Genomic DNA, 108,733 nt, shown 5'->3' on the forward strand with positions numbered 1-108,733 from the left:
TGTTGAGATTGTGGTTGCTCATATTGAGGCTGATAATACTGTTGCTCAAACTGATCATATTGTTGCATTGGAGGTTCTTCATAACATTGTTGCTGAAATTTTTGTTCTTGAAATTGATGTTGACCATGATATGGGAAATCACCAAAATTGTTGTCCATGTAAGAGAAATCTGGTTGATCCATCCATTCTTGATCATAAGAATTAGAATACTGATTGTACTCATATCCTTCTTGATAATTATATCCATGTCCCGACTGAGTATTCTGAGAGTTGAAGTGGTTATAAGAGCATTCATAACTATAGTGACCCTGAACACCACAAACTTGACAGAAGCTGTATGTTGTAGGGGCAACTTGTGACATCTCATCGACACTCATCGGATACAAGGTCGGCTCTGTAGCTTTCGACGAATATGCCTCAACTATGGAAGATAGAAGTGCAAAGGTATCGACTTCTTCCATTGTAACCCTGTAACAGCACAAACACAGCCAAGAACGCAGTAAAAGCTACCTCACTTGGAACTGAAGTCCCAAGGAGGCAAAGGAAACATTATAAATAACTAAACAAAAACAATAGATACAACAACAACTAAGAAAAGTGAGAAAAGAATCCGAGTCAGTGAATTTTAATGCACACTGATGACAAGTACGTAAACTAATTAATTAACACCGAGTCCCCGGCAGCGGCGCCAAAAACTTGTTCGGTTAAATCTACACGCAAGCGCACGTGATCATAAGTAATATATTTGTTCGTTCCCACAGAGACTGGTGAATTAAGAATACGCACCTATGCAACAATGTATGAGTAATTTTCACTGCCAAGACAATTAACAAGGATATGTTCTTTTATACTAATAATTAAATTTACTAATCAAATTCAGAATAGGAAAACACATGGGATTCTAACTTCATTATCGAATTCATCTAGAATTGAAATTACTGATTAACATGCGACTGTTGATCCTAATCAGACAACACGAAAGTAATACATGCCAACTCTCGTTGCACACATATCATACCACTCAAAATCCACAATTAAGATAGAAATCTCATGGACACCAACAAAGCTCAGACCCTATATCTCTATAGCGGTAGTGTAAGCAGAGAGGTTTAATAACAAGTCGTCTATCGTGATTACACAGGGTGATAAAAATAGTTCAAGTCTACCACAAATTATGTTTCATTCACATAATCCTATGTTTACATGGCATAGTTCTAAATTCAATCATCCACTCTCGCTTCAGAAAGAATTAACAAACAACTTAGAAGTTAGCTACGCTCCTAAGAAGAATAAGCACGGCTCATGCAAAGAAATCAACGTACGTCACACAATCAAACAAGTAATATTCGTTACTAGACTACATCGATAAATCCATTAGAATCCCATGAAGGCGGTTAGTTCATAATCGAACTAATCGACATCATGGTTTCTAATGAAAACATGATAAATAAAAGACAAGAATTAAATAGAATAAAAATGCTTGAATTAATAATAAAGATCACACGTTACAGATTGAAGTTCACGATCTCGCTCGAAACTGTCACTTCCTCGCGAAGAACGATCTAATACAACTGATATTGTGCTTCGATAAAAATTAAACTATGATATTATTCTCTATTCTTCAAACTACTACTATACGGCTAGGGTTTTTTACACACGAGAAATAAAAATGCATTGACTAAGTCAACCGGGCCTCGACCGCTGCGAAAATCCATCAGAAAAGCGGTAAAAATCAGCCCGGGAAGTTTCTGTGGGGCGCCACCGCGCTACACTAGCGCGGGCGCGCTAGTGTTGCAGACTGTAGCGCGGGCGCGCTACAAGTTAGCGCGGGCGCGCTACTGTCTGTGATGGCAGCCTCGTTTCTTCGTTTCTCGCTCGTTCTCGCGTGCATGTCCTTCCTCGCTTCTAGTACCACTTCCGTAGGTGATCACGGTTGCATTTAGCATATGCAACAAGCCCTTTAAACCCCTAGATAGCTCTAGTGGACGAGTGTGCTCTCGTGAGGGTTTGTAGAAGATGTACCCACAAAATCCCAAGTCGCGGTGAATCAACAATTCTCTATTCTTGCAAATAATGCACCAAAACCAACCTAAAATGATAGAAAATCACTTCATCACCTCAACTCGTGACCTGCACAGAAAAACAATAAAAACACATCAAAAGACACTAAACACTTAAGTACAACCAACCAATTTAAGCGGAAATGAAGGCCTATAAGTGTGTATAAATACCACTTATCAATTGCGCATAAAGAAGTTAGTTACATAAAGTAGCCATCAATCCTGCAAATATGCCAGTTTGGTCATGAACCATATTACTGGCACTGTCTCATTGCTAACGAAAAACATCAGGCATATAAAATAAGTTTGAACTGCCAAAACAAGAAGATGGGATAAAAGTAAGTTCAGCCAACAAAATACTATGTAAACTTAATTTCATCCGGAGACTTCATTGAACCATGTTCACTTCAAAGGTGTTTTCTTCCACGTAGAGAGTATTAACTTCTCGCCAACTCGGAGTTTGTTTTGTAAGGTAAACAGGTTCCAGCCCACTCCAAAGCGGCATGTTTTATTTCTCCTCAGCACTGCCACAGTCCAGGTTTTCCCCTTCATGACAAGTTTAATCTCTGTGCTTTTATTCCAACTCCTAAAAATAGGAATAAGATATCTTGGAAGGTACTGCAGAAACAAAAAAAAATGCTGAATAACAAGTCCAACCTAAACCATCAATATTTAAAAATATTTTTTTGATTATGAGTTGAAAATAAGTCCTCACCATGCCGTGGCCATGTTGATCAACATGGGATTTGAGCAGAGTCACTAGAAATGATGTCAAATCAACAGCCTCACGCCTCTTCCTCTTACGCTCACGAGCATGAAAATCTGAAATAGAACCAAGGTTATGTTTACGCATTCATCTATGATTTAATTTCATTACCTATTTTAGTATAAATTTGACCTTCATTATCCGCTCTTGCAGTGACATCAGGTTCATGAACAATATTTTCTGGGACTTTTATACCTGTTAATAAAGAAACTAATACTACATGAGGAGAATTCTTAACTTTACAGCAAATTAAAATAATGGGATGTAGCTTCTCACCTTCAACTAGAGTTCTCAACATTAATTTCTCCGCAAGTTTGTTGAAAATTTCTTCTCCTTCCTCATTGTATATTGTCACATAAAAGAAAGAAATACCAACAAATTCAAAGAACATCACATATTCCTCCTTCACACCATATGTGGTCATTAAGTTTTTAAGACCGTAAAGGAGGTTACCAGCAGCAGTGAAATAGCCATTGAACTGCCCACCATCAGGCAAAAATAGTTTCACATCCTCTTTTATTTACTGACCAAATCTTTCAGCAAATAAAAGAGGAACCTCCTATGAAAAGGCATTATTATTATTACTTTTGTATAGATGTAATCATATAATATATAAACAATTCACTGATGTAATTTAAAAAAATAAAAACACACCACATCTCCAATAACAGCACTCTCCCAATTCATAATCTTAAACCATTTCATGAATCCTCTTGCTTTACTAACTCCTGTGTCAAAGTTTACAATTTTCAGCTAAACTATAAATTCTAGGAAAAATTTAACCAAATGAATCATATGAGGTTTTAGACAACTTACCAAGATTGTTGAACAAATTACCACAGTTTTTTTCAAAAACTGCCACTTGAAAAATCTGCCAGTGTGTGTCTCTCATTAGCATTATTTTATCCCCAACTTCAAGCTTTGCAGCTTTTGCAAATGTGTTCCACTGCATGTCAAAGAACACATTACCATCTTCCCATTTTAGCCCAATTCTCCACATAAATTTTTTAAACCCAAACTCCACCCGTTCTGTACAAGCATCCAACTCCAAATCATCAACTGCATCCTTGCAAAGGACCTGAGACAGTAATGTGATAAGTATGTGGCTAAGCAATATTACATTAGGGTTATAGAAAAATTGCAATACTAACCAAAGTCCACTCTGTTGGTTGCAAATGTTCATCTGTTATGACAAAAATGTACTCCGCAGTGAAGGTAGTGTACGCATTTAAAAACCAGCATGCATGCAATTTGTCTTTCTCATACTCACTCAGTTCCAGCATAGTATCAAAGTGGGAGCTTGAATCATTCAGAGCTACGACATCCTTATCCACATTCTCGGGTGGAGTAGAATAATGTGTCTCAATTGCATATTGATTAAAGATTTGCAGACCAAATTCTGTTCCACCATAATACTTGAAACTCAACATGTGATAACAAGAAACATTATATTGTTTCATTACTGCCTGTAAACCTTCTATTCTCCTAAACTCCCTATTATACCGAACTCTCCACACATCACCATTTGGTAGATGCAGACCAACCACACCAGTCATGAACTTTGCAACACTGACAGCAATTGAAGCAGGTATATCCTAATTCACATAAAATATACACCGATAAGCCCAGATTTAATGACTTATTCAATTAATCCATTAACTACAAAACAAAAGTCTAAACAAAGAGTATACCAAAATGCCCAAAAGGTTTGTTGAATCGGTGGTTCTACAGATGAAATCTAGCTCTCCCATGGACTTTTCCATTCGGGTTTCACCTGATATTAGACAGAATATCCTCTAATTTGATTAGTAATTTTCAAAATTAAGAGAAAAAAAAGGGGGAAGAACTGATGAAACGGTCACATACCGATTGAACATGCACTTGATTTCCTGTAACAAAATATTCTCATCAAGTAAGTCTCATGCTTTAGGCCAAATTTTAAACCGTTAGACAGAAGGAATATACATACCTTCTCGAAGAAGACGAAGACATCCTCTGCTGCAGAGGAATAGTACAATTTTCCTTTTTTAAACAAGAACTCTTGGACTGTTTGGGTAAGAAGCTGCTTCTTTGTTTAATATATTACTTTTGTGTGTAGTTGTGACAATGAATTGGCAACATTAACACCATTACAGTTACAAAGTCAATGGACAATTAATATTCTCTTTGTCCGATTAGGAATTATTACTCAAACTATGTATACAGTTTCTTTTGTTGGTAATAAACGATATTCAATTTCATCTAATCTTTTAACTTTAATTTGAAAGTGCCACAAATTTTTTTGACTAAGCTATGCTTATTAATATAGTTTGCCCCATCATTCGATTTTTTAAAAGCGATTTCAAATGGCAAACGCTTCATACATTTTGTTAAAGTCCAATATCTTACAAATCCGTCTTAAAAATCCAATTAAAATATTTACATATTATATCTGGTGGTTCTACAAATCCGTCTTTTTCATCGGTGTGTGAAGGACATTACACATCATATCCTTTCAAATAATCGAAAACAATTTTATTGTATACCATGAACAATGTTGTTCCCTAAGGTTGTAATAATTTCTTATTCTATGTTTCATTGGACAGACAAAATTAAATATGCTGCTAAATTGTACACTAAGGATATATTACTTTTCGATACATACATTTGTTTTTTGATACATTACGTACTTACCAAAATAAAGAAAGTATTATTTCCCAAGTCTCTTAAAACAAAAAATTTTGTTTGTAACTATTACATTACCGGTCAAAGGTTGGCTAAGGTTACTATGTTTTCCAATACAGTACATGGTTAGAAAAACTAAAATTATATCAAAATGAATTTAAAGCATTTAATTTTTAGTACAAACCGCAAAAAAAAATTTGGATTTTTTTTTTCCTCATTAGTCATTAAATCGTGATGTAATATTCCGTAATTATACAGTTGAAAGGTCATTCATTATTACAACACAAATCTAAATATAAGTACGCTTTCTTATAATTATTAGACTCTTAAGAAAACAAATAATTCAAATTTATGTTTCTTTACGGTGAATTGAAATAAAATATTTCAAATACGTAAAAAAAAACCAAAAAAAATTCAAATTTTTTTTATTAAATGAACAATGTTGTTTCTTAAGGCTTTAATCAAATCTTATTAAATTTCTATTTGGACAAACAAAAAAAATATGTTCATGAATTGTTAACTGAGGGTACTTTGTTTTTCGATACAATACGTACTTAACACAACTTCACCCATATTCAAATCATATTATAAAAAATAAGGAAAATATTTAATAATTTTAACTAATAAAGCAAAATATGAATAAGGTCCATTTTTTAGAAAATAAAATTTTTTTAACAACCCTTTCACCAAATAAACTTTTTCCCGCTCAAAATTACAATAAAATTCACATAAGCAAAATACAGTATAATTAGAAAAAGAAGCACAGTACAATATAAATCCAAAATAAAAATTATACTTCCATATCAGTTGTCTTCACCCTAGCCTTTCGTTCTTGCACATTAACCCATACCCTCATCCAAGCCGTTGAATTGTGAATGATGTCTGAAATAATCTCTTCCACTGCAAGCTTGGTATTATTACAGATCTAAAGTGCAATTAAGTTGGCTGCGCTGCTCTTCTTAATTTCAACCTAATTCTCCTTGAAGCCAACAACTGTAAGTTCTACCGAACTCTACTTTTACATTACTGAAGATGTTAATATACCTCCATCAATTGAATAAACTATGTGCAGCCTATTACTTCCTAAAACTGTTAGCTTTGTAATGATGGCAGTTGTGTGTAATGGAAGTTATTGTTTACGACCCGTTGGACACTATTGACACAACAAGTTATGAATGGAAGGTAAGGGTCTGAGTTCAGTCCTTCTGGAAAGGTCAAAACAGAGAAACACAGGAGTTCTGGGGAATAAATATGATACTGATCGATGATTCGGTATTGTAACCAATCAACTTTGTTTTAAAAGCTTTACTAATAGTTTGCGTACTACATTTGGACCTACATCTAATTATTTATAATTTTCTCATCATAGAATAACAGAATCCATGCTTTTGCTTGTTCCAAACATTGTGATGATCGTTTCAAAACACTAAAGGAGGGAGACATTTATATTATCAAAAATTTCAAGGTTAAAGACTATGTAGGAGATGAAACATATCGTGCTGTTAGAACCAAGAACCATGTTTTTTTCACTCCTCACACTGAATTTGTCAAAGATGGAACGGAAGGCTTGCAAATTGAAAAATATGCATTTGATCTTTTTGACATGGCTCAAATGGAAACATTAGCTAATGACAATCGATTTCTCATTGGTAAATTCTGGAACAATTTATATATTGGATTGTTTTTACAATCACTCTAATAAAATTCTGCATTTTAGATATGGTGGGAAAAGTAGAGAATATTCAAGAATTAATTATAAGCAGCAAAGATGAGGTCGGGAAAAGCAGGTTCAAGTTTGAAATATCAGACGGAAGGTGAGTTATTACAAATCCACAATTCAGGCTTACAATTTTGTCGAATTTAGTTCTTATTTAATAGAGATACTTCTTTGTACACAGTAACAAAGTGAAGGTGACATTGTTCGATTTGTTTGGCCAACATGTTGAAAAGGAACTTTACAAGGGTGATAAAGAGAATAGTTTTATTATAATATCATGCGCTAGGGTTGGTCGCTACGAAGGTCATAGAATTTAAGTTTTTCTCCTCTACAAAAACTAAGATCCTACAACTGTTTCATTAAACTTTCACAACAATGCAGGAGTGCCACATCTATCAAATTACCCCGCTACAAGGGTCTTTATAAACCCAGATCACTACAGCATAACAGAACTTAAGCTACGGTACTTTATATACACTTTGGTATTGAATATTGGATAATTTTGTTTAAGCTAATGAATAATGTATACTATAGTTGGGGAAACAAAAAGAAACCTGAAATGCCAAGTAGTGTCGTTACTTCTACAAAAATAGCAACTGCAGTGGAAAGTATAAAGCTTCTTACAGTAAAGGAAATCAAGGCCTTGAACGCAGATTTTAACAAGGTTGGCATTTTTTAAAATTAAGACAAACTTTAACCATTACTGAACGGTTTTGATTCATGTTCTTTTCTGCAGCCTTCAGCTTACTGTCAGGTTATTGCAAAACGGTTTAGCGACCAAAAAAATTGGTATTTCAACAAGTGTACAGGTTGTGATCTTGAACTTGAGAATGTAGGTGCAAAATTTGTTTGCACACAGAAGAACGGCTGTGGCAGAACTATTCCATACCCTGATAAAAGGTCATATCATAGTTTTGTTCACCAAAAGTTTGTATTCATTAATCTAATTTACGTACTAAATTTGCTTTCAAAATTACAGGTTCAGACTATGCATCTTCTGTTCCGACGATACTGGGTCAATGGCAATTGTGTTTCCGGATGATGAAATCAGCCGCATAATTGACAAAACTGTCATTGATTTGCAAACAGATTGTGCTGATGTAAAGTTCACTTTAAGTATAAAGTACATTGCTGTTATATGTTTTACTCATTTCAATCCTGCACTTTTTTTTTGTTATTAGGAAAAAGATGTAGACAAATTCCCTGAAATCCTAAATACCTTACTCAAGCAAAAGTACACAATCAATCTTGTGATAACCAAAGACAACCTCACAAAAGGATCAACCATATATGAGGCTAAGGATGTCGTTCTGCAAGTGGAGACTGTTGGCAACCATGATCCAAACGCAATTCGTACAGTGGATAAGAATGTTGCTGAGATGGAAGAAATCTCGGTTGTAAATGTAATATTTGGACATCTTTTTTTAAAATTTCATATTTTTGGATAATAAATTCATTTGCATGTTTGTTTAGGATGCGGAACATGAGGCAAGAGCCACGGAGACACCTGACACAGGAAAATCTACAAACATGAAGAGCAGAGCACGGAAAGAAATGGAGCCGGTTCGTTTCAATGCAGAAAACTTATCTGGGGAAAAAAAATTCAAGAACATTAAATTGGAGAAAGTATGTACCAAACCAAAACAAAATATATATGACTACCAATTATATTACTACCTGGATTGGCTTGACTCTTTTTTTTCATGCAGCCATGAAGCTCGGACAGAAGTTTGGCCAACTTTTGAAATATCTCTAACTGGAATTTGGAAATGAGAGTTGGAAATATTTAATGTACTTTAATTTGTGGAAGACTATAACATGTTGTAGTAATTTATCTTTTGTAGCACAATTTGTTAAATACTAAATTTATTGGTATGGATGTGTTCAGCTATTGGTCACTTCACTTAAATACCAAGCTGTGATGATTATTTTTTATTAGATGCCAGCCTCTGTATTAAATGCAGAGTACATGGGTTGGTGTTGGTGTATATAGATTTTACTACAGAGGAGTATTCCATTCTTCTTATGTTAGGTCCTATTAACTCACTATATAATATGATATAGTGATCACAATCTGTAACACAGTATGACAATATGAGAGATTGAAAGTAGTAAACTGTTATATTCACAAAGCTTTGATGGTTACAAAAACTCTCTCAGTGATTTATATTGTATCACTAAGAGCTGCTAGGGTTCTTAACAATGTACTTGATAACTCAACTCATCTAGAGTAACCCTAATCTGTGTTTATATAGACACAGTTACAAAATCAATCTCTGATTTGATATCCTATAAATCAGCTATGAATTCTATCAATCAAAGATTGCTCCAGTTTTCTGTTTAGTTTCCATAGCCAGTAAATCACTCCTCCGCTTCTATCCTTCCTTGAAGTATATCCGCTTCTGAGCTCTTTCCACGTGTAAACTCTGACGAGTCTTGACTATGTAAACTCTGATCAGACTTTATCAAACTCTGTCTGACTTTATCAAACTCTGTCAGACTTTACTAAACTCTGATCAGCTTCCAGATTAAACTCTGATGATTCCTGTTCTAAAACAAACTTTAAGAACATTAGTTATCATCAATTATATCTAACAATCTCCCCCAACTTGTGCATAAATATGTTATGTGCAAGTTAACAGATAATTGATGATGTCAAAACAGTTAAGTCAAATGCAACAGAGTTTAACTATATAACAGAAAACTTTTAAAACTTACAGAAACTTTACTCCCTAACTTCATAGACACCATGAGCAGTCTTTAAGTATCCTCTGAGGAGTTCTTTTTCTGCTTCTTCAAGAGCTGCTACCATCTGTCTCTTTACATCTCTTAGTTCTGGATTTGAAACTCCAGTTTGATAAATTGCAGCTCTGAGATCATAGATCTTGTTCTTCTTCATGTCCTTATTCAGCATAATGTGGCCTTTGTCAGATTCTTCATTGAAACTCAGAGCACTGACTCCAGCTACTGTCTCTATTTTGGCTGAATTTTTCTTCATCTCAACCAGCTGTCCTTGACTGTTGAAGTATTTTGGAATAAAAGGTCCAGCATTTTTGTTTCCTGTAATACCCATCTTTCTTCTGATTTGATCTTTAAGCAGGTTGGAGATGTGTTGACATGACTTGTTTTTCACTTGAAATATGTGTGATACATATCTCAAATCCTCCCAGTGTTTAGCATAGAGATCTGCTTCAAGTACTCTAAACACTGTTCCATCAGACATGAAGTAGATAAGAATATTATCTCCTCTGTCATTCTTCACCAACTGGACTGAATCTAATTTGTCCATTCTTTCTTGTAAAGCTCCAGTCTTGGGAGCACATAGAGATGAGGGGTCATCTGGTCTTGATCCTATACTCTGATCAAATTTTTCATATTTGGATCCCAGCCCTCCTTTATCTCTTCCTGCTTTACGATGAGAGATTGGTTGAATTGGTCCCTTTTCAAAGCTTATCTCAGTCATCAGACTAGGCTTTGCAAATCCAGCTAATGGAGTAGTTGTTGGTTTGAACACAGCTTGAGCTTTGTCAGTGGTTGTGTCTTTCTTTGCATCCTTATTAACTTGAGCTATGTCAGAGGTTAATCTTTCTTTTTGAGGTTCTGCAACATGAGCTTTGTCAGAGATTGCAGCTTCTGATTTCTTTTCCTTTACAACTTGATCTTTGTCAGAGGTTGTATATTTCTTCTTATCCCAGCCTTTTTCAAGGTGCTCATCTACTTTGCTTTTGCCCTTGGATGTATATTCATCTTCAGAGTATACCTTTTTGACTGGTAAACTCTGATCAGCAACAGTAGTTTCCTTGATCAATATTCCTTTTTCTTTTGGCTTGGTAGTTGATTTTGCAGGCTTTTGAATTTTTCCAGAGTTTATAGCTTCAACATGTTCCTTCTTCAGCTCAGCTTCCTCTGCAGCAATCAACTCCAAATCCAATTTGGCTTCTGGATTTTCTTGTTCAAAAATCAATCTAGCAAGCTCTTCATCAGTTAATGGTCTATCTGATCCAGCCACTAGTCTTTGCTTTGACCCAGATGTAACATTATGTGTTGGCACTGGAACAGACATTTGCTTAGATTTTGAACTGTCAGAGTTTGAAACTCTTCCACCAGTTCCTGCTTGAAATCTCTTGTGCTTTGTGAAGTCATCCACATCATCATCATCATCCTTCTTCTTTCGCTTCAGAGTTTGAGTAGTAGACTTGCATTTGACTTTAGCTACTCTCTCCCCCTTTTTGACATCATCCTCATCAGGAATCAGAATTGATGTGATCAGAGAAAGTGAAGATTGGATGGCTTCAAGCTGCTTGGACATCCTTTCTTGAGTTGATTCAATCATGGTCATCGTCTTGTCCAGAGATTCATTGGCAGTCACCAGCTTCTGTACATTTTCTTTCAGAGGTAGCAGAGTCCTTTTCTTCTCCATGTCATTTGTCTCCTTGATATTAGCCACTTCTGTTCTTAGACCATCTATTGATTTAGATGTCTGGGCATGAGCAGGATGAAATGTCTTCAGATAGAGAATTGTGCCTTTGAGGCTTGACATAACATCAGAGTTTGAAATTTTATTCTCTGCCATAGATAGAAAATCTTCAGCTTTTGCTGGCTCCAGAGAATGTTGGTGGCTCAGCCAGAGTTTATCCCAGACTTCATTTGGTGGATCAACCTGAAGATCCCTGGGAAGTGGCTCAGAGTCTGTATTCAGAGTTTGCAACCTGTCATGATATTGGCTGGTAGACTCCCACTTCTGTTGTAGATGTGACTGAGGAACTTCATTATTATTTTCATCATTGTCATCATCTGAACTTTCATCATCTTCATCATTATCAGATGGAGGATCAGCAGCTTTCTCAACAGTTTCTTGAGCAGATTGTTCTTGAGATTTAGACTGTGATTTGCTAGGCTCTTCACCAGCCTTAGCAAGAGACTGCAGAGCTTCCAAAGCTACTTTGTCAGATTCATCAACTACATCAGACTTGTAGTTTTCTGGAGCTGTATCATGAACAATGGCATCCTCAGGAATTTTCATTGGAGAATGAGGAATTGGAGTGGAGGGGCCATGATCAGATAATGGAGTTTGAGGATCAGACATTTTTGCTCCAGCTTCAGATGTAATTGGTTCATCACACTTTATTTCTTCATCTACTTCAGAGGATGTAGTAGATGCTGTAGCACCATCAGAGATTGGAACAGCCTGAAGAGGAAGTACCATCAGAGCTTGAGAAGGTTCTGGGAGTGTGGTAGATGGTGCTTGCTCTTCCTCAAGAGTGAAATCTGTTATCTCTGTGATGGGTACCTTTGTCCTTGCAGGCTTGTGAGCCCTTCTTTTGAATCTGGCTGGCTTTGGTTGAGGACTAGTTTGAACAGGTTCAGAGGTTGTTGCAGGAGTAGGTTCCAAATCATCATATTCATATGCTGCAACAAGCCTCCTTCTTTTCTGCTTTGGAGGAGAAGCAGCTTCAGTGTTTACTGGAATATCAGAGTTTGCTTGAGACTCAGAGTTTACTTGAGCCTCAGAGTTTAAATGAGCCTCAGAGTTTACTGGCTCATCAGCGTTTGTCGGCACATCAGAGTTTGCTTTCAGAACATGTGTAGCAACAGAGGTTCTTGTTCTTTTGGCAGTGGAGGGGGCTGCATCAGACTGTGCAGCCCTCTTGGACTTGGATGCAGAAGTTCTGGGTTGTTTGGGGATTGTAGGAGAGACTGGAGGTTGAGGTTGTTGTGGTTGTTGTACTGGGGGCATGTCCATCCTAGCTCTAACTTGAGCTGGAATCAGAAGAGGTCTCTGAATTGGATACTTCTCATCCTTGGAGATGAGGTCCTTAAACACTCTTTTATGAAGCCTGAATGGCTTGATTTCATCATCAACACCAAAATCTACCTCACCAACAGTTGTATTAAACAATAATTGACAGAATCTTGAGAAATATATGACTTGTCTATTCTCATGCATTCTTTCACCAATATTTCTAAGAACTAATCTACCAAAATCAAAATTAGTAGAGTAGATCAGAGAATACCCAATCTGCAGCATGTCCATTGGAATGGCATCCCAGTTTGTAGACTTCTTTTGAAATGCCCTGGTGATGCAGTCGAAAAAGAAACTCCATTCCCTTATGAGCCCTGGGCGCTTCAGTTGTCCCAATTTGTCAAGTGATTCACTGTAGCCCAAATCAGTCATCATTGTTCTCAGATTTGCATCTCCATTAGTGATGTAAGCAGTGTCTAGTTCTGGCAGGTTGAATGCTGTTCTGACTGTGGCTGGAGTAACAAAATATTCCTCCCCTCCATATGAAAACACAATCGATGGTGATCCATCTTCACCACCATTGTCATATTTGCCCGTCCTCCAGAAATTGATGATCTGGCTTCCTGAGAGTCTGGCAGGAGCGGTGAGAGCGGTAGCAATGGCACTCTGTGCCAGAAATTGCTGCATGGGATGATAATCCCTTGGAGCGTCGGCAGTGTTTAGAATAGCGGCATGGTTATTGGTAATAAATTCCACACCTGCAAAGATGAATGCTGTAGTGGCCATTAGAACAGAGTTTAAGAAAGAAGGTGTTTGAGGAAGTGTGTGTGAGAAAATTTGAATTTCAGAGAGAAGAGAGTGAGAGTTTGTTGAGAGAGTGTGTGTAAAGATTAAGTGTATAAGTGAAGAATGAGCAATAAAATCTGATGATAAACTCTTCAGATTTTGTTTAGCTGGACACGCTTGGGCTCTTTGTTCACTTGGACACCTGTCATATTTTAACTGGTAGATGAATGTTAGTGGGATGGAGAAAAGAGAGTAATAATCATGAGCGCAGTAAAACATGTGCAGTAATAAATGCTGATTACACGTTCTCCTATTAAAATGTTTTTAATGTAAACCCACTAACAATACACCCGTTTGGAATACTCCCTTCATATTCTCTGAATATTTGAACTCCTGAAATGTATAAGAGTTTAGAAAATCAAGATCAAATCCCTCGAATTTTAAACTCTGAGATTTAAATTAAAGAGAATAAATTCTAAATACCTCAGAATAAAGACATGATTTTTAGAAAATTCATCAAAAAATCAGAGTTTGTCATAGAATCCATAGCTCAATAATGTGTTTGTGAAATAATGTGTGTGATGGAACATATGAGATCAGAGACTTAAGAATTTCATAATTTCGTAATTATAAGGTAGACAAGAAAAATTTATTTAAACTCTCAAGACATAGACAAAAGACATACTCTGATGGAGAAATATATAAAATAAACTAACCCCTTTTTTTTTTTTTTTTTCAAGGACGCTTTTCAGTGTAAATGAATCACGACCTTTAAATATTATTTTGCAACAGTATTTCTCCAGTAATCAGAGATTGTGACTGGTCACCATAGATAATAAAATCTTGGCAATTACTTAATACCAGTAAGTGTTTGGGTCTTCCCAGTCACTGTCATATAGACATCTAAGATCTCAAAGGAGTACTATGCTTATTTGCAGGGGTATGTATATAGCATCAGAGTTTATAATCACTGTCTAATTTTCTGAGAGAAAATGCAAATTAGTTAGTCTCACTTATAATTAAGATATGTGAAGTAATAGAGTCTCAATGATATCAACATGCATATAGTGTAAAGTAGTAGCACAAAATTGAGATCAAGATTAAGGAACTGAACTGAGATTCATGATTACTAATTCATATCATGCTTCATAGTATCTTCACAGATTTGTTTTCTCAGAGAAATAAAAATGAGATCATTAATCAAGATTCAGAGTTTACAAACATCAGAGAATATCGTCAGAGAATGACGATCAGAGAATATCATCAGAGTATAGCACACAGAGTATATCATCAGAGAATGTCATCAGATTTTAACAATCAGAGTATATCATGGCAAATTTGTGAGCAATACATATGGTAATTTGACAATTGAAATTTGAAAGATCTGACCAGTATGTTTACTCAGTTCCTGATATCATTCCTAGCTCATTCACCAGTCTAGTGAAGGTTGCTTCACTTAGTGGTTTGGTGAATATGTCTGCTAGCTGCTGTTCTGTGGGAAAAAAGTGAAGTTCAATGGTTCCTTCCTCCACATGCTCCCTTATAAAATGATATCTTATACTGATGTGCTTTGTCAGAGAATGTTGAACTGGGTTTCCTGTCATAGCAATAGCACTTTGGTTATCACAATAAATAGGAATTTTAGAAAAGGATAACCCATAGTCCAACAGTTGATTCTTCATCCAAAGAATTTGAGCACAGCAGCTGCCTGCAGCTATATACTCTGACTCTGCTGTTGATGTTGAAATGGACTTCTGCTTCTTGCTGTACCAAGAAACAAGTCTTCCACCCAGAAATTGACAACTCCCATTTGTGCTTTTCCTGTCAATTTTGCAACCTGCAAAATCTGCATCAGAGTATCCAATTAGACTAAAATCTGATTCTCTAGGATACCATAATCCCAATGATGTGGTTCCCTTGAGATATCTGAATATCCTCTTCACTGCAATCAGATGAGGCTCTCTTGGATCTGCCTGAAATCTTGCACATAGACATGTGGCATACATGATGTCTGGTCTACTTGCAGTCAGATAAAGCAAAGATCCAATCATTCCTCTATAGTTTGTGATATCCACTGATGCACCAGTGTCTTTGTCTAGTTTGGTTGCTGTTGCCATAGGAGTAGTTGCAGCTGAACTGTCTTGCATACCAAATTTCTTCAAAAGATTTCTGGTATACTTGGCTTGATTTATAAAAATCCCATCTTCAGTCTGTTTAACTTGTAAACCCAGAAAATAACTGAGTTCCCCCATCATGCTCATTTGGTACCTAGACTGCATGAGCTTGGCAAATCTTTGACAGAGTTTAGCATTAGTGGAGCCAAAAATAATGTCATCAACATAGATTTGAACTAAAAGCAGATCATTACCATGATTCAAATAAAACAGGGTTTTATCTATGGTACCTCTAGTAAATCCACTTTCAAGAAGAAATTGAGCCAGAGTTTCATACCATGCCCTTGGAGCCTGCTTTAGTCCATAAAGTGCTTTGTCCAACCTGTAGACATAGTCTGGATGTTTTGGATCCACAAATCCTGGAGGTTGTTCAACATATACCTCTTCATCCAGTTTTCCATTCAGAAAAGCACTCTTGACATCCATCTGAAATACCTTGAATTTCTTGTGAGCAGCATAGGCCAGAAAGATTCTGATTGCCTCCAATCTTGCAACTGGGGCAAATGTCTCATCATAGTCAATACCTTCCTATTGTGAGTACCCTTTTGCCACAAGCCTTGCTTTATTCCTTGTAATGACACCCTCACTGTCAGTTTTGTTTCTGAACACCCATTTTGTACCAACTATGGATCTATCTTTAGGTCTTGGTACTAGGGTCCATACTTTGTTTCTCTCAAACTCATTTAGCTCCTCTTGCATTGCTTGAATCCAGTCAGCATCTTGAAGAGCTTCCTCCACCTTTTTAGGTTCTGTTTGTGACAGAAAGCAATGATGTAAACACTCATTTGCTGTAGCTGTCCTTGTTTGCACACCTGCTTCTGGATCTCCAATTATTAAATCAGGTGTGTGAGATTTTGTCCACTTCCTAGCATGTGGAAGTTGACTATTTTCATCATTGGATCCTCCCCCTTGATCCATGCTCTCCTGATTCTGTTGATTATTCTCTGTAGCTCCCCCTGCATTTGTGCTATAAGAGTTTGAATCAGTATTCTCTGATGAGTTTGAGTTAGCATTCTCTGATGAGTCTTGGGTAGAGTCTGAAACATTCTGATGCTCCCCCTCAGCAAGTGCTTCATCATCATGAACTTGTAAATTTTCATCAGAGTTTGCTGTATTTTGTTCACAGTCAGAGTTTGACTGTTCATCAGAGTTTGTCGAATCAGAGAATATTTCTTCATTTTCAAAATGCAGTTTTTCATGACCATCCATATTTGTTAAGCCCATAATTTTCTTGTCATCAAATGACACATGTATGGATTCCATGATCACCTTGGTTCTTAGATTGTAGACTCTGAAGGCCTTTGTTATCAGAGGATAACCTACAAAGATGCCTTCATCAGCTTTTAAATCAAACTTGGTAAGCTGTTCTGGATGAGTCTTCAAGACAAAGCATTTGCACCCAAATATATGAAAGTACTTCAGATTTGGCTTCTTTTTCTTCACCATCTCATATGGGGTCTTGCCATGCTTATTAATCAGTGTTGCATTTTGAGTGAAACAAGCTGTTTGAACAGCTTCTGCCCAGAAATAAGTAGGCAATTTAGCCTCATCAAGCATAGTTCTGGCAGCTTCTATAAGAGTCCTGTTTTTCCTCTCAACTACACCATTTTGCTATGGTGTACCAGGTGCAGAAAATTGTTGCACTACACCTCTTTCTTTGCAGAACTCTTCCATTGTTGAATTTCTGAACTCAGTTCCATTATCACTTCTAATGATCTTCACTTTGTCTTCAGATCCATGATCCAGTTGTTTCACATGATCCATCAGATGCAAGGCTGTTTCATCTTTAGAGTGAAGAAAATATACCCAAGTGTATCTGGTATACTCATCAACAATGACAAAAGCATATTTCTTCCTTGCAATGGATGGTACATTAACTGGTCCAAATAGATCAACATGTAGAAGATGATATGGTTTCTTTATTGAGAATTCAGTCTTACTCTTGAAGGATGTCTTTCTCTGCTTGGCCTTTTGACATGAATCACATAATCCATCAGATGTGAGTAGTGATTCAGGGAGTCCTCTCACAAGCTTTTTCTTTATAAGCTCATTTATAGAGTTGAAATTCAGGTGTGAGAGCTTCTTGTGCCACTTCCAACTTTCTTCTGCAGAGATTCTTGTAGATAAGCAAATTGCTTTTCCTTCAGAGTTTGTAGGCAGGTGGATTTCATAAATATTTCCATGTCTGTGAGCAATCACTGCCACCTTGCCTGTTGACTTGCTTACTATCTCACTGTGTTCTCCATAGAAATCAACATGATATCCTCTGTCACAGATTTGACTGACAGAGAGTAAATTGTGTTTTAGCCCTTGAACAAGAGCTACATTTGATATGATGACATTTCCAAGATTGATGTTGCCATATCCCAGAGTCCTTCCTATGTTGCCATCTCCATAAGAAACACTTGGGCCAGCCTTTTCCACAAACTCTGACAGCAGGGACTTATTTCCAGTCATGTGTCCTGAACATCCACTGTCCAAGACTAGAATATTCTTCCTGTTGCCCTGCAATCACAAAGACCACTAATTGTTAGTTTTAAGGACCCAGACTTGCTTGGATCCCTTGGCCTTATTAAGTTTGTTAGCTTTTGCAGCGGAATATTTATTATTATCAGAGTTTGAGCTAACAGACTTTGCAACAGAGTTTGTACTAGAAACAGAGTTTGTACTTGCAGAGCTTTTATTAACCTTTAAAGAAGGTTTCAATTGATAATAATCATAATATAAACTATGATATTCTTTGCAAGTATAGATAGAATGCCATAAACTACCACAATGAAAACATGGATCTTGTGGTTTATATCTAATACTACTTTTTCTAACTCCAGACTTTGTAGGTAAAGAGTTAATGTCCTTGTTCTTCCTGCAAAAATTAGCAAGATGATTAGTATTCCCACAGTTATGGCATGTCTTCCTAGGTGCATTTGGAATAGGCATGTAGTTATTACTCTTGTCTATTCCAACCTTGCCATTTCTATTTTTCCTAGGCTCCTTGTCTTTGCTATCAGACTTTACCTCTTTAAGCTTATGTTTAAGCTGTTTCTGAGTCATCAGTCCTATGTTAACCTGTTTGGGCTTATCAGATTTTAAATTGTTGTTAATCTCTGATTTTGGTCTATTCTGTTTAGACTTAGAGGATTCAGCAACAAATTTAACAGGTTTAACCTTAGGTTTTTGAGTTTTAACAAACTCTGTTTTTGATGACTCAGCTTCTGAGTTATCAGTGTAACCTAGTCCCTTCTTCCAGTTTCCACTACCTAAGATATCCTGAGTAGTTTTGCCTGAATTAGTCCATGTCTTAATGATCTCCCTTTCCTTAGCAAGTTCTGATTGAAGAGATGCATACCTCTTTAATAATTCATCTTTGACAATGACAGCATCATCTCTTTCTTTCTGAACTTCCAACATCTGAACTAATTCTTTTTCTAGATAATCATTCCTTTTCTTTACACTTAGAGTTTCAGATTTTAATCTTTCATTTTCTAAAGTCTGATCTCTAAAGCTGATATGCAAAGTTTTAAGAAACAATCTTAACTCAGTTATATCTTCAGTATCAAAGGCAAGAGTAGAATGAGGTACCTTTGCAGTAGATTCAGAGTTGTTGTCAGTGTTTGCCATCAGAGCATAATTGACTTCTTCTTCTGAATCAGATGTATCTGTCCAGTTTCCTTTCTTGGTGATAAAGGCTTTTTCTTTTTCCTTCTTGGCTTTCTTGCATTCAGATGCAAAGTGACCCTTTTCACCACAGTTGAAACAGGTATACTTGTCAGCTTTTCCAGCTTTCCCTTCCTTGCCCTCATTCTTCTTGAAGTTCTTCTTATCATAAACTCTGTCAGAGTTTCTGTCTTTCCTTGAAAAACTTTTGCCTTTGTTGAACTTTTTGTAGGCCAATTTCTTGAAGCTTTTCACCATCAATGCTGCTAACTGCATCATTTCACCATCACTGTCATCAGAGTCTGAGACATCAGAGTTTGAGTCATCAGAGTTTGATGACTCAATGTCAGACTTTGTGACATGAGCTTTTCCTTTGCTCTTCGCAGCTTCCTCTTGAACTTTCAGAGCAACAGACTTTGATTTGCCTCCATGACGTTTGCTTCTTTGCTCCATCTCAAGTTCATGGGTCTTCAGTCTTCCAAAAACATCATCAAGAGACATTTCTCCAAGATCAAGATTGTCTCTTATTGTGGTGACTTTCAAATCCCACTTTTCAGGAAGAGCCAGAAGAAATTTGAGGTTTGAGTCTTCAAGATCATATTCCTTGTTCACCAGAGATAAGTCATTCAGCAGTTTGACAAATCTGTCATACAGATCTGTCAAGGACTCACCAGACTTTGAGTCAAAGTGCTCATACTCCTGTGTAAGGATTGTTTTTCTATTTTTCTTTATGGCCTGAGTTCCCTGACATCTGGTTTCCAGAGCATCCCAGATTTGTTTAGCAGTTTTGCACCCAATCACCCTATTAGACATTGCATTATCAAGGGCACTGTGCAGAAGGTGTTTCACCTTGGAGTCTTTACCAATTGACAGGATGTCCTCAGGGGTATAATCTTTCTTTTCTTTTGGAACCATCTTCTGAGGTTCATCAGCAAGCCCAACAGAGAGCTTGGTGGGCATATGTGGTCCATCAAAGATCCTGTCAAGGTATTCTGGATCAACAGAGTCTAAGAATATTATCATTCTCTCTTTCCAGACTGGATATTCAGATGCCTTAAGGATTGGAACTCTAAAGGATGAAGCTTGTGATTTTTCAGACATGATTGTGATTAAGATCTCACTGTAGTAATCTTAACAGAGCTGGCTCTGATACCACTTGTTAGGTCCTATTAACTCACTATATAATATGATATAGTGATCACAATCTGTAACACAGTATGACAATATGAGAGATTGAAAGTAGTAAACTGTTATATTCACAAAGCTTTGATGGTTACAAAAACTCTCTCAGTGATTTATATTGTATCACTAAGAGCTGCTAGGGTTCTTAACAATGTACTTGATAACTCAACTCATCTAGAGTAACCCTAATCTGTGTTTATATAGACACAGTTACAAAATCAATCTCTGATTTGATATCCAATAAATCAGCTATGAATTCTATCAATCAAAGATTGCTCCAGTTTTCTGTTTAGTTTCCATAGCCAGTAAATCACTCCTCCGCTTCTATCCTTCCTTGAAGTATATCCGCTTCTGAGCTCTTTCCACGTGTAAACTCTGACGAGTCTTGACTATGTAAACTCTGATCAGACTTTATTAAACTCTGTCAGACTTTATCAAACTCTGTCAGACTTTACTAAACTCTGATCAGCTTCCAGATTAAACTCTGATGATTCCTGTTCTAAAACAAACTTTAAGAACATTAGTAATCATCAATTATATCTAACATCTTATCATAAAAAATTGTACCTCATTAGCCAAACAAACAGCTGAGTTGCACCATGTCTGCAACTAACTACGACAGTGTTCAAGCTCTCAATACCGGTAGTTATGACTACAAAATCAGAGTCAGAGTCATCAGGTTATGGCGTGGAGCAACTCGGACTGGAGAAGAATTCAAAAATTTCAATGTCATTCTGTTGGATAGCAAGGTAATATTTTCAGTCTTGCCTCTTCCATTTCTTTGGTTACAAGCATAGAGTGTCATGTGCGTACTTCTTTCATGCAGAGTAACAGAATTCATGCTTTCATCCCAACCTCACGCGCAGAGGAACTAGCAGAAGTACTAAAATTGGATAAAAACTATAAGATCAGAAACTTCACTGTTCAGTTCTACAAGGCAAGTGACAAATTCAGGTGCCTACGTAACGACCGGCAAATAGTTTTCACAAAAGACACTTCTGTGCAAGAAATTGCAGAAGACGAAGTTAACATTCCTTTAGACTACTTTGATTTCTATGACCATAGCCAGCTCGAAGAACTTTCAAAGCAGACTACATACTTAGCCGGTACAAAACAAGGTTTTTCAGAATGTTAAACTTTATCTGCTAATAATATTGTTCATTTTTGGTTATTCCAGATGTAATAGGTATTGTGAAGAAACACGACAAGTTTAGAGATCTGGAAAACAAACATGGCCAAAAGCAGAAACAATCCAAGTTGGTCATCACAGATGGAAGGTTACCTACTACATACTTCCTTAGTTGAATTCTGTAGGTTTATGTGAATATTTGTGACTAATTTTGTCTCTGTAGCTCTAACGTCAATATTACTTTCTGGGATGCTTTTGGAACTAAGTTTGAGAATGCTATGAAAGAAGCAGTTGAGACTCCTGTCATTCTGATCATATCATGCTGCCGAGTTGGAAAGTTTAATGGTATCAGTTTTCAGCTTATCTCATATTATGCCTTCTGTTTAATGCATAACACTTACAATTAAATATTTTAGGTGCCGTTGATATTGGTAATGTTCCAGCTACAAGAGTATACATCAACTACAAACACCATGTCGTAGGTCAACTCAGAAAAATGTTAGTATTTCATTCAATGTCATTTGCATTATGGTGTGCTCTTTTTCCTTCTAATGTTTTAAATAATAGGCTACAAAATCCTGAGTTTGTTGAGAAGGTTTTTGCTGAAAAGCAAAAAAAGGAGATTGCGCTGGTGAAAGTTGCTGAGATTAAAAAATTTGGGAAGGAATACATCGAGGTCAGCTTCTTCAAACAACTATGCATGTTTTGCATAGCTTTTTGGTTTGTGACTTACAAACATCTTCTCACTTTACAGAACAAGGTCTTAACACATGTGACAATAAAATCTGTCGATGAAACAACAAGTTGGTGTTACTCTGCTTGCACTGGATGCAGGAAAGAAATCAAAAAGGATAACTCAGTATACGTTAGTCAACCTTGCAACAGGTTGGTGCCTTACCCAGAGATAAGGTGAGTTGCACAGTCGAAACATTAAACTCCAAATTTGCAGTACCGTAGTAAATTTTACAGAACCTTTTAACCAGTCAACTTCATTTTGGGTTGCAGCTATCGCATTTCAGTTCTAGCAGAGGATAACACTGATGAGGTGCACATCATCCTGGGAGATAGAGAAGTCAGGACACTGATTAGGAAGAGAGCTAGGAACCTTTTGGAGGAGGTTAACAAACAAATCTAATGAAAATACATAAGTCCTTCTGTGGTTTTTAAGATAAACACTAACTTTCATATAAAACTATTTCTAACTTGAAGAATCAAGGAAGAATGGAGATGCCACAATGCTTGAAAGCCATAGCTGGAAAGGAGTATACGATCTTACTCAACATTAAAGAAATAAACATCTCAAGGTCCTTTCATGTGTACCGGGCATGCCAAATATGCACTGGGTTCCTCTAGTGGGAAGAAAAAAATAACCATCCGGCAGATCAGCAAAATGCAACATCAACCCAGGTAAATTCATACAAAATCATTGTACGCTCATTTTCATTAAACCTTATGGCAATATATCTAAACTGAGTTCTTTATTACTCAGGCTACGAACAATACATTCACTCAAGCCACAACCTCCACAAACTCTGGACAGCCTGTGTCGGATCTTGACCTCGCATCAAACTAGAACTCCAAATGTTTGAAGGATATTAAATTTCCTCATTTTGTTCGTAGGCAGATCATTGATTTTCAAGTTGTAATGATTTGATCGTATCGTTGAAGTTGTAATTATTTAAAGTATGCCAAAATATGCATCCATATGTATGACTTAAGGACTAATATATGCAAGCATCCATGTCGCAAATTTTTTCAAATTGTATTTCATTCTAACAGAACTCCTTAAATAATTACATGGGTAAATGTATGAATACCAGTACTTCGGTGAAAAAGAGAAAGCAAAGGAAAGACCTTTGCAGACCACTGAGACAACCAAACTACATTCAGGGTTAACTACGCTTCGAAACAGTTAAAAAAGGAAAGCAAACCACCTTTTATACACAGACAAAATAGACTGCAAGTCTGTCCAAAAGGAAATAATACAGCAAAAGAATGGACAGTCATAAGGACTTAAAGAGAAAAGAATCTCTTCAATGATAGCTACCTTCCAAGGAGAAAACAGTCTCCACCACTAACACACTCAAAGAACTGAATTTATCCTTGCCTTTAAATCCAGGTCTTCTACAAAGAAAAAATACACACCAACATGGCTGCATTACCATACCAAATGATCTCAAACCTACGCCCTCAAACAACCCTTGCATGGAAGCTCAAAATCCGAGTAACGCGACTGTGGCAAGCAATCGATAGACATGGAGATACAGTAGGCTTACACTGTATTTTCGTCGATGAACTGGTAAGTAATCTTTTCTTCACCTGCCAATTACTCAACCTCCAGTTTTATTAGCTTACTTATGCCACTTATCAACTAACAGGAAGGCCGGATTCATGCATGGATTCCTGCACAAAACATGAATCAAATTCAGAATTTGCTTACCGAAGGAGAAACCTATAATGTGCATAATTTTATTGTTAGGCAATATGGTGCCATGCAAACAGATAGATGCTTTGACAATGATGTGTTCATCCAGCTTTATCATTTGACTGAGATATCGGTGGCTCAAGGTGTGGATTATATCCAACGTCATGTCTTTAACTTCACTGAACTTTCAGCTGTAATGGAAACTACAAGGGAAAACAAATTTCTAATCGGTCAGTCATTGCTATTTTCCACAAAGAGTTTAATAAAAACCAGTGTAGACTTTCCTAACTGCCCATTTTGTTTTGTAGATGTTGTTGGAATTCTTCAACAAAGGCAACCAATCACTAGCTACAGGAACAAATATAATCAGCTAAAACACAGCATTTAGTTTACCATCAACGATATGTTGTCTGTGTTCATCTTTCTAAACTTGAATGTTATACAAAACTTGCATGCTTAACACTTGACAAAAGTTATCAAACTCTTAACAGCGGCTCTGCAAATGTAATATTCTACGATGAGATGGCACAAGCTTTTGATCAAGGAGTACGTGATGCTACCCAACATCTTATCGTTGTTATCATATCCAGTGCTAAAGCTATATTCATCCAAGGTAGCTCTAAAAAAAATACATATTCATGTTTTGTTGTAAATGTACAACCCATTGTGACACTAAATTCTTAGGTGAGCCCAAGTTGACAAACTATCCGGCTACAAGGTTTTTAATCAATCATTATCATGACGCTGTAGAAGATCTTAGAGACGCATTAAGGTTATTTGTTTGTGCTGCATTACATAAAGCAACACTATAGTCTACGAGATTTTATTAATCTATATCCATTTTACAATACAGGTTGGCAAACTGGCATATCCACTGATGTCCTAGAGTGGAAGGATGCAAAATGGAGGCCTATACTACCTAAGACATCTTCCAACCCTGCAGATGCTATTTCTATTTTTCGACCATTTTATTCAGCTTATGTAATCTTTGGATTTGTAAAAACGTTTAGTAACTTTGTACTTTTGAATTGTAACTCTAAATTTGGTTTGCAGGCAAAATTAACATCTCTGTACTTCCCATAACACAGTGGTGCAATCTGTTTTCGTCAATTTTCTCAAACAAAAAGACAACCAAAATTTGTTTAATTACAATTCTGCAATTTAAATGCCCAGCAAGGCGGGCATAAATACTAGTTTATATATTTTCTAACTCCCACAGAATATATTTATTCTTATTTTATTTACTTGACAAATAAAATCAAAAGTACCCACAACTCATGTAGTGAAATTGGTTGATATGTTATAAATGAAGTGTATTACACTTTTGTGGTTATTCTTAATGTCGGGTGTTTTATCATATGCACTCAATTAGTATTGATTAATCACACTACAATTGAGTAAAATATGTATAATAAGAAAGATAATTCAAAAATATATACAAATGAAAAATGGATTACATATAAATTATTAGTTAGGAATTACATAAATTATAACTATTTAGAAGATAGCATCTTGTATATAGAATATAATATGTTATTTTTGTAATTTATTTTAATTTTTAATGCCAATTATGTTTACAATTCAAAAAATTCGACTAGCAAGTTATTATATCTTTTGGAGTAACATACAATTTAGTATTTATATTAAATCTTTTATCCTACGCTAATATATCTTTATTTTAAGAATTTGTATAAATGAATTTAAAGTTGATGATAAATATGAGTAATCGGATCGAATTGTGATTCTACTATTTAATATAAGAGTAACTTGCATTAATTTACATCCCTTAATTTTGGGCGCTTTTTTGATTCATTTTCGAACTATGTTTCTCGTCATATTACACATCTAGATTTTAAACTCGTTTTATTTTGAATTCTTTTGATCAAATTCTATATAAATTGACTATACTGTTACCATCAATTGAGGAAAAGTATTAAATATTTATATGAATTAAAATCTAAATTTAACTAAATCTTTCATGTTTTACCTATTTTCATACTAAACTTGACAATCAATTTGAACGTAATTTAGTCAAAAGGGTGTAAAATAAAAAGAATTCAAAACAAAAACGAGAGGTGCAATATATAGTTTGACACCAAATCGAAAATGAGAGTAACTTGCACTACTTTACATCCTTAATTTTAGGTGCTTTTTCGCTTATTTTCAAACTATGTTTCTCGTCATATTACACATCTAGATTTTAAACTCGTTTTATTTTGAATCCATTTGTTCAAATTTCGTAAAAATTGAATATACTGTTAACATCGATTGAGGAAAAGTATTAAATATTTATATAACTAAAATCTAAATTTAACTAAATCTTTCATGTTTTACCTATTTTCATATTAAAGGTAACAATCAATTTGAAAATAATTTACTCAAAAGGGTGTAAAATAAAACGAATTCAAAACAAAAACGAGAGATGCAATATATAGTTTGACACCAAATCAAAAATGCCGCTAAAGATAGAATATTAAAAGTATCAAGTAAACTTAAAATAAATATAATATAAGTTTGAATAAAGACGAACAAATTTAAATTTCACTTAATAGTTTGAAGGAATATAATGTTAGATCTTACATCACTAACATTCAGTCAAATATATTTGTAGTTCGAATAATTTTAAGTACATTAAGACCTTTTTTCTCCAAAAATGATTGGAAAAAATATATAACTTTTGAAACTTATATTATAAATGATGAATGTTATATATAATTAGTATAGAAGTCCAAACAACAAAGCATGCATAAGAATAAAACTTGAAACAACAGAAATTCGTATTATATATATAAGTTATTTAATTTATATAAAGAAGTATAATTTCAGTTAACTATAAAATGAAATAATCTTAATAGATACATATAACGTATCCACTAATTATTAAATTAAAATACCGCGTAACAGAACCAAAAAAATATTGTTGAGCATGCTGTGTAATCGACCCTCATGCAATGCAATATTTTAATTTAACTTCGTCAACCATGACGAAATGAAGTATTTTAGCTAAACTTAATATTCATACCAAATCCATTATATTTGTACACAATATTAACAATCTCACAATGTCAACAAAATTACAATAATAATTAGGTGCATTTCCAACAAATCTTTTAGCATCTTTGATCAACATAACAAAAACACATTCTGCTTAGACATATTACCGTAACAAAAAAAGACAATCAGAACATTTCTATTTGATTAATATTTCAGTCAAAATTTTAAAAAAATATAAATAATAAAAGATTTTTACTTTGTCATTACTCCTGTCACAAAAAATACGTAGAGAATGAAACTATTTTTATTTGATCGTCATTTAAAATAAAATAAAAAATATGTGAACTAACATTAATATTTTTTACTTGATCATTATTTCAATCACAAATAAAATATATTTACATATAAATGCTTGTGGTTAAATATTATTTGTCAGCAATTGGAGATACTTATACAACATGAATTTTTATTTAATAAGCATCATAATCACAAACAAAAAATTTAGACAATTGAAGACATTTTTATTTGAAAACATTTCATTCACAAATCAGAAATATATAAATAATGAACAATTCTGTTTTTCAATAGATTACTAATTACTAATTCATCAAATTTTCGTCGAATTTCGTTTGACAAAAAGTAAAAAATATAAAAAACCCTAAATATCAACTGAAAATTATAATATAAAAATACGTCTTTTCATAACACTACTTTCTATTTGATAACGTAATTTGATTTCCATCCCTGACTTGCAAATGAAATTATCATGCTATGTTTTGAATTTGCTACGCAGAGTGAACTTCTTTTTTAAATAGCAAATCAGCATAAATTCAGAAGTAGAAAGTCACTAAAAGTAATATTTGATTTATAAAAAACACAAGTAAAACTTAGCAAAAAAAGAAAATAAAATAACCACGCAGTAAATCAAGAACAGAAACGCTCACTCACTGAGTCACTGTGCTTCTTCTTCCTAGACTTGTTCCACTAACATGGCGAAGAAGCTACTATCGTTTCACCACTTCATCTCTCTCCTTCTCCTCCTCATACTCTCATTCCAATCATCAAATGGGCTTCCACTAAAATCCACCAGACGCTCACCCCGATTGCTGGGCCGATTCTCAAAGCCCACCAAACCTCTTCTCAAAAACTACAAATACGAAACCCGATACTTTGATCAGAATCTCGATCACTTCAGCTTCGCGGATCTTCCTAAGTTTCGGCAACGGTATCTTATTAGCTTCGAACATTGGGTGGGACCAGAAAAAGCGGGGCCCATATTCTTTTACTGTGGTAATGAAGGGTACATTGATTGGTTTGCTGAGAATACTGGCTTTGTTTGGGAGCTCGCGCCTCGCTTTGGCGCCTTGGTTGTCTTCCCCGAGGTGAACTAAACTATCAAATTATACATTCTTTGGTTTGTTACTATTAGTGAAAAATTGATAAAATTCTGCTGTGAGTATTGATTTATAGAGATTTTATTGTAAATGTGTTTGTTTTCTATTGTTCCTAGTTGTAAATTTGATTGAAAACAGAAAAATGTTGATTCGTTTGAGAAAATGTTAAATGTTAGTGCTACAAGTTACTCATCGTCTGTCACTCGTCCTTATTTACCGAGGGCCAAGGGTTTGAGCATCAGTCGAAGCAAATGGGAGTGAGGGAAGGAGGGAAAGAGGGAAGAGGAGAGAGAGAGAGGGGGAGAGGGAGGGAGGGGGGGGGGGGGGGAGGCAAATGCGAGTGGGAGACAAGAGGCCGAGAGGGAGGGAGATACTATGGTTGCAATTTTATAAAGTACAATATCTGGTCCATAAATTAAAATTACTGAATTTGACAAACTTATGGGCAGCATCGATACTATGGGGAGTCTATGCCTCACGGAAGTACCAGTGAAGCATACAGAAATGCTTCTACTTTATCCTATCTAACAGCTGAACAAGCACTTGCGGATTATGCAATATTGCTTACAGACCTCAAGAAGAATTTGTCTGCTGAGGCTTGTCCTGTGGTGTTGTTTGGTGGATCATATGGTGGAAGTAAGATACTAAAGATACTAATTAATCCTTTTTGCAATGTGCATTATTTAGTTTTTATGATATGCAAGTCTGAACGGATCATTTTTCTTGTCTGTTCGCTAAGTTAATTTCTTTGCTTTTTTGACAAAAACAGTGTTAGCAGCATGGATGAGACTCAAGTATCCTCATCTTTCCGTTGGTGCTTTAGCTTCATCAGCACCCGTACTTCAGTTTGAAGATATTGTTCCACCAGAAACATTTTATGATATTGTCTCAAATGTCTTTAGAGTGCGTTTTCTTTCACCTATTAGTGACACTGTACATTGTATTAACATGTTATGGTTTGTAACTTGTACCTTTTCTCTTGACAGCATGAAAGTAGAAGCTGTTTTAACACTATAAAGACGTCATGGGATGCATTATTATCTGAGGTTCATAAGGAAGATGGGCTACTGCAACTTACCAAAACTTTCCACTTGTGTCAGTAAGAACATGTGAATGTGAAAGCTATTTTTCTCTTGTCTATTTATCATCCTCATCCTCATTATCACTATCATCATCGTTTTTAGCTTCCTGTAGATGTGTTTTCAGGTTACCAATTATGGTTATTGATTCTAATCCTCTATGGATGTATCACAGGAAACTAAACAGTTCTGTAGATTTGTCTAACTGGTGGGACTCTGCTTATACATCTTTGGCTATGGCAAACTACCCTTATCCTACAGAGTTTTTGATGCCACTACCAGGAGATCCCATAAAGGAGGTACGTTGGGATTATTCCTACATTGCCTCATTATGTATATTCAGAGTTTATAATTTGTACCTATGTCCCACATCTTTAAAACACTTACATGGATCTACTTGATTTTAAAGGGAGGTTATTGCGACTTTTTCATTCACAATCCTTTTGGAATATTCAAACTTTTAGATGTTCAGGCTGTTAATAATATTTTCAACTTTTGGATGTTAGGCTTAAGAGCATGCAATTTTTTTGTTAGTTTCAAACCATGCTACGATAGAATCCCCTGTAGTTTGAGTTCTGAGATTTATGTATCTTATTTTGTAATGAGGTATGATCTGCCTACTTCTACACAGCCCAGGCCCGATCCTGAACTTTCGGGGGCCCTAGGCCAAAAAAAATAGGGGCCCTCTTTAAAAAATTTGAAAATATTCAAATAATCAAATTTTTACCAAAATGTATTACAAAAAAAGTTCCAAACAATTTATAAGTAATGATATAATACACAATCCAACAATTCATAAAAAATGAGCTCTACGAGCTTTCTGAGATGCAAAATCATTGATGATAATATCGGAGTCGATATGTTCCAGAAGTTTCTTTTTGATTAATAAAATAGCAAGACCATTTAGCCGTTCTTGTGACATTGAAGACCTCAAGTAGGTTTTTATCAACTTTAACTTCGAAAAACTTCTTTCCGCTGATGCCACGGTCACTGGAACTGTTAAAAAGATTCTATAAGCGATTAAAGCATTTGGATAGCAATCTGCAGATATAACAAACTCAAGAATTTCAGTGGCTGACATTAGTTTATCTGGCAAAGTAGATTGTAATACTTTAAGTTCGGAGTACAAATAATTTAAATCAACATCCGATGAGTCACCATAAGAAAAGGCAGAGTGAAAAGTAACACAGCATTCTCTCAATTCATTCTCAGCCAGCGACTTTAACTTGTCAAAATCAAACAAAAAACCAAATAAATTTTCAAAAATTTTTAGTTGCTCAAATCTACTTTGCAAAGAAGTAATTGCCATATCAACAACCACCATAAAATATTCAAGTCTGAATAACTCTTCAGGTGATTGACATAGTTCATCCTCTTGAGTATTTTCATCAAAATGCTTTTTTCGAATAACACGGCGTTTTGCAGGAAGAGTAGGCTCTACTTCCATTTCAATTGCAATAGTTTTCGCAATATTTATACTAGAAGCAAAGCCTTCTTCCCTAAACTTTTCAAAATATAACAGCATGCCTTTAACCTCTTCTATGGTCGTGTCCAGACACATGGACTTAGACTGTAATTTCTTACTTACCTTATTTATAACAAACAAAATTTCATACCAAATAGTCATACCAATCAAAAACTCAAAACTGCCCAGTGCATTAAACAAACACTCTGCTTCACTTTTTGATTTTGCATCATTACCACAAGAATCATATAAAGCTGTCAAAGCCAATCTAAGTTGGGGAGCCTGAAATCTAATAGGTTTTACACTTTTAATTCGACTCTCCCAACGAGTATTAGATAAACTTTTCAAAGTAAGTCCAGGAACATTATCAAGCAGAATTTTCCATCTTTTTGTAGAACCAGAAAATAAAGTATATAGGCGTTGAACAATTCCAAAGAAAGAAACAGCTCTAGTGCAAGAATGTGCCATGTCACTAAGAGCATGATTTAAACTATGACTAGCACAAGGCATATATAATGCTGTTGGATTTATTTCAAGTAAACGCTTTTGGACACCTTGGTGCTTCCCTTTCATATTGGAGCCATTATCATAACCTTGACCCCTTATATCATCAATGTTAAGATCAAGAGACTTTAAAACATTTTGTAATTCAATAAAAAGTCCTAATCCCGATGTATCATCCACTTGTAAAAATTCTAAGAAGTACTCCTCAATTTTTATTTTTTGGGTCGAAATATTCACACATCGTACTATTAGAGTCATTTGTTCTTGATGAGCAATATCGGGAGTACAATCAAGAATTATGGAAAAATACTTTGTCGCTTGAATAATTTTAACCATGGTTACATGGGACGGGGTTCGATGCGAAACGCGGTACGAAATCGGGAACGTGGAAGGCTACCTTGAACGTTTCCGGAACGATGGAACGTACGGGTACGAGGGAACGCAGGGGTACGAGGGAACGTACGATATATTCTTAAATTAAATTTGATTATACTATTATATCATTGAAGTGCATGAGATACTTCAAACTATGATTTCATAGACTCGTGGATTTTTATATATAGTGAAGGTTCTGATGCTTTTAAAAAAATAGACACCAACAAATTAACAAATCATTTCCATATTTAAAATTCTTACCTTCTTATGATTTATTGCAATTATGAAAATCAAAAATAAAGTTAATTTTTACTGTTTAATTTTTAATTTTTATGAAAAATACAATTATTATTTATGTAATTCTTATATATTTGATAAAAATTAGGGAAAGTTCGCGATAACTATTTTCAAAATGAAATAAAAATTAAAACAAAAAACTGAATTACTCATCATTAAAATGTTAAGCGTAATAATTTCAGCACTTAAATTACAACTCGCAATCACATCAGAAATCAGTACAAATATATCATATATATATATATATAAAACATTAAAGACCCTTAAATCGAGGCATCTGCCCCCACTTGCCTTTATCATCTTCCCTTCCCCTATCTTTCTCTTTCCTTCCTCCATCTTCTTCTCTCCATCATCTTCTTCACATGATTAGAAATCTCCTAACATTGTTCATACCTGCCCTTTTCTTCTTTATTTTAACTTTGGTATGGTATGAATATGAAATAACGCCGGATTTAGTCGCCGCCTCGCCGGAATCGCTGCTGCCGGCGTTTCCGATCGCGACCGGCGACATCTCCGGTTGCGTTTGTTCCGGGATCGGGGACGAACGAACCGGGTCGCGATACGTGGTCACGTCCCCCGTTCCTTGTTTCCATGATTTTAACTATAGAACTTTTCACACTATGGGCCAAAAGGGAAATTAATCATTCTGAATATTATATCCAAGATAATTATAATGAATTTCACGATTTTGAATGCGTCTAACATGATCTTGCATTATCACATCAAATTCTGCTATCATTTCGATCAATCCTAGAAATTTACCATTACTATCTTGATATAGTTTTTCATTAGATCCTCTAAATGCCAAGTTATGAGTAGCAAGACACTTCACAGCAGAAAATACTCTAAGCAACACTTGCCTCCATCGATCTTTCTCTTTCGTAATCGCTTCTTGCAAATCTTTATCAATTGTTTCATTCTTATCTAGCCGCACCCTCATTTCATTCCAAGTAAACATATTTTTCATATGTTCAGTACTATTTTCATGTTGTCTCAGCCTCTCACTAATATGCTTCCAATCACTTAAACCTTCACTCGCTAATAAACTTTTGTTATTAATAGATTTAAACAACTTGAAGCAAAAACAAAAAACTTTGTCAACATGTTTAGAATAAATCAACCATTTTCAGTCACTAATCTCACCATTTTTTAACTTCCTAGAATAGTAAGCATATGAAAAATGCCTATTATTATCATCAAGAGGAAACTCAAGGTTTAGTTCTCTAATAGGCCCCTTTTCAACTATCATGTCTCTTGTTTTATTATCAAGATTTGCCCAATTCCTAGGATCATAAACATTCACAAAGGAAAATTCTTCTTCCTGCTCAGTAGGAATAGTTTGCTCTGCCTGTGCCTCTACATTAATAGATATATTTGGCACATCATTTGACAAGTTAGGCTCATTTTGCACACCAGTAGACTCATTTGGACCACTAAGTCCATTAATATCATTAATATTATCATGCAAATTTTCAGCTGGGGAGCCTAAATCTTCATCAGCCACATTTCTAACAACAAACCTATCAATAGCACCATGTTGTGATTTTACAAAATTTTCCTCAAGTTTCCTCTTTTTCCTTTTTGCACTTCCAGATAAATGTTTTTTAGGCAAACATAGCATAAAACAAGTAAATTAGATACTTAAATCAAATGACACAAAAATTAGGGATGAAATGATAACATCTTGATTAATATCATATGTGCAAGTAGCCAATTGCAAGATTGAAGCTCCAGGCTTGAAGCTCTGAACCGTCCAGCAGAGTAGTAATCAATCAACCACCGTTCGGTAAAGCAACTCCAAGTCTCCAATAATAAGATTTTCGAGACCAAGGAACCCTTGATTTATCAATTGCAGAATCTATAAATAACTTCAATTCATAGATGATAAGTGATGCACCTTCCAACTGCAATTTATCTCTATTTAAATTGTAGAAAGAAATAGTTGTCATAGTTAAGAATAGATGAAGATTCCAAGAGATTTAATGGTTACAACGGCTTGTTTTTCTTGGGAAGTATTTGGATTTAATGGAGACAGAAGGGAGGAGATGAGGGGAGAAGAAGAGACGAACAGAGAGAGAGCTGTTGGTATTTGGGTGTGTACGTGTGAGCCTGTGAGGTATCTGTTGTATTCTTCAGTTCTATTGCCTTTCAAATATTTTCTTTCATTTTTTTATTTATTAATTTAATTATTTTGTCAATCAATTTTAATATACTCTATCTTACAAATAATAATATAATTAAATAACTTAAAAATAAGAATTATTTTGACAAAAATAATTTGAATATTTTCTATCTTAAAAATAATAATATAAATGAAAATAATAATTTTTTTGACAAAAAAAAGTAACATAATTAAATAACTTAAAATTTTTGGGGCCCCTCCTTAGTCTTGGGCCCTAGGCCATTGCCCCTTTGGCCTACCCTCAGGACCGGGCCTGACACAGCCAATTAGACTTCAAGTTGGCAAGGTCCTTGGACTATGATTAAAGGTGCCAGTGACTGAAATATTAAAGTTGTCTTAATTTGATATTTCATTTGGCTGTTTGGTTTAATTTTAAAAAAGTGCTTATTGCTTATCGGTGAAAAGTTGTTTATAAGTGAAAAGTAACTTTTAATTTATATGTTTGGATATTTTTTTTGTATTCACAACTTATTGGGTATAAATTTTTTTAATATAATAATAAAATATTGTAAATTATCTTTAAAGTGGTTTGTTATTACATTTTTGTAAAATCATATTTCAAAAATAAAAATAAGTCACTAAAAAGCTAGCGTTTTCAACTTCTCAGATTCGGGCTTCTAAGTTGGAAGTTGACTTATAAGTTCTTTAAACAAATAGTGCGAATAAGCTGTTTTTGACTTATAAGCCCAACTAAACAGCACAATTGTTTAGTGTATGATAAATCCTTTTATCAGTGTAGGTCAATCATTTTTGAAGGACTGAGACCTCATTTCTAGTGCTTGAAAAAACAAAAACCCTAAACAAGCATACCGCAGATTCAGGATTCCTTTATTAAAAGAAGCATTATGATTCTCGGGACAGATTGTTTTGGGAAAAAATCATCCTATCCTATATAAAATAAGAGTACTTTAGTACAGGGATTTTAGTTGTCGAGAATCTTAGGTCATTGTTGGTATAAACCGTGACAGAATTAGAATTCTATTTGCCTACATCTATAATATATATATATATATATATATATATATATATATATATATATATATATCATATTAGAACATATGAGGACCAACCGTAATGAGGAGGTCATCAGCTATTATTATGTATATGTTTAACCATTTAAAAAATCCTCAAAGAAGAATAATAATTTTCTGGGATGGACCGGACTTTAGAAGAAAAAAATCCTCAAAAGGTTATTGACAAAAGTTTTTGATTGGCAAATTACAATAAAATATTTCAAAAGATATGTGTTGAGATGAAGTGGGATTACAATCTCACTAATAATCTCTAACTATTACAAGGGGGTTTCTACTCATACTTTCCAACCCTTTTCCAAGATGTTTTTATTCCCTATTTATAGCCCCTTTAGCATGTGCCTCCTTCCTTGGCCTTTGGGCTAGGGGCCAAACAATGCGATATTAATACAAATGCATCATATGAATTCAAACTAAAAGTTATAAAGTCTTGGCACATGACATGGGATAATCAGCTTTAAATATAATATAAGTGAGCAAGTTAGGTTGCTTGAGTATATGTAGTTGTGGCTTTTCAGGTTCTTGAGATGTCATAGCCTATAGAAACTGTGGATAGCTTTGGATTATGAAAAAACCCATATGTTATAAAGTATGATAGTAATGTTGTCTAGTATAAATCAAAACTGGGTTAGGTGATTAGGTCTGTGGTCATTAATCTGAAAAAATAACAGAGTATTTATGTCTTGGATAGAGACTGAATAAAACTAACTGTACAAAATTTGTTTGCAAACAAACTTTATCAATTTTAGTTAGTTTTGGAGTTTGGAACTTTTTAATCGAATATCAAATGGGGATTTCAATTGATCCGACAAATAGACTTTTAATACAAAGATACATAAACTCCGACAACATGACTATTCCTCGTCTTCATGATGGGTGCAAGATGAGGCCACACTTTGTTTTGATAATAGCCATGTAGTTTCAATAATAAAGAGTGATAAAATCCTTCCGCAGCGTAGGAGTTTTTCGTTCCATAAGCCGGCAAAAGGGGTATACTTGGCACAGCACATTTGTTCCAGTAGTGTGACATATAGTTGTCAACTCATTTGAGCTTCTTCTGGAACCTGATTATCTGTAACGTAATTAGTAATGTAATTATGTGAACAATTCCTGTTCAGACAAGTATAGAATTTTAAGCTTTAAAATTCATTCACAAAGATTTTCTTTTAGCCTCTATAAAATTATAAAAAATTTCCTCTTGATTATCAGATTTGACAATTCTCTTATCCGCACTCATAAATTCTACCGGCAGTCCTTACAAGTCTCAGTGTTTTATCATTTTCTATCAGGTTTGCAGAAAAATTGACAGCTGTCCCTATGGTACTGGTGTTTTGGAGTGCATCTTTGAAGGATTAAATGTCTATTATAATTATACTGGATCAGTCGACTGTTTTAACCTGGATGATGACCCTCATGGCGAGAATGGTTGGAACTGGCAGGTCCAAAAATAGCACCACACAGTGTTTATGTGTTTTATTTTCTTCAATTTTCTTCTTCTAATTATTATGGTGCAGAAGTATCCAATAAGAATTATACTCAATACATCTGCAAGATCTCTAAATATGTCTTTGGTTATGTTTTACAGGCATGCACTGAGATGGTTATGCCAATGTCAAGCAACAGGTACTCTAGTATGTTTCCTGAGTTTTATTACAACTACACTGAGTACAAAGAGGGGTGCTGGGAAGATTTTAAAGTCACGCCGAGGCCTACATGGATTACAACAGAATTTGGTGGACATGTAAGATATTTGCCTTTTTTGTAAATATTAGTGAGAGCAGAATAATAGATCATGACACTATTTTTTTTTTCTCTCATAAAGCTTTTGTTTGATGCCCAATGATGTGAGACAACTTATTAAAAGAGCGATTCTTATAACAAAACAATAAAAAAAAGATAAAATTGGGTGGATGAACTGCAGAAAACCCACTACCTCAAGGGATTCCTAACTGTAAAAGGAAGAAAAGTAACGAATCGGAACCCATGAAAAGAGGCCCAGTTTAGCATACAATAACGATCAAAAAAAATCAAGTCTAATAAAATATGAGGGGATTACAATTTACAATGCTTATATACGGAAGAGAGAACCCTCATAAATTATCCTAAGAGCATCTTTATAAGTATCCTAGTGGGTTCCTCTAAAGATATAATAAAAAATTCAATTTCTAGTAAGTTGAGACACGTGACAATTCCAACAACTGTCCTTATTTGTGTTGTCTAGTATTATTATAGTATTAAACTAGTGAAAAAAGCCGCGCTTCGCGGCGGCGTAGTAAATTTTAATATGAATCAGTATTATAATAGTATAAAAAATATTTTGAGTCATCTTCCTATTAAACATATCACGAATGAAAAATATTATAATTGGTATAAAAATTTGTTTACGTGACCATCCTGTCAAACACAATACTAATAATAAAATTAGTTCGAACCCTCCTCCCGTCAAAGACAATATTAATCCATAATTATTATTTTTACGATAAAAATAAATATTAAAATTTAGATCAAAATTAGTTTGAGCCGCTCTCTTATCAAACACAATACTAATAAGAAAACATTATAATTTATATATTAGTTTGAGTCGCCTTACTGTCAAATACAATACTAATAAAAATTATTCTAATTATGATAAAATTAAAGATTATAATTGGATAAAAAGTATTTTGAACCGTGGTCCCATTTTAACCAAAAAAAAAATATTATAACATAGATTAGAAATTATTTCAGCCACTTTCCCGTAAAACATAATACTAATAGAAAATTTATTATTCTTTAGATAAAAATTAGTTTGGGCCGCCTCCCGTGCCCGTCAAACAAAATACTAATCAATAATCATTTACATTATCATAAAATCAATATATGATTCCTATTTTATATATATTATTTTATTTGTTAATTATTTTTATTTTTTGATTCCTATTTATTAGTTAAAATTTATTATTCTTTTATGGTTCTAATTTTGTTGCTATTAGTTTTTTAATGATTATTATCTTTACGATCCTTTATATTCTATTCAAAATTTAAAAAAATTATAAGACTTAATCGAATATAGAAATTGTACGTATTACCTTACAAATCTTAAATATAAATTGTATTTTATCTATGATTGTTAATTTAAATAAATATAATCCTATTCTTTTTAGCATTCCTAAATAAGAAAAGAATTGTATGACCTTTAGAATCTAAAAAAAAAGAATTGTATTAACTTTTGGAATCCTTGAACTTGATTTTTCAAATTATAATTATATATTCTATTTGAAATTTAAGAAAATTATAAGAAAATAATTCTATTATTTGTAGAGTCCAATAAAAAAAAGAATTGTATTCCCTATAAGATCCTTGAACTTGATTTTTTGGATTATAATTTTATTTTTTATTCAAAATTCAAGAAAAATATAAGACTGAATTTTTAATAAAATAAGACTCTAAGTTTTATAACTTTTGAAAATAAGAATTGTATTTTTTAACCTGATTTTTAGGTTATAATTTTATTTTTAATTAAGAAATTTATAAGACTAAATTCAATAATTCTAGACACGTTGAGTTAATAAATTTTATGATTCGAACATATCATGTTCTCTAATTTATTATTTGTGTCTACTATTTAGACTCTTAAACAGTTGTGATTACGGACCTAGTATTATATTATTCTTCTATATATTCTATCAAAAATAAAATTTTATAATATAAATTTCGACTACATGTTCTATATATCTTATCGAAAATAAGAATTGTACATATTACCTTACAAACTTTAGATATAAATTATATTTTATATATTATTATTAGTTTGAATAAATACAATCATATTTCTTTTAAGATTACTAAATAAGAAAAGAATTGTATCATCTTTAGAATTCAATAAGAAATACTAAATAAGAAAAGAATTGCATCATCTTTAGAATTCAATAAAAAAAGAATTGTATTACTTTTAGAATTCTTGAACCTGATTTTTTGAATTATAACTATAGTTTTTATCTGAAATTTAAGAAAAATTAGAAGGCTGAATGGAGCAATTCTAGAGACGCCCGCATCCTCCTTTATATATATATATTGATTCAAAATTCATTTAGGAATAAAAATGTAAAAAAAATGTGGGAAAGAGTGTGGAAAAGGTGGGAAGTGAATACTTAAATATTAAAAAAAAAAAGAGGAATGGTTAACCGTTACCTATAGTTGAGGAATGAAAGAGGGATCCTAACTTTTTGGGGAATAGTTACGACTCCGTTGGAGTGATGTTTTGTAGCATATTCCTCAATATTATAGCTTAGGAAATCATATAGCTAATCTGTTGGAGATGTAATGGACAAAGGCTCATAAAAAATTAGGCTTATGCATAATAACCTACATAATAATTAATAAACTATTAACCCTACCCCCACATAAACCATATAAAGAAATAATTTAATTCTCTCTAAACTAGATACACATAAACTAATAATAATATTTACTGTCACTTCCTTTCCTCATCCGTCATCACCCAAGTGTACACTAGCTACAGTTGAGATGCCAGATCAGTCTATAGCTTGTTGATTCTTGGCTCTCTCTCTCAGAGAAAACATTTTTATTCTGCATAGAATTTTTTTACTTCCCTAACAATTTCCAAAATGTAGGTGATAGAATGGGTAGAATAAAACAGTAATATTCAAACTAAATGAAGGGGAATATCATGGCTAAATTTCAAATTCTGTAATATTTGTTGTAGGGTGTCAAAAAGTATATTATTGATCAATATTCCCCCTATCAATATCTTTTGAATCCAAGGAGGTGGGAAATTTGGGTGATCATTAGGAAAATAATACCTCAGCTGGCCATTGTCTGGACGTGCAGCCTTGGGTTAGCATTTTAAGTCCAATACAGAATTAGACATCAGATGCAGTCTAGGACTGTAATTTTTTTATATTGTTTTCTCTACCTTCTTTCTAATTAAGAAAATTAAATTGCATTTTGCATTTTCTGATATGCCAAAGTCTATATTAGCTCTTCTATGTTATCTGTGTTCATTTTAAAAGTTTATATGATGGTAATAAGTTCTAAACATATGCAAAACAAGAGGGTTATACAAGTTTGAATTCATAGTCTATGAATTAGTCATGGCTTATGAGTATCTCGACTATAAAAATAGGATATTACTTAGAATTATTGTATCATTTGACACTGAAAATGAAATTATCAGTTAGTTCAACCAGGTGTAATTACTATAAAATAGGTATCTGCTATCTTATATATTATATTCTATGCCATTTACATAAAGTTATTACATATTCAACAAATGTTTTCTTTTCATGACAAATAGGAAGTAGGAACTTACTAATAAGTACTTCCCTGAAAATCCTTTTAAATTTTATTATCAATTGTTTATTAAAATTAAGCTGGTTGGAGTCCATCGTCAATAACTGCCATCCAGAAATTTACTTTTGCGGTGACTTCCTTTAGGTGTATCTACTATCTTCATTGAAAAAATCTATAAAAAGTCACCTTTCATTTATATGTGCTCTTGATGTTATTTATAATGCAGGATTTCAAAGCTGACCTGAAGAATTTTGGAAGTAACATCATATTCTCAAATGGCCTGTTAGATCCTTGGAGTGGTGGCAGGTGAAACTCTTTTACTCAGTACTTTCTTTATTCAGCCTCTTTTATTCGGCGTGTGTTCTTACCAATTTACCATTACAAAGTATTAAAGTTGACAATTTTGACAATATATCCGCGACAGTGTTTTGGAGGATATTTCTGAAAGTATTGTTGCTCTCGTCACGGAGAAAGGTACTGTAACAATGTATTTTGTATGATACAAGCTTAGAAATTACCCTATGTCTTAGACCTCTTGGTTTACTTTTTTTGACTTGCATCTATCGGCCTATTATTATTGTGTATGTTATTCTTGTTTCATGGGATATATGATTCCCAAACAATTGGCCTGCCTACACTAAATTACGCGATATTAGTTAATATCACTTTTTGACGGGATTTATATTACCAAGGGAAATATTGCAATTAAACTCTCCTTCAAATATAAAGACGAAGGTGATCAGAAACAGTCTGAAAAATATAACAGGATCAGGTCTGAAAACATAATTGCAAATAATCGGCAGTCAGGGATTATATTGAATGCAAGCAAACACAGTCTTACCTTTTGCGATATCCCAATCACCACAAGATTGAGAAGTACAGCTATCTGTGCATATTTTTTTCCAATATAAAGCCTTATAAAGTTGAATTTTACTTGGGTTTTAAAGATCAGAGTAACTATATGAGTCAGTAGGCCGGCTTCTAAACACTGCGCTGTACGTCTGCAATGAGGTCACTTTAAGCTACATATGCAGATCAATATATTATGGTGACTCAACATTCGATAAAATTGAAGTTCTATGATAACAAAGTATCTTTTAATGCAGTGACTCAAAACTTCTGAATCTCTTTGCTGGATTTACATTTAACTCTACGAAATACTGTTGTCCTAAAAGTTTCACTGCTTTTAGGTGCCCATCACTTGGATTTGCGTGCAGCAACCAGCGAGGATCCTAACTGGTTGTTGGAGCAAAGGGCAAAGGAGATTATGCTGATTGAGGATTGGATAAAGTCATACAATGATAGGAAACACCTTGCTGAAATATAAAGACAGAGGTTAGCTATTTGCCCTTTCTGTGTCATGACATGGTCTGCATTTGCTACTCCTATGGCAGAAAGTGTAAATATATTCTTGCTCTGTGGTCACAGTGTTATCTATTTCATATTTTCATGTACACCCAGATGGTAAAGTATTAGATGATACTATTCGGTAGCATGCACTGATGCTTGTATGTTTATCTGCCTGTCTATGTTGACACGAACTGAATAATGGAAACAATCAGAATATAGTTTCCACAACAATTTGATGAGCAGATACTATTAAATATGTGAAATACTGTAGAGGCATAATTTTATTTTTTCATTTTCTTTTACTAAAGTTTGTCAAATAAAAGAAGGGACATGAGCACATAAGCACATTCTTCAGTTAGTCAGAACCAAGTTACAAAAGCATCAGTTCAAACCATATATTTGTGCTGGCTGGTTGCAAAACCATCAGTTTTCCGGCTGTTAGATGGGATTAAAATTTTTATTCTACCAACTATTTTTTCCGTCAATAAATCTTATACTAGCTGTGTTCTTTCCTGCTGGTATGCAGATTTTAAAATTTATCATGATTATGCTATTGCTGCATCACGATTTTGAACCCATTCTATGCCATTCTTCCCTGACAGTTGTTCCAATCGAAATTTTTAAAAAACCTGGTGCAAACAACATATTGGCAACAAGGAAGTGCCCCCGGCTGTATAGATAAAAAACTAATGCAACTGCATACAAATATAAAGTGAATAACCAAACCGACCCAGTATATCTCGCTTAGAGGCCTGTGGTATTATTTACACATGACTTATTTTAAAAGACGTGACCATTGGGAGTCTTAAAAACGCGACCATTGGGAGGTGACTAGTCTGTATAAGATGCGACTATTAACGGAAAGAAAACGGTGAGCAGAAGACGCCATAGAAAACGGTGACCGGAAGATGCGATAATTGGTGGGGGGAAACGGTTTCCATCTTGAATGGGAGCCCTACCCTGTAGAAATCAAAATCAAAATCCGGCAAATGAGATACTATAAAGTGAATCATGTTACTATATTTTTTTATTAAATTAGTAGTTATTCTATTTTTTTAATACTTACGTTTAATGTGCAAATAGCTATATAAAAATTATTTTTATTAAATTTAATTAATTTATTTTTTAAAGAGTATGAATATACATGCACGCTAGTTGAGTTGGATTAAAATGGGTGTTCACATTACAAATTAGTCAATCAAGTAAATTATTGTTTCTCAGAGCGAGAGCAAGAAAATGCTCATAAGTTTATTCAAAGCATAGAGTATGAAACTACGAATGCTCATAGGTGATCTTACCAGTTGAAAAAGTCTCGATCAAAATTTAAATGTCCAACAGAACTCTTACTAGTATACTGTACCGTGTCACCCTATTCTCTCAGCCCATGCAGGCAATTTTTCACGCGCATCGAAGCTGAAACGCTGAAACGTTTCCAGGCAATTAACGTGGTTGAAACAAGAAATATAGGTCCTAGTCAGATGAAGTGGTTCAGCTATACGTATGCATGGCCGAGTAGGTGTACCAGTTGTCACCGTTTAAAAATATGCAACGGGAGATTTATCATTTATCACATATCGTACAACATGTATGGTGAGAGATAATCTTGACCGAGGAAAATCAGGCAAGATACAGCAGCTAGCCATAAGAAAAGTCCCCCTAAGAGATGAACATATTGTTAGGTAAATCAGTAGGGTCAAAATACATATCTTCCCACTTGATGTTCATCTCATTATTACTTTCGTCCCCAGCTTGGAGTTGGGGGCTGATTTCCCTTCAACTTTTGACGCGAATTTTGGCCGCGTTCTGAATCGTTTGCTTAAGAAAGTTGAAATATTTTTAAGATGTCCCGGAATGAGAAGTTAACAGCTGAAAAAAGTAGTTTTTTATAAATTTAAAACTTCTTCTTTCATGGGCTTGTAAGAAATCTCTAGCGTTTGCGGTTTATTAGAGTCAGACCTCCAATATTAGGGTCGTAACCGTCACTTCTCCGCTTTTTAATTTTTATCCTCTTTACTGATTAATCGTATTCGCTCTTTCATCTTCTCTTATATTTATCAGTATTATTAATTCTTGTTGAGCACCTTGTCATCATAGTCGTACGCATCTTTTTGGGATTTTATGTTTGTTTTGATGTTTTTGTGTGTTCTGTTATGGGTCTCGGTAACTTTCTAAAAAGGATTTACATGATATTTTGGGTGATCCATAAGGTTTGTATCAAACATGGCACAGTGGTAAATATCGCAAGCGCTCACTTTTTACGACATAAAATTGTTCATGTTTTGGGGTCATTTTCGTGGATCCAATATAAGTTGATGTAACTGATAATTCTGAACACTAGGCTACAAATGCATGCTGGTGCTTATGTGAAGGTCAATTGATTCTACTATGTTCACATCTGATGTAGGTTGGATTGCTCGAGTCTGATTATAATACTTTTTGGATTAAAATATTTGAATATTGTTATGAAATAAATATGTGGATGACTTTTGGCTCTTTGATTTCTCCCATGACCTTTGGCTTTTAGTTTTCTCCCATTGATACTTGAAATTCTTGACCTTTCATTTGTATCTTAAAGGCCTATATAAAGGCACTTGTATGTATTGAGAAGGTGCAAGTAATACATAGATGTTATCACATTCTCTTCTCTCATATCATATACACTTCTCTTGTATTATTTACATAACACGTTATCAGCACGATTTGCTCTCGTTCTTGTTACTTTGATGCCGCTTCTTATGTTAAGAAGTCCAACACTACAACGTTTGTTTGTATCCAAATTTAAGTGGTTAAGGTTTGCTCTTGTACAAGGTATGACTTGTCCTTATTATCAAAAGATCGGAGTTCCCTTCTTTCATTTCAAAGTAAAGAGTTTTTGGAGTGATTAATCTGAAAATCGGCCATGACTATAAGATTATAAGGTACACATCTTTATCATCTTCTTCATATATTATATATTATATTATATTATTTTGGTATTCTGTAATTTATTTTATTGTGAGATGGCTACATCTTTGTTTTTGATGAATCTTAGCATTTTCAAATATAAATGAGCTATATAAAACTTTTGCGATTTGCATCTTTTCTTGTAGATTATTTTGGATATTACATATTGTCTTTTTCATGCTTGGTAAAATATGATGTTATTAATGTACCTTGTGTTATTCCTGGAATATGATAATGCTTTGAGTTCAATACATGTAATTTTATTGGTGATGCATCTTCGCGAAAGTTTAAAATTTTAATGATGATCATATTATTTAGATATAAACTTGTATATGTGTGTTTCTTATTATACCTTGGTAGAACTCCTGCAATTTTTTATAATTGGTGTGATTTATGTTAAAATAATTCAACAAGAAATGATTATGCACAAAATATGTTAGAATTGATTAATTCTACAAGAATGATTTATGCTAGATTGATTTATGTGATTTTTGTGATTTGAATGAGACATCTTGTGACACATTTACATAAATCTGTTAACTCTACCATTATACCTTTCGCACATGTTAGAATGTTTGTATTATGCATTAATCGAATATTTGTGAGATACTTATTTTTACAAATAAAATCATAAGTTATTAGTGACTCACTAATCCAAAAGTTGTACATGATTAATAGATAGTAAGTCGTCCTACTCTTTAAAAAGTCATGAGTCATATATGCTCCATTTTATCCTAACAAATGATTGTTCTCAAGTCATTATCTATTTCATATGAGTTTAAATTGATAGTAAGCTTTATTAATGACTTGGCTAATTTTTCTATGAGAGAGATAAAAATTCCATATCATTCTTATCTATATACATTATGTATGACCTCACCTCTCTAGTCTTTACCAATGTATCTCAGATAAATATATGCTACACAGATCTTTGCTTATCCATATTTAATCTTTCTATTTCGAGGACACCCCAAAATTTGAGATAGTCTAAACTTTTTATATTATGGTTTGATTGAGATGGCTTATGTGCACACACTATGTCACTTGTATTAAGTTGTCTTGCTCACATATTAAAGAATATTACATATGCATGATTCAAAGTTCAAATAAGTGACATTATGTGATCTCCATGTGAAATTCTTGATAATTGATAGTATGTTAATATCACTACTTGCCTTATATTTATAGTTGATTTAAAATTAGCGTTGGTAAAAGTGTTTTTTTTTACCATAAGTTAAATAATGTTGGTATTATCGACAACACCTATTTGACGTTGTTTTTAATAGATTGATTGTATATGATTGCACCTAGTAGTTGCACGTAATAACAACCAGAAGTTGTCATAATAAAATTCTTTTATCATCACACATTAACGTTGTGTTTAATTTTTGTGAAATTTCTAATGGATATTAATCATATTTTTCATAAATATAATTTTGAGCGAGGTCTATAAAATGTTGTGTGTTTAAACACTTGATTACATTCCAGAAGAGTGATATAGTAGAATAATATTCAAATCAGGAGTTTATCCTAGATGATATAATATCCCTGAAGGATGGTTCTATATAAAGAATAGTATAATATTTGGATATAATAGATTTTAATTGAATAAATATTATATTGTATCCCGTAGATACAGTATTATGAAATTGATGAAATATCTGGATTGTTAAATTCATGAGTTGATATCGTGACTAAATGTGATTTACTAAATTTGAATTATTGATAAAAGTATTATGTATTGCAACAAATGACATCGCACCATAATGTGACAATATTAAAAATTTAGAGGATATCAACCATGATAGTAGCAATGGTCATGACATTACAAATACTTTAAGTCATATTCTTATTATGTGTATAAGAAATATTTCTCTTGATTGATATAAAGATGACTAGTATCAATACTTCATATCTAAAATGAGTCATCCAAAAGGGAGGATTATATTGGATGCCTCATTATAGTTTTTCTAAATATAAGATTCGGGAAGAGAAAGTATAAAGCTCCGGAAGAGCATGTATAAGGCTCTCGAATGTTACTCCAGAAGAGCATGTATAGTATTGATGCAATTATTCTCTCCCAAGAATATTGAAGAACGAAATTTATATAATTTATTGCATTGAGATATCAAGTGCCTTTAAATATCGAGTCTATTTCATGACACTAAAAGTATTTTTATCATCCACTAATTTATAATAAGCATAATTGAAATTGATTTTGAAGTAAACCAGAAGTTTACTTATAAGTTTACAGTTTGGCCTGACTAGCTAAGCCACCTCAATTAAATAAAGGTGCGAATAATGATTGATATTTTATATGGACTTTTGTTGAAGAACTTGTAGATTCTTCTTCTTATCAGTGACACATATATTATTTGCTTATAAGGGAAAATTGATCACCAGCAAGGATATAATTGTGATTTATCATCTTTGAGAATAAATTAATGAAGATATGGCATGAGATAAAAAATATCATATTGTTGAAAAGTGAGATATTTTGTGAAATATATGGTTGTATACAAAGTTATTATCAACTCGCAGCCTGAAGTATGCGAGATTCATTATTTAGAATATATATTTATAATGCTGGTGCATCTCATAATGAGTATATCCATCCATAAAAATTACTGATTATTTTGTATCACATATTTATCGATTCGCATCATCATATAAACAAATTTTCATAATCTCTCCCCATTTAAATAAATTATTTGGTCATCACAGATTTTCCACCACGTTAGTAAGATCGATTCCTCAATTGGATATATATTACATATGAGTGCATTTGGAATCATCAATATTTATTTGTTATGACTTGATTTAATGAGTTTGTTTTCCCAAAATCAGGGGGAGAAAATAAATAGCCGGTGAAAATAGAAATATGAGAATGAGTTATCATTGCCTCATCTTGATCCTCAAAATAAAGAATATGAACCAGAAGTTCATAAGATAATTCATTTTGATGACCAGAAAATAGTGACTATGTCGTAAACACCGGCTACATATGCTCCTATGATATAAATGTCGCACAAGGAAAACCTCAAGAAACTACTATGTCTAAAGAATGCCTGAAGCGTGATAGACAAGTTGGTTCCATATCTTATACAAAAAGGTGAAAGGAGCAATAATTGATGATGGCTAAATTGATAAATCAATAATTTTTGAAAGATCTCCAGAAGAGATTATATTGACAGATCTCTTAAAGAGATTATAGACATGACAGATTAGAGAAAATAAAAGTAATGAAAACTATTGAGATCTCGATATATTATGTTTTGTCCAGAATAAAGTGGAACCATAAATCGAATCGACGTCGATGATATTTATAGAACTTGAGGTTATTGATAACAATGAGGATCATGACGCAGAATCTGTTAGAAAATATATATAAAATTGGCCAAAGAATAAATGATATAATTGAGGCAATTATAAAGAAAAATTATTTGGACCAGTAGTCCTCTCACACCAGAAGTTGCGAAAGTGGTGCGCCCTACGAATCATTATCTCTTATAAAAAATACAGAGAAATTTTTGAAACTGCATTTCACACACCCAAAGGTGTTAAGTCAGTGGGATATGAATGATTATTTGTGCGAAAACCAAATGAAATTATAGAAATGTAAAGCTCAAATAATTGTATGATAACCTTGTGTTGGTTATGAAGAGTAATAGTACTTGTGGTGGAAATGATTATTTGATTGCGAAATAATCCCGCAATATGTGAAGGTTCAATTTAAGTTTTATACGACCCACTTGACAATAATCATCCTAGAAGGATCTTAACTGCCAGAAGCAGTATAACAAACTCTCGAGAACTATACCCTCTCAAATGGAAAAGGGATTCGGGATAAATACGTGTTATCATTGTATATCAAATTATAGGTGACAACTCATAAAGTCTCTGGCCAGAGCAGATGGAAACTAGAATGTGTTTCTAGTTAACATTAAATTGAGTTGCACCTGATGTTATATTATGTGATAAAGTGTTTTTTGGTGTATATATTGAAAGGAGAATTGCTCTTGGATAAATGATATATTGTCATATGTGAATCCCAAAAGGATTATAAATACACGATAGTACACTAACTTTTGTGAACACTTGAAAGAAATTCTCGGTCCTGAAGTACCGTAGCTAAGTAAACTACAACCTGTTTTATCATACACGTTTTGACATAATTATTTAAAGCAAGTCTCCGCTTTCGATTAGTGTTCATTGTTAAGGGATTGCTCGCTCTAAGGGCGTGTTATTCTGAAGTACAAAATGATAATTTTATTCGATCACTGTCAACCTATATATTCAATAAAGTTTAAAGCTAATTTTGCATGCATAAAGAAATAAGGGATCAAAAGTTGAATAAATTATAGTGGAGATTTTCTTTTGCTATGAATTTAATTGTTGCAGGCAATTTTTAAGGAAGAGCAAATGCACGCTGCATTCTTTTCCTTTATCCATGGATTTTTCCTGGTAAAGTTTTCAACGAGGCAGCATCACGTGCAAAGAATGATGATCAAAGGAATTCAACAGATTTTCTCGCAAAGGCACTTCTCGCGACTCTTTCGAGAAATTAGTACACATGACGGGGATGTGCAGACTTCGAGATATTTGCTAAACTAATGCTGTGATGAGGGGGAGATATAGATAATATGTTTTGTACAACTCATGTACTCTTTTTCCTTCACTAGGGTTTTTTCCCACCGGGTTTTTCCTAGTAAGGTTTTAACGAGGCATGATGTTGAAACAAGTCATCCAAGGGGGAGTGTTATGAAATAAATATGTGGATGACTTTTGGCTCTTTGATTTCTCCCATGACCTTTGGCTTTTAGTTTTCTCCCATTGATACTTGAAATTCTTGACCTTTCATTTGTATCTTAAAGGCCTATATAAAGGCACTTGTATGTATTGAGAAGGTGCAAGTAATACATAGATGTTATCACATTCTCTCCTCTCATATCATATACACTTCTCTTGTATTATTTACATAACAAATATTATATTGTTAACCTAGTTTTTGTTTCTCAATCAGGTGATTGATTGTAATTGATAGTTTGAGGGTTAGGATTTGTCTCTGCTGAGTTTGAGTTATCTATTAAATTTTTCGCCTTTCGTCAAAAAAAAAACTTCTTCTTTGATTTTATCTTTTATACGGTAACACGTTATTTTCTAAATTACCACAAAATTTTAATAAAATTTTTGAAATGTATAAATAACTTACAGTTTATATCATTCAAATATTTTAATAATTTCAAATATTTTCATAACTTATATATCATAACCTGCATAATAGTTATAATCAAATGTTTATCTTATATTTTCAAACTTACTCATCCTTGACGTTAAATTATGTTAAATTTAGTTTTATAATTTAATTAATATTTTAAAATAAAATTTAAAGTCTCAAATTCTATTTAAAAAATAAATTTTGAAAATAATATAGTAATATGTGATTCAGATATATTAAGAAAAATAGATTCTTTTATCACTCAACTATTATTTTTTTAGACACCAAACAATTATTTTACTTAATATTACTATTCATGTTATGGACGTTTGTGGTTTTTGTCATTCCGTTAAGGTTTATAAATAAAAAAATATTTTTTTGTCACTAACTATTTATATTTTTAGCAATCTACCACTAAAATACATAACAATTTTTTTTAAATCACTAGTATTACATTCGTATTTGAATAAGCATTTCATAAGTTTTAGTTATCGTTATTAAAATCAGCTGCCAGTGGCGAATAAATAGATGATGTAATTTTACACATTAACTTTGGAACCTCAACACTATAGCTTAGCCTCATGTTAATGAATCATTTTGATCATTCTACATCAATATCTTGAATCACACCTTAAAACAAATACACACTACTTCTTCCAATAAGTTGAGTAGACTTAGTTTGGAAATTGATTGAAGGAGAAATATCACAATATATTATATATATTAGAGTTATTTAAAACCTTAACTTATTTTCTTCCCCAAGTCACAATAATTCAAATATATATGTTCATTACCGAGCATATAACATTCAAGTTATATATATCTATCATGTCATCAAAACACATCCGTAAAACAGTTTATGATGATATTGTATAATGGTTAATCATAAAACTTAACAAGAATATCTAAATTGAGAAACGTGGTTATATTAATTCGGTTTCTTATTTGATGGTAAGTTTGTAAAAGAGTCAATATTTTTGTAATAAAAATATCCATCTTTTTTACGAATTAACAGAATAGTTAACGGAATTCTAAAATTCTAGTGTCAAGGTAACATTAGTGATAAGAACAAAAATATTTATAGTTCAGTTATAATTTATAAACAAATAGATAATTGAGTGAATAAAAAAATACATTTTCCTTATATTCTAATATATGAGGACATCGGTCAAAAGAAACTTCCAAATTCACACAGGAGGACACTGAATATGGTCAACTAAAACAAATTAAACTGTTTGGATGTATAAGTCAGAAACAATTTATTCTGTCTGTATAACGAATTTAAGTAAATTTCCGATTTATAAGTCATAATATGAGAATTTGAAAACTCTAAATTTTTAGTGACTTATTTTTATTATAATTTTAATTTACAAATATGGAGTAGATGTTCATTTTAAAAGATAATTTATAATAATTTATTATTATATAATTAATAATTTTTATACCCAATAATTGTAAACACCAATAAATTTATGTGAACACATAAAATAAAAATCATTTCTAACTTACTATTAACTTTTCATCGAAAATAATAATTTTTTTTAATTATGTCAAACAACTCCAAAATAACCTCTTTTATAAGGTTATAAAGCAGGAATTCCTAGTTTTCAACATTTAAACAGTCTTCAAAGTGGTTGGAATTTATCATATGAGTTTCAGTTTTCTGCTATTCTACGTGCTGCCCTCAGCTGGGCACCATCTTTCTATGTTATAAATCTTATTACCTATTTCCCTATTAAATGTCCAAACTGTCCCTCTACAGATTTCGTATTCACATTTATACTGCCACCGGAGTTTTCCTTCCCTAACCTACAACACACGTATATAACTCTCCACCGCTTATTCTCTTCAAATTTTAAACCAGCTTTCAGAGTTCAGAGCTTATATCGCACTTCACTTTAATTTCAAATTAGGTCATTGTCTCACGTTCTAATTGGTGCTTAAATCCGCCTCTTCACATCTTCTTAACAAAGCAACTGATGGATTGGTTTATCCGATTAAATCCATCTCTCTCGCCGGAGCTGGTAATCTCTCTACCTTCTCTCCGTTTCTTAATTCGACTTACTTTGATTTAATTAGGATTTTATAACTGTTTTTTACTGTCGAATTTAATGCTCTTTTGATCCGATTTGTGCTTTTCATTATTAGTCAAGGTCGTAATTACAGCTTTATTATGTATTTTTCGATGAATATAATCAAAAAGCTATGTTATAAGTGATCGATTATCTTTTAGTGGTTTGAATAGTGTAATGGGATCGGTGATTTGTTTTGTGTATCTTTTGGGTTTAGTTGTTTGACTGACGATAAGAGCATATGTAAAGTTGTATCGTTTTGTGTCCTTTTGGAGCAGGTTGTGTGACTGATAATGTATCAGTATTAATGTAGCAATCTTTTGTTCTTGTTTTTTTATTAATAAATCGATTATGTTCTTCAAATTGAATATTTTCTTCCACTAAAGGTGTTCGTTTTTCAGAGATTGATTCATGTAGATAGATTTGATTATGACTGTTATTTGATTATGATAATTATATGTTTTTTTTAATGAGAGTTTGAGTGTGCTTAATTTGAGATTGGTGAGTGATGATCGTGTTGGAAGGCAGAGTTTGTTGAGGGGAAATATCATGGAGTTGGCCAATAATTTGAAAGGGTTGAACTTTGATTTATTTTATAGAAATCATTTCATCGCATCATTCAGTTTATATATAAGCTTTCATGTTTTTGCAGGTTAATTACAATCATCTCAAGTTTGATAATTTTGCTTCTTTCAGGTCTGAGTTTGGTATGTCTGCTCACATTATTGCTTTATCTTGAGTTTATTGATTCAAGTTTAAGATTCAGTATGTAAGTTTTGATTTGCCCGTATATGTACAAGTACAAGAAGAAGAACACGAGTTGCTCTGAAAAAAGACCAGGAGAATGTTGCACGTACTCTTCAAAATGTCATTCTAGGTTCTTATTTTTTAAGTTTCATATATTTTCTATAAATTTGTGGTTCTTCTATATATAGTTGTGTTCTATCAAATTTGTATTCTTGAAGGAGAACTGAATTCGTAAATAAGAACCAAGAATATGTAGTCAGCTGTGTTCTATATATAGTGGCCATGTTATTTATGTAATCAGTTATGAACACTGGAATGTTGTTCCAAGACCTCAATATTTTGCATCGGAAAATCTGTAATAGACTTTAGTCTTTTAACTCTTTTCTTTTTGTAGATGAACAATGATGTATGGATTTAATATTATGGTTAATGATGGATTTTGTAAGCTGTAAGCTTGAATGTTGAAGTTGTGGTATATATTTAAAACTTATTGATAATACAAGTAGTAGTCTAGTAGTGTAAATATTTGTTTGTTGGCGAACAAACTCGAGTTTAACGAACTCGAACACAAATCGAGCGAACACGAGTTAGACATATGTAAAGTTTTGTTCGATTCATTAAGATCATAGGACAAAAAAAGTTGTTCGAACTCCAGTTCATTAATATACGGAACCGAGCTTAACGAACTCGAACACGAGCAAACATGAATGAAGTTAACAAGCAATTCGGTTCGATCACAACTCTAAATACTTCGGAGATCATAACTAGCTGGCAACTGCCTTGGCCCTGAGGCCATTTCACTTGAGGCAATTTTCCATTTAGCAAGTCATAGAAGTCAAAATAGCTACTCCCTTCGTCCCCCTCAATTGTTTACATTGGAGGGGGACACGGAGACCAAGACAATGTATAAAAAATGAGTAAAGTTAGATGAAAAGTGGGTAAAGTGGTGGGACCTATCAATATTTAATAATAGATTTGAGATAGTGGAGGAAAGTAGTGGGTGTAATAGTAGTTTTTATTGTTAAATATGAGATAGTAGGGGAAGATAGTGGGTGTAATGATGGGAAAAACTTACTATTTATAGTAACGTAAAGAAATGAGAGGGACATCCCAAAATAGTAATTGTAAGCAAATGAGAGGGACAGAGGGAGTAGTAACTAGCTACTGGTCCATCGTTGCGAAGCTCATTAATGTTCAGTTAATGATGTTGTGAATTGGGATAATAATAAAATCAGAGATTAAACATACATATATTGGGCCGCGCAACACCCGTTAACTCTGCATTAGTATGATATTGTCCGCTCTGGGCTTCTGGACTCCTCCCAAAAGGCCTCATACTAATAGAGTTGTTTGGCTGCTTATATTCAAGACAAATATCCTTTATCTTTCCGATGTGGGATTTGGGTTGACACCCACTCAACAATCTCCCTTCAATCCAAGAACCACCAATCTTGTGACTCTTTTATCGCCTCTACGCATCGGTTCCTCATCTTGCGGGACACGCCGTCCGACTACCTTAGTCAGGAAGATTTTCGACACAAGCCGTCCAAGACCTCTAATCGTAGTTCTGGAGAGCATCCCCCGCATCACCTCTAATCGTAGTTCTGGAGAGCATCCCCCGCATCACATGATTGCATCCCGCAACCCCATGATCAACTTCTTAACCATCGGCTCTGATGCTACTTGTTGGGCCGCGCAATACCCGTTAGCTCTGCATTAGTATGATATTGTCTGCTCCGAACCGTGGCCAAGCCCGCACGAATTAGTTTTTGGGCTCCTCCCAAAAATCTCATACCAATGGAGTTTTTTGACTGCATATATTTAAGACAAATATCCTTTATATATACGATGTGGGAATTGGGTTGACACCCACTCAACGATATGCTGATATATTCCTATTTTTTGTTTCAACAAAAAAACTTACATATAATTTTATATTAGAGTTGCAGCTAGACCTTACAATGTTTCATCCTGTCATTTAACAAATTTTGTATTTCAAACTTGTGATGAAAAGTCAAAAATATACTACAAGAATAAGATCATCTTTTGAAAATCATTTTAATTCAATGCCTTATTTTACTATATGACACGTCAAAGCCGAAATCAAAATTTCAAGTAATTTTATATATTTACTATTGTTTTAACAAAAATTAATTGATATTAGGACTTTGGTCGACTTGCTGTAGACATGTTTTTGACAACAACAAGAATATTGTGTTTGGTTGGATGAATGGAATATAATGAGCGGGTGTTTGGGGATTGAGCTTATGGGCTTAAAAGCCCGAAAAGTCCACTTCACTTATAAACAGACTGTTTGACAAACTGTAATGAGTGCTTATTTTGAGTCGAAGAAGCTCCAAAAAAAGCTACAAAACGTAGCTGTTTTTTTTTACTCCAACTTATTACTAACCGTTCCTTACCTCTCTCTGCCCCGGCTTTCCCTTCCAACTCTTCTTCTTTAATTGTTCTTGCAGCACTTCTTCTTTAATTAACAGAAAACAGAACTTTTTCTTCTAATGCATAGTTTTTATATTTTTATTGCATAATTTATATTTTTTTTATATGTAAAATATCTCGTGTATTAATAAAAGATGGTTTTGTATTATTATAATTTATTTCTAAATAAAACAATTTATATTATAAAATTACAGAACTATACTAACTTATAAGTTAAGTTATCCAAACACTTAAATAACTTATAAAAACTTATAAGTCACGGTATCCAAACACTTATAATAGATTTTAAGTCTAAATCAACTTTTCACTTATAATCCACTTCTTTAGTTTAAGCAATCACTTCTTTTAAGTCCGGCCAAACGGCCCCTGAGTAAAAGTGACATGAAATAATAGAGGGAAGAAAGAAGGACTTGTAAAAATTAAGTGGAACTGAATTTTGTATAATGAGACTTGGACAAAAGTAGGTATGATATAAGGAACAAACCATTCTTTCGTAAAGTGTTTCAACAGATGATATAAATGGAATGGTGGAAAGAATAAAATTATTAAACATAGAACAAATTATAGTTCAAATTTCATCGTCTTCCACTTTCATTTATCTAACCAAACACAACATAAGTTCTATTACATTAATGTTGTGTTTGTTTGGGTGAATGATTCAAGAAAAAATGAATTAATTAAAGAATAAACTATGTTATGAGTAATTAATGTTAAGAAATTTCATTTTTTTGACAAATATAAATTATATCTTTACAATTGAGTATTTGTTCTCAACAATTTTTGAGGTGAGTCATCATAGTCGAACCCAGAAGTGGGACAACAGACAATTACTCTTAATCACTGGGCTATCCTCCATTCCACTCCTTACATCAAGTGCTAACACCTTCGATTTGAGATAAAATGTTCCATTCTCTCCTATTCACGGTTTCTTTCGAAATCTTATCATAACAAGTTTACACTGACTTAATTTTTATTTCAAAACTTCCGTTCTATCTCGATTGATTTCGAATAATTTTACTCATCACAGTTCTTTCCATTCTCCCCTATCGAACAGGACACAAGTTCATCACAAAGAGAGAAAGCCTTCTTGATTGCAATTCCAAATTTTGTGAGTGATTAGTATAGCATTAGTGCAATCTATCAATTTTAAGTACATGGACAGAAATTTGACGAGAGCTAGGTAGAGGAAAAAAGATGGTACATAAATGATAGGGAGGAGATTCTAGATGCAGAAGAAAGACAATAAGAAAACAATCGATCTACTGTTCTGGCATTCCATTTCTGAATTATTCTATTCATGTACTCCTGCATAATTAAAGCAGCTTCTTTTTCCAACCACGCCTTTTATATACATAATCCGTTGATAATTCCACTCAATACGCCTTTACTTCTCCAGCTATTATATACTTTGGAACCTTTCTCATTCTTTTCCTCTCTGTCTATATAACATACTTATCACAGAATACACACTGAAAGTAAAAATACTAGTCTCAGGTTTCAAAAACACGGAAATAGAAATTAAGGAAGCATGGGGAGAGCTCCTTGCTGTGACAAGGCTAACGTGAAGAGAGGGCCATGGTCACCAGAAGAAGATGCCAAACTCAAGTCTTATATCCAAGAACAAGGCACTGGCGGCAACTGGATCGCTTTACCTCAGAAGATAGGTATTCTCCTGCCTATGTCGTGTTCTGCAAAATCACAATCACCATGCATGTTTTGATTGGCTAATAACATGTTATGGTAGTGGTAGAGTCGATAACTTAACATGATGTCAGAACTCAAGTGTATTTTGATGAATAATGATCATTTACTATTACTGCATTGAATTTTAGGGCTGAAGAGATGTGGGAAAAGCTGTCGGCTTAGATGGTTGAATTATCTACGACCGAATATTAAGCATGGAGACTTTTCGCATGAAGAAGATAACATCATTTGCACCCTCTACATGAGTATTGGAAGCAGGTAACTGAAAATGAATATACAATTAACAAACCTTACCAAATTGTAATCCTCATCATGAGAAATTGAAATTTAACTTTTAGATTTGCACCTGTTGTTAAAATAATGATTTATTCACGCAATTATTAGGTGGTCGATTATTGCTGCACAATTACCTGGAAGAACAGATAATGATATAAAGAACTACTGGAACACAAGGCTGAAGAAAAAGCTACTGGGCAAGCAAAGGAAGGAAGTGCAACATTCTAGGAGATCAAGTAGCTGCTATCTAAAGGTCAAGCAACAATACGAGACTGCGATGAAGAATTTAGATGACGAATCCCAGGCCAACATCAACAACATTCAGCCTGATCAATCTAATTCATCTGGTGACTGCATTCCAAAACTACATCCTGATCAGGCCACCATGTATCCGACCTTATACACGACCCATGATCTCCCACCTCATCCGATCAAGAAGCATGACCAAGAAACATTCTATGATTTCCCTTTCAATATATCATCTAGTACTTTTGAAAACTACCATTTACCCCCTAACGACAATCTCAATCACTCCTTGAAGTTCCCGGTCTCTTCCACACTCATGGATTATTATTCTACTACTACTACTACTACTACTACTACGAGCAATAACTCTCAACTGTCGAACACGACTCATGCCTACTCCAGTGATTTAGCAAGTTACTTGAACACATTTCCAAATATTAATCAAATGGATGAAACGATACTCTATGGATTTGATGAGATGAGTAGCTTGTGTGGAGTGGACATAGTGAATGCTGGTACAAGCAATCCTGCAGGGAGTACAACTAGTTGGAAAGGAGATATGAGCTCCTTTGTTTGCGCATTTGAAGAACCAGCTTATATTGGGATTCATCAACACTTAAGTTAGGTACTGCACTCTGGACATTACATGATATATGTATATTTAATTTCTTTTATTCAAATAATGATGACATTTTCAGTATCTAGCAAGGATCAAAATAGTTTATATTGTCGGTTCTGATGAATCGTATATACATATTGATGAACTCGAAGATTTGTTTGTTTCGCACTATCACTTTCATTCTGATGGCTTCAAATTTCTTCATACAAAGAAATACTTGTACAGTACTGTTCCTTTCATTTGTACTATATACTAGGTTCTTTGCTTCTGCTGATACTTCTCTTGCAGTTATGTGCGTCATTTAGAGTCATAAAAATGAGATGCAATCTGCAGTCTCAACTTAAAGAGTAAGAAATAATCAATCTTATCGATCGGTTAGCCAATTTACTCAATTAATTCTATCCGGTTTACCAGATGTAAAATTGTTAGTACTGGTACATTGGGGCGAGGGAACGGGGGCAGAACTATAAATTGCATGGAACTGTATGATTTAGCAGAACTGTATTTAATTATTGTTGATTTTATAAATAAATGACACGCGCTTGCATGTGGCGTGCTTCTACTCTATGCTGAAGGTCGTGAGAGTTGAAGCTCAAAAGAATGGATTTCATTTCGTAAAACATCACGAAACGATCATAAGTTTCTTAAGAAGCTATATGCCTCACCAATAGCATTTCCTGCTCCGAAAGTCTAATAGCAAATTGACTATTTCTTGCTCTCTTGGTGCTGCAGCTGAATCAATAGAATAATTTATTTTTAAAGATGATTTTCAGTTAAAACTTACAGTAAAGTTAAATGTTTCAAACTTGGGGTCAGAATTCAGATACATAACTCAGATTCTATATATTATTATTATTATTATTATTATTATTATTATTATTATTTGTATAGAGAACTGGCTACTTCCAAATTTCCTTTCCACCCCCGGATACATTATTAAATTCATCTGTATTATACGAAAGTCAAGAAAGTAAGCATGAATATAGTTAAAATAAAGATGAATAATTTGATCCAATTATATAGTAATAAGAACTTGTAAGCCTGGGATGAAAAGACGAGCAGTGAAGTTGGAAAGGTGTTTTGACGTTTTGGCCACAACTCGGTAGGCTTTAGCTTGTAGGGTATCGGAAATGGCTGCACTCTTTTATTTGTATCTTCATGTTTCTATGTAATAATATAATATTATTAAAAGGACGCAAATGCATCAGCCTGCAAAACCAACCCCCCAGGTTCTGCACGGTTAAATATATAGAGTATAATCTATCCTGGTATATACTGCGCAAAAATATTCTTTAATTACATGAACATTGACATATAATAACGCCATATATGATCAATTATGCAACTATGTCTCTTAGAGTAAAATTAAGGAGGAGAGAGTTTCGATCCATAACATAAAGTTCGGTACTTTGAGCATGTTTGGCTGAACTTAAAATAAGTTACTTATGACTTAAAGTTGGGTATTGTGACTTTAAGCTAACTGTGAAAATTGTGACTTTTAGCTGAAGGTGTGTGTTTGGGTATCTGAACTTAAAGTTAATCACAGTATTTAGTTAATTTTGACTTAAATAGATTTTGACTAATTTTTTTGAAATAAACCAAAGTGAAAATACAAAATAAAAAATAGATTATTATTTTTCTGAAACAATAAAAAATACATTATAATTAGGCTTCGCATATTTCATTGGCTAGTACCTTTGTCGGGTTATTTGCACTGCCGCTAATCAAAAATGAAAGGAAATACTACAGCTTAATATTCATAACTCGACAACGGAAAGATCTTCGGTCGTCGGAATCTGGAACAAAAGGCTCAGTCGCCTTCAGAAGTATAAGAGGGATAGGCTCGAAAGAGGGGAAATGAAGAGAGGAAGAAAAGAAAGAAAAAACTGCAAAAAAAAGAAGCTGAAAAGTACGTGTGAGCAGCTTCTGGCTTTTGGGCTACTTTTAACTTAAAGCCCACTTAACTGGTGGGTTGCCAAACAGCTCAATGCTGACTTAAAGTCTTGAGAAGCTGGCTTATATCGTTCCCAAACAGGCTCTTTGACAACGCCTCCTGGATGCTCATATAAAGAGCTTTCCTTTTCTTTAATTTCTTTTTTGGTTAATCACTCTTTCCTTTCGCAAAACAATGTCGATTAATTTTAGAGTAAACGACAAAGTGATGGCTGTATTTTTCCAAATTTTACAAGATGATGACTGGACTTAAAAAACTACATAACGGTGGCTGGAATTTACTTCCACCTTTTAATAAGGTGGCGGCCGTAAACCTCAATTAATTTTCCTCCGTTAATTCTAAAAAATAAAAGATTAAACGACAAAATGTAGCTGTAGTTTTCCAAATTTTACAAAATGTTGGCTGGATTTCCACCATTTTGTCGTTTATTCTTTCTTTTTTTTGGAGTTAACGGAGGAAAATTAACAGAAGTTCACGGCCGCCACCTTATTAAAAGGCGGAAATAAACTCCGGCCACTATTATGTAATTTTTAAAGTCCAGTCATCATCTTGTAAAATTTGGAAAACTACAGCCACCATTTTGTCGTTTACTCTTAATTTTATTATATTAAGTAGTGGGTGTTTGGCAAAGACTTATAAGTCCAGCTTCTGGATTATAAGTTATGAGCACTTATTCGTACCGTTTGTGTAATAAGTCAAGAAGCACTTATAAAAAACTAAAAATGCTAGCTTTTTTTCCAGGGCTTCTACTTATTTCTCAACCACTTTACTCACTTATAAATCTTATCTTGCTTTTAACTTCTACTCCACTTATTTATTTTAAGCAAGAAGCACTTATTTTAAACTCACCCAAACGGCCCCGTAGTTATATGGAGTATATTTCAATCCCCAACGATACTAATAATTATATGGTTTTTCTATATTGTGTCCATGAGCGTGAGAAGCACCGACTCTTATTAGTTTGGTATATTTTTTTATTGGTTTTTCAATTATAAATATGAATGGATCCCTGCATTTACATTAGTTTCACCAAAAAAATTCCGTCAAACTAATCAAATTGAGTGTTTATTGTGTGCACTTGGATACAGATTCCAAGGATCCATTATTATATATAAATGGCAGTTCCTCGTGACTTACAAAAATCTTATAATAACTACTTTTAGTACCTTAATACTAATATAATAATTTCTTTAAATTAAACGACAACGCACATGGATATATATGTTGAGATTGATTTACGTTTTATAGCTAGCTAACGTAGTGACACACACACGCAGACATATACATACAAGTGTGCAACATGGAGGGTTTATGTACGCACACTTTTTATCTCTGGTTGACACTCATTTATGATTTGATCGTAAAATTATCTCTTAAGTACCGGAACGAAAATGAAAACTCAACCCAGTCACGTTCTATCTGCTGCTATACATTCATTGAGAAATGATGGACATATGATTTCAGATGGAAATCACATAATCTTTGTCCACTGTGTGCATGGCTCTCCTCGATCTTACTATCGAAATTTCGGAATCTTGCACCGCTTTATTAGACAAGATGAAGATACTGAAAAACATAAGTGGATTGATGGTCCCATTAGATCGAGATCGATCCATATACAGACGTTTTATTAGTGATTGGTATTTTAGGGTATTGCCTTATTAACATTTGATCTTCTATCTATTATACTCCCTCCGTCCCCCTCAATTGTTTACATTGGAGGGGGACACGGAGACCAAGACAATGTATGAAAAATGAATAAAGTTAGATGAAGAGTGGGTAAAGTGGTGGGACCCATCAATTTTTAATAATAGATTTGAGATAATGGAAGAAAGTAGTGGGTGTAATAGTATTTTTATTGTTAAATATGAGATAGTGGGGGAAGATAGTGGGTGTAATGATGGAAAAAACTTACTATTTATGGTAATGTAAAGAAATGAGAGGGACATCCCAAAATAGTAATGTAAAGAAATGAGAGGGACAGAGGGAGTAATTGACTGTTGGTATAGCTGCATGAGTTTTGAAGCATATGAACCCCCCTTTAGAGTAAGTCCAATGCAAGATGCAAAATAGCTATAACTATTGCTATAATTTAGCACTAAAAAGTGTTTTTTATTGCTAAAATAGAACTTCAACTCCAATGCTAGATGCATTTTGCATCCAAATAATTCCAAGTTTAAGTGACTTTAGTCCCTCTCTCCTAAACTTTATTAAAAGTTCACCACTATACATACCAATTATAGTTAGTTGATGATGTGGCATGGATGCATAAATGCATCTTTGGTTTCAAATTTAGAACCAAGGATGCATATATGCATATTTGCATCCAAATATAGAACTCCATTGGAATTGAGATTTTTAGCATTTGATTTCAAATTATAGAAATAGCACCACTTATAACATTACATTGGATTTGCTCTTAGCTATTGCATGAAGTGTGCAATATGTACTGCACCGTGGTGTACTGCTAGACTTAATTAGTTACAAAAACATGTATTAAGTTTCGATGTCCTAATTTGGTTTAAATATTTAGGTTTATTGAATTTTTTACGTATGTTTATACATGACCATAGGATCATAATTCTATGAAAAATAGTAAAATATGTTTCGGCGTGTAAGATTATTAAAAAAAATCACTTTTTTATTAAAATTAATATTATATTTGAAATGTAAAATACATGTGAAACGATTGTTTTGTATTTATGAAAAGTGCACAACAATCGTTCTCACTTTCCTCACATGTTATCACTCGAATCACTGTCGATTATAATTGACATATATATTTTATTGGTGTTTATTAACAGCATAAACAATATAGAAGTTATATTAAAATGAATTTATTTCAGTTATATGGATACAGGATACTCATAGTAAAAAATCCTGTATACCATAAATGATCGATCATTATTGATCACAGTAAATTTAGGCTAGTAAGTAAAATTATGACAAACTACAACTATTTTAAGTCAAAAAGATAACTTAAAAGTTTGAAACCATACCAAAGACGCAGCGCCACGATGCGGTCTTAACTTCTAAATTTTCTTCAACGACGTCTACTCTTTGCCAGTCGACATTATTAAGCTAAAAAGCGTGGTAAATGAACTTGCCAATTCCAACCAAATTAAACTTTGATAAGCTTCGGAATAATATTGCAGTGCATGAGTTCACTGTATTGGTTTAAGTTTCTTCTGCTATTTTGACTTTACCACACCCAAAAACCAGATTCGCACCGAGCTAGTTTAATTATTGGTCCATAATCTTTTTGGTAGTGTAATCTTTTAAGTAAAGTATTAGCTGAAATGATAATGGTAAATTTGTCTTCTAAAGATACTTTAGTTAGTCCACTATCATAACTAACTATTTGACTTTAGTCACGTAAAATAAAACTCAACTGTAACCAAATTCTTAATTAGTTACAGAGCCTTCGTTTATAAGTTCATACATATATATAATATTTATGTTAAATTAAACTTTGTCCATCACGAAACCGTACGGTAGTATGGTGTTTTTATACGAGTAATGTCACCAACCACAAATCTGGATTTAAATTTTTATTCCAAAATAATGTCACAAATGTATGACTGCTTTTATAAATTGAGTGTAATATATGTGTCTACAAGAGAATTTATGAGCGGAATCAATCATACATTGTCAAATAATTTGAAAATAATTTTGAAAATACTTAGTATTCTCTGTTTATTATATACAGGGTAATTCATGCAGATAGAAATATTGGGTTTCCTTATTTTGTAGTCATCACCTAGATTTCTCGGCAAATAATAATAAGAGCTCTTGAACAGCAAAATGTGGAGAGTAGCTGTTGCTACGACAAGCTCTATAGGCTAGAAACTAAAGTTATAAACATAACATGAAACACTGCCAGGAAAAGGGGTACTTATCCACGGCATGTTCTTAAACTTTCTAGCTTTATAAATTCTATTACATAAGTAATGACACGAGTATACAACAAAGAGAAGAAGCTAAACCTATTCATAACAGTGTATGATCGTGGATGATAATATCCGTACTTTAAAATATTTTATCTTATATATGGTATATGATAATGGCACTAAAGTCTGCATGCATAATGTCAAAGCTTTGAAACTTATACTTCGAAGTAAGGCTTAATTCATAGCACAACTGTATATGTACTTTTTTTCCTTGCTTTGATATTAAACGTTGTTGTGTTGTTCAAATTTTTAGGCGACCAACTGAATTTCAAGGTATAAATTTAGTGTTAAGTACATTGATTCCTCCTGGACCATGAGATACATGGCCTGTAAGGTTCTAAAGGCGGCTGCAGAGATTTTGGATTTATGATCTATAGTAGATTTTATGGATTACTTTTGCGTTTACAGTTTGAGTAGATTAAATTCTAACTAATTAACGATGGAGATCATCTTTGAAAAGACACGTAAAAAGTGCAGCGTGAAAATCATTCAACCATTACGTTACTTAATAATTATAAAACCTAATTAACAAGCAAATGGGTTTGTTGAGCTACCTTTAAGAATTTTAATTATGATAGAATATTAACAGACCCACACACACACACACACACACACACACACACACACACACACACACACACACACACACATATATATATATATATATATATATAGGGGGCTACTCTACTAGAAACTAAAAAAAATAGAAACTAGAAACTCCAACCCAGTCCATTACTACACTACAAAAAAACAGGACAAAACCGACACTACAAGAAAATCCGTAATTCCCAACGGAATTTTCCGTTGGTAAACATGAAATTCCGTTGCTAAAACGAAGTGCCAACAGAATTACCAACGGAAAAAACTGTTACTAAAATCCTCGTTGGTAAATTTTTGCCAACGGAATATGTATTCGGATGGTAATGTTCCAACCGATTACCAACAGATTAAGAGGCTGTTGACTTTGAAACAAATCCGAAATACCAACGGATTTTCCGTTGTTAACTTCCCAACAGACTTAAATCCGTTGGTGTTAACTTCCCAACAGAAGTAAATCCGTTGGTATTATGCCAACAGAATGACATTCCGTTGGTAACATTACCAATAGAGTGCCTACTATTTTGCTCCACCTTTCCGTTGGGAAATTGTCAATAATGATTAAAATTTAATAATTTACATACCAGTTCTGTTGGTAAAATCTGTTGGCAAAATTCAATTTTTTAAAAAAAATTATATTGGTACATTTAAATTTCAAGATTCCTATATTATACACCTAATAAAATAAGTAAATTAAATTACTAAATTCAATAAAGAAAAATGACATAGATTTACAAGCAAAAGTAGCATCCAAGTTATAATTCACAGGTCATACAAACTTAATACATAAATAAAAGGCAGCTAGTCTTTTACACTAATATTTAACTTCCATTCCGATTATTAAGCACCGTAGCAAGTTGGCTCTTCATCTATTCCATCTGCTTTCTCCTCCTTGGGCACTGCCTTCCAATTGAATCCATCAGGATCCCGCCTCTCAGATATAGAATCTGTGATAACTCGCGAGCATCTACCTGAAGGCTCTAACCTGAAAATAATAATTAAATTATATTAAATGATTGCATTAGACACTCATTTGACACCTCTGAGTGTAACACGGATATAAGCGGCCAAAGGGGCTGAGCAAGCAACCACAACAAGGCACTGAACAGCTTTATTGACAGCAGCATGTATGGAAATAAAAGTCCAATTATTCAAGAATAAGCAAATATAAGAAACTAATAAACTTTCTCCTGCTTCTTAAAATTGAAAAGACATGTAAGCAATAAAGAATGATCACAAGGCATGTGAAAATTCTGCAAATATATGATCACAGCAGTAAACATTAATATAACGAATCAGTAAACTCTCCTCTAATTCTGATTAATACTTCTGTCTGGTGGGATTGGGGCAGTGCGACATGACAATTCCCCTAATGGCAGCAACTACTACAAGGCAGTTATTATTGATGATCCAATAAAATACGACCATTAAAACCAAAACAATATTTTGGATTATCAATAAACTCTCCTCTAATTTTAAATTAGTCATCTGTACACACTAATTTCTCGCAAAAATTCAATTATCAAGGTGGTGTTTAGTAATAATTTAATAAGACATTATATATGAACTTATATTCTGAGACTATAGAACACTTGTAACTTTTTTTAAAATTATAAATGAAATAGCTTGTCTGTAAATTTCGGGATCCACCGAGTGTAGACAGATGTTGAATGAGAACGTATAAAGACTGCCTAAGCAGCCCCAAATGTGTTAGTAGCACTACCTGCAAAAATAATATTAAATTTATAGTGTATATATCAATGGATATATATTTCTGGAGAATATCACGACCAAATCTCATTAAACATGTTATCAGAGCATCCAACATAAAGTAATTGCAGCATAGCAATCAGTGCAGTGGATAACGGTTTGATTTCTGGCTGTAAGTGGATCTTTAATAGAATTTGTAATATATGCATACCTCAGGATCTTCTCTCTGCTACTTATGCTTTTTAAACTCTATGATCTTTGTGATATATCACCAACCCATACTCTTCTTCTTTCATGCCAAGCTACCTCATCTACATAGCAAGTCATCCACAAAAACCATAAGTTAGCATGATCTGCCTCGAGAAAAAAAGGTGAAGAATAAACACATATAGGCTACAAGGAAGACGCAGAATTTTGAGCATTTCGATGTTGCACACATGAGAAAACAAACTAATGGAGTACAAATAATGATGTTCAAAATTTTATTACACAAATATGGTAATACTCCAAGACAGTGTGAAGGTAGTTCTCCACATTCTGTTACTCAATTAAATAAAACTCTAACTATGCACATTGATACCTAACCTTGAAATAGCATATAACTAAATTAAATGACACACCAAAATATAGTAAAAAAAGAAGGCTGCCAACAAGAAATTCTCATAATCAAGCTCCTTAAATCCACAAGGAAGAACAAGCCAAACACTAGGATTCTTAAAGGGAAATAAGAAATAACACTAATTTATTTTAGACAAACACCAAACATTCAGCCAAATCCCATCTTTCACAGGTTAACAAAAACAAAAATCCAAAACCTGCGGTGTCCACTACAGATGGAGTACAAAAGAAACATCACAGATTCACAAAGAGAACCTAAATAGCAAGACCCTAAATAGCTAGCAAGACCCTCAATAATCAAACCCCAAACATCAGATACACAAAGAGTAAACCGAGAAGTCCAGAAATACCTGAGAGAAGAGAAAACCAAGAAGTCAATCGAGAAGCTAACAAAAACCCAAAACCTGTAAATATCAGATGAACAAATTGAATCAGAACAGCCTGTAAGTCCACCGAGAAGCTAACAAATTAATCGAAGATAATAATTGAAACCACCTGAAGAGTGTAAATATCTGATAAACAGCCGCCTGAAGAGTGTAATTACCTCTGAGAGAGAGAGACAGAGTCAGAGAGACTTTGTTGCCCCCCTTTGAGATGAGAGAACCCTAACCCGCTCCTATTTTCACGAAGTGCCGCTCTTATTTTCAGTTTTTCACAAAGTGCCGCTCTTATTTTTGTTCGATTTCGCGGTGCTCTAATTTTTAATATAAAAATAAATGTATAAGCAAAATAGGAAGCAAATACTCACTTAAAATTTTCATTATCTAAATAACGCGTTGCGGCGGCCTATAAAAATTATATTAATGATTCAAAATTAATATTTGTAGCATAATATAAATTTGCGAAAGCTTATAAAAATATATATATTAATGATTCAAAATTAATATTTGTAAAATAAAATAATATTTATATTATAACCATCTCGATGCAATACCAATATTAATATTACAAAATTGGACTATACCACGTATAATTGTGAAATTGCAACAATATTTTTTTTTTAATACTGTATAACCAGCCTTCACTTAAAAGGTGCTTGAACCGAGCAAAAAGATATTGTGAAAGTATTGCGGAAGTATTGCATTAATAATATTTTCTTGTATACAAAGTAAACCATATAAAAATTAACAGCAACAAACATGTCTGATTGTCAGTCTTCTTGTAGTTTTGAATTTTTTTTACAATATATCCGTAAATATATAAAGGTAATTTTTATATTAGATATTTTTAAAATTAAAATCATAATTTGAAACTTTGTTCCAATAATTTTGATACTAAAAAAGGTAGGTAGATTTTATTTTTGATATTTTGAAAAAGGCAGTTCCAATATACCGAAACTAAAAAAACTAGTTTTTATTTTTGATATTTTTCGTCCAAAAATTTCAGAAAATTAAAAAAATAAAGCGAAGCTATCTAAGAGCCGTCACCTACACGCCCTCGCTTCTCCTTTATATAATTATATTGATTTGAAATATAATAAAAATGTATATCTCATTATCACTATTTGGATCATCACTTTGTGATGAGCATATTTTTTCCGAATCTGAATCAAACTCCATTTCTTCTTCTAGTAATCCTTCACCGTCATCTAAATCTATTATTCCTTCATTATCATTAAGATATGTAAGAATATCTTCTGTACTGATCGTGTTTAAGTGTTCAGGTGTCTCATCTTGATGCGGCTCTTGTGGTGATTGAGTAGCTTGTGGCAATTCAACAAGCAGTATGGTTTTAATTTTACATACGTCTAAACAGTCTGTCTTGTTTCTTCTAACACTTGAATAATTGAAAAAATAGACTTGCATGGCTTGACTTGCCAAAATAAAAGGTTCGTAAACAGTATAGATCTAACCGAGTGAAGAGGTCCTGAGGTAATACCTCGAACAATTTCATTTGGAACCAATGATGGATTTTGTGCCTGAAAGTAGTATTAAATATAATAAGAATACATGTGTATATAATTGACCTTCATGAACCATATTAATAAAAATCCTGCTTTAATACAATTGATTAATATTAATAAAAAAAATTATTGAACTTGGATATGTATATGTGATTTATAAAAAAATTATTGAATAATATTAATAAAAAAAATTACCAATGGAATTACCAACGGAAATAGTGATGAATTTATTACCAACGGAAATTCCGTCGCTAACTGACTGATTACCAATGGAATTACCAACAGAAATAGTGATGAATTCATCACCAAGTTACCAACGGAAATTCCGTTGCTAACTGACAGATTACCAATGGAATTACCAACGGAAATAGTGATTAATTTATCACAAGGTTACCAACGGAAATTCCGTCGCTAACTGAAAGATTACCAATGGAATTACCAACAGAAATAGTGATGAATTTATCACCAAGTTACCAACGGAAATTCCGTTGCTAACTGACAGATTACCAATGGAATTACCAACGGAAATAGTGATGAATTTATCACCAAGTTACCAACGGAAATTCCGTTGCTAATTGACTGATTACCAATGGAATTACCAACGGAAATTGTGACGAATTCATCACCAAGTTACTAACGGAAATTCCGTCGCTAATCCGTAACAAGTCAGTTGATATTTGGATGCTAAGATTTCCGTTGGAAATCCGTTGATAATTCTGTCGCTATAACTTAGCGGGAGATTTTGGCGCCCTGTTTCCCAACGAAATATTCCGTTGGTAAATTTTAGTTGGTAGTCCGTTGGTAATCTGTTGTTGATGGTTTGACCACCTCCTACATAAAAAATGGTCAGTATTCCGTTGGGAAATTGTAACGGAATTGTTTCCGTTGGGAAATTTGGTTGGTGATTTCGGGATTTCTTGTAGTGCGACCGGCTAAAACCGACCGCCAAAAAAAAGTGTCGACTTAAAACCGATCGGACTAAATCGGTCGGTTACGTCGCAGAGCGACGTCGTTTTGCCTTGCTGGCAAGGCCAGGCATTTTATAACCGACCGGGACAACAGTGGTCGGTTTTACGGCTGACGTGTACAACGCTTAACCGACCACATCCTCGGTCGGTTATGTGTTTTTGAAGAATTTAATTGATTTTTAAATAAATTATGAGTTTAAACGACGACGTGTGATCGCGAAAACGAAAACCGACCGCCAGCGGTCGGTTTTATCCTAATATATTCATATAATTTTTTTTATTTATGTGGAAAATGGATAACATAAACTCGTCAGGGAAGGGGTTACGACGCCGTTTTTGTATAAATATCATAACCGACCGGCGCCGGTCGGTTTTAACTCGTAATTTTGATTAATATGATTCTCCCCCACCAGTCTATCTTTCTTTTTCCCCAACTTATTTTCTTCCTCTTCTCTTCCCAAAAATCTCTCTCTACTCCCCTCTCTCTGTGTCTCTGCCAACTAATCTCTCCCTCTCCGCCAATAAAATGCACATGAAGAATATGGATTTTAAACTCCGTTCGGTCTCGATTGGATTTTGGATATCAATCTCAATTAGGGTTCAATCTCAATTTAAAGGTATATCGATCTCTCCCTCAGTTTCTCTTTAGCATTTTGTGTATGTATATATGTGTTTTTGTATGTATGTATATATATGTTTCTTTATGTATATGATTTTGAATTTGAGTTTGATTTTGAATTTGAGTTTGATTTTGATTTTTAGTTTCTCTTTAATTGTGAATGTTCTTTGAATTCGATTTTTAGTCGAGTTTGTAAGCATGAATGCATGATAATGAAGAAGGAGTCCGTTTTTGAAGCAAAATATATAATCATTTCATTCATATTCATAATTTATAAGAACACCCATAAACATATATATTTATAAATACTTAAATAAAATTCATAATAAAACACTTGAAAACAACTGTAACAACTTCAAATCCCCGAAGGGCCCGCCTTGCCTTTGCCTTTGCCCGCCTTGTCCTCCTTGTCCTCGTCCTTCTTTTGTTGCTTCAACTTCGCGGTCATCATCCCCGCGAAGCGAATCAACCACTCTTGCTTGCGTAGCGCTGCCCGCCTTTCTTCCTCTAACCGCTCCTGTTCGAGATAGTGATCCATTTGCATGAACATGATTGGGATTTTATAATCCCAATCCATTTCCACCCAAATTTCATCGGGGATGTCGAGAATGCCATAGGAGACTCCATCGATTGTGACGGTGTTGTTGTTGTAGTTGATTGTGACTGCCATTGTAATTTTGATTGTGATTGTAGTAGTTGTAGTTAATTTGTGGTAGATTAGAGCCCTTTTTATAGCACAAGTGTTAAGCAACTAAAAAGTCTCTACATTGAATTGTATTAGTGTTACAATCCCAAGAGTCACCCTTCCATTACCTTGTATTGAATTCTATGAGTTACACTCCCAATATTCATACCCCTTGATTGCTTAGGAATTTGATAGGATTTTGAAATTTAAATATTATTAAGATTAATTTTATTTGATTTTGGACTTTGAATTTGATTTACTCATCTATTTTATTTGATTTTGAGTTTGATTTGATTTTGATATATTTTTTTGAGTTTGATTTTATAAAGCGTGTGAGTTTAATTTGTTGTTCGCATAAATTTTAATTTGAAATATTTTGAAGATTAAACAATTTTTTAGGGAGTTATCAATGACGGGACTGGTTTTTATCAGACGACTTGTGAATAAATGGTTGCGTTTGTTATGAGTTTTCTGATATAAAACCAGTTCCGTCAAATTATTTTTTTAAAAATTTAAGCGACAAAACCGACCGACTAAAGTCATAACCGACCGAGGTTACCATTGCCGTAACTCAGTAAACCGACCGATTGGGTCATAACCGACCGTTTATAGCATAACCAAGTGCAGAAAACCGACCGATATGGTGGTCGGTTTTGTTCTTATTAGTTTTATTTATCGGTTTATTTGGCTAAGTCTTGAGAATGCTCTGCGGCACCGAAGAACGACGTCGTTTGCATATTATAAAACCGACCGATCTCGGTCGGTTTTGATTTTTTTATTTTTAATTCTTGATTTATTTTGGCTAAGTGCTGAGACGACGTCGTTTATGTAATATAAAACCGACTGTTCTCAGTCGGTTTTGATTATTTTATTTTTATTTCTTGATTTATTTTGGCTAAGTGCTAAGACGACGTCGTTTGTGGACAATAAAACCGACCGAGTGGTTGGTCGCTTTTGGCCGGTCGGTTTTATATGGTCGGTTTTAAATGCTGGGAAAGTAGCGGTCTGCTCGTTAACCGACCAGAAACGTACGGTCGGTTTTATTTTTCAACATAACCGACCACCCGGTGGTCGGTTTTGACCCCCATTGTATATTTTATTATTTAAAAAATGGCGGGTAGGTGCGTTTTAGCAGCGATACGACATCGTTTTGTTTTAAATAGACATAACCGACCGTTTATTTTTGACAGTCGGTCGGTTTTGGCCGGTCGGTTTTATATGGTCGGTTTTAAATGCTGGGAAAGTAGCGGTCTGCTCGTTAACCGACCAGAAACGTACGGTCGGTTTTATTTTGCAACATAACCGACCACCCGGTGGTCGGTTTTGACCCCCATTGTATATTTTATTATTTAAAAAACGGCGGGTAGGTGCGTTTTAGCAGTGATACGACATCGTTTTGTTTAAATAGACATAACCGACCGTTTATATTTGACAGTCGGTCGGTTTTGTGTGAGCTAAAAAGTTAAAAACTACTCTCCACTTTCATTATACAACAAAGCTTGGAAATTATCAAATATCAAAAGAAGAAGAAGGAGAACAAGAAAAAGAAGGAGAAGAAGAAAAAGAAGAACAAGAAAGGAAGGAATCAATTATCAAAAACAAAGTAAGCTACTCTTCTTAATTATGATCACATTGTGATTTTTATTTATTTTGTTGAGAATAATTTGTATGAATGTTGTTTATATAAATTTCTTGGATAATTTGTAATGTGTATATGTTTTATGTTATGTTAATACATACGTGGTGTGTATATATATTTATGTAGATGACAAATCTTGATCGAAGTTGGATTAGTAACCGGTTGCAACGAGATAAAATTACTCTTAATTTAGAATATAGGGAAGGTGTAGAGGAATTTTTGAATTTTGCAAGCTTGAAAATGGAGGGAGGTATGATGAAATGTCCTTGCAAGCTTTGTAAAATTTTGAATTGGTTAGGGGTAGATGATGTTCGGTTTCATTTGATATCCGAGGGTATGATGGAGAGTTATACGGTATGGACTTCGCACGGAGAGGTTTCGCAAAAAAATAAAAAGCGAAAATCATGTGAAACGCGAGAATGTCGTAGGGTAGTAGATGATCATGTTGATATCAACTCCATGTTACATGATTTTGCCGGTTCGAATCATGAATTTTATGATACCACGGGTACTACTAATGTTGAAGAAGCTCCTAATGATAGTGCTAAAGAATTTTATAAGGCGATTGTTGAAAATGGTGCTCCTATTTATCCCGGTTGCACAAAATTTACAAGATTAAGTTTTACCGCAAAATTGTTGGAGTTCAAAAATGCGTCTAATTGTAGTGACAAAGCCTTCAACAGTTTGATTAAGATCATTATGGACGTGTTACCAAAAAAGCACACATTACCCGAGTCTTATTATGAGATGAAAAAGGTTATGAAAAGTTTAAGGGTGGAATATGAAAAAATTGATGTGTGCGAGAATGATTGTATGCTATTTTATGGAGATGACAAAGATAAAATTGTGTGTGATATATGTAGTTGTAATCGATATTTGGATAAATCAAGGAAAAATGGTAAGAAAATTCCGAGAAAGATTTTAAGACATTTTCCTTTGATTCCCCGACTGCAACGCTTATATATGTCGGCACATACATCCAACCACATGAGGTATTACAAAAATCGAGAGGTCAATGAAAAAGAAATTTCTCACCCTGCGGATGGAGACGAATGGAAGAATTTTGACCTCCGATATCCATCATTTGCTCAAGAAATTCGTAATGTAAGACTTGGTTTTGCGACCGATGGTTTCAACCCGTTTGGGAATACGGGTAACAAAACATATAGTGTATGGCCCGTGGTAATTGTTGTGTATAATCTTCCGCCGTCCATGTGTATGAAGAGACCGTATATGTTTTTGACGGATATTATACCGGGTCCGGAGAGTATTGGGAAAAATATTAATATATATCTTAGACCTCTCATTGATGAATTGAAGACATTATGGTATACCGGAGTGCAAACATATGACCAATCTCTAAAACAAAATTTTACCATGAGAGCGGCTCTTATGTGGACAATCAGTGATTTTCCTGCCATGAGTATGGTAAGTGGTTGGTCGGGGAAAGGAAAGCTTGCATGTCCAGTGTGTTTGGGAAGTGTGCAGGGGTTTCAGTTAAAACATTCTGGGAAATGTTCTTTTCATGGCACTAACCGAATTTTTCTTGAACCTAATGATCCATTGCGTAAGAAGAGTAGCTTGTTTGACCATTCGGAAAAAAGGTTGTGGCGTGGACGCTTATCCGGGGAGGAAGTTAAAACTTGGATTGATAGCATAGACTTTCCACCACCCGGAAAGACTAACAAAAAGAAAAGAAGTGATGGATATGGGGTTGAGCATCATTGGACTCATGCCCCGATGTTCTATGATCTCCCTTATTGGTCTTCACATAGTTTGCGACATTCCATTGATATCATGCATACCGAAAAAAATGTGTTTGAGAACATATTTTTTACCATTGTTGGGGGCAAGAAGTCAAAAGATCACCACAAGGCAAGGTCGGATTGCAAACACTTCGGTGTGTTGCCTCATTTGTGGATTGATGAAAATGGCAAAAAACCAAAAGCTCCGTACTCTCTTAGTAGAAAACAACTCAAACTTCTATGTCAGTGGATTGAGTCGTTGAAACTTCCAGACGGTTATGTCTCAAATATATCTCGTTGTTGCAATGCTAAGGAGTGTAAGTTTTTTGGATTTAAATCGCATGATTGTCATATTTTCCTTCAAAAATTGTTGCCTCTATCAATTCGCGAGCTTCTACCGGGACCAATTGTGGATGCCTTGACAATGATTTCCAATTTTTTTCAAGAATTATGTTCATCTGTGATTACGAGATCCGACTTGGATCTAATGACGAAATCGGTTATTAGAGCTTTGTGTTTATTGGAAACAATTTTTCCTCAGACTTGGTTTGATTCGATGGAGCATTTGGTAATACATTTAGCAGAAGAAATTAGACTAGCAGGACCCGCTTATTGGCATTGGATGTATCCAATTGAACGGTTATTAGGGAAATTTAAACAAAAGGTTGGTAATAAAGCGCGAGTCGAGGGTTCAATTGCCGAACGTTATATGGAAGAGGAGATTCTTAATTTTTGTTCCTTCTACTTTGCCACGGACTCAATTCATAATAAAATACGTCGCAATGAAGCTCGTTTTGATGGTGATGGCTCCGAAAAATTAGAAGTTTTTGAATATCCAATTGAATGTCTTGGTAAAGAGGGAAGTCGTTATTTGACCGATAAAGAGCGAAAGTTAGCAGAAGAATATGTACTTCTAAACTCTCCAGAAATTCAACCTTATCTAAGGTATCATTTATAATTTAAATAAATTTATTTAAATTTATTTAAATTCATTTAAATTTATTATATTTTTTGATAATTTATTTTAATTTATTTATTATAATTTATTTCAGGCGGTTTACAGATCGTGTTATGAGTCAACGTCCGGAGACAACACCTCAACAATTAGATTGTTACATAAAGACCCGATTTAAAGATTGGTTATTGAAAAAGGTATATATTGTTTTTTCAATTTCTTTTGAAATTTGAATATATTTCATCAATATAATTTTAATATTTTTAGGTTGGACGAAATGATGTAAACCGACCTCTTCTTCAATATTTGTTTGAGGGACCGGCTATGCGGGTAATGACATTTGAGACTTGTAAAGTCAATGGATAATAATTTTGTACGAGAACATCTTCCGGTTCCGGTGTCTTTGTTAAGGGCACTTCACATGATAACAATAGTGATTATTATGGACAATTGGAGGAAATTGTCAAGCTTATTTATCGAGGAGGAAATTATGTATATTTATTCAAATGTATATGGTTTGATAGTGTCGGAAATGGTGTTGTGATTGATAAAAATAGGGTCGTGACCGTGGATATTACTTCAAGATTGAAGTCGGATGAGATTTTTATTTTGGCTAGTCAAGCTTCCCAAGTTTACTATGCTCCCAGTGTATTGAATCCACATGGCAAATATTTTACGGTCGTCAAGTCTAAAAGTCGTCCGATAAGCGAATCTATCAAAATATCAAATGATATTGAAGAAGCTTATCAAGAAGATAGATCAAATGCTACTAGTGCATTCTCTATATTTGTTGATTTTGCACAATATGGTTCCTTACCGTTCGTTCGACATGAAGAAGATGAACAAGAAGAAGAAGACAAAGATGAAGAAGAGGATGATGATGAAGAAGAAGAAGAAGAAGAAGAAGAAGAAGAAGAAGAAGAAGAAGAAGAAGAAGACAAAGATGAAGAAGAGGATGATTATGATGATGGATTTGATGAAATTGATTAATATAATTGAATATTTTATGATGTTGAATTATTGATTATTAATTTGTTAGTTTCATGAAATTATTGATTATTGATTTGTTAGTTTGTTGGATGGTTGTTGGTTTGGTCGCAGGTAGAGGCAGAGAAAGGAAACAACAAAACCTTGTTTTTTTTTGTTAAAATACGCAGAAAACCGACCGACTAGTCATAAAACCGACCGCTTTTACCATTCAATACGCAGAAAACCGACCGAACTGCTATATAACCGACCAATGTTACCATTCGGTAAAGCAGAAAACCGACCGATTGCAAATATAACCGACCACGGTTACCATTCGGTAAAGCAGAAAACCGACCGATTGCAAATATAACCGACCGACTTTCCCTATATATTTTTAAAAAATCCGGTTCGCCTAATTTTCACGTTACGAAGTCACACATGTTAATTATAAACTTGACTAAGATGTTTTAATTTTTTAGACAATTCAAAAAACATTTTTATATGTACGGATCCCCTAAACAGAAGACTAATCATATACCAGAAGTCTTATTTTGAATTACCTCGTTCACTCTTAATTATTCAAAAATTAGATGTTTTATTATTTAAACGATCCAACCGTACGGATGTTAATAAAATAATCTCATCAACGTCGAGACAAAAATTTCAGATGATTTCGATGAATCGAAATACACTTTTATAACCTTTTTATTGTGAAAATATACATAAATAAAATTTTAAATTAAGAAAATATTTTTAAAAAACCCGGTTCGCCTAAATTTCACGTTACGAAGTCACACATGTTAATTATAAACTTGACTAAGATGTTTTAATTTTTTAGACATTTTAAAAAATATTCTTATATGTACGGATCCCCTAAACAGAAGACTAATCATATACCAGAAGTCTTATTTTGAATTATCTCGTTCACTCTTAATTATTCAAAAATTGATGTTTTATTATTTAAACGATCCAACCGTACAGATGTTAATAAAATAATCTCATCAACGTCGACACAAAAATTCAGATGATTTCGATGAATCGAAATACACTTTTATAACGTTTTTATAATAATACTTTATATAAACAAAATATTAAATTAAGAAAATATTTTCCCAAAAACACAAAACCGACCGACTATATAGTAAAACCGACCGACCTTGAAAATTACGCGGAAAATGAATTTTTTCGTGAAAAATTAAAACACCCGCGCGACAGAAACGACGTCGTTTGATGGTTCTGCACAGATTTCCAGGTCAAAACCGACCGGGTTGCCGGTCGGTTTTGGTGCGTCAGTATATAAACAAAAAAAAGCCCCCTTTCCTCTTTTATTCTCACACGAACACTGCTGCTCCAAACTCTTTCAAACTCCAAACTCGAATCAAACCCTCTCCTAACTCTTTCAAGGCAAGAATCAAGTGCAATGGCGGCAAGAATCAAGAATCGGAAACCCTCTCCAAAATCCTCTTCAATGGTAGAATCCGAAACCCTCTCCTAACTTTTAATTTGTGTTAGTATAGAGCTTAAATTTGTGTTAGTATAGAGCTCTATTGAACTTCAATTTGTTTGATTTGTTTAGTTTTCAAGCTTTTATATGTATGCATTGTATGTATATAAAATTTGTATATGTTAGTTTGGAAATATACATGCAAGTTCTTGTCGTCGGTTATGTCATGAGAATGAAAACGATAGGTTTTAGTTTGTGTATGTTAGTTTTGGTTTGTATATGTTTTAGTTTTAGTTTGTATATGTTAGTTTTAGTTTGTATATGTTAGTTTTGGTTTGTATATGTTAATTTGTATATGTTAGTTTGGAAATCTCTGTTTTTTATTTGTTTTTATATTTTTGTAATTTTTAGTTTGTACTCACATTCATAAGGAGGGCTTGGAATTTGGTTTTGTGTTTGTATTAAGGGGTTGTGGTTTGCATTTGGCATTTTGATATAATTAAGGTGTTGTGGTTTGCATAATTGGTTGTGAATGAAATTTATGTGATATAATTAAGGGGTTGTGGTTTGTATTTTGGCATTTTGATTTATAAGGGGTTGTGGTTTCATTCATTTTGGCGTTTATATGTTCAAAAATGAGTCGATTCATAAGGTGTTGTGGCTTGCATAATTGGTTGTGAATGAAATTTATGTGATATAATTAAGGGGTTGTGGTTTGCATTTTGATTCATAAGGGGTTGTAGTTTCCATTTAAAGTCGATTATTTTTTTATTCATATTCTAACCAATGGTGTTTATGGTGTTTGATTAGGGCACCTTGTGGTGGTTTGTCATCCTTGTGGTGATGATCATTGCCTTAATGGCAAGAAAAGGCAAGGGCAAGGGGAAGGCCAAGGAGACAACCAAAGGCAAGGGAAAAGGGAAAGCCAAGGAGACAACTTCCACTCGGAAGGGTAAAGGAAAGTCTAGCACCTTGGCTATACGTGATGAGCCAACTGATTCGGATGAAGGCGGGGAGAATCCGAATGAAGAGGAAGTTCCAAGACGAAGGGTAATTAGGAGGCCACGATCCCATTCAGCCGGTTTGTTTGGAAAAGTCCCTCCGAAACCAATCCGTATCAATATTTCAGGAGGACAGTAAGTCTACTTGTAGTAACTTATATATATATATATATATATGTATATATATATATATATATATATATATATATATATATATATATATGTATCTTGCACTTGTTTAAATTTTGTTGACATACATATATATGTACATATAATCTCTTTTCACATTTTGGTAGTATTGAAGATGATCAAGCAAAGAAGACTTTGCTTGCTATTGTTCGTGAAAGGTGGCCCGTTGGACATTACACGTTCACCGACATTGTTGAATATGATGATGAATGGCTAAAACACGTAGTCGAGGAATTTAATGTAAGCTACTCTTCTTATGCTCACATCGTGATTTGTATGCATGCTTTTTTATTTATTTGTATTATGTGTAAATAGTCTAACCATATGTATGTAATTTATCTTGATTTTATTATAATTGTAGTTATATTTCAAGCAACAAAAGGGACAAAGCCGGTCCGAAGCAAAAAATATAATTGAGAAGCATATCAAGAACACAATAAAGAGGACGTTGAATGAGCTCAAGACAAATATTGAGCAAAAATCAAAGGAAAGCGGAAAATCAAAATTGAGTTTAAGACCTGGATATTGGTCTGAACTTTTTTGGAAGGATTTATTAAATTATTGGGAAAAGAATGAGGGGCACTTGCATAGGTCATCCGTTGGATCTACGAACCGCAAGAACGTCGAGCGGTTGCATAGTGCCGGTGCCCGGTCTTTTAATAAAGTGAAGGAGGTATATATAAATATCTATTATCATACACACCTTAATTTCTTAATTAAGATTTAATTCACATATATATTATATTGATGATTTAAATTGTTTTTGGAAGGAAATGAAAAGGAAGGAACGTGGAAAGAATCCAACTCGCCTTGAAGTATGGAACCGGACGCATACAAGGGTTGGAAGTGATCCCGAGCACCCCGTGTATACCACGCCTGCTGCAATGGCCATAGCGGTAATTAAATGATTGTCTTGTGGTTTTTTTTTAAAGTTTCAATGTCCATTTTACTTTTTAAGTTGTTTAATGTACTGATTGATGCACATTTCTCTGTAGACACGATATGCTTCTATTCTAGAAAGCAGGCCGGTGTCGGTTACACAAACAGGGGATAGAGACGAGCCCTTGGAATGGTGGTTGTCAGCAACCGGAGTTCCCGAAGGCAAAAAGCCTAAGAAGGACTACCTTGTTGGATTCCCCGAGGCTCGTGCTAGTCAACTTATTCCGACTCTTGCCTCACGTTACAGGGATTCAACAAGAGGCGAAGCCGGTGGATCTTCCGGTCAGAGACAAGAAGCCGTCATTCCCGACAATGTGTACCTCTCGGTCGTGCGCAATGTGCTCAATGAGGTCCGTGCGAACCCCCTTCAATTTCAGCGACAAATGTCTGAAGAAGAGATCGCGAATTTTGCAAAAACCGCACTAGAGGCCTCCGATCCAGCTGCCGATCCAAGTACAAGGGTTCAATGGAATTCTATGATTGGTGGGGAGATGGTACACATTGTGGGGTCGATGGTCGAGGATATACTCCTCAAAATGGAAAGGAAGGTTGAAGAGGTACGAATTCATATTTGTTATCTACTTGTATTGATCGAGTATGCTTATTTTCTTATTGGTTGTCATTGTCTATTATATGTGCAATTAGGAAAAGGAACGCAGACTCGCAGCGGAGAAGGATTATACTGATCCAGAGGAGCTGTCGGAGGAGGAACGCGGGGGACCCGAAGCCGGTGCTGATGCGGGTGCCAATGCTAGTGCTGCTTCGGGAGCGGATGCTAGTGCTGCTTCCGGAGCGGGTGCTACTGCCGCTGCGGATGGAGCTGCTTCCGATTCAGATGTTACATTAGATTAGTTTGGCTTTTGAATATTTGTGTTTTGAATATTGTGTTTAAGTTGGATTTGGAATTTGGTTAATGCTTGTGAAGGGCTTTTGGTTTGCCCTTGTAGACAATTATAAGTTTGATGTTTGGGATTGTAGTTATGGTACATTTTGTTGTTATATATGGTGTTGTGGTTTATGTATTTTGGATATTGTTGATTGTTGGTTGTTGGTAGCAGGTATGGCAGTATATAGAAACAGTAGGATTATTTTTTTTTTGATAGAAAACCCAGAAAACCGACCGACTGAAGACAAAACCGACCGTCCTTACCATTCAATTCACAGACAAAACCGACCGACGTATACATAACCGACCACGGTTACCATTCAAAAAAGCCAGAAAACCGACCGATTGCTTACTACTCGGTCGGTTATCTTTGGTAGATCGGTCGGTTATATACGGTCGGTTTTAATCCCTGCAAGCGCTCTGGTCGTTAACCGACCATTAACTGTCGGTCGGTTATGGGAAACCGACCGAACGCGGTCGGTTATAAGGTCATTGTTTTTAGTTTGACTTTTCTGGTCAAACGTTTATAACCGACCACCTGCGGTCGGTTTTAGTGAGCTGCCGCAACTTTGACTTTTTGGTCAAGATATTTTAACCGACCACAGACGGTCGGTTTTAGTTCCCCCAACAAATTTGACTTTTTTGGTCAACAGATTATAACCGACCACATCCGGTCGGTTATATTATTCTTATATCGATTGACCATATTTTGGTCAAACATTTAAACCGACCGACTCCGGTCGGTTTTAGTTTACACGTGGCTGTGGCGTCCACGTGGCTCCAGATGGCATTGCTGCAGGGCCCAGGTAGCGACTTTCTTAAATAAGCAAAACCCACCGACATTTCGGTCGGTTTTCGTCTTTAAACCCGACCAATAGCTGATAACCGACCAGGTTACAACCGACCAGCTTCTCCGGTCGGTTTTAGTGTTAAAACCGACCGTTTACCGTTGTAACCGACCGTTTTTGGCGGTCGGTTTTGTCCTGTTTTTTTGTAGTGCTAACAGCCCAGCCCAGATTAAAAACAGCAGCCCAATTAGTCCATTAGCCGCGCTTATTTTAAAAAAATAAAAGGAAATATACTTACACATAAATACACAACGGTTACAGTTGGCCTTTCACTCTTCACTCTTCACTCTTCTTCACTCTTCACTGTTCATCTTCTCCTCCGAAAACCACAGGTAATGTTCGTGCTTTTCTTCAAATTTCTAGTGATTTTCTGTCTTCTTCACTTCTAATTAGTGATTTTACAAACTTTCCGGTTAAATTTGACGTCAATATCAAATCTGGTTTTGTTGTTGAAGTTGAAGCAAGGAAAAATCACCAAAATCAGTCGCAACAGGTACTAGATCACTTCTAATTACAGATTTAGCAAAAAATATGATACATATATTTACGATATTCATTGCATGTCATTTTTCCGTTTGTTTTTTAGGGTTTATAGTGATAACTAACATTATATTGATGATATTGTTTCATAACAGCACTTATTTAGCTTATTTCACTGTGAAAGCTACTAAGTTATGGCTAGAACTAGAGGAGGTATGTCGATTTAGGGTTTTATAGTGTTTTAATATTTTTTGTTTTATTAGCATTTGTTAAAATTGTGATTTAGCATGTGGTGATATGAACAGAGTATATTTGAAATTTGTTAAAATTTTGATCTATTTTTTATCTGTATTGATGTGTAATTTTGTATTTTTTTGATTGTGATGTATTTTTTTTAACAGAGTTCTGGTATGCAATTTTGTTTGTGGTGTATTGATCTGTACTAATATGCATTGTATTATGAAGATAAATAAGTTTGAAATACTAAGGGCTTGAGTTCTGTATTTTGTGTTGTTTCTAGTCTTGTAGTACTTGGGGCTTAATCTTGCTAGTTTTGTAGAACTCAGGGCTTGAGTTTGTGGCATAAAATTGTAGGTTTAGTCTTCCAAGTTTATAGTACTTTAGTTTACAAGAAATTGTTGTTGTTGTATATAGAATTGTCACTATGACTTTAGTGATACAAGTCAGTAGGACATTAATTTATAACAAATAGCTGCTGTAGGTAAACTTACACAATACGCTTGCAAAACAGAGAATATTGTACTTATAGTTGAAGACTTTAGAACACTTTACTGATCTAAGTCAGTGATGTGCAAAGAATAGTTCTCCATTTTTACAGATTGCTCCAAGTCAGTAGGACTTTAGTTTGAAATAAATAGCTGCTGTAATTTGATTTGAATTAATAAGAAAGATATAAAGAACTTAAATCGTAATATGAGTTCTTTCAGTGTTTATTTTATATAACTTACACGATATGCAAATGAATAATGAACTTATAATTGAACACTTTAAAATACTTTAGTGATCTAAGTCAGTGAAATGCAAACAATTGTTATCAATTTTGTCATCACTTGTAGATAATTGAAATTTGTTAAAATTTTGATCTATTTTTTATCTGTAGTGATGTGTAATTTTGTATTTTTTTGAAACAGAGTTCTAGTATGCAATTTTGTTTGTGGTGTAGTGATCTGTACTAATGTGCATTGTATTATGAAGATAAATAAGTTTGAAATACTAAGGGCTTGAGTTCTGTATTTTGTGTTGTTTCTAGTCTTGTAGTACTTGGGGCTTAATCTTGCTAGTTTTGTAGAACTCAGGGCTTGAGTTTGTGGCATAAAATTGTAGGTTTAGTCTTCCAAGTCAATAGTACTTTAGTTTACAAGAAATTGTTGTTGTTGTATATAGAATTGTCACTATGACTTTAGTGATACAAGTCAGTAGGACATTAATTTATAACAAATAGCTGCTGTAGGTAAACTTACACGATACGCAAAAGAAGTTGCAAAATAGAGAATATTGTACTTATAGTTGAACACTTTAGAACACTTTAGTGATCTAAGTCAGTGATGTGCAAAGAATAGTTCTTCATTTTTACAGATTGCTCCAAGTCACTAGGAGTTTAGTTTGAAATAAATAGCTTCTGTAATTTGATTTGAATTAATAAGAAAGATATAAAGAACTTAAATCGTAATATGAGTTCTTTCAGTGTTTATTTCATTTAACCTACACGATATGCAAAGGAATAATGAACTTATAATTGAACACTTTAAAATACTTTAGTGATCTAAGTCAGTGATATGCAAACAATTGTTATCAATTTTGTCATCACTTCTAGATATATTAGTGATATTTATACGCTAAGATACAGTTCATTACATAATGTTTTTCTCGAGTTTCTTATTTATGAATGCAGGATACAGAATCCAGCTGAGAAGAAGTTCAAGACTTAGACAACTGAGTTTCCCTAAAACAAGCATAGCTGAGCCTATTGACTTAGTGGAATCTGACAGTGAAATTATGGAACAAAATGGAAATCAAAACACTGAGAATAACAAGGAAGATAACACACCAGTGAAACTATGGAAAAAGATGGAGCTCAAATTCTCTCGAAAATCAAACAACATCCCAAAGGAAACTGCAAAAAGACCACCACATTCCATCTCCAATGATCAGGTCTTATTTCTTATTTACCATTTTTTAATTATAATGGTTCTCCATATTTATTAGTCGTTTTATGTTCTACAGGACACTGAGAGTGATCAATGTGTTCCTGAAACAATTATAATTGTGCATGAAAAGGATATTCCACAAAATGTTCCTGAAACAACTACTGAGGATAATCAAACAACTGTTTGGGAAAATGATGGTGATGAAGACATTGCTGATGCAAATACCAATTATGAGGTTGCCGAAAATGTTGCTCATACAACTACTAACAATGAGGAAGATCAGGAAGCTTTGCAGAATAAAAAGCCAAAGGTGACAAAATTCAAAAGGAAAAAGGTAAAAATTTCTAAATACTACTAAAAATATAACTAATATCACTAATATATGGCACAAATATCACTAATATTTCCTCTGTTTATCACTAACATATCAATGATGTACCAGGAAATTGATGATGAAAATGAGGCAATAAGAAAGAAGAAGATCATCACAGTATGTCCTTTAGTGAAATATACTAAGGATAATATTCAGGTACTTAATTATATTTCATTAATATTCTATGTATATTTATATTCAAATTTGGTTTTTATTTTTATATAGCAATATAATTCTATATGTATTTCATATTTACAGAAAATTGAAGGAGCTAAACACTTGAATGTACGAAAGGATGAAGTCAAACTAAGGGTTTCTCCAAGAATTCTTAGTGAGATGATATTCCATTTAAAAGATGAACAAAGAAAATGGGTACACCGATCAGGTTTTGGTTTGTTGTTGAATTTTGAGTTGGAGATGTTGCCTGCAAAATTGGCATACAATGTTCTTCAGATTTTTGACCACAACTCAGTGTCACTAAAACTGAAAAGCTTAGACATCCAAATCACAAAAGATGATGTCTTTGATGTACTTGGACTACCATATGGAGGTCTCAAAATTCAACTTGCTGATGAAACAAAGTTCAAACAAAGAGAAGAATGTTGGAATGCACAGTTCTCCACTGAAAAAAAAGAGAGAGAGCAAATAACAGCTCAAATGCTTGTTCAGAAAATGAGAAAACAAGGAGTTAGTGATAATTTCAAACTGAACTTCTTGATAGTCATGTCAAATGCATTGATTGGGACAACAAGCTCATCCTATGTTGACAAGCAGCTTCTTAGGATTGATGATGATCTGGACCATTTACAAAGATACAATTGGTCAGAATATCTTCTCCACTACCTTGTGATAGCAACAGAAGCTTGGAATAGGACAGCTTCTACTTTTTTCCGTGGATCTTTGGTTTTTCTCACTGTAAGACTTTATATAGCTAACTAGTTAAAACTATATTCTAATTGTTAATTATCAAAATTTGGATATTATTCACTAATGCTTAAACTCTTTTCTTTTCTTAAATTTATACAGTTGTTATATGTTGACCGTGTAAGGCATATGGGTATAAAACTAGTTGAGAGAACATTGCCTTCTTATATTGGCTGGACACACGATGAGCTAAAGGAAAGGCAAAGGATGGAAGTAATTGATGGCATTTTTGGAGTCGGATCACTTGTCCCTCCTATTAGGGAAATTTTAAAAGAAACTGATTGTTGCAAAGCAGATCAAACAAAGGTACCTTTATTTGAAATGATATATTGATTTACTACATTATTGCATTATGTCTAATTTTTATCAATTAACTTCGGCAGAATGAATATGAAGATGATTGGGATGATCCTGAAGTATGGAAACAGATGGATGAAGTAGTGAAAATTCACAAAGAGAAGAAGAATTCAAAAACAACACAACAAAGAGATGACATGGCTGAAGATAATACAGATGAAGAACCTCCAACAGAGGTAATCACTAAACTCTAATTTAATAATCACACACTAATCAATAATTTATCACTATCATCCATCAATCATATCTATCCTGTTTTATTGTCACAAATGATAAATTATTATATAATTAATCAATACTAATTATTCAACTGTCTATTTTATTGTCAATAGAAGAATAATTTATTTAAGGTGTAATTGGATAAACATGATGGATATAATGATTCTTGTTTGTGACATATGATGCATGATGATACTTTATTATAGGATGTTATTGAAAAATTACTTACAAGAGCACAAGACTTGGTGGCTTCAAAGTTAGAATTTGATGATGACCTGAAGAAAGCTCTAGAGATGTACCCAGATAATGACAGCCTACACTTCATTGTTGAAGTGATGGATGAGCATTTTCACCAAAGAAAAACAAGTGATGTGGAAGATGATGAACAACTTTGGGCAGAGGATCCTTTTTTTAATGATCAACAAGATGATGCGATCATTCAAGATGATCAACATGATCAAATAATTCCAGAAAAAGATGATCAAATCATTCAAGATGAGAATCTGGAAAGTAATCAAGATACAGATATTGCTAAGTCCAGCACAAAGCTTCCAGTTGCCAAAAACAACCAAGATGTCATACCATCTTTTTCCCTTGGAATAGAAGAATTAGATGATTTAAGAAATGCGACTGTGGAAAATCAAAATTCTTTTATCACCCCAGAACCAGCACAAAGGAAAAAGAGCGCAAGGGACAAAAAAGTCGGTCCTTATGGGAAATCACCATTCATCAACAGAGTGATCGATATTAAGACAAAACTTGACAAAACAGACATTGGATTGTGGCTCTTCTTGGTGCAGAAAAAAGATATGTTGTAAGACTACTCACCTTCAGTACATTATGTTTTTAAGTCATTTTACATTTCTTAAACATCAATTTAACAATTAGTAAATCTTATTATTCTAGGGAAATGGTATACAGTTGGAAAGGTGTTGAAATTATTAAGGAGCATCTTCAAACTTTGAAGATCAAAACCAGCTTGTACTATTCAGTTATTGATGTGTGGGTCACAATTTTAAATGATTGTGAAAAATACAAATCTGAAGAATCACCAATGAGGCTGTTTTGCAACATTGGACATTTGGTAATATATGTCTTATACTGTTCTTATATTCTATACATATGATTCTGGAAACTAATCAGTTTATCTTTAATTCAGGCTTTCACCCTTGATCCAAACAAAAAAGTTTCAGAAACTTTTACTCTCTTCTCTGAAGGCATGGATAAGATTCTTGATACATTTGATGTATCAAAAGTTGAAGACGTAGATATGGTATTAAAATATAGTGTTGCTTATATAATTCATATTTTAGATGTATAACACTGAAATCAATATCTTTATAGTTTTTTCTTATGTAATTTTAGGTTTTCTTTCCAATCACCAAGTCAGAGCACTTCTACTTGATTTGTTACGACATCAGAAACCAAGGACACTTCATTATTGACAATATCAAGCGGGAAGGCAATCCAAAGCAATACTATATGAGGGTCCCTGATATATTGGTAAGAGTTTATTTCCTTATTTAATTACAAGTGAACTCAGAATTACTAAGAACCATTGATAAATTGTGATGACTATAAACTCAAACTTATGCAACTTGATGACTATAAACTTATGTCATTATCAACTTATGTGATTATAAAGTTCTATTACTGTCACTATCAACTTACGTTCTGTGATTATCAAGTTCTATGACTGTCACTATCAACTTACGTTCTGTGATTATCAAGTTCTATGACTGTGACTATCAACTTCTGCGATTATAAATCACTTTAAATACTTTCGATTACAACTAATATTCAAAATACTACTGGTTTAAATTTGTGAATTATGTCAGTGTGATTTGTGATTATTACTTTGAATACTAGTGATTACAATATACACTAGTATTTTAAATATTAGTGTTTTAAACTTGTGAATTATGTCAGTGTTATTTTTGATTATCACTTAAAAAACTAGTGATCACCAATGGTGTATATTGTAATTGCTTTTTATTTGTATCATTATAATTACTTTCTATTTGAATCGTAATTGGATATACCATAATTGCTTTATTTTTTTATCTTTGTGACAGCATTCTCACTTCTGCAACTATATACAAATAAAAGGCAATATTCCTTTATCTAGAAGAATTCGCAGATTCAAGCGAACATACTTGACCATGCCTTGGCAGACTAGTTGGAATTCCACGGATTGTGGAATATTTGTTATGAGGCATATGGAAACTTTTAAAGGAGACCCTAAGAAGTGGGATTCTGGACTTGCAGAGGAAGGGGTTAGTGATTTAAATAATTATCTAGCATATTGTAATATTCATCCGCATGTGCCAGTATTTTAACTTTATTTCAAAATATTATGCAGATTATCCAAGATCATCAACTCAGAAGACTTCGCATTAAATATAACACTGCCATTCTCTCTTTTGGTCTAAATGCATTTCAAAAAGGGATTGTGGATGAGGCAGCCAAGCTAGCTGAAAAAGCAGCAACTTACAAAGATTTAAAATTTGCAGCTTTCGAAAAGAATCCAACAGTTCCTAAATCAATTTTAAAGAACACATCAACTTCAGCAAAGAAGAAAGTTATTTTTGCAACTAATTTGAACACTATATTTGAAGCTGCAGCAGAAGAACAGGGCACACAAGAAGAACAACACAATGATAATTAGACACTTGCGAGTTACTGTAACTCAGAATTTAAATCTTTTGCCAATGAATGGTTTTATTTCTCTATGAATTTAGCAGACTAGTAAATCATATTCTTTTGCCAATGAATGGTTTTATCTTCTATGATTGCTTGTAAAACAGATTCAGATGTCAGCTTAAACATACTAGTGTTTTAAGTTTACAAAACTGTTGTCAACTTAATGATAACTAGTGTTTTCATTTTCTATATTCAGTTGTATGCTGAAGGGGTTTTGTTTCCTTAAAATAGATACCATATTTACATATTCTTGAAGGTTGATATATAGCTGGTTAAACTAGTGACCATTTTTACTATTTAAAATTTAGCTATGTCATAATATATGATATTTTTTGAAGGATTTAGGCATAGGCTAATCACTATCTTTCACAAAGTGGTCTCATAAACCGTCAAGTATTTTACTTTAAATTTTGAATAATTCTAAAAATCATTCAAAAACAAAATGTTAACGATTGTAAATTAATTTATTTCACCGGCCCTTCAACCTCGCCTTAATTAGGGTTTAGGATTGAGGTACGAATTAATCTTTCTGCAACCCAAACCTAAACCCTAAATGTTAACGATTGTAAATTAATTTATTCCGCCGACGTCTCGGCTTCAGGGCCTTCGGCCCTTCAGCCTCGCCTTAATTAGGGTTTAGGCTCGAGGGAGTAGGGCCTACCGGCCCTACACCCTCAATCCTAAACCCTAACCGTCGGCCAATTCAATATAGAGTACGAATTAATCTTTCTGCAACCCAAACCTAAACCCTAAATGTTAACGATTGTAAATTAATTTATTCCGCCGGCGTCTCGGCTTCAGGGCCTTCGGCCCTTCAGCCTCGCCTTAATTAGGGTTTAGGCTCGAGGGAGTAGGGCCTACCGGCCCTACACCCTCAATCCTAACCCCTAACCGTCGGCCAATTCAATATACAGTACGAATTAATCTTTCTGCAACCCAAACCTAAACCCTAAATGCTAACGATTGTAAATTAATTTATTCCGCCGGCGTCTCGACTTCAGGGCCTTCGGCCCTTCAGCCTCGCCTTATTTAGGGTTTAGGCTCGAGGGAGTAGGGCCTACCGGCCCTACACCCTCAATCCTAAACCCTAACCGTCGGCCAATTCAATATACAGTACTAATTAATCTTTCTGCAACCCAAACCTAAACCCTAAATGCTAACGATTGTAAATTAATTTATTCCGCCGGCGTCTCGGCTTCAGGGCCTTCGTCCCTTCAGCCTCGCCTTATTTAGGGTTTAGGCTCGAGGGAGTAGGGCCTACCGGCCCTACACCCTCAATCCTAAACCCTAACCGTCAGCCAATTCAATATACATTACGAATTAATCTTTCTGCAACCCAAACCTAAACCCTAAATGTTAACGATTGTAAATTAATTTATTCCGCAGGCGTCTCGGCTTCAGGGCCTTCGGCCTTCGAGTAATTTAAAGCGATGCGCGCATCTAACACCATATTTAGTGAATTACATAATCAAAATTAGTGATATACATACTATATCTTAGTGAAAATCCTAGTATATGTTAGTAGTATAACTTGTTATTATTTATTATGCTGATTACTAACATCATGATTCCTAACATCAGTGAATAGTAACTAGTACTAATTCTAAAACTCAAATGTAAACCATATAATTGTTAATTTCTCAACAATACTGAATATCAAAATATTAACAAACCTTGAATTGTTTTATAGCTCTGGACATAATACAGTTCTAAACAATATTGAATATCAAAATATTTACAATGCTTAAATTGTTTTATACCCCTGCATATAGTAATGTAAAAACAATAATCACACTTTCTGCCTCTTTGCACATGTCCTTGAATCATGAGTTGTTGCCGAACATAACTTGCATTTTCGCGTTCTCTTCTTAGATTTATTAATCGCCTTCTCCCTGTCACTAATCAACCTCTTGAAAAAATTTCCTTTATTCTTACAAACATTCGGCGCAAGAACTTCAATAGGTCCAGTAGGTTGGTCACCAACCATAGCTGCCAAATGATCTCGTATAGTAAATTCAGCATGTTCATTAGAACTCTCAAGATCAGCTGTCAACTGCAATACAGTTTGATGAACAACATCAAGCTTCTCCAAATGAAAACCAGCCTTGTTAACCAATTCCCGAAAATCAAACCAAATATCTGTTATTTTTAACGAAACCTTCTCCATCTTCAAATAATCTTCTGATACTGAAAGCGCTGCAGAGGAAGTACCACTTTCTGCTATTTTCATCCATCTATTCAACACAAGGCTCCTAGGAAACTTTGTCACCCCTATTTGTTTCAAGCCGCAAAAAGCATGTCTGCATACTATTCCACACATAACGAATTTCTTGCAAGAACAAACAACATGATTTTTACTAACAGACACCTGCCAATAATAAAAAAATAACAATTACAGAACAATTGTCACAATAATATTAGTCACTAATCAGTTATTTTAACAATAAGTACAATAAATAATAAACAGTTATACTACTAATTACTAAAATATATAATATTTTTCACTGAGCAGAATTATGTTTATCACTAACATATACTAGACTTTTCACTAAGCTATAGTATATCGATAACTAATTTATATTATGTAATTCACTAAGTATGCTGATATGTGAGTTAAATATAAACACCATAGTGGACTGCATTGCAGTGAGTAAAGTAGATAAATTCTAACTATGATTTTAGCTACTTTTTAAATTAAACTAAGAACTAAAATAATAACAATACCTTAAAAACTTTATCTTTGATTTTCACGTCCTTGATTTCCAAAGCAGTAACACCATCAATCTCTTCACTCATACGTTTTATTTGCATATCCAAGCATCCTGCAAGTATTTCTTCCTGAATTTTATAAAATATCTCCCTTGTGAATATGGCTGCTGCATCATCCTCAATAAACCACCTTGACAGTATATTTGGAGTGAATGAATCTGACTCGTGATCCAACCTCTCGGTCTCATTACGTTGTCTCTCCATAGCACTCTGAAATCGCAACCAAAACTCGCAAAGAGTGTCATCCTGTTTGTGAAACTGACCAAAGAAAGAGTTCTCACTCTCTGATCGTGACGTAGTCCTCATTAAGCCAAACATTGGTTCATCTCTAAAATAAGCAGGAATCCAAGACGATCTTATTTCATACATATCTAACAGCCACTTGTTCGACTCCAACTTGAATTCTTTAATTACTGCCTCCCAACCTTCCTCAAACTCAGCAATTTCTAAATGAGAAGCCCATATATAAGTTTTCATTTTTTCCATGAAATCAGTTTCCTTGCATAAACGATTACCAAGCTGCAAAATTATTGAAAATCAAATTATAATCATGGTTAACAAAGATTATTTCAGTTATATAAATTGAATTTTTACCTTTGCCGGGAATTTTTCATAATATGCCACATGCATAAACGATGTTTAGTTGAGACCAATCCATTATTAGAATTGAATGACGCAGGTACAGCAATTTTCATGGCAGGGCACTGATCTGTTATTATCACCACTGGATTTCTACCCATTACTTTAACAAAATGATCAAAAGCCCAGCTATAGTGCGTAACATCTTCTTTTGATAAAAGACAAGCACCAAACGTAACACATCTGTCATGTTTATCTACACCGGTGAATGGAGCAAAAATCATATTGTACCTAACAAAAAGACACAAACAATATTTATTAACTACAACAAATAACAACTATAATCAATAGTTTCTGTTAAACCAATCACTATTATTACAAACATATATCACTATTATTACAAACATATATCACAAAGACAGTATTCACAAATAACTCTAAAATAGTTACAAAAATACATATTCAATTGTAACTTACTTATTTGTATCAAAAGTAGCATCAAACGATACAGCATCACCATATAATTCAAAATTCCTTTGTCCAATCACATCAGACCAGAAAAGCTTCGTCAAGTGTCCTTCACTATCAACCTCATAAGCAAAATAAAATGTTTTAGAACTCTCCTTTGTAACTTTGAATTTGTCAATAAGCATTTGTCCATCTCGCACTCCAACGAAGCACTTCAAATCACGGTTAAAATTTCGAAAATCTCGCAAAGTAGCACCAACATTAGCATAGCTGCCTACCATCTCTTTCATTAAGCCAAAAGCCTTGCTGCACCCGATATTAGCTTTTCCAGCTGCAAAAACAAAGTTTCTTGAACTAATTCCCATATCCCGACTTACTCTTAGAAACTGCCTACCAGTCTTACTAGCCAAAGGATGATTATGTTGTTCAACAAAACTAAACACGTAATATCTATTTCCACTTGTATACTTCAGAACCATTTTGGCTTTACAACCACACCTCCGCGAAGCTGTCCTTCTTTCTTTACCATTTTTCCAATTATTGCTTTCTAAACTACCAATATCAACATCATTAAAACCTTCAGAGCTACATACATAATGTTTTCGTATCACAGTCCCGTCATCATCCCGTTTCTCTGTTGTCTTTCGAATATCAAACCCTCCCAACCTCCCATAATTTTTATAAAACTTATAACCAATATCCAAGCCCTCAAAAATCTGATTTAAAGACGGAATATGCTCTAAATCTACATCCTTAGGCACATAAACGCGACTACCACCCGGTGTTAAACTATAACTTGTTATAGCACTCTCTGTTTCACTTGAATATCCATCACCAGTACAATCAATAACGCTAACACGAGATGAATCACCACAATTAGAACCTACAAAAACATTCAAACAACAAAACAGAATTCATATACTTATATGATTACTGTTATACAGCCTAATAATCATAATCACTTATCTCATATCAACAACAACAAAATCACACTAAAACTCATATATCAACAGAGGACTTATATTTAAAACTCATGAATGCCTAAAACAACACTAAAACAAACATAAATCACAAACTCAAGTATATACATAACTAATGAACTAAACTAACAGATTTCAAATAGCAAACATCACTACACTACAAATGAAAATATATTTTGTATAAAATTTCAACCTCAAACATAAAATTATTCGCATAAAATGATTTTAGACTAAAAATCTAATGAAAGTGTACCTTGATTATCACTAATCTTCAACAAATCTTTCGAAATCATGCTTTTTTATCACAACAGCACTCTAGCTTCAACGAAAATCACCGATTGTATAGGATTGAACAAGTAAATATCACCTCTCCAAATCAGCTATTAATCGGCAACAGCATCTAAGAATTATTGGATTCGAACAAATCCGATTCGGACAAATAAACAAACTGTATAGAATCGAACAAATTCCTATTCGGATTTGGTTTGTATAAGCAACTGTTGCGGAGAAAAAATCCAGAGAGAGAAAGTAGAGAGAGAAAGGAGAATAAAATTATGACGAAAGAAGTGAATTAATGTACCCAGGATTTCTGTCTTTTTCATTTTTTTAAAATTAAAAAAATCAGTGGCTGAGATTAAAAGCAAGTGATATAGATGAATGGTCAGATTTAGTTTCTAGTTTCTAGATTTATTTTGAGTTTCTATTTGATCAAATGCCTATATATATATATATATATTTATATATATACACTTATACTATACTTATACTAATTAAAGACATTGTTGTCATCGGAGAAGTAAAGAAAAATAGTTACGAATTTTATTGATATAAACTACATTCACCTTATTAATACTTGTTTCAAAACATGAAGATATATAAAATATATGTCATATTTAAATATTATATATATATATCATATTTAATATATATAATATCATTGATTAAATAATGAATTTTAAATTTATATTTATTCTTTGATTTTGTATTAAACAATGGAATTTTCATTATTATGTTTATATAAGAAAGATATACTATTATTTATATATACAAATGATATTCTCACAATAATTTTATTATTAAATTTTTAATGAGGAACCATATCCTAGTTTAGGTTTGTTAGAGCATCTATAGTGGGAATGATTATATTCGGGACTAAATTGTATCATTGTATTTCAATGATATTGGCATTGATTATAATTTAAAAATAATATATTATTAATATTATATATTTTTAAAATATAATATATCAGTTCGATATCATAATAAATGACGTGTGATCCACTCACACACATATGGTAATATATGTTGTGTAAAAAATATTATTTGTAATATATACAATTCATTAGGTATAAAAAATATTAGTATAATAATAAAATATTATAATTTATTTCTTAAAGTGTTTTCATACTTTTTGGTCCAATTTCAGGAAAAAAAATCACTAATATAACATACGATTTTCAGTTAATCAGATTCTAATTCATAATTATAAATTGGCTTGTAACTTAATAAACTGATTCCGAGTTATTATTAGCAGAGTTTTTGCCAAACACACACCGAGTCAGCCCGGCAGTATCAACATTTCTTGAGCTTCTATAAAATACAAAAGTTTTAATAGAGATCAGTAATCACTATTCTAAATTTAGAGGAATCAATTGTTATAAAAGAATGATACATAAGGCCCTCTTACATGAGTGGCCCAAGTTCAATCTATGTCAAAGCCTGCTATGTTTTTGTTTCCAAGAATCCAAGAACCCCGAAGATGCTTTGAATCTTTTGATATGGAACTACTTTTTCAAAATGGGAGCACGTCCCTGTTATTGATATGTTTAATAATTGCATGTTTTGACCCGAGTTCCGATTCTATAAATATTGGATCAGTCTTTACAAAATGTTGCTGAGTCCATTGTTTATAGGCTAGTGGCCTGGTCCATATCTTCTTCAATTATGAGATGAAAATTAAAAAAATTTGCTTTCTAGTTATATCTAACTGAAAGTTTGTTTAATAGATTGAGAATATAATCATCAGATCAGGTCAGACACAGAAATAATAAGGCTATCGTTTCTCAGTATTATTAGATCTTCAGTTACACTTAAACTAGATTTAATTATATCATCAACTACTATGTCATATTGGACCCTGCATGATACTTTCAATTCAAGAACATGCAGGAAAAACACTATGATTGAAGATTTAATTCAACATTATATATGTTCTATACACAATAGAAAATATGATTTGGTGGTCAACTAAAGATTTTCTCCATACAATCTTATACCGTTATATATATGAATATATATTACCTGCTCTTTTTCCAAACGCACATAATTTAGGTTTCTTTAAATATTGCTCAATAATGTCAAAATTATTTATAGGCATGTTGATTATAACAGCGCTAAAAAGAACATATATCCAGACCTCCAATTATAAATAGCTGCTTGACGCTTACATTTGCAGAAGGAATCGAATAATTGCGGAAATATTTGGACGCGATCGTTCAGTTGGGATTTTTCCTCGTTACGTTTTAATGATGCATCCATTGGATAATAGTATCTGAAGATTCAGGTATAATAAAGGCACGCGAAGGAGATTGAGATTTTCCATCTTGCTGTAACAACAGAAAACTAATGCTGAGATTCCAGGGAGTCCGATGATGGGTACAAATTATTATTATCTTTGTTTATTATTATTATTAAAATTATTGTTATAATAATAATTATTATTATTATTTATTTATTTTATGATGATCCGTGCCTAATACGAGTTTAAATAGTTTTTTCAAATTCATTATTTATCAAATATATAATTTCTTTTTATTTAATTACATTGTCATCTTTTTAATATACGCTCGCGATCATTTGGCAAATCCAGACAACATTTGTGATGGTTAAAAATTCTAACCAGTCAAATTTTTGAACCACACTTTGAGTATGGAAGTCATTTTCTAATAAGATAATAGTAATAATAAAAATTAAATGGCGTTTTGATCACAAAATTGATGACGAATTATCAATTGAGGTATCAAACTCAAAAAAAAAAAATTTAGTTAAATAAATGGATTAAAATTTTCAGTCAAGTCATTCGTCATTACTAGCATTAACTTTTGGACTGAAAAGCAAGTTAGCTTCCTTATACTGTAGTTTTTATCCAACGCGACTTGTCCAAGTCATCTTACCGTTGTATCCGCCCCAACCAGTTTATAACTCACAATCCATCTTCTTCCCTCCCTCTTCTTCTCTATTATTTCATCTTCTTCCCTCATTATATTTCATGCCCACTTCAAAAAGTTCCACTACTTCAAACTCTTTCATTCAAAACTCTATGAACTCAAATAAAAGCAAGAAATACAACTCCGAATTTGAATAAGAATGTATAAAGTGCAAGTGTCATGTTGTGGCACCCCTTCAAGAAGTACGGAGAGAAGGTACTTTGGACCACGGTATGAGTTTTTTGGTTGCAGCAATTCCAAGAACTTTAACAAAAAAATACTCCCTTTTTGCTGGGTTGATCTGCGCTACACTAATATAGTCAGAGAATTAATTCATGAATTGAAGGCGAAAATTCAATGTATTTGTTTGGGTTGTACAAATGATAAATGTTGCTTACAAATTTTGTAACCTCAATTTTTAACTATGAAAATAAGAGCACAAACATTAGAAAGAATATAACACTTAAAATATTAATACTATCAAAGCACTGTATTGATTAATGAGATCATATCATGCAGTTTATAAATATTCAGAGTGCTATGCATAGTGCGCTGTCTCAGAAGGAATCTACTGAGCAAACTAACCTAATGTCTCAAAAGGTTACATTACATTTGGTGATAGTTAAATAATGGACATAAAGTCCCAAAAATTAATGGTCCAAACTAAAATAATTGAGCTACTTTTTCCTTGATTATACCAGTCCAAAAGATACTCTCTTTCTTAGAGTTTTCTTTTTCACTTGTTCTATTGCAGTTGCTGGAGGTGGAGTGTTCACAGGTTGGATGCTCAGAGGTTCATTGCTCACAGGTGAAGTGCTTCTATGTTGAGTGCTTCTAGTGCTTATATGCTTCCTTGGACCTAGATTTGGCATCTGGGACACAAAAGCAACATTTTTAACCTATAAATTTAGAGATTGAAAGACTATGAAATGAATGAGAAATTTTTAACTTAAAAATTTCATCTTAGTCTTACCTTGTTGCTCATGTTGATGTGCTTTTCGAATTAAGGCATCAACTTCATCAAATTATGTTGCTTGTTCTTCCTCATCTCTCAATATTCATCCATTATATCTTGTTCACATGTCGCCTCCTCTCTTTGCATTCTATCTAGTTCATCTTGTATTTCATCCTCTATATATGTAATGTCGTCATTAGCATATGAATTTATTTTTCCCAGTCTTCCTATTTGTTTTTTGTGGAAATTGTTCTTTATCTAGACACTTGTCTCTTCGGCGACCTTTTTTCCTGCATAAACCACAATGCATCTTTCTTACTGTGTAGCTAACCCTGATTTTCTTACCGCTGGACACAACCCCTTCCCCACTTTCCCTTCTTCTCATCTTTTCAGGTCTGGCTTTTACTTTTCTTATAAATAAAGTGTTAGGAGTTGACCACATCGCGGTTATGGGTGGGCTAGAATATAAATTACAGACAGAATAACTTCAATAGTTTGAGGCCTTCAGGGAGGTGCCTAAAATAAAACCGTGCGGGATAGGCCCAAAGAAGACAATATCATACTATTGTGAAGTTAGGCTCGCTTAGAAGGCTCAACATGTAATATTTGCGTCAGGTTGGGACGGTCCGTAACAATCTCTCATGGGCTCCAGAACAGGCCTAGGAAGAGGCGAATGGCTATCCAGAATGATTTTCAGGATAAGGAAGGCCGGCCTTCTAATTTAGGCCTAGGGGGAGCCAGATGACCAGACGGATTTCCAATATGGGATTTAAGGGTGAGCCCGGTCGCGCTCTAGAATGGGCCTAGGAAGAGAAAAACTTCCGGTATAGGTTTAAGGGGGAGCCCAATCGGACACCAGGAGGCGGAATTCGACAGGTATCAAGTCCGACGTGTGAAGGACGGAATGTTTAGAGGTTGTTTCACATCGGTTGTGGGAGGGATGGAAAGCTAAAATGTAACCATTTTATTCCTGTTTTGTTGTAATATTTAAGCAATCCAAAAGGAGCTAGTCAATCAAAACCAAGGGCAATTCTGGAGAAACACATCCAAACAACAATAAATAAAAGTTGAATGAGTTAAATAAGAGGATGCGTGTGAAAAAATTAGCCCTTAAAAAAACCCAAAGAAGATATGAAACCCCCGTACTAGTCTCATATATTTTAGAAGTATTTGTCAATATATTGGAAAAATGAAGGGCACAAGCACTAGGCAGATGTTGGAAGTAACAATCATTAAACACTAAAAGCTTTGCATAATGTCAATGCTCAGTCATTTAACAAGGTTAGAGACATTAAAATTTCTTTGAGTATATAGATGACTATAATATAAAATTATTCAACACACACACACACACACATATATCAGCAATTATTGAAATGCAAACCACTAAAATAAAAACTAAAATAAAAACTAAAATAAAAACTAAGAGAAATTATACCTAAACGACATCACCCACCCCTCTATTTCATCACATACCTCATATAGGTCATCACCCGCATCCTATATGTCATCACCCACCTAGGGCCCTCCCTCGCCCCCACTCAATCCACCGTGGGGCCCCTAGAGCCTAAGCAAGGCTCCGCATAGGCTCTCGACAGGCTCCAAACAACCTTAAGAGCCAAAAATTGGCCCCACGGTCCCACTAGGCCCCCCCCCCCCCCGACCCTACTAGGCTCTATTGAGACCTCGTTTAGGCTTATCTCGGGGTCCATCCCCGGTCTCAAAATCCTTACCATTCTACTTAATCGCATTAGTTTGTATCTAGTTTGTGTTTTAATAGTTTGTATTGGAGTGGTTTGTGTTTTAGTAGTTTGTATCTATGGGCGGGCGCGAGAGAGAGAGAGAGAGATAGAGAGAGAGAGAGAGAGACAGAGAGATTCACGTAATTATGATATTTTTGATAAAAATACTTTGTATTAAGCATTCTAGAAAATATAACATGATAGATAAAAATAGAGAAACCAACTCGCTTTGAGGCGTGGGATGAAGCAACAACGTTTGTACACCTCTCTAGTAACAGAGATATTAAATGAATATCAAATTCTATCTCTTTATATGTAAAGATTAAATTTAAGCATTATATGTGAAGACATGATATGTTGTCATTTTTCAAAATTACACAATCGGGTAATCAAGATAAAGCACTTCGATTGGTGGCTGCAAGTAAAGATGGAGCCGAAAGGATAGAAATAAAAAAAGTAATATTTGGTACCTCGAGGCTCGAGCTAATGATCTTATTCATATGACTGTTAAGCATTTAAGGGAATAACAAAAAGGATCCTCCAGCACATCCTTATTTGTTCCCGGCCAATAACCCATCATCCCCGACCTTTAATATCATAAAAGTACCAAGAAAATCAAACGAGTTCTTGATGAGCGGTTAGTTTTTGACCGTCATTTAACCCAATTAGCTAAATCTCACGAATCGTACACCTTATTATCAACAAAGTCAATGAACCAAAATAAAGTTTGACGTAAAAATACATCGGTAGGGGAGCGTTCCGCCTGCATAATCTATCATGGTCAGTGTAGAGCCTCATTCGATAATAAAAATTCAACAAGATATGAGGATTAGTAGTGATCGGTTGTTATTTCACTTTGGTTGAAATATCAAGAAATTTAATTCATGAAAAATTTGGAATATATCAAGTATTGTGGATTTTGTTATTAGTCTTTTTTTTTCTTGACTGATGTGTGTTTGTCACGTATGAAAACTAAACGGCACATAACTAAAATGTTAAGGGTCTTAACTGACCAACTCCTGATGTCGATAATAGATTTATTAAAGAGTAGAAACTAGAGCTGAACAAAAAGACCGGTCCTAAAAAGCCCATCTGGATAAGCCCGATAAAAAGCCCGGATAAAGCCTGGATATGAAAAGCCCGGACCGGTCCAGGTCTGGCCTGCAAGTCCTTACAAGGCCTTAATTTTACAACAAAAATCTGGCCCGGTCCGGCCTGGAAAATAACCAGGCCTGATTATTACCCGGATAAAAGCCTGGTAGCCCGGTTAGCCTGGTGAATACCTGTGCATTTATTATTTTCAATCACTCAGTTGTTACTTATTTGTTTACTCACTTACATCCACTGATTAACTCAAGTCCTACTCATCGTCTCTGTCTCGTCCCATCCTCAACACAATCATCTAAAAAAAAAACTCTCAGCCCCCTTCAAGTTCAATGCTTACCAATGAATCAATTTCACAATATATCTAGACATCAAGTGGACAACCCATCTCTCATGTATACATTGCAGTGCCTCACGAGACCTATTTCTCAAAGCAGAAAGATTATCAGATGCCACAATATTACATCGTTGATCATCCCGATGCCGGGGAGAGCAACCAAATGAGCTTGGAATGAACTGATGTTCAACACTTGGACCAGTATGGCCTAGGCTTCAGATCTGTATTTAACATTTAACTTTTTGCGGAGAGCTGTATATAATTATCTCACAAAACAAAAGCCCGGGTCAAAGCCCGGTTAGACTGGGCTGATCCATCGGGCTGGCTGCGGTCCTTCATTCTTCAGCATTTATCAGGTCTGGCCCGGCCCGGTAATCAAAAAAGCCTGGTCCAGTTAAATCAGAAAAAGCCCGGGCTTTTAAAGGACCGGTCCTGGGCCTAGCAGGCCGGTCCTTTTGTTCAGCTTTAGTAGAAACCACTCTCTTATAGGGATGGGCGCAAGGGCACTTCGGGGTTGGAGAGTGTTATCCCCGACCTCGATCCCCGAATTCAATACCCTCCCCGCCCCCGCCCCGAACCCCGAACGGGGATTATTTTCCTCCCCCGATCCCCGCCCCGAACGGGGAACGATGATCCCCGCGGGGATTCGGGAAATTTTAATTTTTAATAAAAAAAATAATAACTTTATAATATATAATATATTTTTAATAAAAAAACAAACTACTAAATCCTAATAATATAATATTATTTTATATTTTCAATATCAAAAATATTAAAATTGATTTATAATATAAATAAACGATAATTTAAAATATATTATATTACAATATATTTATTATCAATCAATAAAATAAAGATCATTTTTTAATTTTAATTATATTATAAAAATTATTTTTTTAATAATATATTTAGTATAATATATATAAATATATTATTATTTATATATATACACAATCGGGGTCGAGGATCGGGGCGGGGAGACAGCAATCCCCGACCCCGCCCCGATCCCCGAAATTTTTATAATACTTTCCCCGATCCCCGCCCCCGAAAATTCCGCGAATCCTCGATCCGAATGGGACGGGGATCGGATGGGGTTGAGCGGGGCGGGGTGAATGTCCATCTCTACTCTCTTAGATTAATATTGGTAGTAAAGACAATCGATCAAGCTGATTAAATGAGAGTTTAACCAACCAGTCTTTTGGTCGATTTGATGGTAGAAATATCACCCTCACCAACCACTCTCTCATCAATTTGATGGTAGAAATATCACCCTCACAGTAAGTCACTACTTTAATTCATACATGTAAAAATAACCAAAATTTGACAACTATCTCCTAGTGCATCCCATTGCAGTTAATCAGTAATTATCCACACTAAATATTTTGAACAAGAACAATTTAGCAGTATTATATCACCTACTGTCATTGGAGCGTGACCTGAAATGTATTGCTAGCCGCTACTCGCAAGTGATATTTAAGACAGGGTATGGGACGTGGGGTATTGGTGTTGATGTGAATTATATGTTGCATAGATATCAAATATATCTAGTTATTTACGTGTCATGTTCTTTTGGCCAACCTTGTCCTCCTCACGGTAAGCATCAGAAAGAAATAGCATACCATGATGCCCATCAATTGAAGCACGGGCTCGAGAATGGAAAGAAACCCTATATTCTCGAACCCATCCCAATGCTTTAATTGTCCAGGGGTTCTCTGTTCCCTTGCTGCCATGTGCTTCCATACACTTGTTCATGTGAAACCCACATGATCCCTTCCCATAACATATTATCACTAATCTCTTCTTTCCTCTAAATTTTCTTAAATTATCTCTCTTCTTACCAACCAGATTTGACTATGTAACTGAAAACACTGACTAATTAATTAGTATATCTTTACATTTGGCTTTACTTAATTGTCGAATTAGGAGTGTAATTTGAGTGGCAAAGATTCCTACTTAAAGTGTTTCTGTTTAATATTTGGTGTTAGTGTCCAGCCTTTGTCAAGAAACAATACAAAAAAGGGATGCTAATCATGTCTAAAATTTGTCTTCTGTGTCTCCTAGCAAAGCCATTGTGTTAGCTCTATGTCTGTTGACTTTAAGTTTGATTTTATGTACTTTTCTTCTCTTTTTACCTTATTTTTCTCGGCTAATACGTTGCTGCTTTGGTGCGAGCAAAGCTCCTTTTCGTTTCGGCATTTTTAGATTATTTCGATCTGCATATGCTTTGTTTTTCCTTATATTTAGTACTCTTGGGCAGGACCACTTTCGGTAGAGTTCTCAGAAAAAACAAAGACAGGAACACCACAAAAGATATGACGATCTTTATGTTTGCATTATTTGTGAAATTACGTAGTTAAATGCCGGTCCTCCCACAAGTTGATTCAACTGCGGAAAACATAATTTGAATCAGCTTAATTAATACGTATCAACAACCAACAAATACCATTGATTAAAAGGCTAAAGAATTTCTACTTTTTTAAAGTAGTAATTAACTACTTCTTGAAGCATGTTCCTGTTCCTAAATCTTTCCATTTCCCTAATAGTGCGTAGAATTCCTGGAAAAATCAAGGTAGGTTTAAGCACATGCAAAATAGTCAAACATCAATTTATTATTCGACCGAAATTCCCACTGTTCATGGAATTATTAACTTAACAAAATAAAGCTTTTAGTATTGTCATATTTCTGTTGTATATTTGTACCTAATAAAAAGAAACTAGGTACATGCTCTAACCTCACATGCAAGGATCATGCAGCATCGCAAGAGCTAATAGCCGTTTATCATGGAGATCATGTATTATTATATAATATATAACATAATTAAACTATTACAACAAATAATGTATATTTACATGTGTATGTAATTGTTTATTTCCACTAGCAAAGAAACTCACATATAATGATTTCACTGCAGAAAATATTATCCAAGATTACCATATCAATAATATACTACCGAAATATTAAAAGTTTGGTTCGTAGGTACGTACTTGAGCCGAATTATGGACCTATTTATATAATCAATTATCCTTCTTAACTCAAGAATTATTTTTATATTTTATAACTAAAGTTTGGTGGTTCGGTCGGTACTTTGACTGAATTATGAGGCTACTATTATAATCAATTATCCTTTTTAACTATAACTATTATCTATTTTATATTTTCTAACTAAAAAAACTCAATTTTATAAAAATAACATTATACAACATAGGAACTACTCCCTCCGTCCCTTTTTATTTGTCCATTTTGCAAAAAAAAACGCATATCAAAGAATAATTGATTGTATAAGTTTTTTCATTAAATACTTCTAATTAATATCTTGAAAATGGTGGAATACCCCTACTTTATATCTTGAAAACATGAATTCAACCTAATTTTAAATAAGTCAAGCCTTGAAAATTGAAATTATGGAGATATATTTGAAAAATTATCATTAAATTAGTTTTGAAAGTATAAATGGACAGATAAATAGGGACAAATTTTCACTTTCAAAATGGACCGATAAATAGGGACGGAGGGAGTACCCTTTTTTAACTAAACACGTTATCTTTTTCAAATTCTTAACTAAAAAACCGATTTTCTAAAAATAACACAGACAACATACATATAAAAATTTAAAATTTAAAATACAATAAAATTAAAAATGTTATATATAAATCACTTGTCGAGTTATAAGGTAGTGTGTGTGTGTATACATACATACATATATATATATATATATATATATATATATAATTTAAATATATATATATATATAATTTAAACTTATGTATTTTAAATTCACATAAGTCGAATCAAAATAAATCTAAATTAGTATTTAAACAAATTTGCTCGTACTTAAAGAACTCGTTCAAGTTCAAAATTAGAAATTAATTAGTACATTATTGACTTAGATAAATTATAAAAGATTTGCTCATGAGACAAATTTAATTTCTTATATGTTTAAATAAGAGATTTGCTACTAAGACAAATGTGGTATATACTCTTAGAACAAAGTTCCATATAGTCCACATATTTACTGTAGTATCGTAGACCACGTATGTTCTGCAACTATAGAATGACATAAAAACATTGCAAAATTTGTTATTTTGCAAATCATGTTCTATAAACATCATTATTTTGTTAAAAATTTTGACAATCCTAAACATTCTACAAGTTAAATAGTGAAAAACACATTATTCTGCAAAACATGATAAATTTGCAGAACATATTTACATATTACAGAACATATGTGTTCTACTTGTCGAACATAAATGATTTTCAATATTTTTCATGAAATAGTGATATTTATGGAATGTATTTCACAAAATAACAAGTTTCATACATTTTGCAATGTTTTTATGTCATTCTATAGTTGCAGAACATACGTGGTCTACGGTACTACAGTAAATATGTGGACTACATGGAACTTAACTCTATATTCTTATATGTTTAAACAATATATGACTGCGGCTGTTGCTCCGCGGCGATATGGACTCGACCCGCTCATATATGACCGATTTTCAAACTAAATTTCTTTTCTAAATAAAAATTAATATTTCCACTCTTAATATTTACTTTCTCGGGTTGTAAAAGTAAAAGCCATGATATACATATATATAATACATCTAATACAACCTTGAAACCGTCCTCATGTAACTTTAACATATGATTACTTGCAAAGTACTCCAAATTTTTGAGCACATGCCGACGATTTCAAACTAAAAGGCTTTATGTTTTGGAATATACTGTATTGTAATTCATTGGCCTATGAAATAAGGCAAACAAGTATTCTAAAAGCATATAATAATCTAACGGTCACACCCAAGTACATCATCCCCAAACCCTAATATAAAATACATGCATTTCTTGTTTTGACTTGCGCTATAACGACTCTGTTAAATTAATTAGTTGCTTCATGTTCGGCTTAAAGTATCAACATATATATGGTCAAAACATATAACGTTGAATGCTTACAAGAGCCAAGTTGACATGAAACCGGCCAAAGTTCTCGTCGGCAACATGCATTTCTGACCTCACAGCCCCGTATAATCCTGATTCCTGCCTCCGGTTTCTTCATGTCACAGAGACAGATATTCCCCCATGTTTCTTAATATTTGTCACTAATTTTTTGACACGTACTTTAAATTAAAAATATTATATCCATTGTATCAGAAAAAGTAAATTTTTTGATGTTATCTCGAAGGTGGGTGATCGACATTTAGGGATGGCTGATATATATCTCTAATATTTGAAGGTGTATTATCAACTGAAAAAAATATTGTTGAATGAGTTAATCCTAAATTTTGTATGCATATGCAAGGGTGCTATCATGTCATCTAGCAAAAAGTTCCTCATTCCAAAAGTTCTGCTATTGAGCGCTTTTTTCCCGACTACTGACATCTACCTACTCTAAAACAGTTGTCAAACCTATATATATATATATATATATATATATACTACCTTAATACAAACTACTAAAATACAAATTAAATACAAACCAATGCGATTAAGTAGAATGATAAGGATTTTGGGACCGGGAATAGACTCCGAGATGGGCCTAAACGGGGTTTAAGTGGCGCCTAGCAGGGGCGGGGACGGGATTAGTGGGATCATGGTGGGGACTTTTAAGTGCTACTCTGGTCTAAAACAGGGCGACCCACTCTCTCCTCTCTTATTTGTTTTAGCTATGGAGGCTCTAACAGCGTGTATTAATATGGAATCTAAATCCCCGGGTTTCAGATTTCATAGTAGAACAAAAAAAGCAGGGATTACGCACCTGATCTTCGCTGACGATGTAATGCTGTTCTGTAAAGGAGATAAAGAGTCGGTTTCTGCTATGCTCAGGGCAGTGGATAGAATTTCTAGCATCTCTGGACTTACACTGAATTCTTCTAAGTGTGTCACTTTCTTTGGGAATGTGCCGAACGCTGTCCAGGACTTCACAATAGCAACTTCTAAATTCAATAGGGGTACTCTTCCTGTTCCATATTTAGGATTGCCCCTGATTTCGGGTAAATTATACAAGCGTGATTGTCAACCTTTAGTGGCTAAAATCACTGATCGTTTCGAAAGGTGGAGTAACAAATACATCAGCCAAGCTGGACGTGCTCAGCTTATTAAATCTGTTATCTTCGGAATTCAAGGTCACTGGTCGAGCTACCTTTTTCTGCCTAAACTCATCATTAAGCGAATCCAAGGTATTATGGATTGCTTTCTTTGGAAGGGTACTGCTGGGGGTTTCTGCCATTACAAAGTTGCTTGGCAACATTGTTGTCTTAGGAAAAATGAGGGTGGCTTGGGTTTTAAAGAACTTCTCAGCTGGAATCAAAGCGCTATAATGTTGCAAATATGGGGGATTATTAACAACAATGAGGACTCGTTGTGGTTACAGTGGGTGCATAAGCAGTTTCTTAACAATCGAGCCATCTGGACTGCCAACATACCAGCCAAATGTCCTTGGGGGTTGAGGAAAATTCTCAATTCTAGAGATGTTACAAAACTGCACGTTGAGTACCAAATTGGCAGAGATTCTTCTTTTTTACTATGGCATGATCTTTGGGCTGGCAGTCCACTAATAAATACTTTTGGTACTCATGTTGTGTCCTCTCTCGAGTCTACTAATTTGGCCATGGTTCGAACTATTATTAGAGATGGAGAGTGGTTCACTGGCCCTTCTAATGACTTTATTGCGCAGGAATTACGGAGAATCTACTCTAACATTGCAATCTATAGACATGATACTCTTTCTTGGGATGGTAATACTGGATATTCGGTAACTATCAGTACCATCTGGGATGGGATCCGGCCAACGGGTGCTTTGCCGGCTTGGTACGGGTTTGTCTGGTGTAAATACTCTGTCCCTCGCTTTGCTTTCACCACCTGGCTTATTGTACAGGAAAGGCTACTCACCAAGGACAAACTGACTTATTATAGAAGGGATGTCGATAGAAGCTGTGTCATGTGTGGTATTGCTGAGGAAACCCACTCCCATCTCTTCTGCAATTGCTCGTTTATACGTAGGATTCTGTCAAATTGGGACCTCCCCATTTCGGATAGCTGGGATGAAATTCGCATGGGTAATATTTGTGCCACGGACTCTGCAGGATCCACTCTCCTTGAAATGACAAACTTGTTTGTGTCTGTGGTATTTTACATGGTTTGGCAGGAACGTAACTTCAGAGTCCATAATGAGGGGCATCACTACACACTGGATAATATGGTTGATGGA

General features: G+C 33.9%; 8 protein-coding genes and 3 long non-coding RNA genes across 12 annotated transcripts; 8 read left to right on the forward strand and 3 right to left on the reverse strand.

Moving 5' to 3' along the window:
* The first annotated feature begins 6,612 nt into the window (after positions 1-6,612).
* LOC135151552 (uncharacterized) lies at positions 6,613-8,922 on the forward strand. The gene is made up of 11 exons (XM_064090073.1): positions 6,613-6,672; positions 6,860-7,139; positions 7,208-7,304; positions 7,389-7,510; positions 7,589-7,670; positions 7,742-7,871; positions 7,944-8,107; positions 8,187-8,307; positions 8,389-8,610; positions 8,681-8,833; positions 8,917-8,922. The coding sequence occupies exons 1-11, from the start codon at positions 6,613-6,615 to the stop codon at positions 8,920-8,922; spliced, it is 1,437 nt and encodes a 478-aa protein (XP_063946143.1).
* A 12,423-nt stretch (positions 8,923-21,345) lies between these two features.
* Positions 21,346-23,010, forward strand: LOC135151553 (uncharacterized). The gene is made up of 8 exons (XM_064090074.1): positions 21,346-21,495; positions 21,573-21,864; positions 21,924-22,023; positions 22,099-22,220; positions 22,292-22,373; positions 22,443-22,551; positions 22,630-22,784; positions 22,881-23,010. The coding sequence occupies exons 1-8, from the start codon at positions 21,346-21,348 to the stop codon at positions 23,008-23,010; spliced, it is 1,140 nt and encodes a 379-aa protein (XP_063946144.1).
* A 1,024-nt stretch (positions 23,011-24,034) lies between these two features.
* LOC135151615 (uncharacterized) lies at positions 24,035-25,375 on the forward strand. The gene is made up of 3 exons (XR_010290308.1): positions 24,035-24,174; positions 24,254-24,913; positions 25,154-25,375. It is a non-coding gene; the product is annotated as an uncharacterized LOC135151615 (long non-coding RNA).
* Positions 25,376-28,155: 2,780 nt separating this feature from the next.
* LOC108210767 (uncharacterized) lies at positions 28,156-42,555 on the forward strand. Its single transcript, XM_017382172.2, has 10 exons — positions 28,156-28,676; positions 29,138-29,324; positions 29,458-29,591; positions 29,675-29,787; positions 29,943-30,066; positions 36,911-37,060; positions 37,207-37,362; positions 41,140-41,219; positions 41,338-41,387; positions 42,104-42,555. Exons 1-10 carry the CDS (start codon positions 28,284-28,286, stop codon positions 42,238-42,240), a joined length of 1,524 nt encoding a protein of 507 aa, XP_017237661.1. The 5' UTR covers positions 28,156-28,283; the 3' UTR covers positions 42,241-42,555.
* A 9,498-nt stretch (positions 42,556-52,053) lies between these two features.
* On the forward strand, positions 52,054-53,624 carry LOC108213176 (uncharacterized). Its single transcript, XR_001805244.2, has 2 exons — positions 52,054-52,448; positions 53,149-53,624. It is a non-coding gene; the product is annotated as an uncharacterized LOC108213176 (long non-coding RNA).
* Positions 53,625-57,072: 3,448 nt separating this feature from the next.
* LOC108213705 (transcription factor RAX3) lies at positions 57,073-58,821 on the forward strand. Its single transcript, XM_017385498.2, has 3 exons — positions 57,073-57,364; positions 57,533-57,662; positions 57,789-58,821. The coding sequence occupies exons 1-3, from the start codon at positions 57,229-57,231 to the stop codon at positions 58,549-58,551; spliced, it is 1,029 nt and encodes a 342-aa protein (XP_017240987.1). The 5' UTR covers positions 57,073-57,228; the 3' UTR covers positions 58,552-58,821.
* A 6,936-nt stretch (positions 58,822-65,757) lies between these two features.
* Positions 65,758-68,042, reverse strand: LOC108213716 (uncharacterized). 2 transcript variants are annotated; one of them, XR_010289798.1, is made up of 4 exons: positions 67,919-68,042; positions 67,725-67,778; positions 66,968-67,067; positions 65,758-66,031 (listed from the first exon to the last, which is right to left on the reverse strand). It is a non-coding gene; the product is annotated as an uncharacterized LOC108213716 (long non-coding RNA). The 2 variants fall into 2 exon arrangements; XR_001805354.2 differs by having other exon boundaries at positions 67,870-68,023.
* Positions 68,043-73,164: 5,122 nt separating this feature from the next.
* LOC108194832 (uncharacterized) lies at positions 73,165-76,254 on the forward strand. The gene is made up of 3 exons (XM_064090075.1): positions 73,165-75,878; positions 75,986-76,085; positions 76,156-76,254. The coding sequence occupies exons 1-3, from the start codon at positions 73,315-73,317 to the stop codon at positions 76,252-76,254; spliced, it is 2,763 nt and encodes a 920-aa protein (XP_063946145.1). The 5' UTR covers positions 73,165-73,314.
* Positions 76,255-79,040: 2,786 nt separating this feature from the next.
* On the forward strand, positions 79,041-81,434 carry LOC108203961 (uncharacterized). Its single transcript, XM_064089113.1, has 6 exons — positions 79,041-79,437; positions 79,599-79,731; positions 79,853-80,164; positions 80,262-80,387; positions 80,487-80,987; positions 81,076-81,434. Exons 1-6 carry the CDS (start codon positions 79,145-79,147, stop codon positions 81,280-81,282), a joined length of 1,572 nt encoding a protein of 523 aa, XP_063945183.1. The 5' UTR covers positions 79,041-79,144; the 3' UTR covers positions 81,283-81,434.
* A 9,743-nt stretch (positions 81,435-91,177) lies between these two features.
* LOC108212521 (protein FAR1-RELATED SEQUENCE 1-like) lies at positions 91,178-92,634 on the reverse strand. The gene is made up of 2 exons (XM_017384245.2): positions 92,113-92,634; positions 91,178-91,756 (listed from the first exon to the last, which is right to left on the reverse strand). The coding sequence occupies exons 1-2, from the start codon at positions 92,632-92,634 to the stop codon at positions 91,178-91,180; spliced, it is 1,101 nt and encodes a 366-aa protein (XP_017239734.2).
* A 113-nt stretch (positions 92,635-92,747) lies between these two features.
* LOC108213873 (protein FAR1-RELATED SEQUENCE 5-like) lies at positions 92,748-94,676 on the reverse strand. The gene is made up of 3 exons (XM_017385662.2): positions 94,438-94,676; positions 93,214-94,087; positions 92,748-93,027 (listed from the first exon to the last, which is right to left on the reverse strand). The coding sequence occupies exons 1-3, from the start codon at positions 94,475-94,477 to the stop codon at positions 92,748-92,750; spliced, it is 1,194 nt and encodes a 397-aa protein (XP_017241151.2). The 5' UTR covers positions 94,478-94,676.
* Between the last annotated feature and the right edge of the window lie 14,057 nt (positions 94,677-108,733).

This window comes from Daucus carota, chromosome 3 (assembly GCF_001625215.2).
Source record: "Daucus carota subsp. sativus chromosome 3, DH1 v3.0, whole genome shotgun sequence".
NCBI classification, from domain to species: domain Eukaryota; kingdom Viridiplantae; phylum Streptophyta; class Magnoliopsida; order Apiales; family Apiaceae; genus Daucus; species Daucus carota.

Excerpts from the sequence above, each read along its gene's own strand:
- LOC108212521 (XM_017384245.2), bottom strand. The coding sequence starts at position 92,634 with ATGAAAACTTATATATGGGCTTCTCATTTAGAAATTGCTGAGTTTGAG. Across the intron at positions 91,757-92,112 it reads TCAAAGATAAAGTTTTTAAG|GTGTCTGTTAGTAAAAATCA; the intron begins GTATTGTTATTA and ends TATTATTGGCAG.
- LOC108213705 (XM_017385498.2), top strand. The coding sequence starts at position 57,229 with ATGGGGAGAGCTCCTTGCTGTGACAAGGCTAACGTGAAGAGAGGGCCA. Across the intron at positions 57,365-57,532 it reads CGCTTTACCTCAGAAGATAG|GGCTGAAGAGATGTGGGAAA; the intron begins GTATTCTCCTGC and ends ATTGAATTTTAG. Across the intron at positions 57,663-57,788 it reads TACATGAGTATTGGAAGCAG|GTGGTCGATTATTGCTGCAC; the intron begins GTAACTGAAAAT and ends CGCAATTATTAG.
- LOC108210767 (XM_017382172.2), top strand. The coding sequence starts at position 28,284 with ATGGCGAAGAAGCTACTATCGTTTCACCACTTCATCTCTCTCCTTCTC. Across the intron at positions 29,325-29,457 it reads TGGTGGATCATATGGTGGAA|TGTTAGCAGCATGGATGAGA; the intron begins GTAAGATACTAA and ends TGACAAAAACAG. Across the intron at positions 37,061-37,206 it reads AGAATGGTTGGAACTGGCAG|GCATGCACTGAGATGGTTAT; the intron begins GTCCAAAAATAG and ends TATGTTTTACAG.
- LOC135151553 (XM_064090074.1), top strand. The coding sequence starts at position 21,346 with ATGTCTGCAACTAACTACGACAGTGTTCAAGCTCTCAATACCGGTAGT. Across the intron at positions 21,496-21,572 it reads TCATTCTGTTGGATAGCAAG|AGTAACAGAATTCATGCTTT; the intron begins GTAATATTTTCA and ends TCTTTCATGCAG. Across the intron at positions 22,552-22,629 it reads TTGGGAAGGAATACATCGAG|AACAAGGTCTTAACACATGT; the intron begins GTCAGCTTCTTC and ends CTCACTTTACAG.
- LOC135151552 (XM_064090073.1), top strand. The coding sequence starts at position 6,613 with ATGGAAGTTATTGTTTACGACCCGTTGGACACTATTGACACAACAAGT. Across the intron at positions 7,140-7,207 it reads TGACAATCGATTTCTCATTG|ATATGGTGGGAAAAGTAGAG; the intron begins GTAAATTCTGGA and ends TCTGCATTTTAG. Across the intron at positions 7,511-7,588 it reads TAGGGTTGGTCGCTACGAAG|GAGTGCCACATCTATCAAAT; the intron begins GTCATAGAATTT and ends ACAACAATGCAG.
- LOC108203961 (XM_064089113.1), top strand. The coding sequence starts at position 79,145 with ATGATCATTGCCTTAATGGCAAGAAAAGGCAAGGGCAAGGGGAAGGCC. Across the intron at positions 79,438-79,598 it reads ATCAATATTTCAGGAGGACA|TATTGAAGATGATCAAGCAA; the intron begins GTAAGTCTACTT and ends ACATTTTGGTAG. Across the intron at positions 80,388-80,486 it reads CTGCTGCAATGGCCATAGCG|ACACGATATGCTTCTATTCT; the intron begins GTAATTAAATGA and ends ATTTCTCTGTAG.
- LOC108194832 (XM_064090075.1), top strand. The coding sequence starts at position 73,315 with ATGACAAATCTTGATCGAAGTTGGATTAGTAACCGGTTGCAACGAGAT. Across the intron at positions 75,879-75,985 it reads GAAATTCAACCTTATCTAAG|GCGGTTTACAGATCGTGTTA; the intron begins GTATCATTTATA and ends AATTTATTTCAG. Across the intron at positions 76,086-76,155 it reads AAGATTGGTTATTGAAAAAG|GTTGGACGAAATGATGTAAA; the intron begins GTATATATTGTT and ends TAATATTTTTAG.
- LOC108213873 (XM_017385662.2), bottom strand. The coding sequence starts at position 94,477 with ATGATTTCGAAAGATTTGTTGAAGATTAGTGATAATCAAG. Across the intron at positions 94,088-94,437 it reads GAAGATTAGTGATAATCAAG|GTTCTAATTGTGGTGATTCA; the intron begins GTACACTTTCAT and ends ATGTTTTTGTAG. Across the intron at positions 93,028-93,213 it reads GCTACTTTTGATACAAATAA|GTACAATATGATTTTTGCTC; the intron begins GTAAGTTACAAT and ends TCTTTTTGTTAG.